Source organism: Tetrao urogallus (assembly GCF_951394365.1).
Source record: "Tetrao urogallus genome assembly, chromosome: 1".
NCBI classification, from domain to species: domain Eukaryota; kingdom Metazoa; phylum Chordata; class Aves; order Galliformes; family Phasianidae; genus Tetrao; species Tetrao urogallus.
This window is the reverse complement of record NC_136813.1, coordinates 18,775,329-18,919,507: the sequence shown is the minus strand read 5'-3', so window position 1 is coordinate 18,919,507 and position 144,179 is coordinate 18,775,329. Positions and strand designations below refer to the sequence as shown.

The following is a 144,179-nucleotide window of genomic DNA, read 5'->3' as shown; positions in this document are numbered from 1 at the left end:
CATCAGCAGAGCTCTGATTCTCTGGCTTGCAAAAAGGTGGAGTGAATTAAATACATTTGTTAAAACATGGATGACAGTGTAAAATATGAATAGTATGTATAGGAAAAAAAAAAAATCCAAACAGCATACACTTAAGGAATGAATTATTTGTTTATAATTTATATACTGCATTAATTGAGACCAGGAATCCCCTCTTAATGTTAGAAGAAGCAACAGTAACCATTGTTTAAATGTTTGGACAATAGTCCACAAACCTAGCTAGCATATCTGCCTCTCCCCTTTCTCATCCCGCCTGGAAAGCCATCCTTCCTGTTTCTTGCATCACCTCCCTTCCAACACATCTGTCTGCAGGGCTGGAGGCACCCAGCACTCCACTCCCTTGGGCAGGATGAAGCTTTCAACCAGACACAGCATTGCCCAGGCAGGAGATTAAAATCAAACTAAAGGAAATGCATTTCACCCCCTGTAGTTAGTTAGTTATGGGAATTCAGTGAAATGTGGGGATGTGGAAACCAAAGAATTAGTGAAAATAGAAAGGAAGCAAGAAAATTCGTGAGAGATTGTCTGAACAGAACTGAAAAACAGTGTGTTCTGGATGCAGCTGGTGATTTAGGAGGACCCCAACCTTTAGATTGCCATGACAAAGCAAAATAGAGGACAAACATTTCTGTGTTTGTCATGTTTCATGTTCTTCCTTAAGCCTCCTGGAGACAGGATGGTTGGTGAGCTGAAATTTTGGAATTTAGACCAGTTGTAACAACTTTCTCTTGAGAAGGAGATTCAGAAATCTGGCTAAAAGTTTTGTACTGGGTCTTTCACTATTGTTTCCAGTGTATCTTAATTTAAATGTTGACATCCATTTGGTATCTTTTCAAATATCTTATTTGAAAAGTAACACATTGCTCCAACGTGTTGATTGGGAACTTATAATTAAAAGTAACCTCAACAATCCATAATTTTCAAATATCTCATTTGAAAAGTATTTTTTTTTCAAGTATTTTATTAGCTGCACTCTAGCTTCAGACTTGCTCACCACTGACAGTACTGGAAAGATAATGCCCTTAATGAGGATTTTATATAGTTTTCCTTATGAAATGAGCTTTCATTATTGAAGAATATAAACAACTTTTTTGATTCCGATTGTAATCTTTTGCAGAATGGCATGATAATGAAAAAGGAGAGAGAAGGTGGCTGGAATATTTCCATCTGGCTGCAAGGACTTTCAGGGCAAAGGATACGAGTCTTTTTTGTGTTGATGCTAGCAATAACAAAGCACTATCCCTTCAGAATTACACAAAGAATATTCTGGTGTTGAAGATTCAATTAATTCATCAGTTTACCTTAGCAGCAGCAAGGTACTCAGCTCTTTGGCTGAGGAATTAATCTTCTCAAAGGCTTTAAAATGTTTTTAAAAATAGAACCAGATCACTTAGAACACCTTTTCAGGTGATGGTCGTTAATCAGATCTCTTCTGCATTCAGTGTCCAGGCCTAATTGCCTTGTATGACCCCATGATAAATTGATCTTATGAATGAGGCTATGCCTGGATTATTTGCAATTGCTAGCCTAAATATTCTTACAAGGCCTACTTTGTATTGCATGGAGCTGCTAAGATCGAGATGTCTTAATTTAGTTGATACAGCAACAAGCAGTCTTGCCTCTTTTTATTTTCTTTTTCAATTTAGTGGATGAAAAAGCAGGAGCCAACAACATATGCTTGCAGCCTGGAAGGCCTACAGCATCTTGGGCTGCAGCAGAGCGAGGGAGGGGATTGTCCCTCTGTGCTCCCGTGAGGACCCACCTGGAGGACTGCGTCCAGGTCTGGGGCCCCCAGCACAAGAAAGACATGGAGCTATTGGTGCAGGTCCAGAAGGGGCCACAAGGATATTCAGAGGGCTGGAGCCCCTCTCCTGTGAAGAAAAGTCTAAGGATCTGGGCTTTTTAGGCCTGGAGAAGATAAGGCTCTTGGGAGACCTCATTGCGGCCTTCCAGTACCTAAAGGGAGCCTACAGAAATAGTGGAGAGGGACTCTATCAGTACCAGTTCTAGTGACAGGAAAAGAGGTAATGGTGCTAAACTAAAATGTGAGATTTATACTAGATATTAGGATGAAAGTCTTCACCATGAGAGTGGTGATGAGCTGGCACAGGCTGCCCAGAGAAGCTGTGGATGCCTCATCCCTGGAGGGTTCAAGGTTAAGTTGGATGGGGAGCTAGGCAGCCTGATCTGATGGGAGGTGTTCCTGTCCATGGCAGGGAGTTGGAAGTCGATGGCCTGTTCCAACACAAACCATTCTGTGCTTCTATAATTTTATGAATTTCTTTTTGTTATTTCTCTGTGTTCTGATTTGTCATGAACAGATAGTACGTGAACTCAGCGTTGAGAAGAGAAGACTGAGAGGGGACCTGATCCAGGTCTATAAATATCTAAGGTGTGGGGGGCAGAATGGCGAGGCCAGACTGTTTTCAGTGGTGAGTGGAGACAGGACAAGGGGAAACGGCTGGAAACTGCAGCATAGGAAGTTCCGCACAAACATGCGCAAGAACTTCTTTACAGTGAGGTGACGGAGCACTGGAACAGGCTGCCCAGGGAGGTGGTGGAGTCTCCTTCTCTGGAGATGTTCAAGACCTGCCTGGATGCCTACCTGTGCTACCTGCTGTAGGGAACCTGCTTTGGCAGGGGGGGTTGGACTCGATGATCTCTGGAGGTCCCTTCCAACCCCTACAATTCTGTGATTCTGTGATTCTGTGAACCCTGGCTCTCATGGGAACTTCAGCTGTTCCCGTATCTGCTAAAGGGATGACACAGCAGGGCACAAGCAGTCCAGAAGTTTTGTGGAGTGCACTGAAGGTAGTTTCCAGTAGTGGTGACTGAGATGCCAGTGATGAGAAGCACTCTGCTATGCCTTATGTTGACAAAGAAGAAAAATCTGATTGAGTTCAGCTGGTTGGGACCAGCTTTTGCTGCAGCGACCAATAGTTACGCAGTGTGGGATCCTGGGATGAGGGCACAGGACATATAGCAGTATCAGAACATTGGACATCATTGGAGCAGACACTAGCCTCTTCAATAAAAAAAAAAAAAAAAAAAAAAGCAATGTTAGAACAAGTATAACAGGCTTCACATGCTCTGAAGGTCTGACTAACTCAAGTTTGTTAGGTACTTCAAGATTCTGAGATTAGAAGAACAATTCAGGTATAAAACATAATGATCTATTGTTCTGAACAGGAACTTCATGAAGATATTTCAGTTACTGAGTTGCCAAAGTCGGACCAGACTTTTCTGCCAGTCTTGCCAGAAATTGAAGTGCCATACAGCTCTCTAAAGTTTGCTCTGTTTTCTATATTAGAATTTGACGTGCCAAGCATGAACAGTGTTTTCTGTGTGAGAATAACAAGATCTATAAGAAAACCCATTTTCCACACTTGTTTCTCAGTTGTTTATTATTTTATTTTTTCCTATTTATTCTGAATCCCAAGCCTTTTCTTCATACTTGTGAGCAGCCTGGAGATGTAGTACTATCTGCATTTCGGTTTCTCTTAAAATTTCAAAACTTCAGAGTAGTATGTGATATTTTCTTCACTTTTTCTCACCCAGAACCATAATCAATATAATCAGTCATATGGCAGCACCACAGATGAGAACTTTGGTGACTGATGTGAGGTTATGAAAATTATTTAGACTTTGCCTTTATCAAAATCGTTACTTAAAGTTTGATAGAAGCAGAGGAAATTGCCTCTTCAACTTCAGTGGCCCTTGTATCTGGTTCAGAAGGCTTAAAATGGCAGAAGACCAACACTGAATGAGAAGAGTATCACAATGACGAGTTTGCTTTCCTCTTCTCACTGAAAGCTTTGAGCATTAGTCAAACATGGAGTTATAGTTCTGCCGTTAAGACTCTTGTGCTTAATTTTCTTGGTATTTAGATTCCAGTAGAGCTTTCAGCTAAAATGACACTACTAATAATTAGAGATTCAACAATATCTGAATTTCAAATTATTGCATGAGATATATATGAAATCTCATACTTCATTATGAATTATTAATAATGTTCTGAAATGCTCTCGGGATATGTAACTGTGTTACTGAGTAAATCTGTTGGCATTTCTTTTAAGAAGTAAAATGTAATGTTGCTATTAAACATTCTCTTTGTGATTATTCACAGAATAACTCCAATAAATGTAATACAGAAACCCATTTCTCTTTGAATTAGTGTTCTCTTGCATTCAGGATTGCAGTTGTTCTCCACATTATCCTACTAAAAAAAAAAGTACTCAGTGAAGTTGGAAGTTGCAGAATCACATATCAAATCTTCTGTTATATATTACTTCGTGTGGATAGGAAGGGATGTAGAGGAAGGAGCTGTACGTTTCCTACTGACTAAAAAGCACAAAGCCAAGAGCATTCTGCATTTGTTAATGTGATGCCAGGCACAGATCCTGGCATCAGTTTGGGTGGCTGAGTAAAATGGTTTCTCCCTCCGGACACCAGGAAGCAAAAGCAGGGAACCACATCCTATCTTTCTGGCAGGTTTTTCATCCTGTATTGCTCTGCCATAATTATAACTGAGTAGTAACTCAGCTTTGCACCTGCAGTGGATTCTACACAGAGAGTTACTTTCATGCCATGCTTTGCAGTTCTCAGAGACGTCATTTAACCTTTGATTTCAACCTCTTTTATTTGTTCCGGTAGATGAGCAGGTGTGATTTTGGTACTTTGTTCTGCTGCCAACACCTGTGAGTACTGGAGCTACATAGCAATGTTTTGGGGTTCGTTCTTATTTTTGTGGAGGAGTATTTAACATGTGCTGCTCTTGGTCTTCCACAATGGCCACGCTGCCAGATGCAACTTGCACCAGTAAGTTCCAGCTGATAATAACCAACACTGTTTGTGCAATACTTAACTAGAGGTTGCAGCTTTAGGCCCTGGACTGCTTAACTTCACTTTCAACAGAACACTTCCCCAAACTTTTTTGCTTGCATATGGGAAATACATAAATACTGTGTATGAAACTGTGCAGCAAACAGATCTTAATGAAATGTTCATGTGAATATACTTGCTTCTCCCTCATTGCAGTTATTGTCCATGTATGTTTAACTTGCTGATTTCACACATGGCTGTGCAGTCCTTTTGTTACATATTAACTTGGGACTCAAGCCTGCAAGATGCAGAGAACTCCTGGCCATGCCAAGCCTCTTGCAGGGCTGTGGGCACACAGGCACGCACTTGCAGCTCCAGCCCTGAGCCCAGACAAGCTTTCTGGAACGAGATCCATGCTGTGCAACATTTTGTGCAATGGGTTTTCAGATGTTTAGATTAAATCTTATCCAGAACAACAGGTCTCAAGGACAACGTAAATACTTAGGTATGTATTGTGGCAATTAATTACATTTTACAGTTATGGTTTCATTCGTTATTACAGTTAAGTGCAAAACCACTAGATTGAGACTAATACTTAATCTTTTGTGTGTTGGCTTCAGTGCTCTGCTCTGCTACACGTATGTGGTTTTTAGAATTGCAGGTAATCTGTGCGGCTCATTGCCCAGTGCTGTGTGGGCACAGTGCATTGCTGCACTTCCACAACCCACAGCAGAGCACTTCGTGTGCCACGAGCTCAAGTGCATCGCGCTGGCAGTGAGATATGGGGGAAGCTTCCCTGGCATTAACTCTGCTTTCTCGGCAGATGCCCACCCGAATATGGACCAAAGCCAATGGTTACTCCCCATATTGGTGTCTTCTCACTGATTGCAACTGCGCTGGGCTACTGCACTTTTACACAATTGTTAAGTCAGGCGTTTACCAGAAGAGTATGAAGCCAATCTATTGCTTAGATTTTGGGAAATGTATCTTAATGAGATCAAGATGTGGTGTAGCCTGAGCAAACAATGTTTAATCACTGCTCTCTCTCTGAAACTTGCTGTGTGAGAAAAGTATGGGATTGGTCTGTGTTATAAAATCTGAAGTATTTGGTACAGAAAACGTACTGCAATTACTGCTTCTATGAAGTTGTTATCACTGTTTGGTATGTAAATGAAGACCGCAATTTTCCACTGTTAGCAAGGAAAAGCAAGGGATACCTGTAAGTGGCAAGGTTTAATTCAATCTAGGAGCAAGGAAACAGACTTCCAAAGCCACAGCCCCCACTGTTTCTGTGAAATCACCCAGATATCATTAAACAAGCAAGGAGCTAGGCCAAAGTAACAGTTCTGTTCTAGTGACTGCTGGAGGAATCTTACTTTAATGCAAATATCTCTCTGTGTCAAAAAACTGTGTCTTTTCAAAATAAGCTATCACACTATTGGCCTTTGGCCCCTCTTGTACAAATCAAACATCAGTTGTGCACAAACTTACCTGTAGATTATCTGAGCAGATAGGGATGATTTTAAGCTTGCCACAGCATAGAGCTGTGTGTGCAAAATGTTTGCAAGATTGTAGCTCCGGTTGTGTACATAAATTGAAGTGAGGGTAAGGAATTGGCAGCAGAAGGAACAACTTGGTGACTGCCTTGGAGCAATGGCCTACAGGTCAGCCGTTGTGTGTTTCTGAGGACTAAGCAAGAAAAAAAAGCAAACATGAAGGAGAAAGAGATTCTAGGAGTTGTTAGTGAGAGAGGTTTCTATGTAACTTTATGCACAATTAGCCAAGCGAGCAATACTAAGAAGTTAAGAGTTGTTTACCCATTAAAACAAAGTGGAAATAGAAGCTTATGTGACCAAGAGTGGACTGTTGATGACAGTGAAGTATTTTCCAAAACTTGAAGTGTAGGCTGAAGGAACCACGTGATCTACAAGAAAGCAGTCACAAGCACTCCATATCCTTCCTGGGAAAACAGCTCCTGTTTTGGGGTAAATGAGGCTGGGGTTGGTTGCATGTTAATTCTCCTTCATTAAGACGTGTTAGCAAGTTTAATTCTTTCTATAAAGCTTGGATTTCACTCTCGTTTAATACTAGGCTAAATCTGGAATAATAAATTCTCAAAAGCTTAGAGGTTCCAGTAAAATAAGATTTGTCTATGAATTGCGTGTTGGTTTCTACTGGTTATGTTGTAGCTTTGGTGCTCCAGGCAGTAGGAAAAGCAAGATGGGTGAGAAAAGAGCACGTACTTTACCAGCACATGGGATGATTTAGTAGAAGCTGTGACCTCTTACTGCAAACATTAGGAAATAATTATTTCTCTGGAGATCCTGAACTCCCTCTGTCCCCCTTTCCTTAGACTTCAGCACTATTGAAAACACAGCAGTCAATTTTGAATCATTTCCACTTGATTTTAGTACTTCTTTTAAGGGTTGGGAAATGGAGATGTAGAATGTTGTACACAGCATCTGATGGTAGTTATCTGAGTGTTTCTCACAGTATGACCTGAATACTGCATGAGAGCTGCTTATCAACTGAAAAATAGGACTTCTGATAAATGAAGTATCTTCTCTTGGCCTGGGAGGATACTGTAGTATATCAAACCTGGCTTGTTAAAACAGAGCATCTTGGATGCATTGGTTAAAAAAATATTCAGGAATACATTTGTGGATCTTCAGAACTTTTAGAGTTAAAGTTTTCATATAAATCTTGTCTGTGCTAGGAAAATTCCCCGATGCTGACAGGGGGTGTCACCAGCAGCTCAGCTCAACATATGCTGCCTATGGCAAAGCAGGAAGACCCGCTGCTTTGCAGGCTGTGAGAGCAGGTTTTAAACCAGCAGATTTCAGCATTCTGGTAAAGGTTGGCCTCTGCACACTGCCCATCCAATTACCAGTAAGGCTGAATAGCTATCTGAACACAGATTGGTTCATCACATTCTTTTCTGCATAAAAAGAAATTGGATGGCATCTGTATTTGTGATTATACAGCACTCTCAATATCCCTTCACTGAGACTTTATTTGTATCATGTTTGTGGTGAGGTGGAAATTGAAACAGAATCAGCCTCCCCCAATGGCACATCTCTGTCCCCCCAGCTCTTTCCAATTCACAGCATTTCTGGCCAGCTCCTGAGACAAATTTGGAGCCTGAAGCCATTTCAGGAGTCCTGTGGCTCCTGAAAGGAGGAGTTTCCACTTTCCTACCTGTGCTTTCCTCCCTGCCCTTGGATGTTTATCTCCACCACATGCTTTGCATCAGCTTGGGGCAGCCAGCAAGCTGGCTCATCACAGAAGCACAGAAGGAGTGAGGTGGGAAGGGTTGAAGTGGGAAGGGGCCTCTGGAGGTCACCTGCCCAACGTCTGCTTTGGAAGGGACACCCAGACCGGGGTGCTAAGTCCCATATTCATGCATATTCTGGAGATGTCTAAGAAGGGAGACTCCACAGCCTCTCTGCATCTCCTGCCAGTGCTTCATCACCCACACAGGAGAAAGATGTTTGCTGATGTTCAGTCAGAGCCTCCTGTGTTTCATTTTGTACCCACTGCCTCTTGTTCTGGCACTAGATGACACTAGAAGAGCCTGACTCCAGCCTCTTGGCACCCTCCCTTCAGGTAATTGTGAATATTGAGGAGATTCCCCTCTTCTCCAGGCTGAACATTCCCAGCTTACTGCCTCTCCTCACAGGAGAGGTGCTTCAGCCCCTTCAGCATCTTGCTGCCATTCTGTTGGGTCCTCTCCAGTATGTGCAGGTCTCTTTTGTACTGGGGACCCACAGCTGGACCCAGCACTCCAGGTGCAGCCTCACTAACACTGAGTTCAAGGAAGTATCACCTCCCTTGACTTGCTCGCCGTACTTTCCCTGGTGCAGCCAAGAATATCATGAGCACATGGCCAGGTAGTGGCATGCTCTTAGTCATCACTTCTTCCATAGAAACTCGGATTGAAGGAGATGAGCTGAACAGCAGCAGGTAGTCCATGGGGAGCAGCAGCATCTTTGTCTTGCTGTGGGATAAGGGGAGAGCAAAGCAGCTCCAGAACAGTTCCAGAACAGAAACAGAGGGTTTGCTGAATTGTGCAATGAAAATCAAGAGGTGGGAAGAGATCTGATTCAGGAAGCTGTTGTGTTCAGTATTTCCTAAGCAAAAGATGGCCCTAGGATAGGATTGGTGCTTCCACATCCAGCTTCATAACCTAATTATATACCCAGAGTACTGAGGGAAAGGCTGCTAAGGTTTTTTGCTTTAGAGTTTCATAGCCTGCACCTTATCAAGGCCTTTTTAAAAGGGCCATAATGACTGACAGAACTTGAAGTGTCCATGTGTTTCAATGTTTAAACAAGGACAGCTTGCCAACGTAAATTGACTTCTGTAGTAAGAATGCGTTCAATCTTTCAGTTCAGAGCTATCCTGTGCTGTTACAACACATAAATTGTCAGCCTGACCTGCAAGCTCCAGCTTAGAAGATTAATGGAATATCATGAAAATAGGCAACTGAGTCTTAAAACAGGCACTTTACCCTGAACTCCTTTAAAAAACCGGATGCTAGGGTTTGTCCTCTGCACTGGTAGATAATGGATTATTTTCTCTGTGGGTGCACTTTTTATAGCTCTCATCACCGTAAGCATCAAAGTGCCAGAGAAGTATTGATGGATTTGTCCTCACAGGCCCATAGGTTATAAGGTACTGCTCCTATCATCACTTATTTTACACATATGGCACTTTAGCTGAGACAAGTATGCTGGACTGCCAAGGTCAGAGAGAAACAAAATCCAGAATCCCTCTTTCCTAGTCTGTCAGAAAGGCATCTCTCCAGTTTGAGATGTAGTGTTCATTTTTCCAGATAATGTATCATTACTTCCAGGTTTAACCTCAACTCATAGGAAAAAGGGTTTAGTAGCTACCAGTCAGAAAAATCTCTCATGGCACTAGTTCTTGTTGCCCATAATTAGGGCAATTGCTCGATTTTGTACCTTGGATATACACAACAGACTCTATCTCAGGCTACTTGAGTTAGATTCTCTTCCTTATCTTTATCAGAGGACAACTGCAATAGCTTACAGAGACAGGTAATATTCATTACTTGTACTGCTGCCCAGAAATAGATTATAACATTGGAAACGTTACCAGACTGCATAAGGAAATTTCCTTGACCGTCCTTCTGATAAAATATCTAATTCAGTACATATGGCTGTGTTTCACAGGACCAAATACTAGCCCAAAAGTTGTAAGTTTGCATGTATCTTATCCCATGTCTACACAAATAAGTTTTCAAGTGAGAATCACTTATAGTATGTTTTCTACATCTTTAAAATTAAGTAACTTCTTTTCCTGACAGAAGGAACAAGCAGTTTGATTAAATTTGATCATTCATGTTTTTACAAAAATATCCCTGATTTTAGTTTTACTAGTGAAGGAGGTAATATGTTGACACAGCACCAAAGAAAAAGAGAGGTGAGCATTAGCTGGAGGCTTATCATTAGTTTGAAGTTCTCAGATAGGTTAAATTCATAGCATATATATTTTTTAAAAGCCTTAATACTGTGATAAGAGATATTCCCAAGCACGCAGTTGCTATTGTAGCACTTCACTGGCATCCACTCTAATCAGATTGGTAGTTTTTATAGCTTTTCCACTCTGTAAGATCTTTTTTTTTTTTCTTTTTTTTTTTCTTTTTTTTTGTAAATTCAAACAAAATCTGTAAGTTATTAACAAAATAGAGATAGAACTAGCAAATGGTTTTTGTTTCTCTCTCTCTCTCTCTCTCTCTCTCTCTCTCTCTTTTTTTTTCCCCCTGGAAGAAACACTGCAGAGATGATGATTCAATCTTTTTTACCAGAAATGCGTCCATGAAGGTTTCTTGTAGTTCAGGCCATCACAAAGACATTATGTTTGTCATTGCAAAAAGAGTCTAAACAAAGGAAAGTGTTGATAACTAATTGAAAACACCCACGTGATTCTGGAAGCACAAGCCAGCCTAGAAGCTGCCTCGGGTTAAACCTGATGCTCCCCACAGATTGCTGCCTGCTTATCCCTTTCTTAATTCCAATGAGACACTCTCTGCTCTCACCTCAGGAACACACCGAAAGCTGTAATTGTTCAGGGCTTTCTGCCCTGTCCACTGTGGAAGCAGTGAAGGTAAACAGCTGCCAAGAACCAGCTGGGTATTGCTATTGCATCACATTGGGCCACTTATTCTCCTGAGACCTGTTATTTTATTCTAATAAGCATCAGGAGATCTTATATAACTGCATAATTTTTCCCAGTATGGCTTTGCTCCCAGGGGAGCACTACCCACTTCACTTCTAAAGCACCTCCACCTCTTCTGGTGCCTGTGGGACTCTGTGTTCCTGTGGTGTTGCCGTGTCCTTGCTCCCTTCTGCAGAGCCACGAGTCAGGCAGGGGTGAAGGGCAAGGCTTGTTCCTCCTCCTGAGCTGTGGTGTGGAGCAGTGAGCAGAGGCACACAGTCATAAAGTCACAGAATAAGCCTAGTTGGAAGGGAATCACAAGCATTATAAGTCCAGTTCCTGGCTCCACATGAGACCACCCCAAATCCAATCCCTCTGAGAGTGTTGTCCAAAAGCTCCCTGAGCTCCAGCACTGGGGCCGTGCCCACAGCACCTGGGCAGCTGTTCCATGCCCACCGCCCTCTGGCGCAGCCCCTTCCCCTCACCCCCAGCCGCCCTCCCCTGACGCAGCTCCATGCCGTTCCCTGTCTTTGCTACACAGAGCAGAGCTCAGCGCTGCCCTCCGCTCCCTGTGAGGAGCTGCAGCCACCATCAGGCCTCCCCTCAGCCTGCTCTGCTCTGAGCTGAGCACATCAGGGGCCTCAGCCCCTTCTCATACGTCTTGTTCTCCAGACCCCTCTCATCTCTGTAGCCTTCCTTTGGACCCTCTCTAATAGTTTTATACTGTGGGCCCAAAGCTGCAGCCGGTGCTGGAGGTCAGGCTGCATAGCACGGAGGGGACACTCCCTTCCCCTGCCCAGTGGCAGTTCTGGACCTGGGGCACCCCGGGGCACTGTTGGCCTTCCTGAATGACAGGGCACACTGCTGCCTCACGTTCAACCTGTTGTCGACTGAGCTCCCCAGATCTCTTTCAGCAGGGCTGCTCTCCAATGAACTGATGCTGGGAAATAAAATACAATTGCCCTTTGCTATTGCTCATCAAGAAAAATCAATGATGCCTTCCCATTTCTCAGTCCTGACCCTGCACCTACTGTAGCTGGTTCTCAGATCTCCTGCTCGTCAAATCCTTTTCTGTATGGATTTATCTTTCTAATTTTTTATTTGGCTTCCTGGTTGTCTAACAGGCACCTTCATATTCCTGGGTAACTTTGGAAAGCTGTAGTTTGAAGCAGAGAAGCTGGGACATCAGGGTAATTATGTGGGAGGGGAAGGAGACTGGTAAAGAATCACAGAATCACAGAATCACAGAATCACCCGGGTTGGAAGGGACCTCAAGGATCATATAGTTCCAACCCCCCTGCCTAGCAGGGCCACCAAACATACACATTCAGATCAGGTTGCCCAGAGCTCCTAATTGTCACTCTTACATGCTATTATTTCAAGGAAGGAAAAGAAATACAGAATGGTTGTAGGCAGTTAGACAGGATAGTGAGGGGTGTGACATAAGGAGAGATGTGACATGAAGGAATGGCAGAAAAGGGCACGGAGAGAGATGGAAGAGAAGACAAATGGCAGCAGGAAGAGATGACAGTTCCAGCTTGCAGGGCCTGTACCCTTTCCTCTCAACTATTCATAAACTCTATCCAGTGCAATTCTATTTAACAGAAAACCTAGAAATTTTTTTCAAGAAAAAAGAAAAACGTATGTTTTAGGAAAAAAAAAAAAACCAAAAAAAAAAGAATATTTTACTAAACTCTGTTCCTTCCTTTTTCTGTCTACTTTCCATTTCCATGATCACTTTTCTTCTTATCTCTTGCACTTTGTAAGGCACAAAATAAAGGTGGAATTCAGCCTTCCTAATTGGTAGCTGGAAGTCTTCTTTATGTCTCAGCACAATGATCTGTTTATTGGGAACTGCCCTTCTGTACCACCAGCCATCTCTTCACGTCACGCTGCCTGAATAATGCCTCTTGAGGATGACCAGAAAGAATAGCATCACAGCCAGGCTCTGGGGGCTGTAAATAGCATTATGCCTGGCTGAAAGGCTGAGGCCATCATTAAGTTGCCTGCAGCTGGAGTGGTGTAGGTGGGTGAGTAAGAGCAACTGGGAGACGGGACAATGGTAACCTGGTACACAAGGGTCATTTTTCTTTGTTGGCGTCGTTCCGCTGGGCTATTGTGCTCACCCTAAATTGCATCTCTGTGTTCAACAGAGCTGAGCAAGCTCAGTGAAACAACCCCAGCAAAGCATATTTGAAAGAGAACGTTGGATGATTAGAGCAAAAAGAACAGTTTATTGTGTTGTGATTTAGACTGAGCTGTGTAAACTTCTACTTTGCTCAGTAATTGTCTTTAGCTATATTGAACTGGTTGTGAGTTAAGGGCATACTGCTAAGTAAATGCAACAGGAACTGGCCTTTAAAAAGTAATATCCCAGCTCCCTATGCACTGGTAATGATGGCTTTCATTGGGTAAATTAAGAAGTTAATCCATCAGTTTAACCCAAGCTGTCTTTTGAGTGTTTTCCGTAGCAACATGATTCATTTTCTGGAATGGAATTTTTCTGTGCCAGGATGACAGAGCTCTTGAATTTGGAAAATCCCTTTCAATTTGTTATTACTGATTTGGTTACAGAAATACACAAATGGAAAAATCCTACATTAATTTCCCACACAGTTTACATATAAAATGGACAAAGAATATTTAGTTTGGGTTTGCTTACAGAGCCACACTATTCTTCCCTCATTTCTAAACCATACAAATTGAGATCTTGATCCTGCTCCCATTGAAGGCAGAGGGGGAGTTGCCCTTCACTTCAGTAGATATATGACTCAGTTTAATTCCCCCTGTGGGACCTGTCAGTGTGCAGAGATTCCTCGGAGGTTAATTGCTTGCAAGAGAGTCTTTCCCTGGGATGTAGAAGGAAGGTGCAAATTTCAAAACTGCTGCATTAGCTAAATGCTGCAGCCTAGGAAAGACATTGTTGTTTAAAGCAGAGATATCCCACTTTAGTAATTCTGTATCTCAATAATTAGATTTAGTCACTTGTTAATTTAAAGGATATGTTACTTCCTTTGCCATCTTGCCCAATATCTGTTGAAGTATGACAGATGTTTTCGTTATGTTTCCCTGGAAGTATTCCTTTTGGCTTTTTTTCCCCCCACTCTTTTAAGAGTACAATTTAAAAAAAAAAAAAAAAAAAAAAAGGACTACTTTTAAAATGGACTTTTAGGAAGTATTTATAAAAGAACCACAAAAGAAACAACAGAGCTGTGGGAGTGGAAGAGAAGATTTCTTAACTAATCAGGGAGAATCATTCTTGTTTAGACTTTTCAGATTTAGCTGAATTACTTTCTTATTACTTAATTGTGCTCACTGCTATTGTGAGAAAGCTAAAATGTACATCACAACTTATTAAAAGTTTTTGGGGCTGTTTCTTCATTATAAATCTCAATATTCTTTCTCCCATGTCACATTTTTTGTAATCCTTTCCCACCTGTATTACACTTGGAATAATCCTTCTCATTCCTTGTCACATGCACATTAAACCTCTTTCAAATTAGAGACTTTGAGCTTCTCAAACAAGCGTTTCATTTTTGTTGCGAGAAGTGTGATCACCATTATCAAGCCATTATTAAAAATCTTATACATATTCCAATCCAGATATGTTTTTCTTGGAGTACTTTCTTTTAATAAATGACCGTACTTGGTCAACCTCTCAGCTCCATTCTTTGTTACTTATCTGGAGACCATCTATGAGCCTGTAGCTAACAGCACACATTGCTGTTTTTTTTTTCAAAGGAACCTGTAAAGTGCAGTACATTTGTTCTTCTTGACGTGTTTCAAGCATTCTTAGGGACAAATAATATTAATCTTCTCAAGAATGTAAAAAGCTGGAGTTGCCACTTCAAAAACACCTATTTTTTCCATTAGAAATGTTGGTGATATTTTGCTTTTCTACGATTGTAGAAAATCCTGCATACAAGGAAGAGTGATTTACTGAAACCTTGGTTCATGACTTTGAGGGAACACTGCACCTTGATTTTCTTGGAATATTGTACGACAGATAAAAGTGCTGTTGTTTATAAGGTCAGAAGAGTGATCTGCCTTCTTTCTCTTGGCAGCTGTGTTGATACATTTTGTTTTGCATCATGTTACTCAGTGTAGTGTGACTGCACCTGAACATACATGCAGGTCTGGTTCCCAGCCTTTGAAAAAAATCACAATTCAGATTAAGAAAAGACTTTGGTAATTATTAGTCTGCAGTACAGAAAGCTAATCCTGTTCTCAGACATAGCACACTCTTTTAGTGTCTGTTCTTCACGTTGCACTCGTACGGAAGAACATACTATGACTTGGTGATTGTGCATCAAGGAGAGGTGAGTTTGAGCATACAACCATCAGAATGTCTGTTATGAGCAGATGGAAGATGAAAAGTGTAACATTTACTTTTAGGAACCTGACAAATGTCTGACTGACCAATTACTACTATTCCTGCAATTTCAATTTTCTGTGTATTCCTGTCATAAAATTTAGTGACATCTGGGGAATGCAACATACAATTATATTTTACCTAATCATCAAAACGGAGTGTTTTAGCTTGGTTTCGTAAGGAAATTAAGTTATTGTGACCAAGTCTTTAGTCTGTCAATACCTTCTGCTGTCATTTCTGTCTCCTCAAGCAGTTATTAACAGGCTGGTGAGCGTTAGGTACATTTAATAGAGGGATTAAATCTCAAGCTTATCAGAGTTTCTTTAGTTTTGTGAACACTGTTGGGTGGATAAAGGAAGGACCTGAAGTAGTGGCTCAGTTCATTTCCAGCTCAATAGCTTTTTTCCTGCTTTTTTATCCAGCTGATAGATGGTAGAACTGAGGATTCCCCTCCTCTGAGGGGACTTGTGGATTGAAAAGGCCCCATCTGGATTACTCTGTCCACATCTGGAGTACTGTGTACAGATCTGGGGCCTGAGCTCAAGAAAAACATGGAGCTTTTGGAATGGGTCCAGAGGAGGCCACAAAATTGATCAGAGGGCTAGGGCACCTCTCTTATGAAGGCAGGCTGAGGGAGCTGGGCTTTTTTAGGTTGGAGATGAGAAGGCTCCGGGGATACTTCACTGTGCTAAGGCTACTCAGAAGTATACAGAAGTATAGGAACATGAATTCAATGAAAATTGGATTTGAATTGCTCTACTAGGAGTTTTTAAGGGACAAGTACAAACCTCTAGAGACAGTAGGGAAGACTATTTTGCAGTACTGTTGAAAGCAGTTTCACAGTTGACATCTGATAGACACATCCACCGCCTCTTTGCCATTTCAGCCCTGAGTTCCCCCTCAGAGTCTTCTTCTTCCAAAGACTTAAAGCAGATACCTCTCATTTGCGCTGAGAACATTTGACCTCTCATTTGACCTATCATGCGCTGATTCTCATTTGACCTGAGAACATCTCCTGCATAGTCTCAAGATGGCTTAGATCACCAGAATCACAGAATCATAGGGTTTGGAAGGAGCCTCTGAAGACCATCTAGTTGAGCACTCTACTAAAGCAGGTTCTCCCGCATAGGTTGCACAGGAAAGCATCCAGGTGTGTTTTGAATATCGCCAGAGAAGGAGACTCTACAACCTCTCTGGGCAGCTTGTTTCAGCGCTGTCACAGTGAAGTTTCTCCTCATGTTTGTATGGAACTTCCTGTATTCCAGTTTGTGCCCGTAGCCTCATGTTCAGTCACTTGGTACTACTGAGAAGAACCTGGTCCCATCCATTTGATTTCCGTCCTTTAAATATTTATGAACACTTGTGAGATCCCCTCTCAATCTTATGAACAGTCCCAGTCTCTCAGCCTTTCCTCATAAAGGAGATGCTCCAGGCTCTTTATCATCTTTGTGGTCCTCCGCTGGACTCTTTCTAGGAAATCTCTACCTTTGAAGTGGGGAGCCCAGAACTGGACACAGTACTCCAGATGTGGCCTCACCAGGACAGAGCAGAGAGGGAGAATCACCTCCTTTGACCTGCTGGCCACACTTTTTGTAATGCATCCAGGATAGCATTGGCCTTCTTGGTCACAGGGACACAGTGCTGGCTTCTGTCCACCAGGACAATCAGGTCCTTCTCCACAATGCTCCTCTCCAGCAGATCAGCTCCCAACCTGTACAGATGCATGCTGTTATTCCTCCCAAAGTGTAGGACTACACCAGCCACGGTCACTACAGACATTTCCAGTCTTACTCTCCATTTGCCTGTGCCCAGCACCGTAAAGCACCCAATGCAACAGTTCACCCACTTGTTTGAGTCATTCCTAGAATTTTACTTCTCCGACAGGTGTACACGAAGCCAAGCCAGGCAGGTACCAGGCTGTGCCTTCTGCTGACTGCTCAGAATCCTGTTGTCACTGCCGGAGTTATTTGCCGCCTCACTTGACCTACATCCCTTAAGCCCATTTATTTGCCTTACCCCCTAAGTACACCTTGCCTTGAAGAGAACGTCACTGCTACTCTCCAGAGATGTAATTACAGTGTGCAGAGTCACAGTCACAGTTCTGGAGGACGGGCTGATGGCCTTCATTACTTTGTCAGTCTGTCCTGCTGTGAACTGTGCTGCCCCTTTGTCATTGTGCCTTTGACCTGAGTCACATTCAGGCTGTTTTAGTTATACTGACAAGTCCAGTCCGCGTGTAGGAATATGCTAAACCATAAACAATTTGAGAAGGAAGTACCGATGTTTATGTGCCTTTGCCAGGCATTCTGACATGGCGCTGTAAGACAGTCTCACACTTTTTTTTCTATAGTATATGAACACTGTTCAGAGGGTGGGTTGTATCAGTGAGTTCACACTGCTATGTCTGAAGAAAAGCAGCAAAAATGTGTCTGACAGCGGGGCAGCCTGGCTCTAAACAAACTCCTCTTGGAGAAGAGAGGGCTCAGGGAAGACCTTACTGCGCTCCACACTGCCTGAAAGGAGATTGTGCTGAGGTGGGGGTCAGCCTCTTCTCCCAGATAACACCATTAGGACAAGACATAACAGCCTTAAGTTGCACCAGGTTGGGGATTAGGAAGAACTTTTCCAAAAGTGCGGTTGAACACTGGAATAGGCTGCCCAGGGAGGTGGTGGAGTCACCATCTCTGGAGTTTTCCAAGCAATGTATAGACATGGCACTTAGGGACATGGTTCACTGAGCAATACTGGTGGTATGTAACAGCTGAACTAGATGATGTTACAGGTCTTTTTCAACCTTTGTAATTCAATAATCCATAGCAGTCCTTATACAGCAGTTACGTCTTTGAGCAAATATATTTAGGAGAATACACTGACTCCTTCCCCAGTGGTTGGTACTGTAAACACTTCGGGGGCCCAGCGCAATCTAAATATCAAATAAAAACGTGCTTATCTGTTACGGATTGCAAGGTTAGGCATATGCAGATAGCCACTGAGTACACTTCGAAGGGTCATAAAAGACCGCCAGGCATCCGGAGGCTTTATTTCAAACATGTGGGGCTTACCAGGGCCGCATAAGGAAGAGAACCGTCGCATGCTCGCTCAGACTCTCCGACAGCATCGCGGAGGGGCCGGGGGAGCGGGGTGTCCTCGCTGCCGGGGGTGTCCCTGGGGCCGGGCCGCCCCGCCCCCCGTCCCCGCCCCTCCTCCCGCCGCGGCGGCCGCTGCCATAGCGATGCGGGAGCGGGCAGCGGCGGGGCCGGGTGCGGGCAGAGGGGCCGCACGGCTGCCCCCAGGTAAGGGTGCGGGGCTGGGCGCGGGGTGGGTGCGCGCTGCCCGCTAAGCGCTTCCTTTTCTTCCGATTCCTTCGCATTGCGTTTGTTCTTCTCCTTCCCCCTGCCGTCCGCTCGTTCAGGTGCAGAAAGCGGCTTTCTTCGGGAAGTTCTCTGCCGGGAGCAGCGGTGGGTTCTCGTTCTTAGTTTTATTCTTTTTTACTTTCTTCCTTTTTTTTTTTTTTTTTTAATTATTATTATGATTTTTCTCCGAGCGGTGCGGGCCGGGGCCCGGAGCTTTGTCCGCTCTGCGATGCGGGATCGAGCGGAGCCCCTCCGCGCAGGGCGGGCTCACGCTGCGACCGTGTGAATGGAGGGGATTAAAAGCGGCGATGCGGAGGATCTCCGGCGTCTCTCTGAAACACGAGAAAACCCTTTTATCCCCGGAGGTTCGGAAAACTCCTTTTAAAGTTGCACTCGGGAGGGAACTGCCGGCCCCAGCGCCGCCGCGCTCCGTGCTCTGCCCCGCGGCTGCCGGCCCCATTCTCATGGAGATGCGCAGCCCCGCTGTGCCCCGCGGGGGGGGAAGGGACCGCGGCCCGGGGGGGCTCAGCCCCCGCCCCGCCTGGTTGCCCGGAGCCACCTCTCCCCCTCTCCGAGCCCCTAGGCCTCCTGGCCCGGGAGCAGACAAAGAGGAGGAGGGGGCAGCGCTGCCTCCAGTACCGCCGCTCCTCGCCGTGGTCGGGGGACGAATCCCCGCAGCCCGTGGTGCCCCGCGAACCCCCGCCCGTTCGCCCCCACGAGTCCCCCCTGGAGGCCATGTGGGTGCTCGGCTCCCGGACACCCCTCCCGGTGCAGCGCATCCCGGTGGCTCCGTGGCACCGTATTGGTCGTGCCACCGTTGCAGCTGCTGGCACTGCCTGAGGCCAAAGCTGTGCACCCCCGTGTCACTCCGGAATTACCTGCAAGGGAACAAAGGCAGCTGGGCATCGTGCAGCCTCCCCACAGCAACAAGTGTTGGGAAGACACGGGCCTTTCGCTGTTGGAGTGCAAGATTGTAGTCCGTGGCCGCGCTCAATGCTTTCAATGAAACTTCCCATCTGTGTTGCCAAACAGTTTTTTTCTCTCTAAATATGTGTGAGGATTACATGCAGTGTTCTAAGGTAGGTGTGGCAATACTACTGAACTTATTAGCTCATTAAGCTTTAGAAAAACAAGCACATACTTAAATTATTCTGGTCTCTTAAATTGCCAACAAATGCAATTATACTTTGAGGGTGTTATTAATGTCCTCTTCCTGCTGCAGCACACCTTTGTGCGGCTGGAAGGAACTCCTTGAGCTCACTCATGTCATTATTACTTACAGTGAGGTCCAAACTTCTTCTAGGAGGGGACTTTGTACCGAAATTTCCCTAATGGTCACCTTTGTGTTCTTGGCACAGGCGGTGCAGCCGGAGGAGCTCAGCTCAGTTGGTGAACGTGGGAGCAAAAGGAGCTCAAGTGCAGCAGATGTGGGCCAGGCAGCGAGGGCAGCTTCTGGGGATGGTGGCATGGCTGTGAGCTGCAGCATCGAGGGCATGACCACATTTCAGAATGGCTGTGGGAACAGCAACGCCATCGCTTGTGTCATGATGGATAATAAGGAGCCTCCGAACCTGATGACCTCTTTCAGTCATAATGGGGGGTACAGCACCAGTGATGGTTGTGAAGAGGAAACACAAGATGCGAAACTCAGCCCTTCCAAAATCATGCGCTTCTTCTCCACTCCTCGGAAACGAGCAAATTCCAGCTCTGACAGGCCTCGCTCTCTCATTTTGATGGGCAACTCTTCTACGTGGAATGCTTTATCTTCCATCAGGAAAATGGGGTCTTTCAAGAAGCTGAAATCATCTGTTCTTCAAGGGATTCAAGCAAGGGAGTGCCCCGATATCCTAAATGAGAACGGTGTAGGCAAACACGACTCAAACGGGGCAGTGGTGAGAGTTCAGACTAACAGGTATTCCTATTCAGGGCCTTTGCAGGATTTCCAGAGTGCAGTGGATAGTTTGGCATCCGATTGCTCTGATGCCGAGGAAAGCGATGAGTCCTTCCTGAGGAACACGCACCGCTCACGCAGCATCCGACGGGCTTATGGTGCCGGCCGCATCAACCTGCTCGACACGGATAAGGCTCAGAGCCACCACAACGGCACCAGGCCAACATCTCCTGTCCTCGCAGAGCCAAAGATCTGTGAGATTTTGGTGAAGGACTCTGAGAACAACAGGATCATCTATCGGAGAAGCAAAAGTTCAGATAATTTGAACTTTCTGAAGAAAAGCTCATTCAAACGGAAGTCCACCTCAAACCTTACTGACCTCAAGGCTACGAATGAAAAACAAATGCCAGCAAGGACTGTGAGTGTTACTTCTGCTGACTCAGACAAAACAAATGGGAACCCCGAGAGGAGATCTAAGCGATGGAAGAGCCCCATCAGGGCGAAGGATTTTGACCGAGTTCTGAAGCTTGTCAGTAATGTTACAGAGGGTGCATGGAAGAAGGATGGCCCTAAAAGCACGGCTCCTTCCCCCAGTGAGCAATCCCAGAGAACAAGGTCAAACAGCAGACTGCATGATGACTATTCCCGCAGGGTTTCCAGTAGCACAGATCACGACAGAAAGAGATGCACCTCCTCAGTATCTAGTTTAGATTCTTCTTCACCGGGAACACCTTGTCTACAAAGCCCTGTGGCTGCTCAGGATAAAGAGGCTGAAATGAATGTAGCTCGTGCTGAAGACAAAAACCTCAGGATATCTTCAGGTATCGCAGAATCTGATAGCTTGTCTCCTACTCTGAGTGACATCGGGCCATTTCCCAACGAAGTGTTTGATACGGACTCGGATGAACCGAAAGCCCCCCAGCAGTTTATATGTGATGCTGAACATCCTCACATCCCTGTCAGGCCGACTGCTCCAAAACCTCAAAGCCCCAGCATGGAGAAAGTGATGTGCAATATGGACTTCCAGTGCTCAAACCATCATAGCATGCTGTCGTTGAGCTCCACAGAGAGTGAGGAGAGAGGCGAAGTTGGGCCAAAGCTGGGCAGGAATCCCGTCTGCTTCCAGGACGCTGTGCAAACCGTGTACTACGACGATGGAAATGAGGACAGTGGCATCAGCAGTCACTCTCAGCTGAGCCTCAATTTAGCCCCTGGTGCAGAAGAAAAAAAGGAAGAGGTAAGAAAGAACGCAGAATCCTTTAGAAGTTAGATATTTATCCATCAGGTTTTCTCTTTATTAATGCAAAACAATGCAAACATGCAAAATAACCGGAATACTAATGGCTCGTTATTGCTAAAATATGCTGACAGCAATTATTTTCTTTAATATATTCTCTTTGGAAGCTAACATCAAATTATTTTCCCTTTGTGCATTAGCATCCAAGAAAGTTTTGGCAGCCAAGCTGTTCATGTACATTTTCAAGGGCAGCTTATTACACCCTGCAGTTATAACAGCTTGTCATGTGGGCTTGTCAGATTGTACCAGCCCGGGCAGGGTCTGGCTATGTTTCTTCCAAGCCAAAAGGTCCTTAAGAAGCCTGTACATTTGGAAATAGTGTTGATTCAGTGTGAAACACTTCCCCCGTGGCAGCCTTGCAGGAACAGAATGATATCTGTAGAGCAGTATGTCTTGAAATGTATGATACAGAAGTTTAAACATTCAGATATTGTCAATATTTTCCTTGTGTGTTGGTGGCTATGCTGAGTGTAAGCTATTCGGATATTTGCTTGCCAGGTTTGAGCAGCAGAATGTGTTGCCGCTGAAGCATTAGAGAAGCCACCAGCACCCCACTATATCTAACTGGTATTTCATACCCCCAGTAGATCAGTAGCTGTGCTGAAGTAAACGCAGACCTAAAACTGAAGCCCTGTGGAGGGTCTGTGTGAAAACCATTTACAGAATTAAACTGCCAGTGCTTTTAAGCCACCTTGGTTTGACTAAATGTGTCATTTACCTTAGGTATGCACACACTTCAGCCTTTTATGCTAATCTTATGTCTGTGAACCATCTTACTTTTAAAAGCCTGGCAGGGTTTTTACAAACTAACTGTGCATGGTTACAGAACTTACTGATACTGCCAGTCTGCTGGAGAAGAGCAGGTTTGCTTACTGTAATGCTTACAACTATGGTAAGCTTGGAAGACAAGCCCAGTATGTACAAACACTGGGGTCCTGGGATCATCCCTCATCCAAAGTCTCAGGGCTGCAACATCCATCCATCCTTCCATCCTTCCATCCCTCTATCCTTCCACCCATCCACTCATCTTTCAATACCCTCACGTAGGGATGTGTTCAGGGAGACACTTCCACACTGCCAAGGGGGTGAGAAGCTGTCACGCATCCATGTGCCAATGATGTCTCTTAGGAACAAAATGGGAGGATTAATGCTACTCATCTACCATCTAGTGGTGATCTAGGCTCATGACACAAGAGAAATTCAGCTTGTTCCTCCCCTTGACTCCCCAGAAACCAGTACGCCTTTCAGAAGCTCTTAAATGAATGTCTCTGTTGGATGGGTAAAAGTTACTTCAATTTTAGTTTTAACACCACATTCTGTTATTATCTAGCATGCAATTTAAACTTATTGTTATAATATATTTTAAGTTATTTGTGAGTGCAATTTAATGCTCTCTTAAGTTGTCTAGAGTATGCTGTGTGCACTGGTAGCAGCTGCTTGTGTGGAGAATGCACAGATGGTGTAGGATGGAGCCCTTCAGGAGATGAAGGAAATGACAGTGACAACAGGGATAGGTCCTGTGCTCAGCAGGGCTGCAGCAAGGGGACCAAACCCCCTCCCCGTGTTGCAGGCACTGCACAGAGCAGCCTGTGTGCGGCTGTATGGCCCAAATGGTGCAGCTGCACCCAGATTTCCGTTCTGATCCAAAAAAGCAGTGTTTTGGGGTGGGTGCAGGTACAGATTGGAAACATGAGGTGTGCGGGACAGTGTTACTGCTATCATACTTTGCAAGGAGTGTAAGTGCTGCCCTCTCTTCTTCCAGACCTGCTCCCCGTCCCATGCAACCCTACAGCCATGGCACTCAGCATGAGCGTGAAGCAGGAAGAGCAGTGTGGTTTCTCCCTGCCATGTCTTTGCAGGGTTTCACTGTACATTTACTCCTCCTCACTATTATGCATAAAGGTAGTTTGGTACCAGACAATCCAGGTTTTTTTTAGTTGGAGCTTATTCAGCCCACAAGCACTGTGGCAAGTGCCACATATTCACACAGTGAGGTCATTGAGGTTTGAACTTTCAACTACATTTCATTTTTAATTCTACCTCACACCTCTGTGTTACAGAGCTGTACCCACCCAGAGCATTGTTTCCTTGACAGTCAGGTGCTTGATTTGTTCTCTGCAATTGTTTGAGATGCAATGCTGAGCAATGCAAATCCAAAATTTTAAAGACTGAACCTTAAGTTCATGGGCAAATCTACATAGTTTCCCTGTTTCACACATCTTCTTTTTTATGCGGAAAAGCCAGCATGTAAAAGCCATTAAGATCTCTGTGGCTCGGAGGTATATTTCTCTACAAAGTTCTAAGCAGCCAGGCTCACAACTCCATGCATGCCCAGATGTGGAAGCTACCCAGCATTTCCCTAGTGCTGTGAAGTTGATTTCATGGTATTCTCACACGGGCATCTACCAAATCATTTGAATTAGTGTCGTGGTTTTTTTTCCCCACCATGATTCAGACTTGACATCTTGTCGCTGCTGTCCTTTGGTTTCAGCTGAAGACTGGAGAAGGTGAGCTGTTTGGCCTCCTCAGTTGCTGGTTTCTGCAGGTGGTGCTTCCTAGGGAAGTGCTGACTAAATGCAGTGTGGGTCCGTGTCTCAGCATGCGATAAACTATAGGTGTGAATCACCAAACTGGTCTGTGACAGTCCTTGCTCTCCCAGTCTCTGCTTTTGACAGTGTTTCCCATACCCCAGTATGCTGCTTTTGAATAGCACCAGGAGATGCTTAAGTACAATTTCAGATTTGGATTGTTTTACATAGTTTATATTTTCCTGAAGAAAAGTCCCACGTCAGTGTACATAACAAAAAATTTTCTTCGAACTGGCTTATGTCAGTCATGAGCTGCAAAAACAGCACACTCTTCTGTGCTTGTGACAAAAACCCAGCAGTGAATTACTTGACATATTACCTGTTTCGCAAGCTCTTGGAGCACCTGCTGTTTAAGTTGCCTTGTTGGCATCTGGCTTCATGTTACACTAGACTTTCTGTTACTTAAATGCAACACCTTATCTACGTGACTGTAAGTGAATGATAGCTTGTATGTGAAGAGGTAATTCTGCTGTACTTAGCTGGGTGATATTTTGTTTGCAGATTATATTTTAACTGCTCTAGGATCAATCTGTTGACTCACTTATGTCCATGCCATGCAACATTTGGTGGTCCTACCTCATCCACACCATGCAGTCCCCCGGAGTTCAGCTGTTTGCAGGGTCATATGGCTGTAACCTGCTGTAGGACAGGACTAGGATGGAGCCACTGCTCCCATCTTTTCCTTGCAGATCTCTGGGCTCTGAATATTGTGCACAGATAGCTTAATCTGGGGTAAAGCTCCTGGAAGAACTGTTGGAGTGGGAACATGAAGATTGAGCTCTGTCCTCTGTGTTCATCCTCTCACAGTGCCAGGTCAGCTGCTCTCAGCTTCCTGAGCTCTTAGTGTTGTTATTCATCTCCGGGTCATCCACTGTAGTTAGAGTGTGGCTTAATCACCTTAATTGGTATGACTGAAAATGTGCTAAACTGTGAAGGATTAAGTAAATAAGTGTGAGAACTTCAGCTGGGTTCATTTCTCCCAGCCAAGTGCTGAGCATTCTGGTGTGACTCCCAGGGCTGCTCTGGCCAGGGACAGCAGAGAGCAGTTCGAGGGGCTCTCAACAGCATCTTTGATGGCAAACAAAGATTTCCGTTAGACTGAGTGGTGCTCTGAGCTCTGGGCTGCCTCATACATTGCTACACAATGTTTCCACCTTAACGAGGTGCTCAAAGGACAGTTTCCAAGTGTGCTCACACACGGCTCAGCCAGAAACCAGAAGCGTGCCTTGCAAAAACCCCAAACTGCAGAGCTGCTTACTGAAATGATACAGCACACAGCCCTTAAAGCACACACATATCTTTCTTCCTGCCATAGAAAAAAACTCTTCCAACTCATTGCAGCAAACTCTGCCTTTCAGGGCAGCCTTTAATCTTTTGCTGCTGTATCTTCGGATAGGAAGAGCAAGGCAGTGGTGGACAGTAATCTGATTTCTGGATCTGTTTAAGAGTAACTCTGCAGTTCTGAATAAAATTGGCCATTCTTAAACACTGGTAGAGTAACGTGAGATTGTTATCCCTGCAAATTTATATTCTAAAAGGGGAAATGCAAATGGACTTCACTGTGTTTGTCCTGGAGGAAGCTGCTGCACTTCTCCTACCTTTACAGAGTGTCTGGTACTTGGCTCCAGTGCCCTGAAATTTTGGATACTGCCAGGTGCTGCTCACACAGATCAGGACTTACATCCCAGGCTGTGGAGTGCTGCTTCGGGCCATGTAACTCATGTATCATAGAACCATAGAATATCCTGAGTTGAAAGGGACACGCATAAGGACCATAGAGTCCAATTCCTGGCTCCATGCAAGATAACCCCAATCCAACCTCAATGTATGAGAGCACTGTCCTAATGCTCCCTGACACTACGGGCTGTGCCCACAGTCCTGGGCAGTCTGTTCCATTCCCACTGCCCTCTGGTGTAGACCCTTTCCCTCACCCCCAGCTGCCCTCCCCTGCAATGACACAGGTTGCTCAGAGGCTGTAGGATCTCCTCGTGGAGATCTTCCAAAGCTGCATGGATGTGGCCCTGGGCACTGGGGCCCCTGCTGGACCAGAGGTCCTTTCCAACCGCAGCCATTATGTGGTTCTGTGAGACCGTGATGTCTGAACGGAATGGAGGCAGCCACAGGTTTCCTCTGAGCCACCTGTGCTTGCCCTTTCTGGAACCCAGGGGCTGCTGGGGGTGGAGCTGGCACCTCAAGCATGGGGAAGAGGTGGAGCACAGCAGGCTCAGCTCCTCCAGCTCTGAGCTCAACCACAGTGGCCTCACCCTCACGCTGTTCTCTAGCAACTAATAGTTTGCAGACATCGAGTTGCCCAAGGCAGCTCCACCCACTGCAGGCTGCAGGCTGCAGGCTGAGACTTTTTCGGGACCTGCTGGATGCTTGGATTTGGGTCTGTGCTCCGGCAATGAGACTGTGCACTGGAAGGGTGGGGAGAAGGAGAGCCAGGGAACCTCTTCCTGGAAAAATACTTAGGAGTCTGACAGCTTTTTATGTTCCACTTTGTTTGCAGAAAGTTCCACTTTCAAACTATAGTTAACATCTGGCTTCTGAGGTTTGCCAGCGGATGTTACAGTGGTTTCACCATGTAGAAGGAAGGTGGCTATTTTTAGTCCTCCTACATGCTCTGGGGTGTTCCAAGCCTTGATTTAGAAGTTTTATAGGGATTATTTAGGGGCTATTAGTGCTTGCATATCTTGAAAGTCTCAAAAGATATCAGTGCTGCTTTGCTGCATACTGCACACTAGCTTATAATTTAGATACTGAATTAAGAAAGAAACAGTGTTAGAGCATCATCCAGCAATCCCCAAATATCAAGACACTGGAAAACTAGAGGAAACCATTTCTGTTTTTAGCACACATGCATTTCATAGGTCTGATCAGATTCTTTCTGCAAAGCAAATACATGCTCCTGTACCTCCCCTCTGCCAGTCCGAAATGTGCTGGCTGCATTTGGCTTTGGAAATGCATTAAATGACAGATGAAGGAAATCCTTGAGGCTGAAGAACAGACTGGAGTCAGGAGATCTGCTGGTCATTTCCAGCTCAGCTGTGCTCTTCCTGTGCAACTTGAATTACCAAACTGCTTTGTGTCTGCTTCTTATCTGTGAAATGTGAATATTACAGAGGTGAACTCAGTAACCTTTGTAAAGCATGTTGGGAAAGCATTAGGCTTGTTGATGGTGATAAGCATGCTTTCAAGGCAGGTGAAAAGAAGCAAATCTGTATTAAATATGCCTTTGAAACATATGGCCATCTTCGATTTGGGATTGTATCTGTATAGAACTTCTGATGTGATTTATTGGTAAATTTAAATTGGTAAATTAGTTAAAATTCCATAAATGCTTTAATGCCAGCAAATCCCTCATGTAGAATTATACACATTTTTTCTAACTTCGAAAGCTTCCAAAATGAGTGCTTACTGCAGAAGCTTGTGTTGCTAACAGGGATTGATTCTTAGCACATTAGGAATGAAAGTAATATGATTTTACTGTCTTGCAATGCAAATCTTTTGTGCATGCATCCGAGGAGCTCACACATGCATAGTGCAGCAGTAGCACTTTAGAGGAGCCCCTTTGAAGCAGCGCTTTGCAGAATTTCAATCTGTGGATCCACCCAATTTTGAAAAAGAAAAAAAAAAAAGACAAATTATCCTGCTTGAATGGCTTTGATTCCCAAGCAGCTGCAATTTACGCTAAAATTTGAATGTTGCATTACTTTGATTTCTTCTGCTTTGCTTGTTAGTATAGGTGTCAATGCATGTGGTTTTATTTAGTATTTTTGCAGCTGTTTGCCAGATCGTATTCCCATCCTACAGACCACTGATCAACTGGCAATGTACTGCTATTTGAGGCAGATAATCAATGCATTTATTTAGGGCTTTCTCCAGAGCTAGTTAGAAAGCGATGTGTATGAGCCACTGGAATGGAAAGACAAAGGTTGTAGTGCAACTGGCATTTAATGAGAAAGGAGCAGATGAAGAGTTTATTTCTGTAAGTGAATTGAACAGGTTTAATAATTCAGGTTGGTTTCTGATAGAAGATGCATACACTGACTGAATAAGTGGGTTTTTTTTATGTAGTAAAAACAGTCATTTCCATGATAACCACTGCTGTGATGGCAGCACTGGAAATCGTCAGTCCCAGTGGATAAGTGGAAAGTAACTGAGCTCTGATTACATTTTAGGACCTTTTAATAAAATTTGGAAAGAAAGCAATAAATGTGTTTTCTCTAGGAGGCTCTGTTGTATCTGGAGTCTCCTAATCTCTGTGTTTGTGACAGCAGTTTGGTAATAAAATTATTGATCACGTCCATAAACAACCTTCTAACCTCAGTTAGTAGTGATGATAAATGAACTACAACTAGTGTTCCCCTGTTGCTGTTTTGCAACAAGAAAAAAGTGCAAAGGTTACCTTTTATCATGTTCCCGGGTGGAGACACACTGCCTGGACTTTTACTTAGTTAAATGATGGTGATAAATTTATTTATGACACCTAGGTCACGAGCACTTGGCCCTTTACATTTTTGCTAGCTCGTATTAATTGAAAATCATTTTTAATACTGCTGCTAAGTTCCAGGAATTTGGCAGCTCCTGTGTGGTGGTAGATCATGGATTATGCAGAAATATCAGCTATTTAATAGACACTGATTATAATACTGATGTACAGCTGTCGTTGCTAGTGTAACAAATTGATACGGTTTTATGTATTGTGTTCAAAATGAACACAATAACATGCACTTGCAATGCAAGCATCCTACCCACACGAAATAGGACAAATACCACAGTTTTGCCCTATAAATACTCCAGAATCTTTTTTTCCTCACCATTTACAGAACATGACCAGCTATCCATCACATTTCAGCCTTCACTGAAAATACGGCATAATAAAGGATGTTAAAACTTCTCAGACGTTCTCAAATTTTGATTTTCTCTCATGGCAGAGGGAAGGGTAATGGAGAAAGGAGATGGGAAAAATCTTTCTAGAGACTGAAGTGTCCCCTTATACTTTTATATATCTATAAATTATGAAGCGTTAACTCAGGCATGTGTTGTGTTACATTTATAGCTGTGGGTTTTTCTTTCATGCAGCCAAGCACTTCTGTTGAGTGTGGGATGTTATTTATGATCGGTATCATGCCAGCAGAAGTCCCTCTGTGCAATTTCAGGTAGTGGCAAATTTTTTGCAATTTCAGTGATAGAACTTGCATCCTCATTAGCAAGATCGTCCACAGTGCACAGATCAGGTCATAGAGTCATTGAATGGAGTCACAGAATTGTTTGAGTTGGAAGGGACCTTTGGAGGTCATCTAGCCCAGCTCCCTGCAGTGAACAGGGACATCTTGTGCTGCTCTGGAGAGTTACCCTCACCTTGTGTAACACTCCCTCTGGAGGCAGTTTTTGATGCCGAGTTTATAAAATGTACTCTGTAGTCTGAGTAGTAATTGCAAAACCTGGCTCTTATCCGGCTGCAGTGGCTAAGTTAAGATTACAGTGGTTAAACAACTGAACTGATCTTGCGTACATTGGTGTTAATGAGTAACACAGAATGCCAGTGGCAACATAGCTCCCCTGCGTGCAGCAGGGTTGTACTGGTGCCAGATTGAGGTCACAGCAGAGCTGAGCCCTCGCAGCTGCAGGACCTGCACTGGGAAATCAGTCTGGGCCAGGGAGAGGAGAAGTACATCCTAGCTGGCTGTGGGCTCTGTGATGCAGGCATCTCATCTACCTGGGTTCCTCACAGCGTTTTGCCCACTGGTTTCTGCTCCTGGTGCTGCACGGCTGAGCTGATTGTAGGTCCCACAGATGCTATTGAGTGGGAGCTCAACTTGACTGCCTGAGCATAAACACTCAGTGCTTTTTGAGGAGCCCTGGGCAGTTCCCCTGCCCTGTCTCCAGGGGCTGCTTCAGGATAGTCAGGCCTCCTGTAGGGCCTGCATTGCACTTGTGTGATGCGTGGGGTATGGAGATATTGCAGGTTCCTTAGCATGCTAAGTGATGAAATATTGGTGGTAGGTGAATGGTTGGACTGGATGATCTTGGAGGTCTTTTTCAATGTTGGTGATTCTATGATTCTGTGTTTGAAATGGCATTGGGTGATTGTGTTTAGGCAAAAGAATCTTGCACCAGGTTTCCACAGATTACAGTGAGAGCTTTAACATCTAGTTAACATACAGACACTGCAGACATCAGTGCTTAGGTGTGGGTTATCTGGAGCTGAATACCACCCTAACAGTTCAGACGGACACATTACATGGGAACAGTAGCCAATAAAAACATGTAGTCTGGGTTGAAGTAAGTGTTTATTTTAAATGGTTGTATCTGTAGAAATACTGCTGGCAGGAAAAAGAAAAATTGTTGAAATACAACTCATACACTGGTATAGGAATGTCAGGATAAAATTTATTAATCTGCACCAGTATAAATCATTAGATCTGTTTGTGTTTGCAGACTTACGAATCTTAACTGAGGGCGCAGCCTAAAGGACAAGCTGAATGATCTTGCTTGCTAACACTGGTAACCCTGCTCTGTAGCCTGCCTGGCAGGTGTGAATTTCAGAAAGACCAGCAAGGGCTCAGCTTTCATTAGACCTTCAGTTCTTGGGAATCTTGAAATTCCTTGAAATTTCTGACCAGCACTTAGAATTCTGGAGTCAGCGTGTGACATCTCATCTTTGCCCTACATTAAGTGCCATGCATATCTATACCCATGTCTGTAAACGTCAAATATAAACCCCATTTCACTTGTAAGGGATTAATCAAGAGAAGATCATTTGAGGTCATTGGTGCTATATCAGTATGAAGCTCGTGATAATTGGAGCTTGCTTAAGTGCCTGAACTATTGGAGTCTATGAATTTCATGCTGGGTATTTCATTCCTGGCAGTCAGCATCTCTTGACTGGGCCCCTCCTGCCTGAGTAGGTCACTTACAGCAGTGGTTATCAGGTTATCAGTCTGGTTTCCTCTGATTTTTTGCTAGGAGAGGATTACTGTTCCTCTGTTGTTACTATTCTTCAGTGCAAGTTATGGGTGTAAGCCTAAAAATACATGTCCTTCAGGATTATTTATTGCACAGCAGATCAGCTGCTGTCATTTGAATCAACTACTGTAGGTGGAGTGCTACAGGAGAACAGTCCTCTCTTTGCAAATGTTATTGCTCAAGATAAGTGTGTAAAAAGCAGATTAGGAGATGACATGTGACATGTCCTTCCCTCAGTCTAAAAGTGCAGGTCATGAGATGAACTTTGCCTGACTGGTTATGCAGGGAGTTTATTTGCACTCATGGTTCTTAGAGACAAGACTTGGAAAAAAGAGAAATATAAAATGACTCTGAACTCCTGTCTCAGTTACTGTATATGTGGAGACCCTCTACCTGTGTCTGATTCAGAGGTAAGAACCTTATTTCACCTATGCTTTTGCTGCCATGACCTTGGAGGGGGCTTAGGGCCAGCCTCACTTGCTGTGCTGAAGCTGTCGGTGTAGCAGCTGGGTGCTCACTTCCCTCTGAATGGCTTCAGCTCAGCCAGTTGTGGGCTGAAAGCTGCAGGGAAGCTCAAGTGTTCTTGAATGATAGCTGTGACGCCATTGAATGCAGAATTTATAAGAGTGTTCTATTTAGGGGAAATTTCCTGTCATAATGGAGGAATTTAATGTATGACAAAGGACATGGATCATTTTTCATATCTCAATTGCAGTAATCATATTAAACTTCTATTTAATAATGCTGCCTACTAGTTAAAGTGGTTTTATACAATGAAATTTCTCTTAAGCTGTCAAAATTTGCTACTCTATCAGGTGCTACGAAAGGCTGTGCTGGTTGAAAATGGCATGTAGAGCAGAAGGTAACAGAGGATGAACTATTTTATACAGGCTTCATTGCAAATCAGGTATAAATCAGTGTAAATCAGGTTCTAAGCTAATGGTTGCTTTGAACATGCAGTACCTGAACTGCCTACATCTCATCTAAAACAGAAACAAATGGTAGCCACGGGCAATCAAAATGCAGCCTCTCTTTCTGGAGTATTTTTTAGCTATGAACAGTCAGAAATGCACTTGGGCAGTGTAAAGATTCTTGATAAGGAAGTTGGCTGATTTTTATTACAAAAAGATCAGAATTAGTTCATAATTCATAAAAAATTACAGCAGGGTTCACCTGCTCACAGTGAATTGGAGTTTGTCACTTGCTTCAGCCGGCAGTCATGAAAATCCAACCCAGAAACATCTGTCTCCCCCTCTCTATTTTTTGTTCCATTCTGTATAGATGAGTCACGAGAGGTCAAGGAAACACTGAGAATTTGGAAATTTAAGGCAAAACTGAATACAAATTTTTATGTGCAATATTTTCTTCTCAAAAATTTCAGAAGTTCAAATAGAGAAGTTCACAGCAGCTTTACTTCATGTGGACTGAAGTCCTTCAAAATGTTGTCACTGATAAGTATTTCATTCAAGGGTGTTTTAAACCAAATTTGCAGTACTAGTGCAGATGTGATACCTATGGGTATTAGCCTCAATGGGCCAAATGGGCTGCTAAATACAAATGACATTTATATTTTCTTAGCTTTTCTTTCTGGAAAGATTAATTTTCCTATATTTGCATTATAGCGTTGTATCACTCTTTCTGCTCTGTCTGACATGATAAGTAATTTCTCCCTTTCAAAATGAATCACCTCACTAAAACAATTTGCACACAGACACACAATCTGTAGATCTGACACTAGAAAGAGTGTGGGAAGGGTGACAGGAGGAATGTGTCTGCCCATGTTGGTTTCACATGCAGTAACGTGGCAGCAGCAAACCTTCGCACTGAGACTCACAGCTTGTTTCCATCACTGGGTGCAGGTAAAGCAGAGGAAAATGTGTGTATTTATTTATTTTTGTTTTTAACAAATGCTATATTTATCGTTTCTTATGTATATGAAGTTCTACAAGTGCCATAAGACAGGACTAAGTGAATGCAGTATTCACGATAATGTCGTAAGTGCCTTTAGACACAGCAAAGGTCATAGGTGAGTTACTAATGGTATCAGTGATGTTATTTGCCTAAGAGGTCCTGCCAACGTAGTGTTAACTTTACACAGCACAAACAGCTAGTGATATCTTTCCTTTGCAAAGTTAATGTCTTCCTGAATTGTCAGCTGTATTTATTGTATTTACGGTAGCACTTTCTTTTTAGCAATGTTAAGTTGATCTGCCATGTGAAAAACTCACAATTGATTTAAGTATCAGAGAATTCTGTAGCTTATTTGACTTGTTCACATTTAAAAAGGTTGTTTCTGATGACCATTGGAAGAAGTCCCCATCCCAGGATGAAGAAAAGACAGACACGCAAAGGGTCACGCCCAGGAGATGGGGCTCTGGAAAAAGGTCTCGGCCCAGACCACTCTCAGACTATGGCCAAATGTCAATCAGAAGTATCTCCATACCTGAAGATGCAGTTGCTGTGGAGGCACAGAAGACAGACTGCACGGATGGAGAAAATCAGCCAGGACTGGCTTCTGTTGGGTCTGTGATCCAAAGCAATACAGTAGGCTACTCCAGAGGGCGAAAAAGAAGACCCATCTCTGTAATAGGTGGGGTCAATTTCTATGGAAGCGGTCCGGCAGAAGAAATTGAAGGTCTGCTGACACAAGTAAGATAGAGATGTGCTCTCTGCAAACTGCATAAGACCCTTTCACTTCCTTGTCTTTATCTTCAGCCTAGAAAATAGAATGGATGCTTCCTTTTCTTCCTTCCTTTTTGTCAAGCTGACAGCGTATACTCAAATTTCTGCTTTCCTTGTCACTAATTTCTTTGTCTTGTTGTTAAAAAACAAAACAGCATGGAATAAAACTGATACTGTCTTTGGGATATCTTTTTTGTATTATAAATTAACCTTGTTTCATTCTTGGAGTGATCGTTACTTCCCATATGGGTGTGTAAGAGCTCATTCATGTGTAATACAGCTCTGTATTTAGTTACCTCACAGGGTGTAGACTCTGAGGAACAGAGGAGTGCAAACATATGATAATAACATATTGTTTGTCAGTCATTTCAAAATCCCCAAAAGCAGATCAGTTCAAATCTGCAGCGATTGTTGCGGTGTTCAAATCTTGGGATTGGTACACTAAGGGTACTTAAAACTAATAAGGAAGTCGCTTAAGAAAATTGCTTAAATGGTTTAGAAATGGTGTAAGTTATTGAAATAAAGAGTTAAGAACACTGACAGTATGAAAAAATGCCTGCCTGTGTACTTCTAAATTGACCTGATGGAATATAGGAAGCCCATAAGGAAATAGCAAGTAATTCAGTTAGTGCTCGATGGATACCTGTATACGTACTTGCCTTCTACACTGGCTTAGGTTAGAGAAATAAAAAAACATCTGAAATACAAAAATAGCTCCTTTTTTCCTGGAGGTAGTCTTGAAAAGTTATGGTGCATAAAGGAACTTGCTGTTCTGTTCATAGTGATGGCCCTGTTTTGTAGGTGTTTAAAGAGCTCCAGTCTCCAAGGCCTTGGTAATGCTGCAGTGGTAAGGTGTCCTCCATGTTCTAGAAAAGCTGTAGGACTCCTTCCTGAAGGAGCTGCCAAGTTAATAAAGCACAAATTTATTATTAGTAAGTAATAAAAGAAATTTAAAAATGTGATTCCAGTGGTTAGTAATATTATCTGGAATCCTCTTAACCTTTCTCATACTACTTTTTCTGGAAAGACCAATGCAGTATTATTTATGGTTCTGCTAGACCCCTGATTGAAACTATCTGCTGAAATTATGTTAGTACTGGATTTTCAGTCTTCTGGGAAAAGCAGTTTTTAATATGAATTGTCATATTGCACATTTTTTCTTTATATTTTCTTGATGAAATGATGGATCCTGACGTTTGTACCAGCAATACTGGCTGAAGCTAATGGAGGTTTTCCTCAATCAAAGGCTATGTAACTGGGATATTTTTTAAATTAATTTTGTCAATACTTAAAAGAGGAAAGCTCTTATTATAAATTTTTGGCCATAGAATCATAGAATCCTTAGAGTAGGAAGGGACCCTTAAAGGTCATCTAGTCCAACTCCCCTGCAATGAACAGGGACATCCACAGCTAGATCAGATTGCCCAGAGCCTGGTCCAGCCGTTTTACCCACAGATACATGGATTTCAAGGGATATTGAGTATTGCAACATACTATCTTTAAAACAACCCAGATAATTCTTGCTTATTATGGAACTCATTGAACATTCCAACCCCTTCATTTACTGCTGAAAACAAATGGGTATTTCTTCAAACCTTGCTCGCACCTTGCTCAGTTTATTAGCTAAGGACTATCCATCAGGGCAGCCGTTTGAGTTGACTCTTTCTTTGCTCGGATGCTGTTGCAAGGGCTGTGCTTCAGTGAGCACACTTCTGGGACCACAGAACTGTGGCCAAAACCAAAAGTATGGAGCATTCCCAAGAAGGGCACATTTTTAAGCCAAATGATGGCTTTCACAGGTCTACCACAGAATAACAGCACTACAGAGAGAAGGAATCTGGATTAATGCCTTAGATAAAAAATACTAATTGCCTGTAAATAAACAACTTTGTTGTTTAATTGGCCGATTACTTGTGTATAGTGACTGACATTACTTCTGTTAGCTATTTGAAGCAACAGATCTGACTTACTCCTTATTATTGTTTAGTCTATTATTGGTAGGATCCTGAGACATTGCTAGGGTACTGAGGAAATGAAGTTGAAGACAAGGTTGCAGTTAAATTGTACTAAATGCACACTGGACTTTTTGACAGTCCTTACATTTGTACATTTGTAGCTGAAATGTTAGAGAAAAGGGCTAATGAATCAGGAGTACATGTGTAGATGGATTTTACATGGGACTTTCAAAGACTGATCTTTACCTTGCTGATATTTTTCTTAAAAGCTTTGAAAAGTCAAAGGAATATTTTGGGAACGTAATGTTAATTCCTTCTTTAATGTGTTTTGCTTTTGTCTGACTGCTCAGGTGTGAGATACAGTTTTCAAACAATACTAAATTGTTGATTTCCTAAGGGAGTGTCAACAGACAGACCATAAGAAAAGCCCTCATGTTTCAGATTATTTAATGAAAGGGCCTATGAACAATAACCACTGAATGATGAGAGAAGATTAAATATGTCTTTCCTTCAAGTCTGCATGATAAGTTTTGTTGTCTAACATGGAGAGCTTATGCCAGGTCATTCAACCTGGTTGATGTGAAGTTGTCCAAGGATGACATAAAGTTAGACTCAATTTGCAAATAGGTGGGTTCTCTAACCATAATGAAGCAAATGAATTATTTGAATAAAGAAAATGTCTTCTATATAAACTTAAAAGTAAGCTAAATGTTATCTCTTTTTAATGTGACTCCTGGGATCTTCAGAGCCAGGGGATCATTTAGACCATCATTCTAATTTTACAAAAGAAATCTATTTTACTTATGAAGAAAAAAAACAGCCTTGGAAATGTACGCAACTTCCAGCTGTAGCAGTGTTGGTCATTCTTAGAGTATTCAGATGGGTATTTGCAAAGTTAGCCTGAAATCAGTTAGATTCCAGAGCATTTAGGTATGGAGTATTACAAGATGAAAGTTACACTGTGTGCCTGATTGTAAGAGAAAACTAAGGAGTTTTAATGTAACAGAAAACTATAACATTACAGAATGTGATACGGTGAATAGCATTTAAGAAACCTGAGGTTGTGTGGGGTGGACGTGTTTGCTGCCCCTGTCATTAGCTGGACTACCAGCAGGAGCTGTCCTTCGCACCACGTTGTACTCAGCGGACCGATGAGTGAGTTGGTTATAACACTGATCTTTCATGCTTTCCCCGCAGCCCACCACGCGGCCGCCCGTCCCCGCACACCAGGTGCCCCCCTACAAAGCCGTCTCTGCCAGGTTCCGGCCCCTCACCTTTTCACAGAGCACTCCCATTGGCCTGGACCGCGTTGGGCGACGGCGGCAGATGAGAACGTCTAATGGTGAGAAGTGCAAGATCTTTTAGCTCTGAGTCTCAGCTTCTTGCCCTGGTTAGGCCAGCACATAGCTCAGTGTGAAATAGGAAATGGTGCAGACAAACTCAGTGACAAAGCTGTGCACAGTTAGCTTGCTTAGTTTTAGAACTTTCTCATCAGTAGCTTGTCCTGCGGTGCTTGCACAAACCTTGTTCTTCACACCTCCTCTTTGCTCTGGTTTACTCTTTTATGCCACTTGTGCTCCTGTATTTTCCACTTTCTGTTCACATATTTGCCCACAGCTAAAACTGAAGTATGAAGGAAATATGTTACAACATGCTTGAGTTCACATGCAAACCACACCACATCTATTTACAATTTTGTTATGCATTCAGCTTCACTTCCTAGGTAGAAAAGCGCTAAATAATTGAATAGCTTGTTTCTGAGAAGTGTTTGCAGCTGCATTTGCTTACCTCAGGGGTGCAAGTAGCCCAGCTAGATTTCTGGTCAATGATGAGTAGATTCCAAAAAGATTGCCTCCTCACAGCCTCTGATACATGCTGCGTGTTTTTTTCTGTAATTCTTTCCTATTAGGACACAGTGTTATCTGTAAGTAATATAAAGTCATATTTAGTGGAACATTTCTTGGCAGATGAGAAGAATTTGGTATCAATTGTGTTCTTTCACAGCGAGCATAATCTGAACAGTTGTGTTTTATTGATGAGATTTGAAAATAAGCAAAATGTTCACTTCGGAGCCTTCACTGGCACAAAGTGCTGCTGGGAGCCTTCACTCTGCCTCCTTGCGCACAGAATCAGTAAAGATGTCTGAACAGGGCCTGCTATGACTACAACAAGTTCAGCAAGACAAAGTGCCGGGTCCTGCACTTTAGCCACAAAAACCCCAGGCAATGTTACAGGCTTGGGGCAGAGTGGCTGGAAGACCGTGTAGAGCAAATGGACCTGGGGGTGTTGGTCCGTGCTTGGCTGAACATGAGCCAGCAGTGTGCACAAGTGGCCAACAAGGCCAATGGCATCCTGCCTTGTATCAGCAATAGTACAGCCAGCAGGAGCAGGGAGGTGATCGTCCCTCTGTACTCAGCTCTGGTGAGGCCGCACCTCGAGTACTGTGCTCAGTTTTGGGCCCCTCGCTGCAAGAAAGACATCGAGGCCCTGGAGCGTGTCCAGAGTCATGCAGTGAAGCTGTGGGGGGTCTGGAGCACAAATCTATGAGGAGCAACTGTGGGAATTGGGACTTTTTAGTCTGAAAAAGAAGAGTTTCAGGGGAGACCTTATCACTGTGCAACTACTTGAAAGGAGGTTGTGGCAAGGTTGGGTCAGCCTCTTCTCCAGCATAACTAGCGATAGGACGAGAAGGAATGGCCTCAAGTTGCACCAGGGGAGGTTCAGATTAAAATACAGTTAAATAAAATATAGTTAAAATTTCTTCCTTGAAAGAGTGGTCAGGTAATGGAATGGGTTGCCCAGGGAGGTGGTCAGGTCATCCCTGGAGGTGTTGAAGAAACATTTAGATTTACTGAGGAGCATGGTTTAGTGGGGAAACATTGGTGATAGGTGGACAGTTGAACTAGATGATCTTGGAGGTCTTTTCCAATCTTGGTGATTCTATGATTCTATGATTCTAAGCAGGAAATCTAGCAAAAAGCATTTTTCAATGTTTCTTTGGTAAAATTACACTTATCTTTAATAGTCAGTACTTGCTTTATATGATAAAGTTAAATTTGCATTGGGTAATATCCAAATTCTGCTCAAAAATCTGTCAGCTACAAATCAGTTTATAGAACATTTTAAACTGCATTTTTCTTCCTAAATATTAGGCAGTTTTCTGCATAAGGTGCTCTCCAAGAAAAAGAATTTAAACTTGCTTCCTATGGCAAAAAGATATGTTATATATACAATATTAGTGTTTCCATTTTTATTATAGGAAAACATTGGGAACAATTGTAAAACCCATGTGTGGGTTGTGTCATTGCTGTGGGTATCTCAGCTTACTTAATGATTCAAACTGGGCATAGAGCTGAACTGCATCTCCTTTTGCAGTCCTTGTTGCAACCATGTGGGATCTCGGTCTGTGATTCCAAAGACTGTCCACAAATGAACAGGTTTTGTTTAGAAAAAAAAGAAATTAAGTATCACAGAGAATAAATTGTTGGGGTTTTTTTGAGTTATCCATTCCGTTTTGTTAATCACATGAAACGACGTTAGTTACCCTAGACACCTGCCTGAGGGTGGTGTGTTTCCAGGTATTTAGCTTTAGAATAGCTGTTCTCCTTAATACAAGCATCAGGATGATGAGTGCTCAAAGCAAGATTTCTGCCAGTTTTCAAGACAGTGAAGCAATACTGATTATACTAGATGGGACTTTTATGACTTGTTATAATAAACATAGAAGTTGAACAGGAAAAACTTCTTTAATGAAAGCCCTGAAGGCAAGTGGGAAAGCAAGTGGCTTTGTAATTAAAGGGCTATTGCACAGATATTCTAAGTAGCTCCAATAGAAAATAATGAAGTGACTAGTGTCACACATTCTGGTCTCTTTCCTTTTTCTCTTAAATTCACAAGGCATTTCCTTGTCTTTGAACATGTGAGAGTTTTTTGTTTGCTCATGTACAGTGAAATTTGATAACACAGAAGCCCTTTATTATAGACAGAAATTCTAGACCCAAGCCTTGAAAACCAGCAGTATCTTATTTTACTGACCTGTTAAAGCCCAATATATTGCACGGCTACTTTTTATCAGTGGGAGATAGAACTGAAGATTTAAATTTTTAGAAAATCAGCAGTTACAAGACGGTGAATCTTCATGCTGTAGGAGTCAGAAACAGCCAAGACGTAAAGGAAACTTCCCTTGTGACTCTTACTGCTACTCATCTGCTTATAGCATTACAATTTTAAATTAATATGAAGTTACCTAATTATCACAATAGAAGAAATTATTATTAACATCTCAGAAATTCTGTCTTTTTTATACCCTATGGGCTTGAATTTGGCTGAATTCATTTGTGAACCCCTTTAGATAGCCTCAGTTCTGAGTAGGTGGATTCAGCTCAATTTACTCCAAATGTGACTATCTCCACGAGAGTAACAGTTTCAAACACCCTTCACAGGCAGTGGTGGTTTGGGGCTTGATTCGGTGGTCCACCCCAGGTGCCCAGTACAGGGACACCTGAGTTTACACACAGGACTGGCAGCTGAGACCAAGAACCTATGGGCAACCTATTCCTTTCATGATATGGAAATCCTATCGTCCAAAATACTTGAAATGGTCCTAAGTACCTACGTTAAAGCAACTGATGGGAGCCCTTAGTAATTTCCCCCAGAGCAGATTTGATAAGGACTATCCTTAGAGTGGACTGAATTCCTCTCTCAGCTTGTTCAATTCATGTTAATTGTAATGGGAGTTTAGATGCTGAGTTGAAATGTAGATCTTGCTATTGAGATTAACACGTCCTTTTATTTGCCCACACTACCATTCAGCTACCATCAAGGTTTTCACAGCTCAGTCAGGATTTTCACAGTTCATCAGGGCTGGGTTTGAGCAGCTGTGCAGCCTGTGCAGAGTGCAGCTGAGGCACAAGCAGACTAGGAGAGGAGGTATTCAGGTTCTCTATTCCTATCACCATTCAGATAAAAAGCCACCCCAAGTAAGTTATTGGCCATGGAAATAAATAAGCAGATGTTATTAATCACTCCCTGAGAAAACAGTTTGCAGGTTACTACTGTGTCCTTGCTATCCTGCTCTTCAGGAGAGTGAGAATGTAAGCAGGTGAGAAAGCAGGAAATGCATATTGCCAGGTTGTGCACTGGTGGCATGTTTGTGACAGTCAGCAGGAGGGTGGAACATTCTGATCTTGCAAGCAGCTCCTTGGTGGCTGCTGCCTTCTGAAAAGCTCAGAGAGGCAGGAAGACAGAAACAGGAGGTTAAGGAGCATCATGAAATCCCTGCTGTGGGGCAGATAGGTGCCCTGGGAATGGCAGTGGACAGGAAGCAGACTGAAGCTGTCAGGTGAAAACTAGGAGACGAGGAGCTCAATGGTAAAATTATCTGAAATGCTGCCAAATAATGTGCTCAGTGTCAGACAGAGAGGCCTTTGTAACTTCAGGCACCTTCTTGCAGAAAAATGGTGTAAAAAAAAAAAGGAGGTTTGGATTATTTATGAACAGAGGAATATTTGAAATGAAAAGATCCTTTGTTTTCTGAAGCAAAAGAAAAGCAGGCCACTGACAGCAAATCAAGAGATTATAGAGTAGTTTCCAAACAAAGAATTAGGGGAAAGCTGGCAAGATGAATTAATACACATTATGGGATGGGACAACACATCCTTTACAAGCAATTTAAGTGATCCTGAAATAACGGATGGGGCAGAAGATGGCAAAACTCTACTGCAAAATAGGAACTGTTGGACAAATGTTGCTTAAAAACAATTCAGAAAAACAGGAAACCCCGCCACTTGTAGTGAACATTTAAAAGTGAGATGGAGAAATACACATATTTTCAAAGAAGCTACATGGCATATGGGTATATAATAAATGTGGTGGAAGGAAGATAGCTAGCAGAGCACATCCATTGTGCAAACATATAGGGATGGCAGTTGTACCAGTGAAAGAGTGTCTCTAATGTATTAAAGAAAAACTAACAAGTTCATCGCACCAGCAAGTGTCACAGGATCCATGGATTATTATTGCCATGCCAAAGTAGGAAAAGCATCATAACAAGATTCAATTATGAACCACCTGAGATCACGCAAATGATAATAAATGTGACGAACTAAGGGTAAATCAGAGAAGTGTCAATGGCAGCAAGCACAATCATAAAGCACTTATAGTATCGTAGAATTGTAGAATGGCTTGGGTTGGAAGGGACCTCAAAGATCATCTCATTCCAACCCACAGCCGTGGGCAGAGTTGCCAGCCACTAGGTCTGCCCAGGATCTCATCGAGCCTGGCCTTGAACATCTCCAGGGATGGGACATCCACAGTTTCTCTGGCAGCCTGTGCCTCAGCGCCACTGAAATTGCTCCTGTGTGTTTCAAGCAGTATAATGGGGAATGGTGCTACATTTTTAGGTGCACTGTAAATAACTACTTAGTGCAGCTAAGCAGGAAACCTACAGGAAGGGAAACAATTCTTGAGTCATTCCTCAGGTGTGTGGAGGATAAAATATCAGCTCTTTGAGGGTATGTGTCATCTTACTCTATGGATATCTGCAGCTGAGCTGGTTGACTCAGGCTGGAGGAAACAGAATTTGGGGGGTAGTTCAAGGGCCAAATTTAAATGATGGCAGCGATGATATACCCATTGGTAAAAAAGCACCCAGAGTGATCCAGTGAGCATAGACTTGTGAATCTGACATAACAGTGCATAGAATATATAAATATTGTACGTAGTACTTTGAAACTATAATTGAGAGTAACAGCAACAGAATGGTGGACTCTTATGAAGAAGAGTCAATGTGCATTTCTTAGGGGAGATGGGAGGGAAGGTCTTCCTATGCATTACTGAGTGATGAAGCACTGAGAGAGGAGGAAGGTGACTGGTTCTCTTAAGGGGAGAGATCATGAGTGGACATGTGAAGGATTGCATCAGTCTTCTGAGTTTGGTGTCTTCACAGATAATGTAGAAAGGGAGGTCTGGGATGGATTTACTGTTTTTGCATGTGGGCTGCATTATTCATGGCAGTGAAAACACAAGCTGCTTGAACAGAGTAGCAGAAGGGTTTCATGGCAGGGATTTCACTGTCAGCAGGTAGAATTTGGTGTTGATAAAAGCAAGGTAGTGCACATGAAGGAAAACAAGCCCGGCTTACTGAGGGGTGGACTTTGAACTTTCTGAAGGCAATTGCCTTGTGATTCTACAGATAAAGAAAATGTCAGTTCAGTGCATAGTAACCGTCAAAACAGTAAATACAATACAAGGGCGGGAATTTGTAGGAAGGGAATGGAGAACAAAACAGAAAGCCTGATTGTGCCACTGGGGTGGCATGTGGAGGCCATCTGCCTGCTCCTCTCCATCTCAAAAGGCATTTCTTACAAGGGACAATAGAAAGAAAGGCAAAAAGGACAGGAAAATCCATTCATTGCCTCTATGCAAAGTGATTAACTAGGCTTGGGCACTTCAGCTTGGAAAAAAGAACAACAGGAGAATAAATGTCTATACACTGATTGGCATGGGAAAAATGAATTTTTATTTTTTCTAATGATGTAAGAACTAAATGAAAGTCTCAGGTAGTTAAGTTCAAAACAAAAGACAGTTTTCATATTCTGTAAAATTAAACTACGAAATTAACTGCTGCACATGATACGTCAGATCCCAAAAGCTTCCAGAAATGCAGAAAGTGATTTGAAAATACTGGCTCATTAAACACTGAGATACCGCATCTGCCCCAGGAGGAATCTGATCTGCAGATAGCTGGGATGTAGGGGAGTACATTAGAAAGCACCATTACATGCCTCATCTGGTTTTATGTTCTTCCCTAGGCGTCTGCTGCCTGCTGCTGTCAGAGAACAGTGGGTTGGGGGCACTTCTGTTCTGCCCTAGGGTGGGTGGGTCCCATGACATTTTCTTATACAAAGCCTCAATAGAATATTGAGAAAAGGATGAAGTGGGATTTATTATATGTTCTGTACTTCCTACTGTCTGTTCAAATTGTTTAAGGCAACCACAAATTAGGGTTCAAACTTCGCATGCTTTGGTAACATCAAACCACTGAGCTGGGAGCAAACATAGGAGGGTACCTACAACAAGACTTCCCTGAGGTGGCCATCCAGCTTCTGCTGCTGCAGCACTTGTGCTCTACGCAGCATTTTCAGTGTTGTTGGTGAGCAGTGTGTGAGGACACACTAACTGGTTGGCCACTGCAAGGGCAGCCCTCGCCTGTCCTCAGCTGATCTGTCAGGATATGAGCCCACCAGAAGCTCACCCAGAGGAGAGCTTTGGTGGCAGCTGTGTTCATGGCCACGCAGCTGGGAACTGTGCAGGGGAGGAGGGCAGGCTCCTCCTGGCAGCAGCCCATGGAGTGCTGATGAGTCACCAGGCAAACACGCACTTCTGTGCCACTCTGCAAGAGTCAAATCGGATGACTGGTTTCCAGAGATGATTTCTAATCTCTTCTCTGTAAGAACGGTGTGGTGTCAGATCTGGTTTCCCTTTGGCAGTTCAGCAAGAGGGGTTTTGGCATGGCAGAGAGCTTGTTTTCTGCTGCTGTAAAGTGAGAAGCCTTCACTAGCACGGTGATGTACCTGGATGTTTCCCTAGCTGGTTTCTGTCTTTGCAGTTGTGTTTTTACCAATTGTGAGAAGAACGTGAAGGTAGATGTCAGCATCTTGCAATACAGAGTAGCTTACTGCAATCCACTAAGCAGCAAGAGGTGACTGGAAAGTTTGGCACTTCAGAAGGGATTTCCTCTCAGCCTCCAGTCCAGTGGGGCAGGCTGGGTTTCTGCAAGAGCACCTTGCAGGGTGAGTGGCCCCAGGCAGTGCCCAGGGAGCTTGTAGGTGGAGGGAGTTCTGTGCAGATGGTGGGCACTGCAGCCAGTAACTGCTGCTGGGAGCCCTGTTTTCGCTCCCTGCTTGCCATCTGCGTGAGAAAATGCCTCTGTACTCCCTTTTCTCCCTGTCTTCTGCAGCCTTAACCTTTTGGCTTCTGCTGCCCTGCGTAATGACACAGCAGTTCGCTGTGAGGCAGTTCCAACAGCCACGTTAAAAAAAAAAAAAAAAGGCCTTCATTGTTGATTTCTGCTTGTGTGGTGTAACAGCGGTGGGCTGATTACATTAGAACCGCTGGAACTCCAGGAACTCCCCGCTCCGTCCAGCGCTCCCTTCGCAGTCGCCGGGCTGGGATCGCAGCGAGGCACACTGCCCTCCCCGCCGCTGCGGGGCCGCCTCCCGCCGCCGCTCTGGCACTTCCTCCCCCGGCAGCGCAGCCCCGGCCTCCCGCGCAGCCTGCGGCGGGGCGAGGCGGCTACGGGTCCGAGCTGGGCCCTCGTGAGCAGCTCCCCAAGCCTTGGCCAGGTACCCCGGTGTCAGCATGGTGGCCCGCGGGGGAATGGCACGGTTTTGGAGTCTGGAGAGCCTCCATATGGGCACGAGTGAGTACCCGCTCTTCTTTTTTTACGGTGTTGAATGAGGCGGTTGTGCCAGGTGGGGGGCTTGGCTGTGCTCACGCCGTGTCACTCGCGGCAGCCAATGGTGACGCCGGTGGTCGAAGTGCTGGGAGGTGGGAGCGCTCCGAAGCATCCTTAAGTTTCCAGCTGCCCATCCGCGGCGCGCAGCCCTGCCTGCAAAGACTGTGTGAACTGGTTGATTTGCCGAGGAACAGTGAGCAGTTATCAACCCCAAAATCGCAGCCATTTTTCACCTGGAGCTAAATGAATTGAGATGTCTTGGTGTGCCATCCTCGTGTGCCATCCCCGCCAGAACAAACCAGCAGGCAGCACTGATACTGCAGAGGAAATGTATAAGGGATCACTGCGATGATGCAGGTGTTGTTTTTGTTGTTGATTTATAAGCTAAACATTGATTTCATGAATTATTTATTTGCAGATTTTGTAATATGTTTTACAGGGTGTGTTTGAGAAGTTTATCAGTGCTCAGATTTACGATTCCCTAGGAAAAAAATCTTGCTTTTTTTTTTTTTTTAAGAAGGAATTCCCCATCCTTGTTTGTTGCTATTATGCCATCAACATGAGTGCATATTTAAAGTGCCAGTGGGTTGCAGAGCAGGGTAGAATAGCTGTGTTGCATTACATCGAGACCGTGGCATGTTTTTCCTCTTTTAAAGAAAACAAAACTCTTCTTTTTTATTTAATGAGTGCGGCTCTCAGCTTTGATCTCTTGTACATCAACACCCAAATGACCAAGTATGCTTGTAATGGTCTGAGCAGCCAGAAGTGGGGGTTGAAGTAAACCTCACCGTAAAATGGAAAACTGATAATATGTCTGTTTGTGACATGGGTAAAGCAAGGGCAGCATGGCAGGGCAGGGTCTGCTGCTATGCCTCATGAGTGGGTAGGAGCAGCAGGTTCAAGAATTCAGACAAGAAATCCCTCCCCCTTGGAAGGGAGAGGGATGCTGGGTTGCTGCGTTGCTTATCTGGGACATAGCAGACGTGAAAAAAGGAGTTCAACACTAGCACCCCATTCTTGGTATTATTTTTGATTGGATATTGAGGACTGTGTGATCTTCAGACTTTCTGGTTATTCTTAGTTCGGGACAACCTTAGGAGTAAACCTGTAGAGATAAATTAAGGACTAACCAGGCAGTGCATTTGAGCAGTGAGACAACACCGATCGTGAGCGCTTCATGCTCACCCCCAGAACTGTTTTGGACACTGCATTGCAGCTGGCTTTCCAAGCCATGGGTCTGGCCCTGAGCCATGTGGACCGGAGTCAACCAGTGTTATTGGTCCCCAAACCAATCCTTTCCATTTGTGAAGGGGAGATGATAGCCACAAGGCCCTCTCACCTGGAGATGGAGCCCCAGATAGTAAAACTATTCTGTGAAGTTCTATGCAGTAATTCCAGATTTTCGTGTGCACAGAGACAGTCATTTCCTTGCTGTTTCTCTTGGTTTCTGTGGCTGTAGAGACACGATGAAGCTCACCTTGTTTCTGACTTGCTTTTGCCTGCAAGATGTGGGCTGCCCACTCGTTTTGATGGTGTCCTGGGGAACGTGTCAGGAATATGACAGAGCCAGGGACTGGCAGTGGTGGTAACTGCACCCAGACCTCTCTTCTGGGTCAGATTATTTCGCATTTCTTCTGGATTTAGTGGAAAAAAAAAAAATGTAGTTCTGTTTTTCTGCACACAGAAAGGAGAACGTCTCATTTCATCAGATGCTAAAAGGGAAAATTACAAAGAAGAGTAAAAAGTAATTCATGTCTGAAGAGTGTTTTCCGGTGAACCCTACGCTTTCATTGTTACTGTTATATTCATAGTAACAGAGGCAACTCCAAAGAGATTCCTCTCGCATTGTTTGTTTTTGGAATAGATGCTTGTGTAAGAATGATTGCACAAACAGCTGTTCTGCCTTTTGTTTCAGCTGCTGCAGATGGCGGGACCGAATCTTCAGCATTGGTGGATGACAATGGCAGTGAGGAAGATTACAGCTACGAAGAGCTCTGCCAAACCACACCAAGGTACCTGCAGCCTGGAGGGGAACAGCTCGCCATTAATGAGGTAACGTCCTGGGTTGCATTCCATCCTGGGGAATCTTTGCATTGTTAACACGGTGGAGTGCGTGCTTTCCGCACGTGGGTGGTTTCTTATTAATAAAAAGGGTAATGGCTGTAACCATCATAATGAAGTATCCAGCATTTGTGGTATCCTGCCTCGGACAGTGTGCAAGGTCAGATGCCAAGGGAAGAGCACAGTGACAACACTTCACTGGAAGCCTGACTCATTAGATATATAGCTGCTCTGCAGTAGGACTCTGTTTGTTCTTATGTTAATGGATGCATGCACAGATTTCTGAAAATCCAAAAATTTATTTTTACCCTCTAGGAGGATGAATCTTAGGCACTCTGGTGAGATGTTTTGATCTTTTTTTTGGTAATTTATAAATAGTTCATTGTTTATCCTTTGTCCTTCACATCCCTTTTCTCTTCCCATCTCAGCTGATAAGCGATGGCAGCATTGTCTATGCAGAAGCTCTCTGGGACCATGTCACTATGGATGATCAAGAGCTGGGCTTCAAAGCTGGAGATGTCATTAGAGTCCTGGAAGCTTCCAACAAAGACTGGTGGTGGGGAAGAAATGAGGACAAAGAAGCCTGGTTTCCAGCTAGCTTTGTCAGGGTTAGTATCTCTGTTGCTTTTGCACCATTCATACATGAGGTCCTTGTAGTAGAACGTGGCGGAGACCATGGTGTTAAGTCTAAAAGAAGGGGCAGATCTTCAGCATCTTTACATCCAAACACCAGAGGTGTAACTCATGGTGACTTCCCACATTATAATGCAGTAGAGGATCGTACCCTCAGATCCTCTGGCTCCTCACTTCTTTATTTGTATGGTCCTTTTGTAGTCAAAGAAATTTCACTAGTAGAAATGAGGACAGCAGAAAGCTCAGCCAGGAGTGTATACAAAGAGAACAGCAGTTTGTGTGAGAGACTGGGGCAAGCTGTGCTGTGTGCTGCTGGCTTCTGATACTGCAGGGATTTCTTGGTAAAATGGCATAATTTATTACCATAGTCTTCTTTAGGAGTCTGGTTCATAGTCTGAGATTCCTCGTCAGAACTTAACCAGGTTATTGTGACTCTTGAATGATCTCACTGAATTATGTTTTATAATTTAATTTAATTTACTTTTTGAGAGCCTTTAATGAAACTTGGGCTACACTGTACTTAAGTACTGCACAGTCTGCAAGAAGTGGTTCCTGCCTTTAGCTCTCTAAACAAAATGGACAATCAGAAGAAAGTGGATGAGGGAGATGCTGTTACTCAGACAGGGAGTTGGGGCAGGAAAAGAATATTTTGAAGTGTTTGAGAGAGTTGTTTGCTTTTGAAATTTTTACTCATAGGCTGGTATGGCCCAAATTGCACATTAACTATTAGTAAGGGCAAGAAATAAACTTAATTCTGGAAAATACACAGGCTACACAACATGCATCTCTCTGATGCTGGGTGTAGAGAGCCATGGATTTAACCAACTTAAAAAAAAAATCTCAACACATTATTTGAATATCTGGTGAGTAGAATGGGAATTTTTATTTCTGTGGAATGCTGTCTTGTAAGGAAGGGATGGGAACATTTCTGTCACAAGTTATCTCTTATTTGTAAGATGTTTGTAATGATTTTGTCATGTTTTGTAAAAGTTTGCTGTTTTACTCTGCTCTGCTTTGTTGTGGCTGCAGCTGCGAGTTAATCAGGAAGAACTGCCAGAAAACTGCAATAGTATCCAGGATGAAGAACAAGATGCAGATATTAGCAAGCATCGTCAGAAAATAGCTGAAAACAAGGATCAGATGAGAACCAACGTTATACAGGAAATTATGAACACAGAACGAGTCTATATCAAGCATCTCAAGGACATCTGTGAGGTACTTGCTTTTAAGCTGAGGGCATTCAGTTGACTTGATGGGAGCAAAGCATCCCATCTAAGTTGAGAAGGGGAATGGTTTCCAGTGTCACAATATTCTAAACTGTGCTTCTAAGGCTGTCAGTCAGAACCTCGTTGTGCCCTCGTAAGGCTTTCCTCTGTGCAGGCTGCCACAAGGCACCACTTCCTTTTTGAAAAAAAAAAACATTCCACTTTTGACACGGAAAAAATAGTTTGCATGTCTGACTGCTATTTCCATAGTAATAAGTGAGAGGAAGTGCAGTTTATTTAAAGCTTTTTATCACTTGGTTTAGATAGAGAAATTACAGTGATTCTAATAGAATCTGCTACAGTTCAGAGACTAAACCTTTTGTAAGTAATGTGCAAAAAGAATGTTTGCTGGGTGAGATTTTCTCCAGCAAAGAGGTTTTTTTGGATGCTTCAGAGCCAAAAAGTCTTTAAAGAACTAATTGGTTTGAACCATGAAATATTGAGAACACTGTGCATTTTTTTTCTTATTATTCAAATTTTCATGAGGGACCTCGTTCCATCAAGAAGCTTCGTAATACTTTTCACTGACATTTGCTTTCTCTGATGTGGACTGTGATGCATCTGACTTGTTTTTCACGTGTGTTTGTGGTTAACATCTGGATGGGTGCTTAGCAATCTACAGGATGTTCTTACTACACTTAGTTTGCTGGTTCTCTCTGTATTTGCTATGCTGTTATCCTTCAGTCATTGCTAGGTTCTTTCATGGACCACGCAGTAGACATGACAGCAGTTTGTTTTTTAGTGAATCAGGCCTTTTTGAGGAAAGATATAAGGGAAGACAAAAACGCAAAATTTTTTTGTTAACTGGCAGGCTTTTAAAAAAAAAAAACAAAACTTTAAATGCAAGTTTTGTCATTTAGATTTACTGTTTCCTTCTGATAGCAAGCTTGATTGAGTGCCTAAAGGATGAGGGAGGAATTTGTACACACAGCTGCATCAGTGCCATGGCTAGCCGAGTTCTGGGGCTCTCTACATGTTGTACCAACTTACTAATTTTTAGTCTGCTATTGTGTTTCTCTAATACATATCTCCTTCAAATAAGATGACATTCCTTTGAGCTTTGTACAGAAGAGCATACACATTTTTGAAGTATAGAAACAGTACTGCATGTTCAACATTTTGGGTAGAAATGGTCTGTTATCCTCCAAGTGAATCTGTAGGGTGGTGCAAGCAGGCATGAGCTGAAAATACACTCAGATAGGACTGAGCCAGAAAAGCTGCTGCAGATAATAGTCCAAATGTGCCAGTGCTGCACTAGAATGAATCACTAGCGCTGGTGCAGCCAAGAAGGAGAAATTTGCTGTGTTTGAGAAGTGCCTGCAGTCCACATTAAAGAGCTACACAGGAGCTTATTTTCCTGGTAAACCTCAATAGCAGGCTTGTTACAGCTGTCTGCTCCCAAAGCTGTTCGGGAGAACCCTGCCTGGAAGCGGCCGCATGGAGCAGCCTGACAGATAGCCCCTGTCATACCAGCTACCCTTTGGAGTCATCCGCACCCATAACTGATAAGGGAATGGAGCACAGCTGCTATTCGTGCTATCAGCTGCTGTTGTGCACGCTCCTGTCACTGCGCAGCCAGAGCAGCAGGTAGCTGAAGTTCTGCATGGTGACAGCAGCTGAGTCTGGAGCCCCTGGCCTCACGTTTACCTCCTGGCTGTGGGAGCACTGATAGGATCTGGTTACTGACCTAATGCTGTGGAGTAGAACTTGCATCTGCTTACCATTGGATACAAAGGAACTGGACCTGTGTAATGTTCTTGCAAGTGAGCACACACAAAAAGGGAAAAGTAATTATATTTTTATGTCAATCTTTCTTGTACTATACCAATACTTTCAGCGAAGAATAGCTAAATGTTCTGAACATATCATAATATGACCTTAATTTTGCTTCCCTGACGTAGACTGGGTCCTACCTACACCAGCTGCCTAAGGAACCAGTATTTTAGCCTTGGTAGAAATTGTCTGTATATTAATTGTTTCAGTGTTTGCTCCTGTAAAGAAGAACTGTTATGGTACAGGGGATTTACAGAAAAGCACAGCAGCTGGAGCAGTAGTTGCATGTTGCATTGGAAGAATCGATTTGGGCATGAATCTGCAGTCTCCTTGTCCAGTCGTGTCTGTATGGCTGGGAAACCACTCACATGCCCGTCGATCATTGGATTTTTGCCAGTTGGATAGGATGCTTTCAGGGTAGAAACTGTTATTGTATCTTCAAACTAATGAGGTTTTTGTTGTTTCCAGGGTTACATTCGGCAGTGTCGCAAACATACAGGAATGTTCACCACAGCCCAGCTAAGCACCATTTTTGGAAATATTGAGGATATTTACAAATTCCAAAGAAAGTTTTTGAAGGATCTTGAGAAACAGTACAACAAAGAAGAACCTCATCTGAGTGAGATAGGGTCATGCTTTCTCCAACATGTACGTTGCAGAAGTTGGTTTTATTTATGATATGAACAAAATCTGATAAGAAAATGATAACTGCGTGAGGGGACTTCACTAACAAGTGGCTATCAAATGTTGAGCTTTAAACAGGTAGCATTTTAGAATGTAAAGTATTTGCAATCAAATTTAAAAATATTTAAATATTTCAGATTTCTCTTTAGGAAGTATGTGTCTTTGTGCACGATTTCAAAACCATAGTGATCGCAGATGAGCTGGACTGTCTGCAATGATCTCAGATCGCTTATTTGGGCATGCAGTAACTTCCTAAAGAAAATAAGGATTGAAGGTGGTGGGGAAGGAGTCTTGATTCATAATAGAAATGTAGCTGTCGAGTCATTGTGATTTCAAGGATTCCCCAAACAAAAGCACTTCTTGAAGTAATGAGCTTGATCATCCTGACTTAATGAAAGCTTTTATCTCTGTGTTCATACAGAGAACATACACAGCTTTGGAAGTTAAAGGTAGATTTATGTATAATTACAAAGCTGGTTGTTACTGAATTTAGAAACAATATAAAAATGAATTAATTAATATAAGTAGATATAACAGCTGTTACAAAAAATGTCTTTCATCCTTTGTAATCAACTACATCGGTTAATGCTTTGACTTTTTCTTTTTTGTAGCAAGAAGGCTTTGCTATTTATTCAGAATATTGTAACAATCATCCCAGTGCCTGCATTGAACTTTCCAAACTAATGAAACAGGGCAAATACCGTCACTTCTTCGAGGCCTGTCGCTTGCTTCAGCAGATGATTGACATTGCCATCGATGGTTTTCTTCTCACGCCTGTTCAAAAAATCTGCAAATACCCTCTGCAGCTTGCAGAATTGCTCAAATACACCACGCAGGAGCACAGGTGAGAGAATTAAAAAGGCAAACCTTTACTTAGTAACCTAATTACTGAAAGCTTTTGGTGACAAAGCAGCAGTTCTCAAGATCAGGAGCAAAACTACCAGTGACTCCAATAGAGGGGAGCTCCTTATGGGCATCTTGGACTCATCACAATATTATCAAAATTTTATAAAAAATCATTAGCAAAATGTTGTTCAGGGATTTCCTGGGTATTTTTGCATTTGTTGCTGTGGCCTTCTGATACAAATTGCCAATAAAAGTAGGTTGTACTCCACCAAGTCTCCCAGTTAACTTCAAGGCAAATTCTTATTGCCCCAAAATAAATACAGAATACTTGGAGATCGCTATTTCCATAGCAGTTCCATTAAAAATTTGATATGAGGATCTTTGTTATTTGCACTCTTTGTAATCTGTTTTATATCTAAGCTACATCAGTGGGCTTTCTGGATACATGCTAGAACAACTGTTTTGTTCATTTGTAAGCTCACCATAATGATCCCATTCTCTCAGAATTGAACTCCTCACCAAACACAAGCTGAGTTTTTACCACTCAGTGTAACATTGCAAGTGATGAAAATCAGAGGAAAAATACAGAACTAGAGGAGAGATCTTAACAGGATAGGAAAGGTACTGTAAAAGTAACAGCTCTTCAGAAAAGGAAAGTTATAAATTAATAAAAGAATTCTTCTCATGAACCCACAATAAATACTTTTTTATTTGGTGTGTACCAGAAGGCTTTGATACTAGAAGGGACGATTGATTTTTCTTCCATTCCTCTGAACTACTTACTTCATTGAATAGAATCATAGAATCCTGAGTGTAGGAAGGGATCTTTAAAGGCCATCTAGTCCAGCTCCCCTGCAATGAGCAGGGACACCACAGCTCCATCAGGTTGCCTAGGGCCTGATCCAGCCTCGCCTAGAAAGTCTGTATGGGTGAGGATCCAGCACATCTCTGAGCAACCTGTTCCATTGCTGCAACACCCTCACTGTAAAAGAATTTTTCCTTATATCTAGCCTAAATCTACCCTGTTTGGGAAACAACGCCAGACATTAGATTTTCACCTGGGATAAGTAAGAACTGAAGTTGCAGGTTATTAGCCTTTCTGGTACACTCCTAGGCTGATTACCTCTTTGACTAAATTAAGATTTTATCTTTAAATGCCTACCTTTTTATCGTACAATTGCAAGAAAAATGTTCCTCTGTGACCCCAGTGCTCAAAGTCCAAATGCAGCCTGAGGTGATTTTTTGTGGGCAGAAGTCTGTGCTTGTTCAACCTTCAGGAAACTCCACTTGGAAACAAGGGCATTTTTGCGAGGGACCAGAAGGGATGTTGACTGCTGGTATTCAGGGCTTTAGTTCTGGTGCCTACAGACACAGCCATGCTCTCAGTGTCAGAGGTGCCCACAAGCAGACGGGCCCACACTCACACAGAACCTCAGCAAAGCTCAAATTCAGCCTATTCTTCTGTAGCTTTTTCTTTTGTTGTCTTAAAGTGGCTGAAGGTGTGGACAGGCTGCCATGAAGGCCATGCTTTGTGCCATAAGTGAGGGGTGATGTACACACTGAGAGAGGGAGCTGAGATAAGGAAGGACAGGAGTAACACTGTGACTGTCCAGTGGTCACCCCTGGGACGTCTCCCAGACACAGGGAGGATCCTGTTGTTGTTCATCTCACTTCTTGAGTATACTGAGTGCAGATGTGTAAAGAAACGCATCCATCAGCAGCAGCTGATGAAAATAGGAACGGAGACAGAAGCAGATAAACAGGACAGTGACACTGATGTTCTGGCAGGGTTTATTTCTGTCTCATACTATTCTCTACCTCCAGCTTCCTTTTCTGCAAGAGTCATAATGATAATGGAACAGAGGCAGCTGGGACTGTAAGGCAAAAAATAAGCCTCTTTCCTTCCTTCTTAGAGACTATTTGAGAAAGGTGAAGGAGGGATGGATTTTATACAGAGGGAAACCCAAACCTGCCTACTGGCTGGGGAGAGCCATAAGCATATGTGGAGTTCAGGGAGAGAAGAGGGGAGCAGAGCAATGGAGGAAGAACAGGAGGCTGAATTCCATCTGGAGCAAATGGGGGAAGGTGACAGCCTTGGCTCTCGCACACTTCTTCCATGAGAATGGGCCACTTTATCACTTTAATTCTTCTCCTTGGTGCTGAGGCTCTTGGGTCCCTTGCTCAATTTGTTTGAGGTTGCTGTTGGTATCTTTTCTGCCTGCATGACTTTCCTTGTTCACATTTGTTCCCCCAGCCACTGGGAATGAAAAGAAGGAAATGCAACTGTTAAACTTGATCAGAGGGATGATCTTCACAATAAAATCCCTCTAAATCCCTTTGATGAAATGTATAATCAGTTTTGGGTTTTACCATCGTTTTCAGTAGAGACATTATATCTATTCATTAATCTACTTCTGCCTCCTTGCACCAGTTCAGTCATTTGCTCCTGCACAGAATGCAGCAGTGCACTGTACAGATTGTTGTGTGAGGTCGAGGATAGCTGAGAATCACGTGTCTCTTCTTTAAGTACTTTGAGTAAAAGGATAAATGCAGGACAGTAGTTTGAGTACCATGTCACATTTTCTAAGTGCATCATGCCCATTGTACAAGTGATCTTTGAAACATGCCTACATTTCACAGTGATTATAACAACATAAAAGCTGCTTATGAGGCCATGAAGAATGTGGCATGCCTAATCAATGAGCGAAAACGAAGATTGGAAAGCATAGACAAGATTGCACGTTGGCAAGTGTCTATAGTAGACTGGGAGGTAAGTGCCAGACCCTTTCCCGATCAAAGGTACTGCATGCAGTACTTTGTGTCCTCTACAAGGTCTGTCCTTCTGCAGGGAAGGTCGTTGGTGGGTGTCTACTTTTCAGCTGGTCACTGCTCAGTTGAAAGTCCAATTGCAGTGGTTTTGTTACTGATTACTTTGTTTATCGCTCAGGAAGAGCAGCAGGTAGTGCACAATCAGATGTCTTTGAGATGGCACTGACATGTAGGAAATGACAAAATGGATTTTTCTTTTGTACTTGGATTGTAGAATCTCATCCAGATTTGTGTTGTTTTATCAAACTTGAACCTGCTTCAGTGACTTTAACAAGTGTCCTTCCCGATTTATGCTGAAAGAAAGCAGACCAGAATCACTTTTATTGAGTTCAGCTGTATGAGATTATCTACTTTCTATGGCATTTTCAGCTCTAATAGTTAAAATACAATAAAATGGAGTTAAGACTTGATTAGTGAAGTGAGACTGATTAGGCACATGCTAAGATCTGAAAATGATGTTTGCTTACTTAAAGACTGTGTATCATCTTAGGGACCGGATGTGTTAGCCAGAAGCTCGGAACTGATCCACTCAGGAGAACTGACCAAAATATCAAAGCAAGGCAAAAGCCAGCAGAGGACTTTCTTCCTCTTTGACCATCAACTTGTGTTCTGTAAGAAGGACCTACTGAGAAGGGACATCTTGTATTATAAGGATCGTATCGACATGGATGAGATGGAACTTGTAGACACTGAAGATGGCAGAGACAAAGACTTTAACATTAATGTCAAGAATGCTTTTAAGATAATAAACAGAGCAACAGAAGAGGTTCATTTGTTCTGTGCAAAAAAGCAGGAGGATAAGAAGAGATGGATGGAGGCATGCGAAAGTGAAAGGAGAAGAGTTCGAGAAGATAAGGAAATGGGTAAGTGCAAGGATTTCCTCTTTATGAGGTAGTAAGAACAAAAGAGGATGTTGTTTTCCACTTTTTTTTATGCTTTGTGCAGATGTGCACTCTGCCTTCTGGGGCTGTTGCCTCTGTTACCTGACATGGCCTTTAGCTGTATAAGTGAAGCCTGTTCAGGTGTGTTTGTGCTGTCATCGTGTGCCATTCTGCTACATGTTACCATTCCCTTCCTGGTAGGCAACACTGCTCCAGAAAACCCTGAGCGTGGGGAAACTCAAAAGGGGTAGCCGCACAAGAGAGGTAGCAGTGGCAGTGATAATGAGGAGATTTGTTTTAATAGCACTAAAACTTATTTAAGCCTGGGTCATGCATTTCTGTGGAGCTGAGCAGGTCCATAGTAGTTGTACCTGTTTTGACGCAGGTGTCTTGAGCTAGTAGAAATACAGTTGAGTAGAAATAGCCAATATCTGTCTGGTTTTGTGTGACAGTAGCTTGGATATTTTCTCCATTACCCAGAAGACAACTTGTTTTTCTTTTTTTTTTTTTTTGCATAAGTGAACACTTCCTTCAGCCAAAACCAGTGGAAGGGCGCCAGTACTCTCAACCTCAGGTTTAAATTTGTCTTGTTGATTTTGTAAGTTATCTTGCTGGAGTTTGCATAAAGCCTCTAATCTAACTGCTCTGAGACTAAATACATACTCGTCAAATGGCATTTTACTTCTATTTTCAAAAACACTTTGGTGCGGGTCATTGTCTCCCAAACCATATCTCGCTTTTCTTAGCCTTTATGAATACATATGAAAAAAGCCCACATCCAGAAAATCCTTCTCCAAACCACTAATAGTAACCCTAAGAAAGTGGTCTGATCTCTGCTGATGAAACTGCTTTCATTTTTTTTTTTTTCGGTCTGTTTCCTTGTTTCTATAAAGGAAAAAAAAAAAGCAGAATAAAATAAAAGAAACCTCACACCCTGAAATTATGGCTTAATGCTCTTTGTCAGTTAATAGACTGATTTGTAGTAAGTTCTCTGTAAGTTCAGGCTAAAAGAGTAAGGGAAGTTTTAAAAGCATAGAGCTATGCAGGGAAAGGCAGAATGGAACGAGACCAGCTACTTTATTCTGCTTTTGAATTGCAGCTTCTGTGCTCTTCAAGTACAGATCAGTGAAAGGAGAGACATCACGTAAAGCGTAGTTTGCTCATGCTGGCATAACATACCCGTGTGTCTCCAATGCCATGTGTGCAGGGAGAGGAAAATAAAGTGCATGTCCATGGGCTCCAAATGATGCCAGATCTTTGGCTGCCTTTCACAGTGGATGTCTGCCTTGTCTGTACTCAGCACACATCAGTCATATACCTGATGTATGTCATATGTGAGAAACTGGAATGTGGGATCCAACCCCAGGCTGATGGCAGCCCCAACCACATCACAGCCTCCTTTGGTGTCTGGTGGAGTATGGGATGCTCTGTCCTCGGGGTAGAGGGAATGTTGGCCTCCATAGCCTTCTGCCATGTTTGCGCTGCCAGGGACACTTCCTTGGCATGTTCAGGACATGCTGTACGAAGATGATGTCCACCCATTATCTTGTTCAAGAACTGTGCAAAGGAGTTACAATAGTTCCTTCTTTGTGTCATACAAAAGTACTGAGTTTATACATAGAGGCTAATCTAACATAACAGCATGGATTTGCTCAGTGCACAGAAAGCTTTTCCAGCTTTTAAATCACATCTTTTATTCCATGTGGATCAGCAAATGAATTCATTAAATATGGGAAGTATAAGCAATGATTAGATAAATATTTTCATATCATGTCCTTTCTTTACTCTTTCTCATAGGAATGGAAATCTCAGAAAATCAGAAGAAACAAGCCATGCAGAACGCCCGTAAGTCAAGGCATGGAAAAATGAAAGGTAGGTGTTCAGGAATGGCATTGTGCTCCTATTTTGTTGCAGCATGTTTGTTATCAGGAATAAGTACAGGGATTGATTTTCTGAAGCTTTTACCTTTTCTTCTTGGGTTTACATGGAGATTGAATTATTCCCATTAGCCCAATTTCAAACTGAAGCACCTTTGTGAACTGCCTACTAAGTCAGTTTCCCGTTCTCCTCTAGACAGTAAGCTGCCATTATCTCTTTATCAGAGAAGAACAACAAGAGGTTTATTTACAGCTGTAAGAAAGCGTTTGCAGAGAGGAAATTAAAAATGAGAGTTACCTTTTCCTTCCTTTGTTTTTATTCTGACAATTTACTCTTCAGTAATTCTGTGCTTTCTATTGAAAAGTTTTTAATATGCTTTCTGCATGCCACATGTTGGTGAGCTCATAAATAGCACAGTCAAAATAGTTCCTTGCTGTCCTCTCTTGCTAATTACTTAGAAGTGCACAGTGAAGGAGTAGAAACTTGTTTTTCTGGAAACTTTTTTTACTCTTTCCCTCTCAGAAATCGTGTGGTTTTGTCTTTTTCAGTCTTAATTTGAGTAAGTTTCTGAGTGTGTTGAGAAAATAAATAGAGCAAGTGGGAACAGACCAAGTCAGAATTTAGGAGTAAAGGAGTAAATTAATCTCTATTCCCTGGGATTACTGCTATTTTAAAGCACTTTAGCAATCATGAGATATCTGTAAAACCGCTCTGGATTACCAGGGGAGTGGCTGAAAGTTGTGATCAGGAGATTCTGTTCAGAATATCCAGGTCCAAAGTCTAAGGATATTTGCCCGCAAAAATATTTTCCAAAATGAAGAAATATATTTTCATTGGTAGTGGCATTTTACTTAGTCTTATCTGGGGGTTGACTACAGTAAAAGGTTCTACTTTTTTAAGCGTCTCCCCTTTGATATATGCAAATTTACCCATACGGATAATGTTGCCAGGCACTGTGAAATGGTTGCTTGTTTTTTGTACCAGTTATTTGTACTGGTGTTATTCTTAACACAAATAAGCGCAGCAATTAAAAGGTTGTGCATCAGAGAGGGTGACACCTAGTAGTGCCTTCGTGTAATGTCATGGCAAAATAAATTCTGTCTTTACTGACTACTGGATCTGTCCCATGATGCCATGCTCAATTTTTCCCCTCGCTGGTAACTGCTAGCTGTCTCATACTTTCTTAAACTCTTCCTGTTCCAGGTGTAAGCTATAATGGGTGTCCTGTGCCTCCTCTGCACCAGAGCTTGCATCCCATCCATCAGCGCCACATCACCGTGCCCACCAGCATCCCACAGCAGCAGGTCTTCGCCCTGGCAGAACCCAAGCGGAAGCCGTCCCTCTTCTGGCATACCTTCAACAAACTCACCCCGTTCAAAAAGTGAAGGGAGCCAGCGTGGAGAGAGACTTATTCCAAGGAAGGACCTTGGAGACCCAGTTAAGCGTATTTAAGCTCAGTGAATCTCCAGTTTTGGAGGAAAAACCGTGGGCTCCCTTGAGCCAGAAATAAAACTTTGTCTAGAAGAATAATGAAGTGGCTCAGCCCTGCTCTGAAGTAAATGTTGCCAAGTGTCAGCATTGCTAATGAAGAGCAGTTTCCTTTGGACAAAGACAGCTTACTGTTACTCTAAAGCAGCAGTATTTGATCTGTTTCTTAGTTATGCTGAAGTAATGATAGAACTGTGCAGGTCATTGTAACATTTCATTTTTCTTAATCTTACGCTGATGGCCAAATTTAGTACAGGGAGGGATTTTTCCTTAAGGGTATGTGAGCAAGGAATCTTGGGGGAGTTTTCTCCTTTTGGAGAACCAAGCAGAGCTGCCCATTAAAATCAGGTGGATAACATGCCTAATCCTTCCTGTCTTTTTCTATTAAATTGCCAAGTGGCAGGAGAATGTCCCACAGGGCCTTACCATATTCCAGATTGGAACAGGGGAGTTTTATTCTGTCATATAGAAGCATGAAGAGAGTGCAAAATGGACTACAAAGATGTGTGCATTTATTGCATACAAGTGGATACAAGAGGCGCCCAGGGCATCTCTGATTTTTTTCAGTCAGAGCAATATACTGCTTGCATGTATACTCTTCAGTATAGAGCTTTTATATCACTTCTTGTGCACTTCTTAGCCTGGGAGACGCTTCTTTATATTCCCAGTATGCTTATTTCTCTGTGAAAAAAGTTTGTTTTTTTTTTAATGGAGATAATGTGAATGTACAATGTCAGAGGTGAGACAGTACGAGCTGACTGCTGACTGATGGCTATGCTACTTAGCCCACACACTTTGTACTCATGTAGCTTCACTTAGAAAATGGATGAATGGTAATGGAAATGTCTCCATTAAGTTCTCAGAACAGTCTGGATCCATGCTTCTTCTATACTGGAAATCAACAATGAGTTGTGACCAGATTTCTTCACAAAGAAAGAGAAGTCCTTACTGGAAGGGACAGAATAATTACGTGGATCAAAGACGGATTTCTGTCTCAGAGTCATTGGTCTGTGCTGGAAGGGGAAGGATCTGGCTGGAGAAAAGTCAGCTCTGGTCACATCCACAGGATGTGACCTGCATTGCTGTGAGTTGATCTGGAAGAACAACTTTTAAGTGCCACCAAGAAGAAACAGGATCTCACTATTTGCAGCACTGATCATTTCTACTCGCTAACTCACAAAGAATGGCAAGACTATTGGTAATATGGAAGGAAAAGAGGACTCTTTATGTTTCAGAACTGATTTGTTTTGAATGTCTTTCAAATACTTTATCCTATGCTGCTGATTAGGGGCATTATCAAATGATAAGTGTAGATCCAAGAGTATTCTTTGACAGTGGATGCAATCACCTTTGTAATGAATCTGTAATATATGAAGAACAAACAATGGGCTAGAGGCCAGGCATCTTAATAACAATGTAAAAAAAGCCTTATTTTAAACATGTATTTGTTCCTACTGCTGTTCTTACCTCTAACTTTCTACTTATCATCAGTGTTGAAGCCCACTACTCTGATGGTTTTATGATTCGGTAACTTTCTGCAACTTCTGCAAAGTGCAGGTTTGTAGTTTTGATTTTAAATGACATCTGTGACGACTGTACATTTCAAATGCCTTGTGTATATAGCTCAGCAATAATGCAAAGTCTGGTGATGCTCAGCCAAATTGTTCACTCCATAGTGAACTTCATTGCTTGTGCTTTTCTGTAGTGATAGAAGATGACCTGAAACAGTTTGGAACTGGAAATATGCACTGACATTTACAACAGCCCAGCTTAAAGACAGCGCACAAGAAGGATGGTGACAAAAGCTGGCTGGGTTCAGTTCTTGTGTTTAAAACAAGCTGTCTAAGAGATAATTTGGCATGCTCAATTTAAACTGATGAACTGACTTCCAAATGCCAGTGTGGATGCATGCCCTTCCACATAACTGAGCAACCCTTCTCTGCTTCTTACGTACCCATTTTCACGGGTACATCCCATGTTCAGGCCTGCAAACCAAAGCGGTGCACGTATCATGGAAGCGGAGATATTTCGTATCCACATTTTGAAAGATTTGTTCCAGATGTAAACACATCTGAAGTTGGATTGCAGTTTACATGCAGAAACTTTCCCAGAGTGACCTGGAGACATTGTGAGAGTTAGATCCACAATTTTGTCTCTGATGAAAAGATTTTGGGATGTATCTTCTGTCACATCAGTGCCCATAAAGGCTCCTCCCATGTAGTAGTGCTGGTGCCTTAGCCCTAACAATGAACAGAAATGTTTGTATGTGGTTTTGGATGCAGCAGGTTGTTTTGTTTTGTTTTGTTTTTCCCTTAAGAGAACTTTCAGAAAGAGAAAACATTTCATGGTGCAAATTACTCAGGACAGTTTTATATATAGTGCCCTACTTGTAGATGTGTTTTAGAATGTCCTCTGTGTCTTTCTTTGCAATCTTCAATAGATGAAGAGGCTACCAACACTGTACTTTATTGGGTTATATATTTGTCGGTCAAAGAATGTGCTGGCTATACAGCAAGACTGATAAAATGTAAGGAGGCAGGCCAAATTTGAACTACACCATAATCTTTTAAATGAATTACAGTTAAACAAAAACACAATTGCATTATCCAGCAAGAAAGGCAAATGTTTACTCGGGGATCAGTCTGATTTCAGAGTATGTGGGGAAAAGAGCTGCTAATAAAATGTAAAATTTTCAGCTCTAGCGTCTCTGTCCTTTAACAGAACATGAAAGTCTTGACTTTCCTGATGACAAAACTTACCTTCAGAAAGCTGTCTTTTCCACTCACTCTTGTTTGCTATAAGTTACTGTCAAATGTTCTAGGGCAACTACTAAGCATACTTGTGCCTCATTTAGCTAAAGCACAGCCAGAGCCTTCCTGATGGCCTGCTGAGCAGACAACCTCAGACTTTTTGCATGAGATGCAGAAAAATGTAATTGTCTTCAAATGTGTTCCCACTGAGTTAGGATAATGCCAAACCATAATTGCATCTAACTGGGAGCATTTGATGTATAAAATAATAAGATTGTTTTACAAGTGGCTCTTGCCATGCTAAATTTCACATTGAGTTTTAGTGGTCACTGTAGTGAAGGAGTTCAAAGACAGACTGCTTAAATGTTCTGCATTTTAGCTGTCTTTTGAAAATAATTAGAGCAGAGTTTTGGAGCCAAAGGTCTTTAGCCATAACTAACACAGTACCTTTGCTCGACCGCCTTTCTGCTTTTTTTCTATATGTGGCATCAGTGTGTAGGAGATGCCTTCTGAATGATCTCTAATTTAAAACTGTTTGTTGTAAATACTAGGGATGAACTTGCGTGTGTATTTTATTTTGACAAGTGTTTTGTAACATTTTATCTTCGTGCATCTCACCATCTGTGTGCTGTTACATGTGCTGTAAATCAAGCGTCTTGGCTACAGAGCAGATGAGTTGGCTGTTGACGGCTGAAACACAATGTATAGGACTGCAGTGTCTTCATGTGTATTTGTTCTGAAGTAATTGCATTACAATGTTTGTTTACTCTTGGAACGTTGTCAAATGAATCTATTTTCTGGAAACAAGTACAAACTTCCATTCCCATTGTTTTCCTCTCGTTGTACGTGTTTTAATTAAATAATGTACAGCTGAAGTTCTTCAGCTGTGTCTTATAAAATTTTATTGTACAGTTTTAGAAGTGTTGGACTTCTTACATTGGCTACAAAATCTGTGTAGCAAACATTTCTCAGCTGTCCCATTTACTTTATTATTTTAAAGGAAAAAACATATCACACCATCTTCTGTTGGTTTTCTAGTAACAACTTCAGTACTTCCCAGTACGAATTCATTTTAGCAAACTGCGGAACCCAGTTGTGGGGCTGAACTCTTCTTTGTTCATGCAGAAACCATCCTTATTAAGACCCCAGATATATGCATCCACTGTCATTGTACTTTACCTTGTCCTAGCAGCCTGTTCTCCAGTACCCTTGGAAGTAAGTGCAAATGCAGCTGCTCTATTAATAAAACTGTAGCAAACAGAGGATGGTGATTTAAGTTCTGTGGTTTAGGTGAGGAGGTTTATATTCTGTTTTCTTTGGAAAATACCCAAATCCCAGGAAAAGGATTCACCCAAAGGGCGTGCTGTGTAAATGCATGTGGTTCAACTTGCTGCCCTGGCTAGTGGAGAACAGTCTTGTATCTCATCATTGTGACGCAGCAAGGGACCACATCTGAATGGCATGCACGTGTCCTTCCTGCTCAAGGCCATGTTAAAAAATGATTTCACCGAGACACAATAGCTTTAACAAAATAATCTGATTTCCTGAAATCTTTTCATGAAAAACATTTTGCTGAACTCAGAAGATAGCAAAGTAGTTGGGCTTGCTGACTTATCCCTTTCCTTTCAATGTTCAATCTTTTATATCTAGTTCTTGGTTCACTTCAGAGCTGGCAATTTCCAGGCCTCCATGTGCCACTGCTAGGCAAGGTTTGTGTTGAACGCTCAGGGATCGAAGCAAAATACATAAAGTGAGCACAGAGTGAGGCTGTGGATGGCTGAGAAACATACTTTCTGCAAACTGTGGAGTACAATGCCATGGTCAGTAGGCTTCCTGAAGAGGATGTCCCTCAGAAGTCTCTAACAACTGAAATCTGGCCGTGGTGACCTCATTTGTGCACTTTATTTAATGTTTTGACATTCAGGCCCAATTCCGTAGGGAGTTGCTTAGCACTGTCTTTTAAGTTCAAGAGCTGATCTATCAGGTGAAGCTTTTCGTTTTATGACTTTGGAGATACCCAGTCATACAGTTGGATATAAAATAACTATATTTCCCATGATCACTACTGTCATGTTTAGCCTTGACAAAGGTAATTATCAAAGTAATCAGTCTAAAAAAACTATATCTGCATTTCCTGCCACTCAGGTGCAGCATTGATAAGAACGAATGATGACCTTTTCCTGCTGCACAACTACTTCCGAGCCATCTTTTCTGTGACAAGGAATGCTAGAAAACAGCTGATGGAAACGTTTGTCCTTCTTGGTTCTGTGTTCAATAAAACCAACAAAAAGGCATCAAATTGGATTAATAGTGCTGGTCTAAGGGGTAAAGAGAAAAGCATTGTTTGTAGTCTCATTTCTTCACATTAGCATAGCAAATAGCTTAATTTGGCTGCAGAGGTGGGATTGTTCAGTCTGGAGAAGAGGAGGCTTAGTGGAGACCATACTGCTCTCTACAACTGCCAGAAGGGAGGTTGTAGGAAGGTGGGAGTCAGCCTCTTCTCTCATGCAAGCAGTGATAGGACTAGAAGGAATGGCCTCAAATTGCACCATGGGAGATTCAGGTTGGACATTAGGAAATACTACTTCTCCAGTAGAGTGGTCAGGCTGGAATAGGCTGCCAGGGAGGTGTTAGAGGAACATTCAGATGTTGTGTTGAGGAACACAGTTTAGTGAGAACTATTGGTGATAGGTGGATGCTTGGGCTGGATGATCTTGTAGGTCTTTTCCAACCTTGGTGATTCAATGATTCTATGATTCAAGGAGAGCAGCTAATTGCTGCACAATGCCCTTTTTCTCACCATAAAGCTTGTAATATTTTTTATCACCACGGGGTGGGGGTGAAGATCTTAGTGAAAACCATTCACTGCTCAGCTGTGCTCTGGCTTTTTAAAAAGGTTGTTCAATGGACAGACCAGGTTCGTCAGCTGTTTGCAGTGCAGGAACCACCCCGGACACAAGGTTTTCAATCACTTGCAGCAACCAGGGTGAACTGAGGCCACTTCTTATATCATTAACTCCTTTTACTAATGGTTTTCACCCTTCACTCTTCATGATCAGCATTTGTGGAGCTGACGATACACTGAGTTGCTTTCCTGCTAGTCCTCAGAGAGCAGCAGTTTCAGTAATGTCAATAAGATGCACTGAAGCATCAAGTTATGGCTTCTTCAAATTTGGGTCATAAACTCAGAGGTGCTGTAACTATGACCAACCCTTCAAACAGCAATGGAGAGCTTGCTAACTACACGTGAAAAGCTCTTTGCCATTCAATTTCTTTACTTAACTCAGCCCTGTTACTTCTTTTCCATAATCACCTAACATTGGTGATGTCACATTCACAGTTCTAATTTTGTTGTAATTTCTGTATTCTTTTTGTCCCCACTTCCATCATAAACTGCTAACTGACCTTTGTAAGTCTCCTTTGCTAAAATAACGCCATGGGACCTGCGTTCTGTCCTACAAACTTAAATAACACATTTGTATAATGGAGCAGGCATATCAAAGCTTTATTGATTCATTCTAACAATTTTATTTCACATAACCGTGGCAAAAGCTGAAGTACAGAGCACTTCAGCTTACTATTGGAATTAACAGAGAGATTCCAGTTTAGCTCTGTTTTAATTATTGAACAGCTCTCAAAATGAAATCACTGACCTTTGAGAACTCAGTGACCAAACAAGTGCTTGTCCTCAAGGCACATATCTGGAGCCTGCATTCCCTTACAGGAAGCTTTTATGTAATACCGAAAGACGCCCAAGAACATTGCAAGTACAAAGTGAATGAGGTAAGAGCAAAGATACGATATATACGCTGCTGCTGCTGCTGCTCATATTGCTGTTGTGTGCTGAGAAGTGCGTGGAAGGGGATGAAATGCTTAGGCACAAAAGAATACCTTGAACAACTGGGAATGGAATTTTCTGTGGGAGGACAAGGACTGTCAGACTTCCCCATGGGGTAATTCATATATTAACAGCATCCCATACTGCACTTCTTCCTTTCACTTTCCTGTAGACTTCTTTGACTAAGGCAGCAAATGTTTATAGTTCGGAAATAACAAAAGTTTGACGTATTTTCAACTCCCTTTGGTACAAACCAGCACCAGATGAAGAGAGATTTTGCTGGTGTGTGACCAAACACCACTTTGTATGCTGCTGGCAAAGGCACCGCCAACAACATTTACATAACTGCTGCAAAACTGGGAATATTTTGGAAAACAGGAGGAAATATTAAAGGATGTGTTAGAAATGTGGGGCTATCCTACCCTATAAACTGCATGAATGTTTACATTGAATATTCCTACCAAGGTGCAATTGTTGTTAATGAGAGTATATACTGGTGTCTCTCTGACATGGTCACTTGAAATGTCACAATCCTAGTTAGTATTTCAAAAGGAAACTGATCTTAGCCTTACTTCTTATTCATGAAAGAAATAATTTAAAGTCAATTACATAAAATGTACTTATTCTGACCACCATTAACCTCCATAGGCTAAGCTTCTGTGCATTAGTTATTTAAAGATAATAGCATCAAATAAAATACTAATTTTGTTGCAACTAATTTTTGCAATTAATTTTGTTGCTATTTCATTTTTGTCCCTCTTTTTAACATCTTCCCACTAATTACTCTTATAAAGAGTAATTGGCAAGTCCAATTCCTGTTCAGTGGACCTCTCCTCAAAGCCATAAAACAGCAAGGGCTCCCTAATGAAAGTGTGAAAATAAGCTGGATTTTATGAAGCACAGTTAAATGAGAGGGGGAGAACTAGACTAAAGATCTGCTTTTGCAAAAAAATTCTTATTTGATTCCTCACATCTTTGTCCTCATCTCACTCTGCTTCAGCTCTGACCCTTTGTGAGGTCATTCAACTTATTAACTCAGAAAAAGACTGACTGTGATAAAAGAGAAGAAACAACAACAGCAACAAATGCTATTGTTTTGTGCCAAGTTAAGGGATTGAATCACCTCAGCTCACCTCCTGCAGGCAGCTCGTGGGAGACCAGAGGTACAAACTTGTAGCCATGAGGAGTCATGAAGAAATGTAGATGGAGAAGCCCTGTTTTTCTCAGTTGCAAACTGCCTGACTGGCTCAGTTAGATTATTTTTCCCTTAAGAAGCTGTTAGATAAATACTGGGTTATTAATGGCCAACATTATCTGATCTGGAGCCCCGAGAGAAGAGGTATGTTGACTTCAAATGCGTAGGGTACTGTTTTTATCAAGCCTTTCAGAAAGGAAGGAGTGAGCTTGAAGCTGTAGACAGGCTTCTGTCAGGCAGCAGCAGCCATGAAGCAGCTCCTGTGTGAGTGCTGCTCTGGCGAGGGGAATGTAGAAATTACGACAAAGAGTGCCTGTGTGTTATATATAAGCTGAACAGCAGCTTAAAGGAACAGGACATTGTATGAATCCTTGTGTATGAGTGTAGGGTCACTACTCTTACTTGAATCAACCCCCCAGGGCTTGAAATCTTGCCTGTGCCCTAGGCCTTAGGACAGCAACAACAGCACATTTCCTTGTAGACTTGCCAGACATTGGAGTTTTGTTGGTCAGAGTAAATCAAATCACTGGAACTGTGATGATCAATTCTGCTTTTTTACTGTGATCTTGAAATACAGTTTAAGATCAACCATATTCACAAAATCTATGCTTTGTCAGTACTCGGATGGTTTAAACAGAACAGTGGGAAACTCAGTGGGAGGTATTGAGCTGTTGGTTGCTGGCTAGATCCCGAGGACATGAGGGGTAGCCCTCAGCTTCCCCAGAGCTTTGGTGATTTTCAGCTGCTCACCATCTACCTGCATCAGTATCTCTACGGACAGTCCTTGCAGAGTTACTTCCACTGGTCACACTGTATAAGAAAACACGAGACAGAACCTATACGACAAAGGTATGTCTGATATTCACATTCAATTATTATTGGAAATAAAGCCCAGTAGTGTCAAGGATGGTATTTACTGCTATATAGAGACCTGTAAATAAAACAAAACAAAACAAGAGATATGTCGAAAAGCCCATTTCTTTTTCCTCCCTCCCCAACACTGTTTTTGGGCTCACAAACTAATTGTGAGGAAAAAACCAATCACACAGACTTAAGTAAATGTACTTTTCTTACATCTTTCAGCCAAGATCATTTAACCTTTCTAAAGAATGAAAAGCTGGATTATACTGCTGGCTATTGCAGTCAGCACAGAAGAAGCACAAAAGCAGGATATCTGTACCCAAGCATATCCTGGCATTCCTGGCAATCCTGGGCACAATGGCATACCTGGTCGTGATGGACGTGATGGCTCAAAAGGCGACAAGGGAGACACAGGTACTGTGCTCAACACAGAGAGCTGGAAGTACAAAATAGTTTGCTATTAGTTTCCCAAAGATGCTTGGCACCCTGCATTAATAGTTTAGTCCAGCTACCCCTCAGAAAACATCTCAGGCTTCCATCACCTTCTGGTTTGAGGATGGAGATATGAGGTAAGACCTAATGAAAGCAAAATAGAGATAATAGAGAGGTCAGGTCCAAGGGACAAAAACAGATACAAAAATGAAAGCCTTTACTTTCTGTTTAGGGAATATTTTCAGGTCTGCTCAAACATTTTGAAGCCTGTAAACATATTTCTGCATCTTTAAAATAGCAACTATACTTTCAGAAAAAAAAATCAAGCCCAATTAAAAGAAAAAAAAAGTGCAATAAGAAATGTGCAGAGGTAAGAGGACTTATATTTATTACCAACATTTTACATTTGTAGGACTTGATTCAGAGTGTCCTTACTTGCTGTAACATAAGCACCATTACAGTGAAGGGCAGGGAAGGACCTTATCTAAAAAACAGTGTAGGATTTATGCTTGCTGTAGTAGGCTGTAGTAGAGATTTGCATATAATACTGAAGACAGGAAACCTTCTCAGGCCAAAGACAGTAACTCCTGTGGTAATTTAAGCCTCAGGACAAGGCTACCCTTTGCATCCATGCTGCATCATCAAGGCCAGGGATCTACCAGAGGATGAACTCGCAGACAAGGACTTACAACACTTCATCAGAAATGTCACAAGTCCAGAATGCGAAACACAGAACAAACACAAATCTGCTTCATATCTGCTCACAAATTTTGGTAGGAGAGCTTTCCCCCAACAGGCTGTCGGTCAGGTCAGCAACTGTGTGGCATCACACAGTGGGCATCGTGGCCTAATGCATAAACCTGTCATGAACAGTCCTATTGTGTGCAGAAATCAATCCAGATTGAAACTGTGCTCATCAGATAAACCCTTCTGCCATCCTGATCTTGCAGATTGTGAATCACAGCTTTTGGTTGTTTTTTCTTCTTCTTTTTTTTTTTTCTTCAGTGTAGCACATAACCCAGTACGCAAAACAAACTGAGGTCAACAGTCTGCTAGAAATTAACTTGAAATATGCTACAATGTTTTACTATGCCTTTTAAGCCAAAGGAAATGCCTGACCTAAATAGAGTTACTGGTGCAGTCACAACCCAAAAGCTAATGAATCACTTTCTTTGCCAGGAAAACCTGTGCCTCCACAGGAAGTGAGTGCTGCAATCAGTGCTGAAGGTGTAATTTGACTGCATTTCTTTGGTGGCAATAATGGTGCAGGCAGGAACCTCTGCTAGATCTTGTTGCCACCCCTTCACTCCCCTCTCCAGTACACCACAACTCTTTGTGTGCCTACACAGTAAATTAGATCAGCTGAAAAATAATCAGCACTTACAGTTTGGGTAAGAAAGTTACCTGCTGCTTACTGTCTGCTCTGAGCCACTGACAGTCAGGTCTACACTAAGATGTCTTTTCTTTGGGGGCAGTTAATCACTGTTTCACTTTGAGGCTTTTTGTTAGGGTAAAGCTTTTTTTCTGAAAGTAGCTTCCTCACTCCTTTTCCTGCTGGTATCTTCCATGTCATCTTCCATGGATGAAGGCAACAAGAGGACAAGAGGTTTTCACTTCATTGATGTTGACCAGCATACTCCTCCACATACTTCAATATCCCCCTTCTTTGTGTTAAGAACTCTGTCTCAAAAAGGTGCTCTTCCCAAGCAGAGTTTCTGTTCTCCCAATGAGATAAAAGCCTCAGCAGTGGCATGAGCCGGAAGTCAGGAATAAAATGACCATATTATTGTTTAGCCAAACTTGAAGAGGAATGATCAGAGAAGGATTCAAATCCCACTTTTTCTGGTACTACAGTTATTTAATGAAGATCTGTTTTTTTCTTCTGTACTAGGGGAAGCAGGACTTCCTGGCACTCCAGGGAAAGATGGTGCAAATGGAGAAAAAGGACAAAAAGGTCAGAGCACTTCAATCTGTTAGTGGCCTGTGGGTTTATGAGCATTGGACATGCTATACACTCTAGCTGTAGCAATGTAATGTTAAAGTTTAACTCCTAGTGCACTACATGATGTTATGATGTGGAATACAATAACCAAAAATCATAAAACCATGGCAACCTTTTTTCAGAAGGGGTAGAGGCTGACAGTACAAGAGAGATTTGCTCCCTCCAGTCATCCTGCTGCCTCTGATGCCATATAACTTATCTGCTCAGCCTATGACTTCACCTTTCCTATTGCTCATCCCTTTGTCAGCTGCGGAGGCAGACATCACATCTGTAGCTATCCAAGGAAACTGAAGCTCCCATAGGCACGTATGTACCTTCAGACAAAGGTACTTCAAAAAGAATTACAAAAGACATGAATTGTACACCTGAAAATACAGTAGATCCTGTTATTCAATAAGATCAATCAGGTGGGTCCCTTCCAATTTGGGATTAATTGGAATAATTCCACGATTCTAATCTCCTGCACCTTTTCCATGCCTCTGTGTAATCACACCTCATGCAAACAGCCCAGAGTTAAGCCAGCATCTTCAGTAGTATTTTAAAATATATGCCCATGAGGCATTAGCCCCAGCATCCTGGCTTAAAGCAGCCCCCAGCAACCACAGGACAAGAGTTGCCATGCATTCTATAAAACCAGCATCTCACCTCAGATCCCATTTCCCATATTCTTGTGATGCTTTTCCTATCTCATCACAGCAACCATAAACTTTTCCATAATCCCAACAGCCCAAGCCATGAAGGTCTAGAAAATGGCTACACCACATGCTTAGCCAAACTACACACATCTAGAAAGTCTCCTGATGATCTGTGAATAAAAGCAAACAATGAGACATTGTGCAAGTTGGAACACAAATTCAGAAACTTGGTGATGCTGGACTTATGCACCTTTTGGAGTAACCGTGCATAGACAATTTATATTTCCAAAAGCATTGAAATCTGCCAAATACTGCACCCAGGTTCTCCAAAATCCTTAGGATTACTCTGAAATACACCATGGAATATGCACTGCATGGGAGTAGTGACAGGCTGCTTTACAGCTCTCAGACATTTCCTCAGTCTACTAGAAGGAAGGAGACGGAGACATGAAAACATAAATGTTAAGCATTACAGAGCTATCTTCTCTTCCCATGTCAGTGGCCTGTTGGATCTGTTGTGCTTTTTTTCCAAGAGGCTAACCACAGAATTTCATGGTTTTACTTCGTTGTTGCTGCCAAATACTCTCAACTCTGAGCTGAGAACTGTAAAGTTCACATTTTACATACAGTATTATTCCCAATACCAAAAGCCACAAGCTTTCACACAGAAATGATCAGACTCTGGCTTTGATTGATTGAGTGTATGGACATTATGGCATCTTCTAGCACTTACGTCTATCAGTTGCTAATGTGCCCTTCAAAATATAAGGCTTTTCTCTGCAAAACTTTGTACAGATGGATTTTCAAAAGCTTTGAGATTCATTCCAAGTGTGAATGAAGAATAAATGGAGCATGTGAAAGCAAATACCAACACAAAAAGCTTTTAGTTGCAATTCAACAGCAATCTAGGTAACCCAAACAAAATCCCATCATGTAGGAACTATATAAACTCATGGCAAGTAAGATCTGTGTGTTGCTCAAGTAGTAGATTCTCTGATGAAATTGCAAACTGTCTCCCTCACATATAGCAAAGGCTGAGAACATGGGTCTGAACAGATGCTGTTTGTACATGAAATGATCTGAGCAGTCAGTTCTATCAGCAGCCTGTAGACTAATCACACCTTCCTTTCTTTGAGCTAATTTTTGTTGCTTTCAGCAAAGGCTCCCGTCTTCTATTGTAATAGCAGGCTTTTCTGTCTTATCCTGAACTCACATGTATGAAACACTGTACATGTGGTGAGCACGGTGTATATAGTGGTGACATACACATACGTTTTTGTGCTGAAACTCATGTTTTGACTCACTAATCCACTGGACTTTTTGGTTTTCCCACTTAGGAGCCAATGGAACTGTTGAAGAGAAGGGGAACAAAGGAGATAAAGGAGAAAGAGGACGACCTGGGAAACTAGGACCAAAAGGAATTATAGGGTCAGTGGGTTACAAAGGTCAGAAGGGAGAGCTGGGACTGCAAGGACAAAAGGGGTTAAAAGGAGACATTGGGCCCATAGGTCCAAAAGGGACAAAGGGTGAAATTGGACATCCTGGAATAATTGGTTTGCCAGGGCCAGTTGGCCCCATTGGTAATCCGGGTCCTAAAGGTAATACTGGAGGTCTGGGGCCACCGGGCAGTCCAGGAATTCAGGGGGAGAGAGGCTTGAAAGGAGACAGAGGAGACAAGGGAAACACAGGTGCCCCAGCAGTTCTGCCAAGGAGTGCTTTCAGTGTAGGCCTTACAGCTGCCACCAAGTTCCCTCCCCACAGTCACCCAATCAAGTTCGACAAGGTGCTTTATAATGGCCTAAGTGACTATAACCCAGTTACCGGCAAATTCACCTGCAAATTCTCTGGTGTTTACTATTTCACCTACCATATCACTGTCTACTCGAGGAATGTCCGAGTAGCTCTAGTCAAAAACGGGATCAAGATGTTGCACACCATGGATGGATACCAGGGTGCTGAGGACCAGGCGTCGGGAGCTGCCATCCTTCAGCTACGGGCAGGAGATGAGGTGTGGCTGCAGGCTCACCGAGGAGAGAGCTTCAACGGGCTGTTTGCAGATGCTGATGATGATACCACCTTCACTGGGTTCCTCCTGTTCAGCACCTCTGAGATGCCAGAACTCACAGCATGAAGCCACGCTGTTAATCTGTGACTTGAGTGAATTGTTGTCTGATTTCTGCTCACCCAAATCTTACTGTTCAAAGCGGTGGAGGTTCTTTATGAAACTCAGAATCATATAGTGGCCTGGGTTGAAAATGAGTACAGTGATCATTTATTTCCAACCCCCCTGCTATATGCAGGGTTGTCAACCACCAGACCGGGCTGCCCAGAGCCACATCCAGCCTGCAAGCAAACTCGATGCTGGTTTACTTAGTACTTTTCCTTGCTTTTCTTTTTTTCTTTTTTTTTTTAGAGATTAACCCTTATTTTATTTCCTGTCTCATGTTTTGTTTGTTCTATCCATTAATGCCATATGCCTGTGTCCCTCAGTACACCCCAATAAAGTTTCCGCTGGCCAATTCCATCTGAATATAGCAGAAAACAAACAGTTCTCATGCCCATCTGTTGAAACACGGATCGAGACGACAGAAACGGCATAAATCCAAAGAGCGTTGAACTCCTCCTTGACCCAGTCCGGCGTCCTAAGCCGCTCTCGTCAGCTCCAACGCACGGCCGCGGGGAGGCAGCGCGGGGCCGGCCGGGCTGAGGGGAGGCGCCGCTTCCCGCTCCGCTTCCCGCTCGCGAGCGCCGCTCCTCGCCTCAGGCCGGAACGCGCAGAGGTCGCGGTCGTGCCCGGAGCCGAGCTCCCGGGCGCCTCGCCGGCGTTAACGCGCTCCGCCATGCTGGCCGGCTGCCGGCGAGCGCTGCCTGCGGCGCTGGGCCTTGCGCTGCGGGGCCGGGCGGCCGGGGCTCCGGGACGGCGGGCCGTCAGCACCAGCTGGTGCCCCGTGGGTGCCGCCTTCGATGCGAAGCAGCAGCGCAGGAGCGCGGCGGGCAGGGAAACGGTGAGCGGCGGCAGGGCAGGGCAGGGGGAGGGCAAGGGCAGGGCAGGGGACGGCGGGCCTGCGCCGATCGCGGAAGCCGGAGGATGCGGGACATGGTGTGGGAGGTGCGCGCTGCGTGCACGGCGTGTTGGAAACCACGGGGCCGAACTGCGGCCTCTTCCGGGACCTGAGGAAACCGGGTGCTGGGCGGAGGGAGCCGTGCCTGTGTGCCTGTGTGCCTGTGTGCCTGTGTGCCTGTGTGCCTGTGTGCCTGTGTGCCTGTGTGCCTGTGTGCCTGTGTGCCTGTGTGCCTGTGTCTTTAGCCTTGTGTGCGGAGCTGCTGCTTGGCTGTATATTGTTTTATCAGTATTGTGTCCGTACTCTTCAGCAGTGCTTTGGAATTAGACTGAATTAGCTGTCATCATTGTATGTGGGTACTGTTGGTAACATTAGGTGGCTCACTGCAAAGATTATATATTGGGTGGGTGACACTCAGGCTTTCTGATGTATTTCTTTTTAGGATGAGTCAGTTAGGTTTGTTTATGAGGATCCTAAGAATCTGAACAAGCTCCTGACCAGCATAGGATGGCAGTCTTGATGGCATTGTGCATGCAGATACACAGAATCACAGTCATGAAGGTTGGAAAAGACCACTAAGATCATCCAGTCCAACCATCAGCCCGTCTCCACCGTGCCCACTGACTGCATCCCTCCCTGCCACATCCACATGGTTCTGGAACACCTCCAGGAACGATGACTCCACACTTCCCTGGGCAGCCCATTCCAGTGCCTCACAGCCCTTTCTGAGAAGTTTTTCCTCATATCCAACCTGAACCTCCCCTGGCACAATTTGAGGCCATTCTCTGTTACCTGGGAGAAAAGGCTGATCCCCACCTCTTCACAACCTCCTTTCAGGCAGTTGTAGAGAGCGATGAGGTCTCCCCTGAATCTCCTCCAGACCAAACAATCCCAGTTCCCTCAGCTGCTCCTCATTGGAATTGTGATCATAACCTTTTGCAGCTTCATTATTCTTCTCTGGACACAGTCCATGGCTTCACTCCCTTTCTTGTACTGAGGGGCCAAAAACTGAACACAGCACTTGAGGTGTGGCCTCACCAGTGCTGAGTATGCCAAATACCTGTGAGTTCCAGGTGTTGGTCCTCCAAATCACCTGTTTCTGCTGCAGTGAGACTGTTGAACTGGGACTAAGCGATTCAGCCACTGTTGCAGTTCTGACTGCTGTTGACAGTCTAGCATTTGTTTGAGAAACACTTTTCATCTCTTCCCCTCCCTTTGCAAGTACACTGACAAAGGTCTTGCTCTGGGAAAAGATCCAGCTAAATGTTGTGCGTTTGCCTGCTCTAGAGAAAGGGTTCTGTATTTTCTTGGCCTTTGGAGAGGCATAAGAGCTCTGTAGGAATACAAATGTTTATTACAGGTTTGCTTAGAAGTTAAAACGCATGGGGTATAAATGCAGATGCCAAGCAAAGAGGCGATGCAGCAGCTGTGCAATCACATAGGTGAAGAATATGGAAAACTGCAAAACTGTACCGGGCTTTTTCTTTCCTCTAATTTTTATGTTTAGCTCTGTATGATGTTGAAGAGGAACTTCTCAGCTAATTTATGTCGAAGAGGAGATGCTTTCTAATTGCAGAGGGCATCAGTGAGCTGTGTGCTCACTGCCAAGGATAAATGGTGATTCTGGGCTGCACAAGGTCCTGAGCTCTCAGGATCTGCAGAGCAGAAGTCCTCAACTATCTGGAGCAGACTAAAGCGGCCAGGCCTTGAGTCTTATGCAACAAACATTACTGAAGGGCACTGTAATTCATGTATGCATACGTGTGCATCTGTTGACATACACATAAATATATATATATTTTTCCAGTGTTCTCTTTATTGCTGTCTGGTTCCTGTCCCCATATAACAAATGAAAACATGGGAAGTGAAAAAAAAAAAGATTGTCTTAGGGTGACCAACTTGTGTTAAGAGTATTATGAAAAAGTGATTGCATTAGCAACAGGAATAGAATAGAACAAAGCAGCTCAGAATGTCCCAAATGCATATTTTTGATGATGCTTCTTCAGAACATATGCTTTTACAGACAAGCCATAAATAGAGATGCTCGTATTGTGGTTGGGCAATTGCAAAGGGAGTTGTAGTGTACTGCTTTTAGAGTTACTATTTTATCTTTTTTAAAGGTGTTTTGTTTTTTTTTTTTTTCCTACTGTGGCTCTGTACTGTAGGACTTTCCTAGCAGGTAGTGTTAACAATTTTGTGTGATCCACAGCAGGAACTTCTTAACTCTCTTCAATAAGTGCAGTATGTAACTGCTGACCATGTCTGCCCTGCCAAAGCTATGCTCAGTCAGTGTACTTAACCTGAATTATGGGACATGGACAGACTTGATAAAAAAGTCAGGAGCAAAACTGTTCATACTGTATTATTTTTGAGTTGTTGCCTGTCATTCCCTTGAGATCTTTTTTCCAGAGCTTGGGGCTCATTTCATGAGCTGGAGATCTCTGTTCTGTTGGTATCTGGAACACCTGGTCAAGACATTCATTTGCTATTTTGACACCCCCCTTTACTCTTCGCTTTCCTTGATAGGTCTTTTTGCTTCACAGGGATGATTTTCCCTATTTTCAGAACGTAAGACTTAGGATTTGTCACGTGTTTGTGCTCTGGAAGGAAGAAAACTGTTTTGAAGGAAGGACAGTACAGCAAGTTACAGGATGGAACAGGAGAAGTTTGTGTGGGTTTTATATCAAACTCTTTCCATTTGCTGGGAAGAATCTTGGCTGAAAGAATTCCAGTGAGGATGTTCTTTGAAGGGTGATGCTGGAAAGTGAAGATGTTCGTGTATGATGCCACTATCTTTGACTGATGTTAATTGATTTTATGACTATTAGCTCTACTAGGATACTTGTGTTGGAGGGATCATTCTGGTAAAATTTCACAGTGGAAATCTCGTACTGCAACAAAGAGGCAGAAAACAAGGAAGGTGATAGCGATATGTTTCTGTTCTGTTCTGCACTGCAGGGTCTGTTTGATGTTCCAGAACTGAGTTGTCCAGAAGGATTTCAAGAAGCACAGGACAAAGCATTGCAAGAATCAGAACAGCTAGTTCAGAAAGCATGTTCAACACCACCTGGGCCTGAGATTGTAATGATCTTTGATCAGCTTTCAGATGCTTTGTGCAGAGTAGCAGATTTGGTAAGTTAGTTTTCATTACTATTTTAAGCAATTCCTTTTAAACTGACTGACTTTACACCTTACGCTGTTCTGTTTCATTTCACATTTTTAGTATTGCAGTAAATAGCAGATCAGCTCTGTGAAGTTTTGTATTAAGACTGAAAAGTAAATTGAGTGAAAGTTAATTACAAAGGCTTTAACAGAATATAGTTAGCTGCAAATCCTGTCAAACTGTCCAGTTAATTTTAGGACAGATGTAGGAGCAGTGCAGAAGTCATGACAAGAAAAATAGAGCTGAAATCAGAGTAGTATTTTACTATTTCTGCTGGTAATATCAGTACATAAACTTTCCAGCATCAGTTATGTTATAGAAGATGGGGGACTGAGTAACTTATTGGTTGGAAATACTGTTGCCTTTTATTAACACAATGCAACTGTTTTCTTAGACTGCAGTTTCTGATGTCTGCAGAATTACAGTAGTAGGTTTTTTATCACAAAATGTTGAGTTTTGCCATGTGCTCTTTGTTGCTCACTAGAAATTGTCCAAAATGTATCTTTTAGAAGAAGGTTGCTCTTTATGTGTAGAAAGCATTCCCAGCTGAAATCAGTTGCTAATAAATAATATCTCATTGAAGTTTTTGCCATTGGTTTTCATATTTGAATTTCTCGTGGTTTCAGTTTTCAAATCTTTTTCCTTGTTCTTTTCAAGACCTGCTTTGTGACAGGGGTTGAAACTAGATGATTATTATTAACCCAGGCCATTCTATGGTTCTGTGATTCCTGAAAGTACTTGCACACTCATTCTCTTTTCTCTATTGTTTTATAATATGAACTATTTCCTCTTAATCAGTCAATACATAACTGAAGCCCTGAGTGTTAGAATTCAGGAGTCATAGTTTTTTTTACTTTGCTGAGTTAAAGGTATCTTGGTTCCTCCTGTGAGCTGCTTTCAGGTGTGTATGTTCAAAGATGGCCTATCCTCCTTGCAGAATTTTATCTAGTAGCAATTTGGACTGGCACTCTAAGGGGTCAACTGTACCAAGACAGTTTAAAGAAGTACGTAGATTAAAGATATTTTTGGAAAGACTCACTCACTGTCTGCTTTAAAACTTGTTAGCACAGTTCTTCAGTAAGATTTATTTTTGAGGGAAAAAAGTGCAAATTACTCAAATAGGTTATACAGAACCGTGTCAATAAGCATTAAGTAGAACTATTCAAGTGCAACTTTGTTTATAATTAATTTTTTTTAATATGATTTCATGACTCATTATTTTCTTCTTTTACTGCGTCAGGCTGATTTTGTGAAAATTGCCCATCCTGACTTTGCATTCAGAGAGGCTGCTGAAGAAGCTTGCCGGAATATCGGTACTGTGGTGGAAAAGTATGTTCTCTTTGCTATTGCCGTTTGCATCTTTTAAGTGTACCGTATGATCATCTGTGATAAGATGGATCCAAAAAAATATGTAAGAAATGTTTGTGTATGCCAACAAATTTTCAGTCTTCCTATAACAGATATTCAAGAATTTAATTTTATTACAGTATCTAATGAAATATTTTTGTCCTTAAGTTTGATTTTGTGTACATAACGGAGTTCAGGTTATCAGCTGCCTCCATGTCCCTGAAATCCATTGAAGATTTAAAACTGCATTTTTCTAAGACTCATAACAGTTAGCTAGGTGTTGTAAGACTTATGTACAAAATGTTAATTTGGTTTGAAGGTTCAAGCTGTTGTATTTCACAACGCTTCTTTCCATGGAGTGCTGAACCTTTGAATTTCAGCCTGTGAGTGGGATATGTGAAAGAGAAAAGGACAGTCCCTGTTTAAGTTAAATGTTTTGGGGTGTGTCTGTGTAGGACTGAGATAGTTATGCTTGGTCTACTCTGGCATGTGAGATCTTACAGAATTCCATTTCATAGAACCTGTTCTTAAAGCCTTCTGCATTCAAAATGTGGACCTGCTTCTGGACATTTGCTTGGTTTTTGGTTTTTCTTTTTAACATCTCAATCAAAATCCTGAAAGTTATCTCTGTGATCCAGCATTATATCAGTTTGGTAAGCTTTGTGACTGAAATATCAGATTAAAGAGAAATTCCTGAAATTTCAGCAGAACTGTTGCTTTGGTCTTGCCAGAGTGTTTGGGAAACCTTTCACTAGCAACAGTTTTTCAAGGCTGAGACGGAGCGTGCCATTTGTAGCAATGTGACTTCAATATCTGAATGATATTTCTGATTAAAAATTCGTAGAAAGTGTTCACAAATTAACCTGATTCTCTTAGAACAGAATCATAGAATAATAGAATGGCTTGGATTGGAAGGGACCCTAACGACCATACTTGTATTTCCCACAAAATGCCATTCAGAATTATTTTCCCGTCAGAAGCACTAAATGTTTCTCCATGCTAATTTGTCTACATGTCCTTTGTTTGTTATATCTGTAGTTTTTAGGTATTCTTGTGAACTAGGAACTTTGGTTTTAATGTTATCTTGGTAAAGACTTAACTTGGCCTTTAAGTACTACTATCAAGAGACTGAAATATTTGTAGTGGTTGCGAATGTATGATTCTTTTCTTCTGTCTTTCCAGATTAAATACAGATGTTGAACTGTGCCAGAGTTTGAGACGGTTGTTAGCTGATGAAGTTGTTATGAATTCCCTCGATCCAGAAACCAGGTACTTATTAATGTTTATAGGTTTAGATGTTTAGATAGTGTATCTCATTCCTTACTGAGCTTATGGTTTGTGTTTTGTCCAACTGGAAAACATACCACATCTCTGTGACAAATGTGTTGGTTATTACTGAATTACCTGTATGTGGGTTAGAAGTTGTAGTTCTGCAGTCGTGGAGCATGCCCCTGTGACTGTAGAGCACAGCTTTACTGATATCCATGAAAATAAAAAATGAGAATTCAAGATTTTCTATAATAATAGAAACTTGATTAAAATGAGGGGCGTTTCTGTGATGTATGCATCAAAGTGTTTAGCAGTAAAAATAGGGAACAGACTTACACCACTTGAGTTCAGTTTGTAGAATCTGAAATCGAGGAGCTTTATTCAGTCTGAGAATATGTCAGGTGGATCTCTTGATTTTCAGCCTTACTCAAGAGTCCACTAGAAAAATTTCTACTGCATAACACCATTGTTGATGTTTCAGGAAAAAATAAGAATGCATTTGTTAATGGAACTTGTGAGCTGTAGATGGTTTTTCTTCTTTCAAAATCAGATTATCAGTATATTTAAAGCTTACTTTATGATTGCCATAAAACGTTTTATTAGCTGTTTCTGTACTTACAGTTTCTGATTATTTTTTTTTCCTGACGTGGTTAGACAAGCTTAATGCCTAATGTTTGCTCATGTTACAAGTAAGTTATTTCCTTGATCCTTCTTTCCTTATAATCAAAGATGATAGATTTGAAGAGATTGTTTTCTGATCATTTAGAATAAATGAAGTGTCAAATTAGAAAGGTAATTTGCACAAATTGGTTAAATATCTAGATTAAAGTAGTAGAATTATTTTGAAAGATAACTTTCAGTGCAGATGACTAAACAACTACAAAGGAAAAATTTTGATTCATTGAGTAAACTGTTAAGGGCTTAAAACATAGGAGGTCTGTGTCTGTAACAGCAGTACTTGTGGAATAAATAATATCCTCTATTAAATATATCAAACATAAAAGATGTGAAGAAATTATGCTTAGTATCAAATGAGGCTGTTTTAACAGGGATTTACTGTATTTTTAGGCGAGTGGCAGAACTTTTTATGTTTGATTTTGAGATCAGTGGCATTCATTTGGATGAAGAAAAGGTAATTTTTTGCTACAACACCTGTATAGAAATTTTCATGACTCCTAAAGACCAGATAACAATACATGCAGGATATGAAATGTGATTCTGGGCCAATTTGTCCTCTGAAAAGCCCTTTGTCTTCTGTGGAGAATTTGGTGTCTAACAGAAGAGATGAATTTTCTCCATCTTAAGTCATTTCTATGGCGGGCTTTTTTTAATGTTGTTTCAGATGTTAGTTGGCTGTTCTTTATATGAAGTATGTTTGAGCAGCTGATCTTTCCTTTGTTGACTTCAGCTATACCTTAAGAATGTGTTGATGCTGTAAGTCTGATCTTAAATGTAGCATTTTCCGCATCATTTCTGGGAAGCTTAAGGTTTTTTGAACTAAATATCTGAAGATCCGATGTATTTTGTACTTTAATTTTCTTACAGCGTAAAAAGGCAGTCGACCTCAACGTCAGAATATTGGATTTGTGTAATGAATTTCTGACAGGAACTCACCTTCCCAACAAGATTGACAAACGCGCTTTGCCAGAGCATATTCGATCTAATTTTACGACCGAAGGCAATTACTTAGAAGTTGCTGGTCTGCACGCTGACTGTCCCAATGATCTGGTGAGTACTACCCAACTCAGCTTTGGCATGCTCAATGGCAGGAGAGCATATTAGTTATTTTAACTGGTATGCCGGCATATGGTTCAGGATTATGATGTTATGACTAACAAGGAAGAACTATTTTAGAGCGTTGTAATCAATGGCAGCCTTGACTATCATAGCTATGAAATAGTGAAGATCCTGAGTGGATTGAAGAAAAGAAGCAGAATACAAAGAGTGGATTTCTGGCAAGAAGAATCCAGCTTGTTTGGTAAACTGAGAGGTGAGATCCCGTGAGATGCAGCTCTGAAGGGTAAAGAAGCTTAAGAACTCTGGCAATTTTTTAAAAGTAGTGTCCTCTGAGCACAATCTGGATACTAAAATACCCAGTGCCAGCTTATCCTGATACTTGGAAAACCAAGCAGACTTAATAGAAGTCAGTTTCAGCAAGAAGGGAAGTCACGACAGAGCTTCATCTCCAGAAGGCAGCAGACTGCAAGTGAAAATGGGTAAAAGAGAGAAATTTAGAAACTGTGCCTTTACGTCTAGGGATGAGATTAGGAAGAGTAAAGCTCAAGTAGAGTTGAGACTTGTAAGGAACATCAAAAGCAACAGGGGGAGCATCTACTGATCCATTGGTACTAGCAGGCTGAAAAAGGAAAATTGAGGTGAAAAACTTAGAAGTTATGTTGGATGTAAAGAAAAAGTCTTTTACAGTGAGAGCGGTGAGGCACTGGCACAGATTGCTCAGAGATGTGTTGGAAGCTCTGTCCCTGTAGACATTCAACACAAGGCTGGACCAGGCTCTGAGCAATTTGGTCTATCTATAGGTGTCCCTGTGCATTGCAGGGGGTTTGGACTAGATGTCCTCCAGAGGTCCCTTCCAACTCCTAATGATTCTGTGATTCTGTTAAATGGGTGACTTGGCTACACAGATAAGGCTGAGATGCTAACTGCTTTCTTTTCCTCACTGTTCAACAACAAGGTCTTTGAAGTACTAAGTGAAAGAGTTCAGAGAGAAGAACAGCCAGCTATAGGTGAGGATCCAGTTTGGTATGACTTGAGAGAATTCAGCCTGCACAAGTCCTTGCAGTCAGACAAGCTGCATCTAAGGGTTTGGAGAGAACTGGCTTGATATCCTTGAAAGGTTGTGAAGACGAGAGAAGAACCCCAATAATTAGTGTGAATGAGGGGCAGCTGGCCAACAAGCTGAGCATGAACCAGCAGTGACTCCGGCAGAGCGAACAGCCTGGGTGAATAGGGGCAAAACCAGAGACTGAAGGAAAAGTTGATAGCCTTTTATACAGCATACTTTAAACCACGTCTATATTGCTGCATCCAGTTTGGGACACCCCTCACTACTTCTCCCAAGAGGGACAGTGTCATACTGGAGTGACTTGGAGACACAATTGGAAATTGGAAATTTCAACTGGAGAAACTTCTTCATTATGAGGATACCCACGGAATAAATCAGGGTGCCCAGAGAAGTTGTACTATCTCTTGATCACAGGGGATTTTCAAGACCCAAACAGATAAAGCTTTGTGTAAACTGATTTTACTTTATAGCTGACACTGCTTTCAGCATGAGGTTGGACTAGAGACCTCCTTAGGACCCCTCCAATTATCCCTGAATTATCCCAAATAATCCTATTTTGGTTATTGTTGATGATACTTGATGGATTTAGATTCTTTGAAATGTGACAGTGGTTATCTAGTCTTTTAGATCTGAATCTAGGAACTACATCTACTACAACTCCCAAATCTTCTCACATAAAGTAACTGAGGTGACTGAAATCTTGTTTATCACAAAAAATAGAAAAGCTGACTGTAGTAGAACCCAAGCTGAATTGTTTGCTCTCTGTAAGAAATGAAAAATGAATTAAAATCGTGGCACTGAGAGGATGTAAGTGAAGGAAAAATACTCACTGTGTGTCATTTATAAACGTGTCCTGAAAACAGTGTGATCTGCAGAATTGCTACTTAAGCGTCCAGTAATACATCAGTAAAGATTGCATTTCTCTGAGTCAGGTATTTAAAGAGGCTCTTTGGAAATCATAAAATACAGATTGGAAGGGACCTCTAAAGTTTGTCAGTTCAAGCCTTATCCTGTTCAGAATGGGATCAAGTAGGTCAGGTTGCTCGTGGCCGATATCCAGTTGAGTTTTGAACGCTTTCAAAACATGGAGATTATGCCATCTTGCTTGGCAACCTGTACTCCTAGTGTTTGACCACTTAACTGCTTTTTTTTCATGGTATTGAATAGAAAACATTTATCTGCCAGCTTGTGTCTGTTACATCTCATCCTCTTGCTCTGCACCAAAAAGGGTCTGGCTGCATCTTCCCTTTGTGCAAAATGTACAATGTAAAGGTCTTCTTAAATTGGTTTGTGAAATCGAAAAAGCATTTTACCGAGGTTGCTGAAGTGACTTTTTTGAGGTATAATAAAAATAAATCAGAAATAGAAAGGCGGATTATCCATGAGCAGATGGACAGACGAATAGCTTGCTACCTTGAAGAAATAAGGCTTTTCTTTTCCTCTTCTTTCTATCCCCTGATCCTGTTTCTGGTTCTCATCAGACCCTTCCAGGAGCCAGTTTGAATGACAGGGAAAGGACAATTTTCAGAGCTTTGAATGAGCTAAGACAGCTCAAAGAGTGCTCTGAGAAACACAGATGTTGGCACAAAGAGAGGCAATGAGAAGAGGAAGGGACTGTTGACAGGAGTGGAGAACAAGGATCCCTTTTAGCACTCTTGAACTGTTATGTTGTCTCACTGCATTTCATCTATAATGAGTAAGAGAGCAGTAATTGACAAAGAATCATAATTACTATTATTAAAATACTTTTCTAACATATCAATGAATACCAGATTTTCAGTTGCATTGCTTGTTTCTTTAGGAGTTAGACTGTAATAATGTGACTTTATTTTTTTTTTTCCATATTAGGTACGAGAAGCTGCTTACAAGATTTTTCTTTACCCAAATGCTGAGCAGCTAAGCTGTCTAGAAGAACTGCTTGCTAGCCGAAACAGTCTGGCACAGTTGGTTGGGTATGACACCTTTGCCCACAGGGCTCTTCAGGGAACAATGGCCAAAAATCCAGGTATAAGGCATGTGTGGAACAGTAAGCTGAGACAGCGAATGAGCTGTGTTAGGTGTGATGTTAAAAGCTGCTAGTTTGTTTTGCTAAGTTTATACGCATTTCTTCCAGTGAAGTTTCTTATTTCATTTACATTTTGCTGAATGAAAGACTCATGTTTCCTTGTAATTGGCAATAATATGAATAGGGTCCAGTGTTTTTTGTTACAAATCAGTATTCAGTCTTCAGTTACGAAGTTGCCATTATGCTGTAATGACATAACATAAACATGGTACTGAATTCCCCTGAAATGGTGGTGCAGTGGTCAGTGATATGATTTCTTATTCTAAAAACAACCATATTGTTTTTATGCTCTTATGTTCTAAGGGTCCTTTTTGTTTGTTTGTTTGGGAAGCTCTGATCCAAATGTGACACCTTTCAAGGGACTGAATCACCTTTTTTTTCTCTTTTTTTTCTCCTTTTTTTTTTTCCTTCCCCCTGCACTTCTAGATACAGTAACGCAGTTTTTAGAGAAGCTTTCTGACCAGTTGTCTGAAAGGTATGTCTTTTCACTAAGATATTTTTGTAAGCAGGCTTGTATTTCAAGAGCAGAGGGATTCATGTACTACAAAAGCAGTCGTTGCTGCTTATGTTTTGATGAAATAAAAAGCAAGACTGTCTCAAGAGTTCTGAGGTGAACTATTAAAGTGTATTCTGTGGCTATGATCAGAGAATAGCTAAGACTGAATACAAGGGATGTGACAAGAAATGGTAACAGCAAACAAGAAGACAGTAAAGTATTGAAGGGCACCTCTTATGGACTTTTCCCATGTGCATAACTTCATATATGTACTTTACGTCTATGAACAAATTCCCCTTTGTCCTGCTGTCTTCCCCTTAGTTCCTTACAGCACAAAACCCTTTCATCACTGTGTATTAATGGGGTCATTTACTCATGGGGTTGTGCATATCCCAAGCATTCTCTTTCTTTCTGAAAAGAGAGTAAGAAAGATTTGATTGAGAGTACTTGAATGAGAAAAGCAGAAAGGAAAGTTCTTGTACTGTAGTATATGGGCCTGATGTTTTATAGAGTACTTCCAATCCCTGATGGTAGAAAAAGTATTCTTGTATGCTACACTCTGTTTCTAGAAAATCATTCATGAAGTTTTTCATCATACAATTATTTTTCAGAACTCAAAAAGATTTTGAAATGATGACAAAGATGAAAGCGAAGCTTAACCCTCAGAATTCAGTAAGTTAAATTTACACTTATTTTTTGATGTAGCATAAGCTAACCAGGTGCTGTATGAAAAATCAACTCAATTTCATATGCAACGTCTAGTGTGATAACAGAGGCGTTTTCCATCTTCTGCTTTAAAGAGCTTTTTGACTTCATAGCTGCTATTAGTATTAAAACCAATTGAGCCCACCATGGTAGTTGGCTGATACAAAGTGATACTTCTTTTTGATTATTTTTTTCTTGGAGTCTGATCCCACTGCGTATTTGAGTAAGGTGTATGATCTTAATGCAGGCTGTTAAAACAGCTTCTCAAATTCTGCATTATGATGAATTTAGTACTGGTTGTTTCCCACTGTGATTTAAAGTTCTGTCACTTGCAGAAACTGCAAAAATATGCAAAGGAAAAGAAGTTTACTTTGGGTTCACTTGCTGTTCATTATTGTAATGATGAGCTGGAATTCTCTTTCAGAAATTGATGCCATGGGATCATCCTTACTACAGTGGCGTCCTTCGTGCTGAGAGGTAAGCTCCTTATGTTCATGATTGTAATGTAAATGAGTGCCTTTATTTCATTCCTTGCAGTAAGTATAATGAAAGTCCTCAGTGTAAACAGGGTTTCCTTCTTTGAAGATGTACTTCAATATGAAAATATAAAGAATGTGTGAAGAGGCAGTTGTTTGCAACATTGCTTAGTTACTGTTGGAATGCCTATAAATTTTTGGCTCTTCTGTTGTTTCACAGAAAAGTCCTCTTTGGAGATACAAGAGGATAGAATAGTTTCACAAGAGACAGAAAATCCTCGTTTTCATTTTGCTTTTAGCTCTTAGCTGAACTGCAGTGATGTTTAAAAATAAATCTGGGTCACAGAATACAATCTAACTCCTCTTCAAGCAATAATTTAGTTTACTCCTTTTACTGAACTTGCATTTATCATTCCCTTTCATGGACCTCAAACAGAAAATTCTTGGTTAGGTTTTCACTCTTTGTGGGTAGAATTCATTCTCATCTGTTTTGCAGAGACTAAGAAATAAATCTGATAGGTCCACCACACAGACTTAAATTGCGTACAAGAAAAGAGATGGCAGCTCTGGAAGGCAGGAGCACTGCGTGTTGTGTTCACTGGGTCAGTGGTGCTGACCTTTTATCCTGTTGGAAAAGAGAATTTAAAGTTGTGCTGCTTTCACAGAGGGAAGAGAAAAAAGTCTTTCCTTCATTGCATTGTTGTGTTGTTTTGTTTTGTTTTCTTTGGAGGGGGGCAGAAATGTACTTCCAGCTTTATGCCTTTTACAAAAGAGATGCGGTTACGTCTCTAGTAGTACTGTGCACAGAGCATGGTTTTCATTTTTGCCTCTGTTGTGTTTTGGCACTCAGTCGTTTGTGTGGTTGTTTCTGTATTACTATGAATTTCGTTTCTTCTGCTTTTCATAGAAAAGTATTTCTGTTTAAAAGAAACCAAATGCATGCTTTTGAGTGTTTCCTTTGGGCTACGGTTATTTTGTGGCTCCAGCTGATGTACTCAACCATAGTTTTGTTGTTACTGTTGATAGATAAGGTGCAAATTATCTTTACAATTATAAGAGAAGGGTATAAAGAGAATCATAGAATTGCAAGGTTGGAAACGACCTGGAAGATCATCTAGTCCAAGAGTTTTAGTGCTTAATTAATATAGCAATGTTATAGCATGTCACATGCATCTCTAAGGATGGAAGAAATACTTGATGAGACAGTGCCTGTGTCTGTTGGGAGAGATACCTTGTTCTCTGTTTTGCTCTATATGACCATATTTTCACATAAATGTTGTGAGCATACACTGAACAATGTGATCCTGAGGTGATCTTGTATTACTCTACATTTTATTTTTTCTCCAGGTTTTAATCCGCTGCGTGCACTTGGACTGTAATACTTGCCCCTTTTCACTCCTGTAGTTTACTGAACGTTTCTGCTGTTTTTTAAGATGAACAGCAGGCGGAGCTCCAGACTTAGCTCAGGAAATACATTTTTCTTTCTATAAACTCATCTACAAAAGTTTTGTTTCTGTCAGCTTTCACCAAGTCTTTTTCCTGGAAACTTGATCCTACTTCAAAAAGTGCAGGTCTCCCATTGATGGTAACAGAATAGTAGGGTAGTTTACTTCCTTTTTTTTTTTTTCTTTTTTGAAAATGATGTTAAGTATCCTCTCTGGCTTTAAACTTACAACAGACTGATGTTGTGCATTTGACAGAAACTGGAGACAAAAGTCTGAAATCCATGGCAGAAGTATCTTAAAAGGAGATAGAATAATTAGAAGAACCTCAAGAATTTTGGCAGGCTAAGGGTAATAAAACAGTGAATGCTGGAACATGCTTCAGCCTCTAACAAGTAAGAAGATGTCTAATATGTGTATTATAAAATAATGCTGTTGAGTTTTAGTGCAGGCAAGTACCATGGTATTAATTAAATCCCATTACTTCTCAGTAAGTGCTGCTGAAGTTATAAGTAATTCTCAAGGCCCTGATCCTGCAAAGATGTAGTAGCCCTGATGACTTCATTTGGGTCATTAAAAAATAAATAAAAATTAATGGAAGAGACCTTTTACAGTCAGTTGTTTGTCTTGAAGTTGGGGTTAACTATACTTAAGTCACTTCCAACTGAAGCATAGAACTTTTTGTAAGAACTGTCAGAGGCAAGCTTGCAATATTTGGTGCTGACTCCTGTTTTCCTAACCTTTGTTGCTTATGAGACCGGGCTGACTTTGTTGGCTGTAATTCACTTTGGGGATATTTGCCAAACTGTGAAAGACTTTATTCAAGAAACAATTGGGATATGCTCTCAGGGTCTTGCTCTCTGTGCTCTCTGTTCCTTTGGGACTGCAAAAATGAGTAAGACTAGCCTTGGGGATGAACAAATCAATACCAAAATAATCCAGTTTCCTGCTCTGTAGGAAGGAGAAGCCACCATGACAACTGGAGGCATTTTGGATCCTGGGGTAACCAGCTCAGCAGAATCTAGGAACAATTCACTGCTTTCATGTTGGGACTGAACATAGATGTCTGGCTCGCAGGGAAGCACATTTGTTTTTCAGGGGCAGGGGCAATATCAAGGTACCTGAACATGGCTGTGAATGTTTCTAAAGGCACATACACTACAAGCTGTAACTGCATTATTTTTAGCTTTATGAAAGAATGTTTTCTATTGGGAATGTTGAGTGGAAAAACAGCCCAGAATATTTGTGGAATATGTGAGAAAACTGTCACTTCTGTTCAAATTGAATCCTGAAATGAAAAAAACAATGCAAATTTTTAAAAGAATCAGGAAATCTTTCAACCAAAATGCCCATAGAGAAGCAAAATTTTCTGTAACTATCTGTTTGTAAGCAAGGGAAGGCATGTCTTCTATTAAATCAACTTACCAGTCACTAAGCTGGTGGACTAGTGTTTTTGGAGGAAAGAATGAAAGCTACTGAAAAGCCTTGCTATATTGTTCATTGTAGAACTGTGATTGTGAGGAAGGCTCAGAAAATTGTGAGTTTTGTTGTGTTCAAACTGCATGCTCTAGAAGATGCTGCTACTTGGTGGTTTACACACAGTGTTTTGAAACATCCCAATAAAAGAATTTCACAAATAATTTGTTACCCTTTTCTTCCTGTTATCGCTGAGTACTTAGTTTGTTATCTTCTTTACCTAAGAGTTAAAGAAGTTGCTGTAATACAGGCAAAGCATAATATATGTTAAAAGCATGGCAAGAAGCTTTAAAGTCAGTGGTCATTCTTTCTGACTTTAGCATATTTTATTTGCATGACGAGTCATTCAAAAGCAGAACATACATTTCAAGAATTATTTATGTATTCAAATAGCTGTGGAATGTCAAAGAAATTGTTGTTTGATATGAAAACACAGTCAATCTAAAAGTCATATACAGTGTCAGTAGCAAATCAATATTCCGAATTATCCCCTGACCTCCTCCATAACAGTCTAAAAGGTACAATTAACAGAAGGAGAAAAGGATACAGGTGCTAGTTTATGGTTGATGAGAGTACAAAGGCTTTCTAGTATTATTATTATTTTTTAAGAAATTCAGAGTCTTCTATAAATCATGGTTAATAGTCTCCCTTGAGGTAAAGAATTAAATTTCATAGTCTGGCATGTAATGAAAATTGGAAGGGGTTTTCCTTGTCTTGATCTCCTTAAGTTAACCTGAGGGGTTTATCTTTTATCTTCCACTAAGAAGTTTTTTTTTTCACGTTTTTTCAAGTTTATTTGAAAGTTTTGAGAGAATTTGTTTCATTAAAGATGGTTCCCTTAGTGTTCTGAATTTTCATGGAAGTCAACAGGATAATTTTTTTCTCAAAAGCAAAAACAAAGCACCAGGATTTATCAGGGACCACAACTTAATAGCCACAGATAAGAATTCTTGCCAAGGGACTAATTTGCAATTGTTAAGAGTCAGAAGGCTTAGCTCTGAAGAGCAGCAATACTTACTCAAATATCCCTAATGTCCAAGCTTATCAAAAGCATCCTTATTGGAATAGATGAAAGTCATGCCACACAAAACACTCTTAGTTTCTTTCCAAATATACAGCTTAAATGAAAGTGATTTTAGAAGTCTGTATTTTATTTAGACTCAGTGAAGTCATACAAGCTTAGAAATAATTATTTATAATGACATACTACGTCTTTGTTCTTCGCAGAGACACAGCCTTTTTGTTTGAAGCCTGCTGTTCTTGAAGAATAACCAAACCTCACTGTGTCAGTTAACTTCTTTTTTTTTTTTTAAATTGGTTTTTAAATTGGTTTGGCTACATTGCTTCTTTTAAAAATACTGCTGGGCTGCATACTGTAAAAGTGAGGTGTCTGGATTTTTGAAAGTAGTTTATCCTTTAATATAAAGCAGGAATTAACATCAAAGAAACTACTGTTTTCTTTGATATTTCTGCTTTCTTTAGGAGAGTACTAGGATTTTTCTCTCTAACCTTTCTGGGCTTACATTCTGCAATAAAGTGCATAAGAAAATTTTCATTCTTTCTAGGGTTTGTTATAAATACGAATGCTCCAGGGTTTGAATTCAGACATTCAGAGTGAAGTGAGATATTGGAATATGTCTTAAGACAAAATGAAAGCAGAACAGACTTGGTTTTTTGTTTTTATTTTTTGTTTGTTTGTTTTTGTTTTTTTGTCTTAGTCTTTCACAGTTTTGGACGTTTGAGCATAACTTGCATTATGCAGTTTTGCAGGTTCAACAAGGTAACTGAAGGTTCACTGTTAAAATAAAGAGGACTATTTCTAATTCTCGATATATTTTTTTAACTGAAAGCTTGGTGGAGAGGAAAATACTCTTACTGTAGAGAAGAGTTCACTTATATATTTTTGACTTCTGATTTGTTCAGAGCAAGATTTCCATAATGGCACCCTTCCTTTTTTTTTTTTTAGGAGTATGATATTTCCTACATCTGAACAAGAAGCAACCTTTTTTAAAATCTAGCAGTGTAAAAATGTCTGAATTTCAAGAAATGGTCTTTCAGATTTATAATTGTGTTTTCTGATGGTTATATCTGTATTGTTATTTCCTTTTTTCTGCTCTTCCAGAAATGCATACAGATTATATAAGTTTCACATAAGGACTTAAGAAATTTAAGTGCTTAAATTCAGGAATGGTTCCGAAAATATACTCTTGACTACTGGTATCAAAAATCAGTCCATACTGTGCTTTTGACCTCTGATACCCAAGAAAAGAAATCTTTTGACTAGAGTGTGTATTTCTTTACAAGGTTCTGTTGTGATGCATCAGACCACCATTCTCTCATCTCCTTCACATTTCAAAGGTTTCTTCTCCTAGAAAGAAGTTGTGCTGTTCATCATGTTGGGATTCAGCTATGCAGTTCAGCCAGAGAAGTGTTAAGTTTCAGAGAGGAGCAAGAGCTCAAGCATATTTAGTTCAAGACTTCTGCTAGGTAGCTCAAGTTAATACCCTGCTAAGCATGCACGGCCTCAGAATTGTGTCCACCTTTCTCTGATTACACAGCATCCTAAGTGTCTGTTTTAAGCACTCTGAATCACCTTGCTTGTTGCCCAGAGCTCGTGTTTTGAGGGACAGGATATCCAGGGATATTTGACTCTTGCCTGTGCTTGCTTAGGTGACGTGAGCGCTTTCTCTTCCTTAGAAAAGACTTTAATTGTGTCTCCATGCGCTTGCCTGCTTTAGAGACAACAGTAGAATGTTCTCCTAGTGATGTTAGTATGCTGTGTGCATCACTGTCCTACTGAATTCTTCCTCACCGCTTAGATGATGCAGCAAACAAGCTGCAAATTATGGCACAGAAGAAAACCGTTCTTCTGGCACTTCCCTATAGCTTCTGTCACCAAATGAAGCTCCAGTTATTCACTTGTTTCCAATGTAAATTTTAGCAGTCTGTTTCCAGAGCACTAACCTTTCTTGCTAGTAGCAGTAACCCTTAGCAGAAACCTTATGGATAGCACAATGCCTGTTAGCACAGTTCAGTTTGAGCTGCATTCGCTTCCTTTCTTATGTCTTTTCCCAAAAACACATCAATGCATTTCCTGTTGGAGATAAAAGTTGTAACTTGGCTGAGCAAATGCAGAGGCGGTTTTCCAAAGAGTGATCAGAAAACGTTTGGATTAAAGCAGCTGCTTCTTGCTGGTTTGCTTGACTTTTATACCACTTTAAATAGAAAAAAAAGCTAGACAGCTATTCAAGTCTGCAGTTAATAACAGCTTGAAAATCTTGCATAAAGTGATTCTCTATGGCTACTGACATAATATATAGTATAAAAATACATATTAGGATTATCAGTAGCTATTAACATGCAGATTATGGAGGTTGCTTTGCTCTGAGGAGTGAACAGCTTTGGGGCAGGCTAAGCTAAGGCACTTGGGAATTCTGTTCCTTTTGATGTAGGGTCAGCCACTATCAGTTAATTCTTTAACTAAAGTATTTAACTAAAGTTTTTGTCTTCTTGTTCTATCCATAAAGAAAACATGCAGTCAAATGACTTGTTTTGCTGGGGTTTTGTTGGGAGGCTGCTGCGTGCATTTTCAAATTAATTTCACATTTGAAAAAACCAAAAGAAGATCAGAGAAATGTCATATACCTGGCTTAGAAGATAGTTAACTTTGAGATTCCCTTTAGCTTCAGGAGAAATTCACTTTACAGTCTCGGATCTGCTCTCAAAAGCTCTGCATCCTACACAGACAATCTCTATCTATGTTATGTAGCATTTAAAAAGTGTATTGATAGAAGTCTGCATCTTAGAGTTTTATGCAATATTTTAGATAATCTGACCAGGGTCATGGAGTGTTTTGAAAATACAATCCCAAATCCTTGAACACCAAAAGAAATTTAATTCAAAGGACTGAGAGAAGTTTGGCTTGCTGTCACAGTCTGTCACCATAGCTGCCAAGAAGTTGTGCTGCAGTGTTTTAGATTAATACAGATTTGAACACTGAAATATTGTGCCTGAGAAATGTTATGTTCTTGCAGTTTCACTAAGGTGATGAAGTGAATAACTGAGGTTAGGGAATCATTTACTAGCAAGCAGATGCTTTTTTTCCTGTCATTTGGAAATGATGAAGTTGCTAATGGCTGCTACTGTTGGAGCACCTGGAATCAAGCAAGAATCTTCAATAGGGAGCATGTAGTTTGTCTGCAAATTTTTCCGAGTACTTTTCCACCCACATCCTCCAGCCAGACCTCAGTTTTACATATCTAAAAGAGATTGTAGGATTTCCTGTTCTGCTCATTGCGTATCCTTTCTTTGGGAAGGAGTCAGGGCTTTAAAATTAATTTCTTCCCTTTTCATTGTTGTTATTTAATACCTAGTGCTACACCTTTCACTCTGCGGTGATTAGCATTAAATCTTGGAAGTGGGGACTCAGAAAAAATTCCATCATACGCTTGTTCTTGCCACTGAAAGGCAAGATCATCTATTAATAATAATTCCAGGAACTGAATTTTTGGTTATAGGACATCAGCTTCAGTTATCTGAGGTTTTGGCTAATTCGTAAATAAGCCCCAAAAGAAAGTTTTCCTGGAATCAGTGCAGGTTTCGGGTTGGACTTTCTTCAGTGATAGTTGATCTTGATGTAGCAAGGGGGTTCATATACAAGGTAGGACTGAATTGAAAAGTTGGAAATTCTGTATTTTAATGTCTAGAATGATTATTTGCTGGTTGTTATTGACTGGTGTTAAAGAAAGATTTTGAAGAGGTTCTACCTGCTTCTCAGAACAGTTGCTTTTTTTCAGCACCCCATACTCATTTTAATTTGTGTTATTAATTATAATGGAATAAAATAGAATACAATAAAGGAGCTCAGCTGAAAGGAACTTAGAAAGATCAAGGATTATTAGTTCCAACTTCCTGACCACTTCACAGCTAAACAGAGGCTAAAGCATATTATTGAGGGTATTGTCCAAATGTCTTATGAACACTGACAGGCACAGGACATCAACCACTTCTCTAGGAAACCTGTTCCAGTGTCTGACCACCCTCATGGTACTGAAGTTATTCCTAATGCCCAGTCTGACCCTCCCATGGTTCAGCTCTGTGCCATTCCTGACCTGCCATTGGTTCCCAATAGCAGAGCCTGGCACCACCCTCTGCTTCCTCACCCCAGGGAGCTGCAGGGAGCAAAGAGGTCATATCTTAGTTTCTTCTTCAGGCCTGAATGTTCTCAATCTTTGTTCACAGGACATGGCTCCAGCCCTGTCACCAGCTGCAGTGCCCTCCTTTGGGCACATTCAAGCTCCTTAACATCCTTTTTCTACTGTGGAGCTCAGAACTGCACAGAATTCTCAAGGTGAGGCTGCATCAGCACTGAGTATAGCAAGTGAATTGTGCCTTCTCACCTGCAAAATGTCCCCCAAAATGCAATTTGCACTCTTGGCTGCTGGGGCACTACTTGCTCATGCTGAACTGCTGTAACCAGCACCTCCAGGTCCCTTCCTATTGAGCTGCTTTCCAGCCAGTAGGCTCCAGTCTGTGCCTGTGTCCAGCACTGCTCCACCCCAGATATAGGACCCTGCATCCAGTTCTGGGCTCCCCAGTACAAAAAAGACAGGGATCTCTTGGAAAGAGTCCAGCGGAGGGCCACAAAGACGGTGAAGGGCCTGGAGCATCTCTCCTATGAAGAAAGGCTGAGTGAACTGGGTCTGTTCAGCCTTGAGAAAAGATGACTGAGAGGGGATCTAATCCAGGTTTATAAATATCTGAGGTGTGGGGCCATAATGGTGAAGCCAGTCTCTTTTCAGTGGTACGTGGAGACAGGACAAGGGGAAATGGACATAAGCTGCAGCGTAGGAAGTTCTGCACAAATGTGCGCAGGAACTTCTTTATGGTGAGGGTGACGGAGCACTGGAACAGGCTGCCCAGGGAGGTGGTGGAGTCTCCTTCTCTGGAGATGTTCAAAACTCGCCTGGACGCCTACCCGTGTGACCTGGTGTGGGGAACCTGCTTTGGCAGGGGGGTTGGACTTGATGATCTCTAGAGGTCCCTTCCAACCCCCTGTGATTCTGTGACCCAGCATTTTCCTGTGTTGAACTTCATGCTGTTGATAATTGCTCAATATTCCAGTATATCTAGATCCTCTGAAAGGCTTCTTGTCCCTCCTGAGAGTCAGCAGTACCTCCCAGCTCACTGTCATCGGTGAACTTGCTGAGGATGCAAGCCAGATGTAAATTCACTTACAGTTCATCATGTAGCATGGTGTGAACCTTCATTTAGAAGGATGCTGTGAGGGACAGTACCAAATGCCTCACTAAAACCCAGAAAAATTACTTCCACTGCTTTCCCTTCATCCACCGAGTAGGTGACCTTATTGTGAAAGGGGATCAAATTACCAAGATATGATCCTCTGTAAGTCTTCTGCTGAGACTGCCCCTCAGGAATCCTAAACTTTCCTAGAGAGAAAGAGTCTGAGGAAAAGAAGACTTCCTTGATTGAGGAGAATCTGATCAAAGATCATCTAGGCAAACTTGATAAAAACAAACCCATGGGGCCTGATGGGATGCATCTACAAGTACTGAGGAAACTGGCAGAAATGATTGTCAAGCTGCTCTATATCGTCTTTGCAAGGTCATGGAGAACAGGAGAGGTGCCTGAGGACTGGAGGAAAACCGTTGTCACTTCAGTCTTTAAAAAGTGCAAGGAGGAAACTACAGGCTAATCAGCCTCACCTCTGTCCCTAGGAACGTGATAGAACAGCTTATTTGGGAAATTATCTCCAATCGAGTGGAAGAATGTTAACAGAAATAGTGAACTTCTATTCTGTGAACTTCTGTGACACTGCAGTGACAAGCAGAAAATAAATCCAAACCAAACTACAATTAGAAGATAACTTAAGGGATAATAGTTGCCAGTGACTGCTGTCAGCGTTGTCCAGAAATAATTTAAATATCAGACTTGTGTCATAAGACACTATTGAAGATTTTCCAAAGTCTTTGTCTTTGACCTTTGTTCTCACGCTGCTGTAGCAAGCAAGGCAGAGGTGGAGAAATAAAAGTGGGATCAGAACCAGAAATACTTTTTTGGCATTCTGTACAAAAAATGTTTTTGCAGAACTTTTTCTTTCTATTTTTTGTTGGCAAAAGTAACATTAACATATACCTTTCATTAGATGCAGGAGAGGTTATATCCTGACGGTGCTATACCAGAAATGGCTGACATTAACTTTATGCTATTATTATTAAAGTGATTGTCTAATCAGAGCCACTGGTACTCAAAACATTAGATTGTGACATCTTAGAACATTAGCTAGGGTAAGGGACTATTTCCCCTGAGAAGTATGGCTCAAACCAATGTAGTCTGTTACATCTATTTTCATATGTGGGTGGATAAGTATTGTGCTTTTTCCAAAAGACTAAACTGTCACAGGCTGATTTCTTTCCCCTCTTTGGATAGTGACAGCCTATTTCAAAATACTTATCAGAAAGCCTTCTTCCCATGCTCTTCATCATGGAATAAGATCATGGAGACAATCCGTATGTTCAGAGAGCACTGAGAATGAGGAATAAGTAGACAGTTGTTTTCTTTGTGTAACATGTCACATCAACTCTTTGTGTGAAGTAATATCACTCATTTCTCGTGCTAGTATGTATCTGCTTTTCTGTATCAGCAAGAACTTCTTTTACGGAAAAAAAATCATAAAACGGTTTCAGAACTCTTCCTCCTTACCCCCCAGCAACCACACGTTAATCTGGCGTTTCATCTCAGTGTATTAATCCTCTACAGTTTGCATGGCACATGTTGTCCTCTTTTAATTAAGCTGGAATCTATCTTGTCTGCGGTTCTGTAGTTCTGGTACCTAAGCTCCATATCATCTCTTCAGTGAATCATGGGTTGGCTGAGGTTGGAAGGCCTTTTGGAGGTCACCTGGCCTAACCCCTGCATCAACAGGGACACCCAGAGCAGACCCAAGACCACATCCAGGCAGCTTCTGGAGTTCTCCAAGAGAGAGAAGGAGAGAAGACTCCACAGCCTCCAGGCAGCCTGTGCCAGTGCTCCATCACCTGCACAGGAAAAACATGTGTCTTGATGTTCAGTTAGAGTCTTCTGTATTTTGTTTTGTGCTCACTGCCTTATTCTTCTTACTGAGTGTCACTAGAAAGAGCCTGTCTCTGTCTTTTTGCACCCTCTCTTCAGGTATTTATAGACAGTGATAAGATCTTCTGAGCCTTTTCTTGTCTAGGCTCATCAGTCCTGGCTTTCAGTCCTTCCCTTTAGATGGGGTGCACCAATTCTTCAGTCGTCTTCATGTCACTTGTTTGCACTCTGTCCAATAAGTCCATGTTTTTCTTGCACTGGAAGCCCCAGAACTTTACACAGTACTTTGGGTGTAGCCTTCCCAGTGCTGAGTAGGGAAGAAAGAACCTCCCTTGACCTGTTGGCCATACTTTTCCTAATGCAGCCCAGGATACCAGGATACTTTCTTAGCAGCAAGGACACATCACTTGCTCATGTTCAAGTTGATGTCAGCCAAGACTGCCACAACAGTGAGATGTTCAGCCGTCTGCCGGGTTAAACCACAGTAGTGTTAGACAGGACTGGACCCCGCTTTGACCCTGGGGTGCTCCTCTAGTTACTGGCATCCAACGTGATTTTGTACCATTCATCATCACCTTTCACTTGTCTGTCCATTCTACCCATGCATCAGCAGTTTCACTACGCTGATTTTATGGGAGATGGTGCCAAAAGCCTTACTGAATTTTAGGTTGAACTGCTTTCCCTCATCTCTAAGGCTACTCTTTTCATTGTAGAAGTGTATCACGTTGGTCCAGAACGTCTGTGCTGACTATTCCTGATGATTTTCTTCTCCTTCGTGTGCCTGGAAATGGTTTCTAGGATTAGCTGCTCCATCAGGAAAGATTACTGCTTTTCAGAAAATTCTTTGTAAGTTTGGCTTAATTTCATAAAGACTTTTCAAGGTCTCTACTACTGATGTTTTCATACCCTATTTTCCTGCAGCTGAAATTACTGTTAGAAGCTACGTGCTTAAATTTCCTGGAACTGCAAAAATCTGGTGGTCTGCTATGTGTGTGAAATGGTGGAGTTGAATGTTGATTTAATGAATTGTACGTTTGTATAATTTTATCATATGGTTTCTTTCTCCAATTTTTTAGTACAGTCAGCTTTCTGCTCAAATTTGACCTGGAGGAAATTACATGGAAACCCTGGATGATATTGAATGGCTAGAGGAGGAGGATGTGAAGCTCCTAGATGAGCTGTGCACAGTCAGCATAGTTCTGGCAGGGCTAATGGAAATGAGCTCTGTGTGTAAAGCAGTATCTTCTGTTCTTTACTGATCTGTAACTTATTACAGGAAATTTAACTTACCTGTTCTGCTTTCTTCTAGAGTTGTACTTCTTGTCTTTTTTCCTAACAGTCTAAAGCAGCTTGTTTTTGTTCTTTTGGTATAAATGCTCTTTCTTGAGTAAGGAGGAAAATGCCCGTATTGCAGCATCCAGAGTGTAAGTGTTGCTATACATCTTGAAGAAGTTATGTCACTATAGTAGAGTCAAAATCTACTTTCTTTTATGTGTTCTGATATAACTAAAAATACATTGAAATACATCAGCTTTAGCTTCTTGCACTTGTAGTTTGATAATAAGCAAAATCCTGTAACCAAGCATACCTGTATTTTCAGCAGATGTTGCCATAGCACTTCCATCATGTTGCTATAGCATGGGATAAAGGTAATATAAAGGATGGTGGAAGAATAAAACAAAATACAATGATATATTCAAGAACAAGTGCAGTGGTTTAGAGAGCTAATCCCACCCTGCTGTGCATCCCAGCGTATTGAAGCTGTCTGCTGAATTGGAGCTGCAGTTGTAAGCATCATGTTGGCAAATGCAGCATCCCAAGTGGGATTGGTTCATAGAGCTTTTCTTTTGTGTGATGGGTGGGAGAGAAGTAAGGGTAAACAAATGGGTAGGGACTGGCTGACTCTTTCCCAGCTTATCTCTGACTAAGCCTTTTGATCATAGGCCGTAAAATAGTGTGGTTTTAATGTTTGGTGTTCAGCTATTGTAGCCTAGCTGATGGATGTTTAAATTTCAATGGCTAGTTACCATGTCATTAAGAAGCAAAAGCACTAGGGTGTGAAAGAAGAAAGGATATAGGAGGGATTGTGATTCTCTAGAGGTAAGAGAACAGTCTTTACTCAGAGACCCCAGAAAGCCTAACATTTGGACTTCCTATGTGAATTGAGAGAGCAGGAACATTGTCGTCGGTTGGAGTGCATGCATGATTGCAAGCAGATTCTTGTTCTGATTTTGTTACAGCTGAATGACTGAGCAGTTTTTTGTGATGGATTTGCAGGTTGTTTAATTTTTAGGGTCAGAGTCTTAGGAAGTTTGTGCCCAAGTATCAGTTGCATACACTCTAAGCTACTTCTGTAGTTGTTTTTCTTTCTTTCTTGGTTTATTGTATGCATGCATACACACTGTGTTTTCTCCCAACATGTGTATTTTGTACTACAGTGTCTTGAAAATACCAGGTTGTTTGATGTTAGCCTCAGGAAGCGTGGCCAAGTTTGAACTCCAAGCCACGCATTAAAATCTTCTTATCTTCACATGGCTTCAAACTGTGAGAGTTTCTGCATGGTTCAGAAAGTCCCTGGAGCTTGAGGTGTGATCTACATGTGGAGGGTGACTGAATCTCCCTGGTGTTCCTGTTTCTCCACTGGAAGACAAGCCTGTAGAGTCAGCACTTACTGGTTGTTTTTCTGCCCTCGCCAAGTACTTGGCCTACACCGCAGTCAAAGCCAGAGCCATTTTCTGGTCAGTAGCTTGGCACAGCCTGGGCATGGGAATGGCACCTGAGTGCCAGTGGCCTCCCATGGATCCTAAGATACAGCCTGACCACCCATGACTTTGCCAGACTCAGTCTGTGCTACGTTCTCTCCACACCTCTGAAAATCAGTCCGCATTTGCTGAATTTGGTGTTCCAAACTGAATATATAAAGAAGTTATTGTGACGCACTGTGCCGTACCTCATTTGTGACTTAGTTTTGCTTTGAGAAATAAAGCCAGGCATAAAACGGCCTTGTGAGGTTTATCTGGTTTATTTTGTCACAACCTATGACTTAGAGGTGAAAACTACAGCTCAGTTCAATCACTGGAACTGTTTTGGGTCTTAGGTACAACATTGATCCTGGCTTGTACTGTCCATTCTTCTCTCTTGGGGCCTGCATGGAAGGTTTGAATTCTTTGTTCAGTCAGCTCCTAGGAATCTCCCTTTATGCTGAACAAACACAGAGAGGAGAGGTTTGGTCTGAAGATGTTCGAAAGCTGGTAAGTGTTCAACTTCCCAGCATCTGAATTAGACAAGAGCCTTTAAAAGCTGTGAATGAGTTCTTGAGTTACTTGGTTATCTATCAGAAGCAAACACTGACTGTCTAATTTTACTTGAAGATAGAATTCTGGGGCTTCCTGCTCTCAGTGCCTTTTGCATGGTTGCTATTTAATTGTCTTTGAAATATATCTATGTGCAAAGATTGCCTGAATCAGAATCAGTTTCTCAGTTCAGAAGTGACTTATATTACCTTTTTGTAGTCTCTGAATGTGTTCTTCTATTTTTTTTATTTTTAATTTGTAGGTGACTATAGATAATTGGAATGTTATATGTGTGTATGCTAACAGTCATTTGTCTTTTCCTAATGCTTATTCTATGTCATCTTTACAGTTACATTAATGTTTAATATTGGTAAATACCAATTTTCTGCCCTCTTTTTGGTGGACGATGGAAATAAGAACTTGTGCAATAACTTATTCATCAGTTCCCATATTCTTTTGTTGTCTTTGCTCCCTATATCGACTACCAAATCTTCACTTCTCTCCCACCACTTAGTTTCGTTGAGAACGGCTGTTCTTTATATCCAGTGGGTCAATTACCCTTCCTTATTTTTATTTTAATTGTAAATCAACTTCTGTCACTGTTGACTTTTCAGAAGTCATTTAGGGGCTACAGGCAGTATTACTTCTAATTCTGACTAATTATTTTTGAGTAAGATACAGAAATGGCTCCAGTTTGAAGGACAAACTCTAACTCTTATTTATAACCTTGTTTACCAATGGATTTTACACGAGTCATTCCTGATTTATTTATCGTTTATACATTCTAAGTCTTTGGGTTAGAGTAGTATGACTTCAGTTTACAAATCTCATCAGTGCTTTCATTATGGATATTATGCTTCTTTTCATCAGGCTGTTGTTCATGAAAATGAAGGTTTGCTAGGATACATCTACTGTGACTTCTTTCAACGACCTGATAAACCACATCAGGTAATCTTTTATGGTCCAATTTTAGCTTGGATTTGACTAATGAGCATAGAGTTAGGGCCATTTGTGTTCGATCTTACTAAAAGATATCCAAGTAAATGTAAACACAAACGGTCTCTAATTTGAAATGTGGTTTCAGTTAAAATACTTCTGTGAGTAACTTTTCATTTGAGAGATGCCACCTGAAAAGCTGAACTCAGACTCTTTGTACTGCAGAATGCCAGGCACTATGAAATCTCTTAGAAATCTGTTTAGAGAAATGGGAGATTTTTAAACACCTACTTTCTGATCTAATATTCAGAAATGAAAACCATTTGAAATTTTAGTATCTGCTAAAGATGAAAAATTAAGATGTAAAATATTTAAAATTTAAAATTCAACCTCGATTATTGTTCTAGTGTCATCGATATAATGACATTTCCTGTCCATATATCTCCTTTTGTCTTTGAAAGGATTGTCACTTCACAGTTCGTGGAGGCAGGCTAAGGGAAAATGGAGAGTACCAGCTGCCTGTAGTTGTTCTTATGCTTAGCCTACCGCCTTCAACAAGGAATGCACCAACGCTACTAAGTCCTGGCATGATGGAGAACCTCTTCCATGAGATGGGGCACGCTATGCATTCTATGCTGGGACGGACTCGATACCAACATGTCACTGGTAAGCAGTTTAGAATAGTGAGTTTTTTAATTTTAGTTACATGTTTAATCAGATGATTGGAGAGGACATTTATTTATTCATACATATTTTTTAAAAAAACTACCAATTACAAAACAAATGAAATTGTAGTTTCCTTATCTGAAGGATTATTTTACGCTTTATCATGTTTATACTACGCAACTGGTACTGAGGGAAGTCTATGTTAAAGTTTAGTGTTATGGTGTACCTCTGGAACAGGTTGCCCAGCCAGGTTTTGAATGCCCCCTCACTGAAAGCATTCAAGGCCAGGCTGGATGGGTCTTTGAGCAGCCTGGTCTGGTGGGAGGTGTCCCTGTCTACAGAAGGGAGTTGGAACTACAAGATCTTTAAGGTCTCTTGCAACCCAAACAATTCCGTGATTCTGTGATCAAATACTTTGTACTCAAAGACAAAGTGCTCTTTCTAAAGTCTTCCAGTTGAAGCTGAAATAGGCCAAACTATTTGTAAGTATGTTATTACTGGACATTGTAAAGGCAAAAAAAAAAAAAAAGTGTACTCTTTCAATGTAAAGTTTGAGTACCTCTCGAGGCAGTTAACTGCTCTCCCGCAGCCCTTCCACACACCTGGCCTCACTCTTGCAGATCTGTAGGGGTAAATGCATACCCAAAGTAGCCGCTTTAGTGAGGTTCTCCATTTGTGGTGAATCGCGTGCATAATCATGTCAAGAAGACTTGAAGGGGCAGGAAATCGCTCATTTTGAGGCTTGGGCTTTTTGTGAGCTTGTGTAGGGTTTCAGAATTGCCTTAGGCAGTCCTGCTTCCTAAGGGGCTTCAATTCATAGCTAGCATTGCAAAAGCAGCATCAGAGGTCGGTTGTGTTGTTTCTCCAGAGAACAATTTTTTAGTGTTTGGAATGTGTGACAGTCAGATGGTTCATCCCAGTGATGTCTGTTAGAGGCCGACTGCTCTCATGAGACACCACAGTGGCAAAGAGTGGAAAAAAGATGATTGCAAGCTATTGCAAGAACAAAAATGTTTTAAATTCAAGTAAAGATGCATCGAGTTGTTTAAACCTTTCTTACTCCTCCCTTTCTTTTCTGATTAGTATTCCCAAATATTCAGGAGCCTATTCTGCTGCTGCTGAGCCCCAGACTCACATAATGCTGTACATTTATGACTTAAGATATGCTTTCTTTTAAGCTAATATGTAATTTTAATACATGGAAGATTTTTTTTTAACCTAGCTTGTATTTCATTTTAATTTCCCCATGCAATAGAGAATGCCTGCAGTTGTTTCATAGAAGAACTCAATTACCCTTTCTGACTTTCAGATAATCTAATTGTTTAGGTTTCTTTTTAATGGTTATAGAAAGATTTATATGATTTTATTAAGAAATATTGAGAAAGCATATACAGGCTAGAAGGATGTTAGGGTAGTTCTATAGGCATTTGTTTTGAGACCAGCCTCAGTTAAGACTATTTCCTCATGATTTTCAAACAAATAAAAGACAGTGCTAATGAAATGTAATGGCACAAAAGGATTGGGATATTGTATTAGGGGAGCTGGATGACTGAATATCGCACTGTTAGAAGTAAATTGTAATTCAGAATGACACAATGCAAGTCATTTGTTTAAAGAATGCAAAAAGAATTTCTGTTTCAGATGTTTAAACAGTGAAGTGAAGGATAGCTGTTGTAAGTGCTAATGGAGAATTGCAAGTAGCTGGTGTCTGTGAAAGGCCAAATGTGATTTGAAAGTGTTTCTGTCGGAATTAAGTATTTGATAGATGAAGAAAGATGTAGATGAAACCTTGTGCAGTGCTGGAGCATAGTTTCATGTCTCTGGTCTGAAGATGAATTCAAAATGGAGCAGCTACAGAGAAGAGATGTAGGATATTGTTTTTCTTAATTTAGGAGGTAAAAGCCAGTCTGGGAAATGCAGTTAATACTAAAGAACGGTATTGGTCGGTAAATATAAACAAATTGTGAATTCAGTTAAAAATTAGAGAAAGATTGGTAAAAACTAAATGAGTGGTTTAGCAAAAAATAGGCTTCAGGAAGGAATAGCAAAGCAAAAGACATTACATTTAAGACTAGATTTGAATGTTGGCATTGCCTCTAGCACATGGGGATAGATGTGATGACCCGGTAGGTTTGTTATTCAAACAGCAGCTTCGTGCACCCCTACATTTAATTTAGAAATCAGAAATTGGTTTGGTGATGTATTATATACTTCTTAATAACTTTGATTGTGTGAGATGCTGGTAAAGGTTAGAGTAAAGAAGATTTTGGATAAAATGCTTTTTGAAGGTACTAACTGCAGAGACACTACCTCTGCATTTATTCAGAACATGTCTTCAATCTGCAAGAGTTTTCCTTGGATGAATGACTTTGTGTTGTAAAATAAGGCTAATATAAAGCATAAGTAAGCTCAGCAAACTGATGGAAGGTAAAAATTGTAATTGTGAATGGGATTAAAGCAGTGTTTTATTTACATGGTAGTTTGATTTAGGTTTAGAACACTTAAATAGATTCCATGTTTCATGTAGGGCCAGTTTGGCTGCAGTCTGGTTTAGTTTAAAAAGGGTGTGATCCAGAGCTTTATAAGGTGCCTCACCCAGCTGTTCAAATATTTTGTTTTACTTTGTGATTTATAGTAAAATGTGTAGGATTATAATGAAGCTTTTCTGGCAGTATGTACAATAAAGCTATGGAAAGGAAAGAAATGAAAGAACATTAAAGTTCACTGAAAGGCCAAACAGAAAATTGCAAAGCTTTTTGGAAAGAGTTAACTGTTCGTGTTAATAGAAATGGCAGATGCTAATGTGTTCAATTATTCTACCTTTAGGAACCAGATGTCCTACTGATTTTGCTGAAGTTCCCTCTATTCTGATGGAGTACTTTGCGAATGACTATCGAGTGGTTAACCAATTCGCAAGGCATTATAAAACTGGACAGGTAGGGAAAACATGTAAATTATTGAAAATAGGAATAAATGTCACATTTTTGTTTGTTAGTACTGTTAAATAGAAACAAAAAGAGATGATAACCTAATGTAATGTTATAATTTTAATTAATCAGAAGAAAAAGTTTGTATTCTTATTGCAGAAAAGCTGAAAGTAATCTGTTAAATAATAACAGATCCTAAAATCTAATGTTCTGTTAAAATAGTTAAAATTTTCCATCTCTTTTTCCTACAAAGGTTGCATTGTTTCTGCATTACACAAACCTAGTCTTGTAGGTAAAGTTTTGTCTGTTGTTTTAATTTAATTACAGGTAAGTTATGACAGAAGTAGTCATTCCACATCAAACTGTCTAAAGTCTGTTTTAAAATAAAGCTTAGATAACAAGTCATGAAGATAAATGGAGATGATCTGCAGTGTTTAAAGGCTCTCATTTTTAACACAGTGAAGGTTAGTGGTTGAAAGGTTTTGTGATGAAATGGGAACTGCTTAATTTTAGATATGATACATGTAGATTTTGGCAGTCAGGAATCTCTGCATTAAAACTGCAGTCCTTTTTGCATAAAGCTATTCTATGCAAGTTTAATTTAAGCATCTGCTTTTAACATAAAATGTATAAAATATTGCTGTCTGGGACAGTGACTTTCAGTGGTTGCTTAATTATTCATGCATGCCACCATGATGTGATTTAGATTTGTACAACCATTTCAGAGATACAAACCAGAAAAGAATAAGCAAAGATGTTTTTACTGTTCTTTTGACTGAGGCTAGTTCCAGAGATGAAAATATACTCAGATGTGACGATGGAATAGATTACTTACCAATGGAAAAACAAGAAAGCCTTTTACGTTGTGTAGTATTAAGATTCATTTAAGTTTTATCCAGTACTAAGCATTCAGTATGTTTCTCGGTAATGGAAGTGGGATTATGTTTGCCTCTGCTGTAACAGCTAATTAGAAAAATAGGTTGCATAATGTCTATTTCAATAACTGTAATGTCAGAAATCAGTTCCGCAGGTCTCCTTAACACCTAGAATTGAAAGTACTCAGTTCAGGAGTGTGCATCGCTTGTATGTTTGAATCCACACAGCAAATTGCTGCTTCCTGGTGTCCACTCTACAGTTCAGGTAGTGCTGAAACATTGTGGAGCAAATCCAATTGCATATGAATTCAGACAGTGATCTTAAATAGAACATCTGAAAGAGATTTATGGAACATTTTTTATGGCTCTGCCTTTCCAAAATGGCTTGACAAAACTAAACCATGTTTAGTTGCAGTGCAAATTGTAGAACCAAGCACAGTGTGCCATTTGGCATTTTCAAAAAAAAAAATCTTCTCTTTATTGGTGGTAAAATCTTGCCCTTTCAGAGTTTTCATGTTGACATTTAGTCTTGAAGAGTGACAAGAATGGATTTTGCTGGAAGATGAGTACAGGAGTCTGTAACTGCTGTTTTAGAGTGTATTTTTAAATCATTACCCAACTTACATAAATCTGCTTTTGCTTATGTTGGTCATCTAAGCTGAGCTAAGAATCTGATACTGGATTTCTGTGTCTGTCATTTAAATACAAACAGATTGAAGTCATTTTTCTGTTCTTGAAACTCAGAATTACTTTTATCCATTGTGTATATCTTTCAAAACTACTTGGAATAGAAGAATCCTGCTCTCCTATGTTTACAACTGTGTAGAAAACCATTTGAATTTTACTTTTACTATGTTTGTTCCCTGCCTTTTTTTTTTTTTTTTTTTTTTTTTTGTATGTACGAATGCAGATGTTAAAATATTTTTTTCTCTAGGTTTTCAGTTACTTGAAAGGAAAAAATAGCCCATTTTACCCTTTTTCCAGGAGGGAGTAAGGTGTGGGTAAAACAGTTTAAATGTGAAATTTGTGAAGCCGTTTCATCCAAATGTTCTTACAAACAAGAACACCTAGTTTCTTATCAATGAAGAGACTGAGCTTTTCTGTACCAGAAACAGCACTACCATAGCTTTACTGGGTGTTGACAAAAGGAGGGTTTTTGACTGACCTGATTAATTGATGCAGCATTGCAGAAAATTTGAAAAATTGTGGTGAATTGCTGCATTTATGCTGTAGTTTTTGCATATATGTATTGAATTAGGTGATGACATTTTTAACACTCCTACTAGAGATAATTATGTCAGAATGACTTTCAAACAGAATCTCAGCTTCTGATGGCCTTTGCCATGTGAGCAAATTGTAGAAAGACTGGTCCTGCCTCAGCTGCAGTTCTTACTGAGGAGGGAAAAGGTGCGTGCACTATTTTGATTGTAAAGCACGCAGGCAGTTGAAAACTGTTCTTTTAAAGTAGTGTTGCAGAAAGAAAGGATGTAGTGGACAGGCTTTCAAAGATGTTAATATATTATGTGTATATGTACACGGATCTTGAGGATATGATCCAAAGTCCGTTGAAGGAAAGCCTGTTTCTTCTTTGTGTGCATTTTGGATAGTTCTGCTGCTGCGTACTGAGGAGCTCAAAAGCTTGCAAATTCTAATGGCAAAAGGAGCGAGTCTTGTGAATTTAGTTCAAAAAGCTGGCCAGCACTAAAATATTTTTCCCGGATAACTGAAAATGGAAAAATCCCAAGGAACAAAAAAACAACAAGGGAATAGGGAAAACTGTATTAATTAGTTACTCAAGCTGAATTATTCAGGTAAGCTCACTAAGTCAAGCCATATCGAAGTGTAGTTGTTGCAATGTTAAGCAGACAATCTGGTGAATGTGTACCATTCTGTATCACAGTGTTTAATTTTGTTTGTTACATGTACAGATATGTGGTAGGTCTGTTGAGCTAAATCATTTTAAGCTTGTGTGTCTTTGGAGGCTCTCTTGAACAAAGGCCAGTATTTCAGCTGTTCAAATTTGAACCGACTTCATTTTTCACAGAGATGGAATTACAAAGGCAGTATTGTGCTATCATGATTACAGAAAGAATCCCACAGATAGTAAACAGTCCTAACGTGCCCCTGTTACAGCAGTAAGGAGTTAAGCCTGCTTTGAGAATTTGGAACACAGGGAATTTTGTTCTTTTAGCCACCATTGCAAACAGGCTAAAAAATCCGTGCCAAGATCTGAAGGTTATTTAATCTAAAAGGATGGAAAAATGGAACCCAAAGTAAAGCATGTAATATTTAAATTTGAAAAATGCAACAATTATTCCATTAAAATAACCAAAGCTCACTGAGGTCTTTCTTTTAGAATGAGGATGACAATTTGATTTTATCAGATAGCTCATCTTTCAGAATAGGTAAAATAATACCACTGATGCATTTTTTTCTTCAATCAGCTACTCATTAAGAGGCTCTATGAGGCTGTAACAGAGTATGGAGAAAAGGTTTCTATTGCCTGACACAGTTCGTCATCCTTAGTATAATTAAGACTTCAGTGTATCCATATGCCTGACATTTGCAGAAATAAGCTTTGAAGCTGTGGTCTTTCAGAAACTCTCTGGAGTTTAATTTTAGTTCACTGAAATGTTGAATTTTAAACTCCCAGAGGAATAAATTCAAGTTCTTGAATTTAATCTAATTTTTGCCAGGCAAATTCTTCTTCACTTGTGAATTATGATCAGACCATAATCTTTGAGCCTGATCATTAGCACTTACTGGTGTAAACGAAGAAACATTTCTGTCTTTCATTTATAGCTTTAGCACTGATTGATTTCAACAAAAGAACATTTATACTTTTCTCACATCCTTTTTTTCAATAGGTATTGTCAAAAGAGTTATTTGTGATTTCCTGTTAATTTTAATCTGCTTAAGCAGTAGAGCTTGCTCTCTCCAGGGCAGAGATGATCTGCATTGTTTGCTTGATATTCATATGGCTGTAAAACAGATGAAAGATTTCCTGGAGGTTCTTGGCATTACCTCTATTTCAGTGGATCTCTTGCAGGTGCTGCTAAGCCATCCTCTGTGGAAAGTGACCTGGGCAGCTTTGAATGTTCCTTTTAGTTATGACCCTGGAATCTCTAAAGAGCATTTCTGTCTTTCCCTTCAGGACTTCGGTCTAGAATATGACATAAGCAGAACAGAAGGAAGAAAGGGATGAATGCAGAGGCTGCCTTTTCAGCAGTCATCCTTGAGGTCAAGCTATTTGCCATAGAGTGATTTTTTTGATTTGATGGAGAGACTGTAAGAAATGCTCAGCTCTGAGCTGGGAATCAGAGCTGCTACAGTTGTTTCTTTGGCTGGGTCTCCCAGGAAGCATGCGGTGTTTGTCCGTGTCGCCAAACCTGGCTGCTCTGCCCCAGTGAACAGGGAACTTGAATTTCCCAAATCATGAAGATCTGTGTGATTGTGGTTTACCAAAATGTCAATTAGCAAAGTCTTAAGTGTTTTGTTTTTTTTTTTTTCCTATTTATTTCATGTACCAGATGAAAGCCTGTACACTTAACTTCCTCTTACCATTATTTAATGTAGCTGAAATACGAAGTTGAAAATCCATTATGGTGAGGAGCTGGTTTGATGCTACTGGTGGGAATGCTCTTGGCCTTAACACTCTTAAATTCTAACTGTGCAAAATACACGTATTTGCTATTGCCAAGTTTTTGGAAGTTTAGCTTTTTCACACTGAAGAATTACAATCAATGAATTCCTGTACAGTTTTCTCATGCTTTACTATATAAAAAATACAAATGCTTCTCAAAGAAATTAGTTTTGTTTAATTTCACACTGTACTACTTCACTAGGAAGTGAACACCTCCAGAGATTTGGTGCTTAATAATGAAATACATTCAAAATTGTTTAGTTTTCCTTACACAGTGGCTTCTCCCACGACAGCTGAAACTGTGTTATTGCAAACTCGTGTGTGCTTTAGTAGTAGGATGAAGAGTCATTGAAGCGCTTGCCTCCCTTGGCTTATGTAGAAGGATAAGACAACACATGTCCGTAGAACCAGGAGAATTGCCCAGGCGTAACATTTACTGCCATTTCCATTATTCTGTTGCTTCTTGCTTTAATAAGTTTTCTACATCGTTAAATATCAACTCTTTGAAAGGGTTGATAACTGCAGGACAAGGGGAAATGGTTTTAAGTTGAGGGTGGGAAGATTTAGGTCAGATGTCAGGGGGAAATTCTTTATAGAGAGAGTGGTGCTGGAACAGGCTGTCCAGAGAGGCTGTGGATGCCCCGTCCCTGGAGGTGTTCAAGGCCAGATTGGATGGGGCCCTGGGCAGCCTGGTCTGGTATTAAATGGGGAGGTTGGTGGCCCTGCATGTGGCAGGGGGGTTGGAGCTTCATGATCCTTGAGGTCCCTTCCAGCCCTCGCCATTCTGTGATTCTGTGAAATAATATTTTGAACAATTCTAAATCCAGTGTGGAATGTCAAGATATTCAGCAACTAACATCTTTATTACAGCCTGTTTACTCTTGTTTTGGCAGTCCAAAATCTTAGTGTGATCCGAAAGTCGATTAATATATTTGGGAAGGGTAAATGCTGACCTAACATGGATACATTGTAGGATAGACTTTATGTTCATTGGTTCATTTCTGTGTGCTGAAATTTAACAGCTGCACATATTTATGACAGGCAAAATAGTGGGTGTTGTTCTATCCCATTCTTGACCCAGCTAACATTTGTCTTGGAGAAGAGGTTACGAGCCTTGGCAAGTTATTGCATGAAACAGCTGTGCAATTTGAGAGTTTCCCTTATCTCCTTTAACTTCCAGATTCCACAGAGTTAATTGATAATGTTTTCTTCACCTACATGTTACTTCCCCAGAGTTAGTTTTTTCTTCTATGAACATTAACACCGTTTGTCTTGAAGTAATATCATTTTCACAGTCTGAACATAACAGCTCTGCCATCGATATCTGTAAACTTTGATGTATTATTTCTTAAACTCTTCAACACGGTGTACAATTGTAGGTATGCTTTTACAGTTCAGTGTAATACCAAACATCTTTAATACATTATACAACATGTAATAACTTTTAAAATATTTCAGCAAGGGCACAGTCATTTTAGCCATATTTAACGTGTTTGTTAATAAAACTGCTGGCAAAAAAGAGAAAATGCTTACTAAGCAAAACGTCTGTTGAAAAGCTTCAGAAGCAGTGGAAGAAGTCTGAGGTCAAGCATTCATATACAGATATTATTAATATCTGTATATTCTTAATATCTGTATATCTCTGTATATCTATACAGATATTCTTAGTCTTTGGATGCATTTATAAATATCTGGATAGAAAGTCAAGAGGAGTTTGCTTAATGACTTGAAAAATGTCCCGACTTTCAGACTGTGATGGCATGGATAATTTTTACTGCCACAGGTGTGGAATAAGTTCAACTTTGTTAAAAATTTCAAGGGATGAATACTGACTAATCAATGTGACCAGACATATCTTTGCAGGTAAGGGTAAAAGGCCACATGCTGTCCCATTTGATCATATAAAAACTCTGCTGGCTCTGTGGAAGTTAAGAAAGTCTGAACGAGCTACGCTCAAAGACAGTGGGAGAATCTATTGTAATATCTACTTTGAGGATTAGTCAGGATGACCTGTGGGGACTTGATCTGCCCAATCCATTGTTCTTTATTTCTAAAGATAGTCGTATATTTTTAACAGGCATCTAAGAGAACATGGGAACATTTCATAGAAGAACAAACACTGGGATTTGATTGCTATGTAAATTATTGCTGATATCTCAGTTTCCCATTTCATGCTTTAGCAAATGAGATTTCCTTCCTCATTTTTAATTCCTCAATGCAATGCATTTCAAAGATGTTTTTAGTATTGCCAAGTCCTTTTTTCCTCTCTCAGTCTCTTTTAATAGTAAGTGCACTATTAACAAATTTACAACAATTCCAAATGTGTTCTGATTTTTTTTTCTTTTAAAGCCACTACCAAAAAACATGGTGTCAAGACTGTGTGAATCCAAAAAGGTGTGTGCTGCAGCTGATATGCAACTCCAGGTATTGTCTTTGTGTTCTAATGGGACACATTTTCTATATAGAAAACATGCAGAAAGTATTTTAACTTTTCCTAACATTTTAATGTAGATATCTTACCTAGATGTGTAAAAATTAGTGAAAAGGATTTCATTTTGATACTCATTTTCATGCTTGTTTTCATTAACATATTCTATGATCAGAGGTCTGGAGTGCATCCCTTATGAAGACAGGCTGAGGGAGCTGGCCTGGAGAAGAGAAGGCTGCAGGGTGACCTCATAGTGGCCTTCCAGTATTTAAAAGGGGATTACAAACAGGAAGGGAATCAACGTTTTTACTCGGGTAGGTAGTGATAGGACAACTGGGAATGGTTTTAAGCTCAAGGAGAGAAGGTTTAGATTAGATGTCGGGGGAAGTTGTTCACAGAGAGGTGGTGAATTGCTGGCACAGGCTGCCCAGAGAGGCTGTGGATGCCCCATCCCTGGATGTGTTCAAGCCCAAGTTGGAGGGGCTCTGGGCAACGTGGTCTAGTACCAGATCTGGAGGTTGGTTGCTCTGCGTGTGTCAGGAGGACTGGAACTTGATGATTGTTAGGGTCCCTTCCAATCCAAGCCATTCTGTGATTCTTTGATTCTAAAACTAAATGTATAAATGTAAAGGAAAACATCTTGAAAACCACAGCTTTCAAAGAGGACCAAAGTACCAGCGTTTCCAGATGTGGTTTACAATTGTGTTCCTAAATTCACAAAATCATTCAGGGAGAGCTCTTTGCAGTAGAAAAAGTATTGTGTGCCTTTGGATCGTTAAATGAGAATGAGAGATAAACCTTAGTCAAATTATCTTGTTTCTGCAGGTCCACTATGAAAGTGACAACTTGCTGCTAAAAGAGAACTTGTTACCAAAATTGGTGACTGAGCTGCAGCTGTACAACTTCCCTCTCTCAGTGTTTGAGGCAGTAATTAAATCCATATGTCTTTATTTTCTGAGGACAGATGTGATTGATCAGTCATTCTCATAAACACATTTTCACTGTCACTTTTCTTCAAAGAAAGAAAAGAAACTTAGAGTATTATCTTGTCTATATAAATATTTTTTTCCAGTCCTGCTAGGGCAGTTCTCTGTTGTGAACAGTAACATTATAGCATTCAGCCACATTTTTTTTTACAGTGGGAGTTTGGCTGCATTTAGCTGCAAGCTTCTGCTGTGGAATTTTTATAAATTCATTTTCTCCTCTTTTTCTTTCCCCTTAAATCAAAAGCATTTTCTTGCTACAGCTGACCTAGTGCTTAGGTGATGCGACTCTGCTGATGCCTTAATAAAAGATCGCCATTGTTTTTGAAATGAGGAAAGAAACAATTCCAAAGATCATCCCCTTGTAAATTTTCTGTTTGAAAAGTATGCAGATGATCTCAGCGATGTGCACAAGCATGAGTTGTGCTGGTTAACTGAAGTTGATTTAAAAGAAAAACTTGGTTAAATATTTGCACTTTGCTCTTTGCCATAATTTGTAGTGATTTAAAACTGATCAGAATACTTGAGCATGGACCTGTAAATGTAGACATGTCAAATGCATGAATCAAAACCAGACTGTTTCCAGGATATACATGTATTTTTCACTGGTTAAACTTAAACAGGTTTTTGACACGTGCTTTCAGTGTGGTGCTGGTTTTCGCTGGCCAATGTTGACTGTGCAGGCAGTGTGAGCCTGGAGGGTACTACCTGAAGCTATTCTGAGCCCTCTCAGCAGGTCTGATTTTGAAATGCACATTTTTCACTCTGGAAGAGTCTCATGTAGAGATAGCTGAGAATCCAGGAAGAGTGTGGTCAAGAATATGTTTAATTTGCGTAGGAGTTTTTGGAGGAGAAAGCAATTCTGGATCAAAAGAAAATTTATGCTGAGAACGCTTAATGGAGGACCTCTGTACATAAAGTCCACCAGCATCAAGTAATTTGCCAGTGTACAGTCTGTTAATCATCAAAGTGATGGAACAAGTACTTCCACATGCATTCTTTTATTCTGTGTCCATACCACACTCGATATGCCCATCAATTACAGGTGGCCCAGAGAGCTTGTGGATGCCCCATCCCTGCAGGCATTCAAGGCCAGACTAGATGTGGCTCTGGGCAGCCTGGTCTAGTGGTTGGCGACATTGCACAAATAGCAGGGGGTTGAAACTAGATGATCTTTGACCAGACCATTGTATGATTCTGTGAAATGGATTTATTTTCAACTTTTAATATATTTTTGCTATAACACTGTCAGGGTTTGAGACCAAATAAACCACGTTGGGGCAATAAGGATAACAAGAATAACTGTCTGTCACAGGTACATGAACAAATGACACAATGTTCCTGTCCTGCAGCAGGGGAGGTGGCACACTCCATGATGGTGGGGATCACCACTGTAGTGATCTCATGGGCTAAGCTGTGCGATCTCCCTGCTGCTGTTAGCCCTCAGGGGCATCTTCCCCCTCCTGTGAGGCTGCTGCTACCTCTGTCCTCGGGTAACTCCAGCCCTGTAGATTTAGAAGCAGGGAGAGAAAACCCAGCTCTTTTGGAATCAAATTCCTGTGGTGCCTGGTAAGTGACTGGTGCTGGCAGTGACACAGCGATTAAGCAGGCTGTTTGCCCTCAAATTGCTCATGTAACTACAGTTCAGCCAGTCTCAACCCCTGCCAAACTACCACAATGCCACACAGAATAATATTAGTCATTTCCTACTTTCAGCACCGTATTTTTGGAGTTTCCAATTATAATGTCTGCAGAAGTATGCACTCATTAAAAAAAAAAAAAAAAAAAAAAAGATTGGCTGGCCATTTTCTTTATTAATTAAGAAAAAATGTTCCGGAGAGGTTGGTTGCGTGGCAAATATAAAGTTCACACATTCCTTTGTATAACCATTGTTACTATTGTTAATGTAAAAATATAATAACCGATTGAATAAAAATGTATTTTAATCTGTAGATGCCCAAGTATGTATATAGCACTAAATATGTGGTCTAAAAAGACTGCGATTAATGACTATGCCTTTTTTGCAGGCTTTGCAGTGAGTATATTCTGTATTGATGACCAGATGCTTTGCAGGATTTGACCTTTAAAAGAATTCAAAATGCTTGCAAATTTTTGCAGCAGGAGGAAAAATGCCTAAAGGTCCTTTTGTTGTCCTTTCAGAAAATAAGTCTATTGTCATGGGACAATAAGAAATAACACTAGTTTTTTTTCATTATAAAATCTCTCTGTTTTCTTCCAGCTCATGTAATCACTTAGTCAGGAGAAAAGATACAGGAATCTCTATGTTCAGAAAGCCTTTGCCATACAGCATCTTTCAGTCAGCAGTAACTTCACTGGAAGATCCGTAACTATTTACATATGAATAGTAATTAAGTGGACAGGGAGTGAGAAAGAAGTGCAGAATTGAGTTAAGCTGATACATAATGTCACTGCAGAAAGGAAAGACTGCACGCACATAGATAACTACTTGATGGCCTTTTTATATTTTTAGGTCCTTTGGGAAATGTATTTTACTGCAAGTAGAAATGGTTGTCTAACTGCTGCTTAATGTTAAGTGTTAGCATGCTCCTCAGCTGTATTATCTAAAATCCTGTGGACCTGGGATATGTCTCCTTTTCCCATTTCAAAGGCCTGAGTAAACATGCAGAACTGTGGTTCATAGATGGGAATGCTTATGGATATAAAGTTCATCCAAGTTTATTTTCAGGGATGGATTTTTTTTACAATGCTTTCCAGGTGGCCTGGCTCATAGCTTGCTTCCCACGCTTTACATGTGCCAGGATCAGGGGAAAGCTTATAGCTGGCTTCAGTGACTCATTTCCCTTGCTCTCTAACACTGCATTGTTCTTTAGGCAGGCCATTTCACCGGCCTTCAGCTCCTGTTTCCCCACTTCCTGGCTGTGAGTTGAGGTATTGCTCCAGTTCTCTGACCACAAGCTACTTGACTCCTAATTTTCCTTTAGGAAGGGTCCTCCACCACACAGTCTGTTTCATCTTGTGCGGAGCAGTAGGAGCAACTGCAAACTGGTCCTAACAAAACAGGGAGTTAGAAAAACAGAGGATCAAGGCTGAGCTGAAGCAGGATGCCAAATTCTGTGAACAGATGCTGAAGTGCCTGGTATTTGGTTTGGGTTTTTGGAGAGGAAGGGATGTCAGTGTGAAATAACTCGTGCTGAGCCAGGGAGGCCTAGGCTGATTGAAGAAAGCGAGTCTTACTGGGCTGTCAGTTCAGCTTGTTTTCAGACCTATTCATGGTGCTTACCATTGGTAATATTCTCAATCGCCCTTGTAACTGTAAGTGCTGTCAGTTTTCTTAAAGAGCTAGGGACTTGCTCTGCTTTGTGTGTTTGGTGTTTGTTAAGTGCCTAAATCTCTTGCTCAGTGTCTCTATTTAGGACACAAATCTAGCCATGTCATTAATGACTTTGGGTCATGGCTAAGCTCTCTTCGGTATGTTAGAAGATAGCTTAGTCAAACAGAATGAATACAGTCCTTTGAAAACATTCACATTTTTAGTGTAAGCATGCCTTTTTTATTGTCACATACCAATACCATGTGCCTAAGACAAATGTGTTTTATGTCCTTAGGTCTTTTATTCTGCCTTGGACCAAATCTACCACGGGAAACATCCTCTACAGAAGTCAACCACAGAAATTTTAAAGGAAACACAGGAGAAAGTTTATGGATTGCCACATGTACCTAATACGGTGAGTAGAACTGTACCAAATAAAGAAGTTTGCTACGCTATTCTGCGTATTAATACCCTGCTTCTACTGCACCCAAATCCCAATACTCAAATGCTTATTGTTGTATTGTCATGATGAATGAGTTTTCTTTGTTTTAGTTACTTTATCCAGAGAGTTGAGTGTTGGACATTTTTAGCTAAAAATCATTGTTAGATAAGTTACACATTTTTCACAGAATCGTAGTGGTTGGAAGAAACCTCTAGAGATCGTCAAGTCCAACCCGCTGCTAAAACAGGTTCCCTACAGCTCAGGAAAGCTTCCACACTCATTTTTGTATGACTATAGCTTAACACTATTATTGAACACTGTTATTGAACTAAATAACTTACTCTTATTGTTTCCAGTGCATTCTAATCAAGGAACACACTGGAAACAATACATTGGGAAGTGGGAATATTAGATTTGCAGAGGTCTGTCTTGAAAGGCAGTTAACACTGTACTGCATGTTGGGTTTTATATAACATCACTGTCAGTATGTGAAAGATAGTCACTATGAAGTGGAACTTCAAAGAGAGTTTTTTCCCACTGTACTTCTGTGACTTCTGGCATGTCATTTATTCTTTCATGTTGTTTCTGTAGCACAGGCTGAAAGTATTCCTTAAACACTTGATTTCTGCTGAACGACATAATTTTGGTCTTCACTGTGACCAATAGTGCATTTGTCTTGCATTTCACGTGAGCATCTGAAAATGCTTTTTTCCTTGCCAGAAACGTTACCCCCTTTCTCAGAGAGGGAAGTTATCAGATCCAGCTTAAGTTCTTTCCCCATTAAAATGCTGCTTCTGCTGGCTGGGAAAAGCTGGAGAAGAGGAATCAAGATATCTCCAGAGTATGATGTCTGACATCTTAATAATTTAGTGAGTTGTTTTATTCTACTCATCTGCAAGTGTTACTTATCCTATGAATGGAACAGTTCCTTGCTTTCAAAGTTAGCCTGCATTTTTTGTTCTATTTAAAAAAATATATTTTTAGCTGTTGCCTTCAATGGAGTGCAGCATGTCATAATAAATGTAGCCTCAATATGAGAAGCAGTAACAAGTTTTTGGCAAGGAGCTTTATCCTAGCAAAAAATACTGTGAACTCTTGAATTATCAGAGTGTCTGTGTTCTTCACAGTTACTGAATGTAAAATTAATGTGTCTGAAAGTCTAAATTTCAGTAAAATTTAATGAGAAATGACATTAGAAAGGCAACAGCACTCTGTAGACTAATTCATGCCTGTAATTTGGCTTGCTAATTTTGAAACTTTTCTTACAAACTTAAGATTTGCTTTCAGCTTAATTTGCAAAATGGAAAAAAGTAAGAGTCATGTAGATTGAAAGGCTTTTTCTAATTGATGAGAGGATATTCCTTTCATTTTGGTGCTAGACATTGAAATATGGTAAAAGAAACCAGCTGTTGTTTTCATCTGTCATTTTGCTGTGCACAGATAAATTTGACAAAGAAAAATGTTGTGATAATTAGAATATTGCTTGCTTCCTAGCTGTTTAGACTCAGTTATGAATTATTATTTCAGGCCCGTATATCTTAAATTTTAATGGTGCTGGGTAAAAGTAATTCTTGCAATTTACCATAATAGCATTGTTTGTCAGGGCTGCACAAGCATCTGTTATTATTTCCTGACAAAATTCACCTTAATTCACTCTTACAGTTCTTGACGGGCAAATAAATTTAGTAAATATCCTTGGGCTTCGGCCTTATCATGTAGATGCATTTTTTGAAGTAGTCACAACAAATGTCTTGAGCAGATGGATTACAGTGTTTCAGAGGCACAGCTCAGATAGTAGGACAGTTTCTCTGCACCTTTTTGTTACAGTGCTATCAAAATGGGGAACTTAAACTATGCCTAGTAAGTAAATGCTGTTGTTCCTGGGTAGTGATGCCTATTTTAAGATGAACCAAGCATTCTCCTCAGGAAATATCCTATCTTGTGTGCCAGCATTAGGAGGGATATAGGGAAAAAAATCCTGTCAAAGTCTGTATTTGCCATTGAGATAGGTTTTACAGGCATTGAGGTGGTTGGCAGTGTGTGCACCAGTATTGACACTGGCTGTGTTGATGCAGTCACAGAAGCTAGTGTTGCATGCAAGGCAGAAAGGAAAGAGTAGAAACTGTACCGACAGGAGCACAGAAACACAACTTTCCACAAGACTTTGTTTTCCAGAGGAATGCAAATCTCAATTTCTGGCTGGCCAATGCTTAGCTTTCCAAAAGGATACCTAGTTTGCTGCTGGCTTTTGATAGGTGAAATTCCTCTGGGATTTCGTTGCTCTCTTACTAAGTCCAGAATTTGATGACTGCCAGGCGAGACAAGAAACTGTATCTGCTTGCCTGTTTTTGTAGTGTCTGGTGGTTTTGTTGCCAGAGATCTGTTACTAAGTTTTGAAAATGAATAGTAATTTTACACAGGCTGGATTCTTGAATCCTTAAAAAGGAAGCAATCTTCTTTACTATTCTAAGAAATAAACCAGATATTAATGACCGCACATTTTCCTGTCATATCTTCCCAAATGTACTTGGTGTTGAAATGTGTGTGTTCTGAGGAGTGCAGTGCTCTGCCTTTTCTGATGATTTTTCTTCAAATCATAGCTTACTTCTCATCTACAGTGATGCCAGTTTGCATTTACTGTGGCCTGCCTTGCAATTGATGACTGTCTGCTTTTAGCATATCACTCCTGGTCTCTTCTACCTTAGTGTGAGATGTCCAGAGAGGCTTTCTTAAAAAGTATCAAGTGACCCTTTGATCAACCTGAAACATGATCGAAGTTTCTCCCCCCAATCTGTTGATTAGTCCTCTGCCTGTCCCCAAAGTTCAGACTTAAAAACTACTTCCCTTTGAGACAGTCATCAAAATTTAATGATAAACCTTTGTTAGTCCTGTGCCAAGCATAATAATTCCTATCTCCTGCTGTGGGTTTTGGTTCAATATGGAAACAAAATATGAGACACAGGATAAACCGGGTCTGAGTTGATAGTGAAGATTGCAGCCTCCTGCAGGTACAGGAAAGAGTTTGCAGTAATGAAGTAGTTCTGCTATAAGCACCAGCTGCCCAAATGGTCATACCTGAATTTTCTTTGTGAAATAGCAAAATGGTTTGAAATTTGGGTTCCTCTTAAAAAAAAAAAAAAAAAAAAAAAAAAAAGTATATTATATAATTGTATGTTAAGTGTTTGTCTTAATGACCTTTTTTTCATTCTAATCCAGAGGTTTGCTGGGAGGTGCTGATCTGGATCTCCTACAGCAATAAGGATTTCATTTGACTTTGTACACTATCCATATAAATATATGGATCTCTGTATAGGTACTTGAGTATAAAATGTAATGTTGAAATTAATCCCCACACTTAATTATAATTACATGTGGCAGAAGGGAAGATGTTGCTATGCAGGGAGGCTTTTGATATTTTTGAGATTAAATAACTTGCTAATATACCTTTTTGTTCTAGTACATTAAATACGCATTATTCCAGAAGGACCTCTTCTACTTGTGTGCTAAAAATTACATTAAGTTACAGGTTTAATTATGCTTGTATACTTCTGTCCAGAGTGCAGTTTTCTTTGGCAATAAAAGAATTTTTTAATGGCCTATGGATGCTACTGATTAGAGACCGAAACATCTGTAAAACCAAATTTGTTAGTTTGCCAAGAGAAAACAAGGTAGTTATTGTTAGAGATACCCTAGAGGGAAAAAGTGTATGAAAAAATGGTGTATCACCAATGTAATTGTTAGTATTTCTTTTTCCTGCAGCTGGGGGGACTCTGCCCAGACAGGGATCCTGACCTTGGAAGGCCCCACTTAGATCCTTGATTGAACTTGCTGGGATTGCATCTGTTGTGTTCTTCACAGAGGAAGTCAATGGATGAGATGTTACATAACATTTGGAATATGCTTGCTTGTGGAGTCTTATCAGGCACTACAGGAAGTTGTGGCATGCCCATCGTTGCTGAGGGCGTAAAGGTTTCATTAATAAGGTGCATATAAAGACATCTGGTAATTTGGTCAGCTGAAGAGAATTTGATGTGTAGCAGAGAGTCAGAACTTGCTTCCCAGCAGAGAGGAGATAGGTTTAAATGTCTTTCTGCAGCAGACGTTGTTGCCTGATTCCCAGCTCCTGTTTATAGTGTTCAAGAACACCTGAGAGCAAAAGAAGAGCTATATACCTCTTTTTATTTCCTAAGAGCATTTTCTTAAGAATTTGAAGGTAACTTGACCTCATGCTCAATGGTATTAAGTACACCACAGTTCAAAAGTGGAGACCATGGAAACAAAGTGGTTTTTGAATTTCAGTATTCCAGTCTTGTACTGGTCATGATAGAATCATAGAATCCTTAGAGTTGGAAGGGACCTTTAAAGGTCATAAAGAAGGCCTCCAAGAACAGGGCATCAGCCAAATGTCTAGACAACTTGTTCCAGTGTCTCACCACCTTCACTGTAAAACATTTTTTCCTTCTATCTAAGTCTCCCCTCTTTAAGCATGAAGCCATTTCCCCTTGTTCTGTCATCACAGACCCTGCTAAAGAGTCTGTCCCTTTCTTTCCTGTAGCTCCCCATTAGATATTGAAAGGCCAGGTCACCTCGGAGCCTTCTCCAGGCTGAACAGCCCCAGCTCTTTCAGCCTGTCCTCATTGGAAAGGTGTTCCATCCCTTGGATCAGTTTTCTGTCCCTCCTCTGCATGTGCTCCTGCAGGTCCCTGTCTCCCCATACTGAGGACTCCACATCTGGATGCAGTACTCCATGTGAAGTCTCACAGCACAGAGTAGAAGGGCAGCATGACTTCTGTTTCCCTGCTGGCCATGCTGCTTTTGATGCAGCCCAGGATATGGTTGTCTTTTTCTGCCAGGAGGGCACATTGCTGGCTTATGTCCAGCTTCCCATCCACCAGTAACCCCAGCTTTTTTTTCAGCAGGTCTTGTGCTCAACCCTTTCATCTCCCAGCTCGTGTTGGTAGTGAGAATTGGTTCGACCCAGGTGCAAGATCTTGTATTTGGATATGTTGAACAATCCAGAGGATTTGGAGAGTTCAGAATGTTGAGATTTTTAGCCTTTCAAAATAAGTCTAAAATCGTTTGCAACCAATTAAATATATACGTATTTAAAAGAGCATTAAATGCCCAAAGAGCGCGATTTATGAAATGCTGCTAAAGCTTTGCTTATGTTTTTTGGGTGTTCTGGTATTTTGTGTTGGGGACTTAGCAGTGGCCAAGTGCTGTGTCCTGTAGTAGGTGAATGACATAAAAAAGATGCAAGCAATGCAAAAGAAGTACAAAGAAAAGGATTTGGAAAGATGATAGCTTTAGAAACATGAACACTGTAAGAAGTTGAAAAAATTAAGGTAATTTTCTAGCAAAGAAAAATTAGGTGGGTACACATAAGCATGTATGTTCTGGTACTGAAAACCTGTAATTGGAATTGAGACAACGATCAGTTGTTTCTTATGAACAACCAATAGTGGAAGGGAAAAAAGATGGCTGACAATACAACAAATGTGATTGTGGTTGATATCAAATCTTTTAAAAGTTGTTAATCTTTTCCCTCTTCTGTTGAAGAGGGCGACACACCCAGCAGTTACAGGATTTCCATTATAGGCAATCTTAAAGAAACCCTGGTTCTTGATCACAGAAACATACGTTTCATAATAAAGATAGAGGGTGTTCTTAATGGATTGCTTTTCTACTTTTCCTCCAAAAAAATTACTTGAAGAGACACTGATGTTGCTCTTATTCAGCTTTTTTGAGTGTTTTGAAGAGAGATGAAGTCATGCATCATTACTCAACCTCTTGAAGTTTGTGTAACCCCTTCAAAATAATCTTTTACCTTGCCATGTTGGAAACCAGAGTTGTTTACACAAAGTGCAAATCACTGGATTAGTTTTCATACGAACCTTCTTAAAAGTATACTATAAAATCAAGTTGAAGAGTCTGGGTTTGAGGAAAAGATTAATAAAAAAGTACACAGTGAACTCCAGGGGAGTGATATTTCTATAAATAATTAATAGCTAAAAGCCATTTCAAAAGGATTGGTGCCCTACTCAGTCCATTATGAATGTAGATGCTGCATCTTTCAAAAGCTCTTAAAGTCACCCTTCAAGGTTTGTTTGGGTTTCTGTCTTTCTGGAGTTGAGTTCATTTTATGATAAAGAAAATACTGATGGCATATATTGTGAAGATTTGTTTTCTAGTGGTAATATGACACTATTCACTGGGCAACTACCTACAGCAGCAGAGTGTGTACAGATATCAGAAGATATGAAGCACTTTTAAGGAAATTCTTTTAGCCAGTGTTAGCCACATGAAACTCAAACATACATTAGTGATAGCATTTACGTTTAGTAGCATTTTGAAAAAAAAAGTGCAGGAAGTAGTTGCATACATCACTTGGTAACATTTTGAGATACCTATATGTTTTTATAGATACCTAAAATATCTATATATATTTAAATGCAGATTGCTTTGTTTAGTCATACGTATTTTCGTTCTCACATCTCATGTTTCTGTTTTTCCCCAGGATTGCAGTACTGGTGCTATATTTGATAGTGATAGATAAAACTAATTATAATTTCTGTAAATATAAGCTAAAGAACTGGAATGAAATACTCTTCAAACACAGTGGGAAATTCTTCCCTCTGTAAAAAAGCTTGCAGCCAAATCAGAAAAGAACGAGAGTAGAAGTACAATCACTCCGTCTTACTAGGAGCTGGCCTTTAAACAGAGAGGGCCAAGAAGTCATTTCTTCAAGTTCACATTGGATTTTATGGGAGATTCAAGCTCAGAATCACGATCTATCTGAAATGGCTTTGGCAAAAGATAGTAAGTGAGCATTACTGTATAATATAGCAGCTATCATCTACCAGTGTAGGTACAGGTAATTCACATGATGAAGTTGTACTGGCAAATAATATTTTGCAGTTACAACATTGCTTAGCATATTTCTTGGGTTTTATAAGAGCTTATTTTAAGAAGCATTGATGTTTTTTTTTTTTAAAATAACAGGTCAGTGCTTAAAATTTGCTTTAATTGGTAATGTATCATAAAAAACTTAGGCTTCAATATGAAATCTGTATCCGAAGGAGAGCTCAGCGACCTGAATCCAGTCATCTGGGGCTTATGAGCCTTGAAAACTTAGGCAGTGCTAAAAATGATTCAATGGCAATTGAATGGTCTGACTGTGTATTGCATGTTTGTGTATGTGTATGGAATTACATGTTAGAAACTGTGGAATTGTCTGTTAGTATGATTTTTTAGGCTTTACTTTTCAATCTAGTTATATTTATAGGAAATGCTGTCTCAATATGCTGACGTGAGGTCAGAATTTAAAATCAGTTTCCCTATCTCTGTCTTGTATCTGTGTTTTAAGGATTGTGGAGCAATCATAAGTACAACTTTTTGATGCTGATGTTCTTTGTTGTCTCCCACATCCCCTCTTCCCCCCAGTCCCTTTGCGGGTAGAAGAGGCTGAAGAGTTTTAAATGATTTTGCTGTAGTAGTTCAACTCCATTAATGGTTTCTAAATGAAAGTGAAATATTTTTCTTTAATTTAAGTAATCCAGAGACCATATGGTACATATCTTGAATCACCTAAGTGGTTAATTGCATGTTAAATTCCTTTCCTCTTCCCCAGTGTAAACAACTGCAAAAATATTTACATTCCATGCCTTGCTAGATTTATTTATCGTTTTATAATAAAAACACAGAAGTGTTATAAATTGAAATTCTAATCTCTTGCTTGACTTGCTTTCTAAAATGTCAGTGATGTCTCTGGGTTGGTTTACTTTGTGCTCTCTCCCACTCCTAACACAGAAATGCACGACACTGAAAAACGAAGGAGTGCTGACATTAAGCAAGTTACGAGGGCAGCTCAAGATGTGGTTTCATGAAATTAACTTTCTGTTATTCTAAACAAGATTAGAAACTGCAGCAAAGGAAGTGGCTTTAGAACTTTTTATTGGAATTTTTTATAATTGTGAAATTCTAGAATCATGGTGATGTAATTCTATAAAATTTGGTGTTCAGACCAGAAATAAAGAAAGTAAGTTAACCAAAGAAGTAGGTGCACACCTCTGAAAGAATTGCTTCTGCCACTCAGCAAACGCTCTAGGATTTCCTCAGAGGTAGCCCCAGGCATAGACTGTAACATCTGCACCCCAAAACTCATTGTTTCTTCAAGTGAGAATGAATTGAGGATGTCTTCAAAGCTTCAAGCTTATGTAACTAATAAAACAGGGGAGAGAAATACTCTGATTTGTTACAGAATGAAGCAGAGAATTCCTTAAGCTATAAAGCCTCTTCTTATTTCATAAAGCGAAGTAGTTTAAACTTACCAGTGGAAAAATAAATTCTGTGACGGGATAGTTTGGCCTCCCCAAAATATGTGCTCCTGGCAGCTGAGCTGGAACCTCGGAACCTGGCAGTCATGGCCCAGGCTTCTGTTGGCAGCGCTAGGCTTCTTGCTGCAGCTGCTACACACAGACAAGAAGAGCCAGAGGAGCTTTATTTGGCCAGCTTCTTCAGTCATCTACTTCAGGCTTGATGCTTCTAGCAAAGTGAGTGCAGTAGAGTCTCAGGAAACAGCATTCATTCAAGTAGATGTGCACAGGAATTCTAGGAGCCATTGGGGTGAGTCTTGAAATTTCAGTACTTGATGACTTCTGGTGGTTGCAGTTCTTTGCAGTGAAACCTTCTCAGTATCATCCTTGAGTTTTGAGGAGCAGGTTGTTAACTGGGAAAAAAGTCTATGAGTTTGACCATGAAAATATGAACAAGTCAAAGGAAAACAAAGAGACCACATCTCCTGGTCATCAGATAATAGTTTTTTTTATTTATTTTGATAAAGGTATTTTTTACTACCAGTGTATTAAAATGATGTGTGCACAGCTAGTAGTACATCAGAACAGGAAATCTGCTTAGCTGGATGTGCAGCATCCAGTCAGATCTGCACCACACAGTGAATTCACCCATTTTCTGTACTGAGAAGTGGCCTTGGTTTCTCGATCTGTTGACTGCAGCTCTCTGTATTGTTTGTGTGCGGAGCTAGCTGGGTGATGGAAGGGATTGTCCCGCTCTGCTCTGCGCTGATCCAGCCTCACCTCGAGCAGCTAGTGGAGGTTTAGGCCCCACAGTGTAAGGACATAAAACTGTTAGAGAGCATCCAGAGGGCTGCGGGGGTTGTGAGGGTTCTAAAGGGTAAGATGTGTGCGGAGCCTGAGGGGAGGCCTGATGGCGGCTGCAGCTCCTCACAGGGAGCGGAGGGCAGCGCTGAGCTCTGCTCTGTGTGACAGTGACAGGGAACGGCATGGAGCCGTTGTCATGTCAGGGGAGGGCGGCTGGGGGTGAGGGAAAGGCTCTGCACCAGAGGGCGGTGGGCATGGAACAGCTGCCCAGGACCGAGTGCTGGAGTTCAGACAGCGTTTGGGCAGTGCTCTCAGCCATGGGGATTGGATTTTGGGTGGTGCTGCGTGGAGCCATGAGTTGGACTCGGTGATTGTTGTACGTCCATTCCATTCAGGTATTCTTTTCTGTTCACTTCCAGCTCCTGTTGTGCTCATTTTCAGTGTGCTTATTTGCATGCCAGAAGCCTGTTGTGCTGGAAATTCACTAACATTGATAAGCCTTGCTTCTCAGCAGAGGGAAATGTACTGATTTCCATGCTAATTGCTGTTCTGTTCTGTCTCCCAAGTTACCAGAGCCTCGAGCTTCTTTGTGATTCTCATGAGTGTTCCACCACTACTGATAGCCAAGTTCAAGGGCATTAGGAGCAATACCATCAACTTTCTGCCAGATCCAGGAGTTCTCCACCCAGTAGCCGCTGAGATAAGTTGGCTGCTTCCCCACTGAGTTTCCTGCCAAAATAAAAATTTAATTAAGAAAGGGGAGGGGGGTGGCACCTAATATCATCCCCATCAAATATTGTTCCTCATGGAAACTGTTCAACAACAGGCTGTTGTTGTAGTTACTCTAACACACATTTTGTAATTAGAAGACTTAAATGATGTAAATACTTCGTTTAGTTTTGGGTATTTTCAGGTTCTTATTCTCACTTGTGATTTTTGTCTTAAGATGCAAAAATACAAAAAGGAATAAAATACACCTAGAAATAGCTAAAGTCACAGCAGAAACTGATGAAGAGCATTTTGACAACTCCAAGTGCTAGTCAAGAATTACTGTAGTTTGTTTTTCTTTTCAAATGAAGTAGGAGGATTTTATACAAAAATTATGCTTTTTAAATTACAATTATGTAGTGACTTACCTGCAGTTTTTTGCTTTCAATTTTGTCTTTTCAGGTTACATGTTAATTTTTAAATGAGTTGATCTTTGTGATAATCTTAACATTAGTAAGTTTAGAAATCACATTATTAAATCTTAAATTAATTTATGTTGTCTTCAAACCAGTTTAGTTTCACTGAACTAACAATGTTGTTAAAAGAAATGACGTGTGTTAACTTTCAAATAGGTGTATTAACTTTAAATACAAGGGGTAAATTATTTTGATTTTTCCTTAAGTGGTAGTCTTATACCCTTACATCCTCCAGAGATAAAAGAAATTTCTGTCCCCTGACTACAAAGGCAGCCTCCATGACTAGTTTGGGCAAGACACCTAGTTTGAGGTAGCTATTAAGTAAAATGAACTGGATCTTACCCTGAGAGTATATCCGACAAGTACTCTATTTAAAATTCCTGGGAAGGTGTAATGTTCTATCTGTATGGCACATGTATCAGTGAGATATTTTTGTACGTTACAGGAAGGAATGGAAAGCCTTCACACTTTGGTAACATTTCAGACATGGTTATAAGGGAAGATTATAATGTTGGTAGAGAAAAGACCCTTTTAATAAACACAGTGGATCAGTTGCACGCCTTTATTTCAGTCTGCTGTGTTGAATAAAAAGCAGGCATGAACATGACCCATGAATGGCATATTATCACAACCCATGGGCTATGCTGTAAAATGTGCTGTTTTATAAACTCCTGGAATGAGTTTGTGGAACTTTTTGAAGTAGGTGATTACTCAATCTTCATTAACTTTCTTGCTGCTTACCAAAAATATAGCGTTTAATAAGGAGTGTACCTTAGTTCTACATGTCTAGCCCTTATCCTTCCAAAAATGAAATTGATATGTCAGTTGTTTTTTTATATGAAGAAGTCATTCAGCTTTGTGAATAACATAGTTATGAAATCAAGTCATTTTTCATCTATAGATAGTTTTATTAGAATGGAATTTCATGCTAAAAGGTGAACCACTTAATTTTAAATGCATTTACAGTGATGTGGTTATTTTTTATTGATCATAGATCATAAAGGAGTACTAGCCTAAGCATACCAACGGGACTAAGTGCTGGATCTTGCATGTGGGTCATAATAACCTCATTCAGTGGCATAAGCTTGGGGAAGAGTGGGTGGAAAATTGCCCAACTGAAAAGGACCTGGGGGTATTGGTCAACAGCTGGCTGAGCACACATCAGCAATGTGCCTGGATGTCCAAGAGCAACAGCAACCTGGCCTGTGTCAGAAATAGTGTGGCTAGCAGAACTAGGGGAGTGATTCTCCCCTTGTTTGCAACACTGGTGAGACTGCACCTCAAATACTGTGTTCACTTTTGGGCCCCACACTGGAAGAAGGATGTTGAGCAGTGAAGCTGGTGAAGGAACTAATTATGAGGAGTGGCTGTGGGGATTGGGGTCGTTTAGTTTAGAGACAAGGAGGTTGAGGGGAGAACTCATTGCTCTCTACAACTCTGCTGCTACCTGAAAGGAAATTCTATGGCATAAGTCTCTTTGCATAGGAGGCAAGTGACAAGGCATAAGGAAAAAATCTCAAGTTGCACCAGGAATGATTTAGACTGGACATCTGGAATAATTTCTTCATGGAGAGGATGATCAAGCATTGGCATATGCTTCCCAGGGAATCAGTGGGGTCCCCTTCTATGTTGGAATTAAAAGAGACATTTGGATGTGGCATGAGGGGTCATGGTTTAGTGATGGAACTCAATAGATCAGCTGATGGTTGGACTTAATCTTGAAATTGTTTTCCAACCCAGATGATTCTGTGATTTGGCATTTTTTTGTTGACTATATCTCATCTGTATAAGGTAGGAACAGTTTTTTTAATACAGGCAGATCGCTCCTTGTGGGAGTAGTGGATGCAGTTTAACGTTACCTGCAAACAAATATTTGAACAAAGTCCGGGATGGAATGTCAGTTACTAGAACAGCATTGAATTGGAAAGTGTACTTGAGTAATATAAAAGATAATGAACAATGATGAAATACCGAAGATAGAGAATGAAGGGATTGTGGAAACTCCTTATCAGAAGCTTTGTGTGAGGACTGAAAAAGGTTAAGAACAGGGAATGACAACGTGCTAGAGTTTTCCATACTCTACGCAGAAAAATCTGTACTGATTATGAAAACATTTAAAAATCATATATATCCTTCAAACCTTACTAGGAAGTAGTGTGTTTATTATCAGATTTCCTAAGTTGTTGTTTCCACTATGAAAAAAATCTCAGTTGTGTGATGCCTTTGGAAATTGTTATTATCATGGAAACATAGAATCATTAAGAATCATCTAAGATAATCCAGTCCAGCCATCTGTCTACCACCAATATTGCCCACTACACCATGTTCCTAAGTATTACATCTCCCCTTTCTTTAAGCACCTCCAGAGACAGTGACTGCACCACTTTCCTGGACAGCCTGTTCCAATGCCCATCCACTTCTGAGAAGAAATTATTCCTAATATCTAATCCAGTCCTCTCCTGGCACAACTTGAGGCCATTCCTTCTCATCTTATTGCTACTACCTGGGAGAAGAGGCTGATCCCCACCTTGCCACAGCTTTAAGGCAGTTGTAGAGAGTGATTAGGACTTTCCTGAGAGATCTTATGTAACTCTAGGTATCTGAAAGTGCAATTATGTTGTAGAATCAATGAAGGAAGAGAGAGTTGTCTATACCTTACCTGTGTTGGCGTTTAGCTTAAGACAAATTGACTCAATCTCTTGCATTTGTCAGTCTTCCTCTCTCTTTTTTTTTTTTTCTTTTTTTTTTTTTGATACCACCCTATTACCACTGAATTTTTGAATACTTAAACTTCATTAGAGAGCTTCCCCAAGTATACAGAGAGAGATGAGTAGCATCTTTGCTTGGTCCTTCTGTACCCCTTCCTTTTTTCTTTTGAAAGGAAGTGATGTGAAGTTTCTTACTTAAGTATAATAGCAATAGCAACGTCAAACAAAATTTTTTGTATATGGGCAGAGGGAATTAAGGCCTGTTTTTGGTGCAGACTGAAATAAGCTTTTGGTCTTAGATTGCTAAGAAGCTGTTTTCATTATTTACTTGTAATACAGTTTCAGTAAACCTGATAAATGGAGTAGCTGATCAGCTTAGATGTGAAGATGAGCTGTTTTAGTCACAGAGCATTAAATGTCTTACAAAAGGATTAGGTCTTCCTTACACCAGGATATTTCATGGATTTTTGACATAAAGAAGGCAAGATGAGCAAAATAACCTGGACTGAGGAAGACATACTGTTCTAGTTATAGTTTATGTGATATATATTCTTCTTTGCGGCAGAAAAAGCAACTTGAATCTTTCACTGAACAGATCTATTTGAAAATTGCTTAAGTTTCTGAGGATGTGAAACCAATTCTTCAGTAAAGCTTTCCACATGCCTGAGAGAGTTGTACTTTCAAGTTGAAACTTTGAATCCTCCTTTTGAAAGCTTAGTATGGAGTAAAGTAGAAGCTGTCATGATTTTCCTGTAGGCTCTCTGATCTGTTTTAAACTGTGCTGTTAGTTCAGTGATTATGGTTATAATTAAGGGACTAGTTAGAAAAATTATAGGCATTAAATGCAAACACAGCAACCACAATATTTTTCAGAGCAAAGTAGAGAATCTGTATCCAAGCTGAATGTTTCTGTATGTTTACATTATAATGAGATATGATATAGTTGAAGTTTACTTTAAAGAAAGAAAATTAGTCATTCTTAAGAATTTGCATCATCATGCCACAAAGCCCACAGGAAAATTGAGGACTGGAACATTTTTTCATCTTCCCTAAAAGTCAGGCTTCTGCTTTAAAATAGTTGTGTAAGCTACTGGTGGAGTCATTCATAGCAAATTCAGTGTATTTTTGACACCTGTCTTAGGGTGGAGGCAACTGCCTCTGAATGGCTGAATTGCAGCTAACTTTGAGAAATAGTAAGTGTTCATAGAATCATAGAATGGCCTGGGTTGAAAAGGACCTCAAAGATCATCTAGTTTCAACCTCCCAGTCAAGGGCAGGATCACCAACCACCAGACCAGGCTGCCCAGAGCTTGGATGAGTTGTTGTTCTTGAGAAGAGGGAGCTGACAACTGAATTTCTCATCCACTGTTCATGATGACCTGGATAATAAGTCACTGATGCTTTTTTAGGGTAGAAAAGACTGATAAAAAAGACATGCTTCTTTGATTTGGTGGGTGGAGAGCAAGATGATGATCAGCACTTTCTTGAATAAAGAAACAGTTTATTTCAGCTGTCCAAAGTTGAGAGATTGAGGCTCAGGGTGTGAAGATGAGTCTCAGTCAAAGATAAATAGTTCTGGAAAAGTCCTAATACGCTCTCACTTTTCAGTTTGGTTGCCTTAGAATTTCAGCCGTTAGGTTTAGGATGAGAGTAGAAGAATGTGACAGGCTATGGATTTAAATTTAAAACATCTGTTAGATTACTTTGTTGTTTATCTTCCAGTTCTTCTTTAAAACTCCACTTTCTGTTGTACTTAATGAATCTTGACAACACTCATAATAATGTTAAATTCTTTGTCTGTGGATAGGAGGACAAATAAGATATGAGAGTTCACTCCTCTTATTTCCTCAGAGAGCCAAGAGAGCAGAGTAAGCATCCACTCCTTCATCTGGAGATTCATCATCTTCAGTTCAAGAAATGTATTTAAGCCTGTAGGGAAACATATTTTCATCCCGGTCAGGGCCAAGAGAAACCTCATCAAATTAGCTCTGCTTTGAACAAGGGGTGGACCACATGACCTTCTGAGGTCTCTTTCAATCTAAATTATTCTGTTGCATTCAAAGAAAGAGAAAATTAGGGTATTTCTGTGAAAGCAAGGCCGATGCTTTTGATTTTATCTGCTAAAAGAAAAAACACAGAAAAATAATTGATGCCAAAGAACTTTGTAAAAGAAGTCCACCATTACTGGAATGAGTCATAAAGCAAAGTAACAGTTTATAAATGAATAACAATATAATTACAGATGGTAATCTGCTATGCATATACAATTTTAAAGGTGCAAACAAATCTTTGAACAATTAATTGCGTGTGCATGTAATTCATCTACCTATGAGTTTTTGGTGTATGGGAAGCTGTATTTGATATAGCATTAAACACAAGGCCCTATGACCATCTTGTTTGTGGTGCATATTTTTTAGATGGGGCTTTTCTAGGAGTGATACTGCTGTTATCCATATGGAAATAGATAAAATATGAAGTCACTTGTATTAAGGTAATTGTGATTCTTTTGGAGGCCAGTAGAACAGCATGGCTGTTACGACATCTGACTGCGTTTCTTTTGCTTCTTGCTTTTCCCTCCTTCTGACCCTATTTGTGTATGATTTCAATTATTATAATCAGCATATTGGATATACAGTATTTAGCTTGAAAAAATGCCCTTAGAATAAAGCATGTCTTCATTCTGGGTTTTCTGATGGTGGTTTGGGGTTTTTTATTTCTTCTTTTTTTTAAACCATTTTATTTTGTAATGCTAACAGATTTTTTCTATCGTACTTAAAAGAAAACAGAAAAAAAAACCAACAGAACCCACAGAGTAATTTAAAAGGTTTAAAGATGACCAATATTCTTAATTTTGTTTTCTTCTTACAGGCCTGGCAGCTGAGATTTAGTCATCTTGTGGGCTATGGTGCCAAATATTACTCCTACCTCATGTCCAGGGCCGTTGCCTCCATGGTGTGGAAACAGTGTTTTGCTCACAATCCGTTCGATAGGTAAAAACAGAGAAAATACTGAGTTACCATGTAGTGTTGTACTTCTGTAGTGTACTCCTGGAAAGGGGTAAACACGGTATGCTTGGGGCAGCATAGGTGGTTGGGCTTTTTCAGTGCCAATTAATTTTCAGCCTTTTTGTTGATTTTAAGAGTGTAACAAAATAGGAAATGACCACACATTAAATGTACTTTGGGACATAATCATTGATGCAAAGAACTCATGTCTGTGTTTTAAAATACAGGCTTGCCAGTTGAGAGGCATTGAAATCCGTATTTAGATGTAATTATAGAGCTTGATTTTCATAGGTACCAGATTAATTGTAATTTTCTTTTGAAATCAAAAGCAACTGCAGGTATTAAACAAGCTTCATGTCACCACCTTCAGAGCTAAGCATAGCTATCCTACTCATTTTGCTTTGTGAAATTAAAAGGTAAATTGTGACTTCAAAAAATTTAAATAAAATAAAAATAAAATAAAAATGTTCTTACTTCATAGGTGTATGTTCTAGGCATTATAACTAAGTAACTTTTTCCCTTTCAACAGTCGAAGCTGAAATGTTTGCATTTTAACTTCCATGAACATCAGCACATCTTTGTGTGTATAAAATGTGTCTAGTTCAGTTAGTCGTAGTATATTTTTAAATGTAATCTGAATTCAAAGGAGCCAACATGGGATCAAGGTGGTCATTGTTTTGGGGTGTAAGATCTCATTCCATCTCTGCCTTTGAATCACGTAGAGATCCTAGAAGTAAATACAGCTGAAAGCTGGGCAGGCTCCCTGCAGATGGCTCTAACATCTGTGTTTTTCCAGGGCAATGGGTGAGCGTTATCGGAGAGAGATGCTGGCACATGGTGGTGGAAAAGAGCCCATTCTTATGGTTCAAGGTACAAAAAATTTTAGAACTGTTTGATTCCTTTGATCAAGAAAGAAATAATGCAAACGTATTTCCCAGTTTGTTCTTCATAGTTCAGTTTTGTTTTATTTGTTGGATTTGTGAAAGAAAACCTTTCTGTTTATTTAAGTGAAGTGATTGTCAGCTTTTGCGTCACAGTCAGTGATGCACAGAACAAAACAGGCATAGGAATAGTTGGGACAAAATGTTGTAAGGGTTATATGATAAAGTAGTCTAAAGAATTGAGAGTAAAACATACTTGAAAGTAAACAGATGATGATTTTTGGATGCGTAAGTTTTACACAGCTGAAATTCAGATCTAATTGTTCTGTAGGCGAGAATTGAACTTCCACTGGCCATGCAATTTTAGCACTGTCAAAATAGCTCTAAGTATATTACTACTTTGAATATAAATTCTCTTGAAATGGAAATCTGAAGATTGTAATATGGAAATCTGGTTCTTTATTCCTCTCAGTACTACATTTCTCTTTTGAATCTGGAAAATAACTTTTTCAATTCACTCTGATATTGTTAATTATGAATATTAATTAATCGGCTTCTGATCACTGCAGTTTTGAAGACTGAAAATTGTTTTTTTTAGTCACATAAGTTATGCAGTGGTAATGCATCTGTATTATATCATGAGCTCAATACAATTTCAAAGAAAGAACATTCTATATACGTATATATATATGTATGTATCCTCTAGATTAGTCTACTTATTTTTCTGATCTGCAGGGTTACTTTTCCTTCAGGATGCCTTTTGCATCTTTTAAACTTACCTCTCTTTTCTGCTCTTGAAAAGTGTAACTGCAGCTCAAGATTGTGGACTAAGTAGTTGCAAGACAATTATTACATCTTTACAAGCAAATCCAATTATATTGTAAGCCATGTTGCAGTGGAAGAAAGAACATTTTTAAACAGCAATCTTTTCTGTTTCTGGGATGTATTTTCACTTGTTGAGCATGGAGCGGAGTGCCCAAGAGGCTATAATGAAATTGTTGGCAATGCGCTTTCTTGAATCAAACATTATTTGACTGAAATTTGCAAAATACAACTGTGAATAGACTTAACAAATCTGTGTACCTAGAGATGTCTTCCCCTCTTGTATTTGAGAGAGCACAGTGGAACGTGGTACCATCAGTGTGGGGTTGAAAGTATGCACCAGTCATTTTGGATAAAACTTCTTGCTGAAATGAATCTGAAGTGGCATTGGAGTTCAAGAAACTCCAAATTTATTTCAAGCTTAAAAGAAATCCAGATTTGATGAAGCACGGAAAAGCTCAGTGAAAGCACACAGGTTCACCTGTCTTGTAATGCGATCATCAGATGTTCTAGGCATTTCTGTATTCATATTCCTTGTGCTTGTAGTTTTTGAATCACTTTGTGCAGATCAGTGAGCCCACAGGATCAGTGGTGAATGATGAAAAAATGATAGCTGTGCATCTGGGGCTTGCTCTTTGCAGTTGTACTATTTGATGTTAATGGTAGAATAATCTTTTCTGAAGTGACTTTAAAAAAATCAATGCGTGTAAGAAATGGAGTCTGACTTTTCATTTTTTTCCTTTAAATTGCTAAGTTCTTAAATCACTAACCAGAACTGCTGTCACTTCAAGGTTTCCTAGTGCACCTGCTGGCGTGTCTGTTCGCACACCTGAGGAGAACCAGATAGGAGGAACTCCTCTGTATCAGAAAACAGCTGACATTTTCAAGATGTTTTCACTTCTATATTCTGAATTTCTTATTACGTTAAGCAGAAATTTAAAAAGATATAAAAACATATTCAAGATCAATCAAATTATCAGAAAAAAATGCCTTTATTAACTGCAGAGTCCTTACTTGTGCTTGTCGTGACCTCCAGTTGTAGACAGTGTAAAATTTAAACAAGCATGTTGTGAGTGACGCCGTGAAAAATTAAATTCAGGTGACTCAGGTCTTTTAGCACGTTAATAATTTGATTGCTTACTTTGGATTATTTAAGATCAAAGCATACAACAGAAATGTTGGAAAAGATTAGTGTATGTTTAGATTTAATCATTCTGTATTTATTAGGAAAAAAAAAGAGAATCTGAAGAGGAAAAATAAGACCAATTGCTTGTCACTTGTTTTGGTTGCCATTTCAAACAGCATCTGACTCCCTTTGCTGTTTGTAACCCAGTTCCTTACAGATATTCTGTAACATTTGATTTCCATCTTCGGTTGGCTTTCCTCAGCTACAGTGCTGCACACAGCTGGTTTCCTGGCTAAAGACAAATTCCACCAGACCCAGCAGCTTGTTGATTTTATTCTGTTTCAGAGAAACCATTCAGATTCTTTGCCCACTAGTGCCCTATTGAAAAAAACCTACATTCTGTTGGTTTGAAGTTTGTTTTCCTTTATTAAAGGAACACGCTCAAACCTGGCTTCTGGATTCATGCACGCAGCCTCACCCTTGAAGTGCTTCCATATCTCATTGTGCAGTTAGCTATATTCATTGATCTGATAACAGATAACTTCACAAGCACGTTTCATTTATTCAATTCCTTTGTTATTATTTCCTTCTCAGAAGCTACCTATTGTCTTTCTTTTGTGCTTGCATATGACCCTAGCTTTTCATCTTTCTCCCACACAATTGCGTAGATGTACTGATTAAGAAAGAGAAAGGATCTGACCTGCCATCCGGTGGAGTTGGTGACAAGATTCGTGTTTGAACCAGCCTGTCATTAGAATAACACAAGATACTTCTTTTTGTTTGGATTTGATTCCTGTGGCTTTTTTTCATTTAAAAAAAAAAAAAAAAGCCTTTTGAAATCTTGTAAAATGTTTTCTGAAGTGACACGTTTTACCTTACCCCTTTGGTAACTGACAAAATACAAAAACATTTATGCATGCACATAGCAGGAGGAATGAAAAAAAGGAAAATGCTTTGTCCAAGAGGTATCCTTTTTTCCTTGAAGAGAAAATACAGTTTGAGATGAGCTTGATGTCTTTGTTTGTGTGGGATATCCGCATAGCTCTCCTTCATAGGATTACACGGCATTAGGGATTCCAAACTCCCTCAAAGACAGGGAATTTAGGTCTCTTCCAGGCCTGGTCGCAGGTTTGAACAAGCTTCAGGTGTGCACCATCCCTCCCCCTCTCCCTTGGCACTCCCCAGCTGGAAAGAAACCCAGGTGCATTGGCAGAAAGTGAATTGCAGTGTGGAAAGTACAGGGCTGGGTGATTTTGGAGCTGAGAGCATGGAACAGACTCTGGAGCGTGCTTCTCCTGCAGTTTTGCTGGAGTCACATTGCCCTTCAGGTTTGTGAAGAAGCCCATGTGCAAAACCCACATGCAGTTGTATTCTTCACTGATTAATTCTGCATCGTATTGCAGACAGTCATTCTCAGTTGTGTTCGTGCATAGTAATCAGACCACCTAAATCTGTAAGTAAACATGAGTTTGCTCCGATGCAGTCTGAAAATTTGTTTTTCTATGCCTCTAATTGTACTTGGTGGAATAATTATGATTTGAAGAGGCTGTAAAGATCTTCAGATAATGCTTGTATGGCCCTTTGAAAGTATCAAATCTATGCATAAATCGTAAAGGTGATGTAGTGATAACATATGTTAACTCAAAGTACATGGACTTAAAATAATTGATGTTCCAAAGGGGCATAGGCCAAATTCTGCCACAGGCTTTATTCTTCTCCCAACTTCCAGTGATTGTAGGTTATAGCTAACCAGCTCTCAAAAGGGTGTGGTTAACCACAGTGGTGTAATGTGAAAGACAACTTCAAAGCAGGGAAGATAAGCTGTGCAGTTGCCTTAGGCTTGGGAGAGACTGAGCTGAAACAGGAGTTGGTCTGAATGGATAAAACACACTCCTGTGTTTTAAAACTGCAGCCATCAGACCTTATGGACACCTTACTAAATCATTAGACTGAAGGGTTGAGTACGTACTGTTCCTACTTTGATATATTTTAGTGGGGTTTAAAGGAAGACATGACAACTCGTAGGACAGCTGGGTAGTGTAAGAGGTTAAAACATGAAAATGGCATCAGTATCTGTTTCTTTCGGAGTTGTCTATTCTAAAAGCTGTAGTTATTTATTTCATAAGGGCATGCTTGTTTTACTACAGAAGTTCTTCAGGGATGACCTCAGTTACAATTCATCCTTCTCCTTCAAAAGCAAATTTTTCTAGTGTTTGCTTTTGATGTCAGTGATGGGAAAGCAGCATTGCTAATGCATGAAATCTGAAATCTGTTTGCATTATCAACAGTTGGAAGCGTGGGCTAGGAGGTCATTTGACATCTCTGTTGCCAGAAAAAAAACTGAATTCTGCTACGTATTTGATATAAACCATGTGGAGAGTAAACAAACGTAGTTTGTACCAAGTTTTGAGATAGATCTGCTAAGACTGTATTCAGCTGCACTAAAGAACATCGGAGAGTATTGTAGTTAATTGTGTTTCTTTTATTCATTTCATAACACCCAAGGATGGAATGGTTTTATATGATTCACTATTGTTCTACAGGAGGAACATTAAATCTACTTAAAGATAATAACAGCATCGGTCTCTTCCCAAACCTCATAACTGAGTGTTGTACTGATTGTCTTTCTTCTTCTGTGACATACTAACAATCAGTGTTTTAAGAATGGTCTGCAGCAAAATAAATTTAGAATGTCAAAAGAATTAGCTAAATATCATTTAGCCAGGCTGGTTTTTATAAACTCAGTAGTTGAAGGTTTTGTATTTTGGAGCTTGCAGAGGTGAAGGTTATTGTATCCATTGTGGCTGGTTTTATACTTTCAGAAAAAATGTGGTCTAGACTGTCATGCTGTCCCGCTGATACCTGATAGCATATAACGTACTGGCTACAGAAAAAACAGTTCCTTTGTAGAGCATCTTAAAAATTGGAGGGTACACAGAATCAAGAAAAAGATCACCAAGTCCAAACCGTGTTGAAACTGTGTCCCTTAGTGCCATGTCCACAGATCTCTCAAATACCTCCAGGAAAGAAATCATTTCACCTAACTTCACATTTTTGTATTGTATATAACCAGCAGAGTTTCCTTTCTGAAGTTCTTCTTACTGTCCACTCTCTAGAAGTAGTGCCAGTTTGTTCAGATGTAAATGCCTGAGATAAAATGAGGCAAAAAAAAGGTGAAATAATTTAAAGTGTTGGAACCAGACTGCATCTCCCTGAAAGATGAAGCTCCTCTGGTCATGCATGACAATGCATCTTCCAGTGGGCTGCCATCTGAGTCGCCTCCTTAAGGCATTTCTGAGCAAACTGCACTTCTGAGCAAACTGCAGGAAAACACCGAGGGTTTACACTGTTTATCTGAGGGAATTTTTCTAAGGGTTTTACGGAGCAAATAGGGGTATCTCCCAGCCACCCCCATCAGCAACCTGGGAGTCAGTCTGCAGCGGGCTCTCTGGGGAGTGTGGCTTAGTAGCTGCTGTTGGAACACATCTGCTTCTGTTTCCACTGTGAACTAGAAAAAATTCCACAGCAATTTTACTAACAGTAGATTACAAGTTTACCATGAACTTCAAAGTATTAATTCTGTTCTCCTTCATTTTGAAAATATCTCCATGCAAACATCACCTAACAGCATTTCAGTCAATCTACATGTAGTATGAGATTTGTTTTCCTTTGAGTGCTCACTATTATCTCCTGGGCCATGGCAGCTTGTGTTGACACACGCAATGTGTTTAAATCAGATTGAAATGGGATTCTTTGAGGTCTCAGCAAGAAAATTCCTTCTTTTAGTTGCTCACTCAAAATTACGTCTAGCCGGTCTGTTTCCTGGTGGGTTTTGAATAATTGTGCTTTAGTAAAAGATTCCGGTCTTTTAGCAGCAGGCAATTATAATTTCCACTGAAAGCAAATATTGTAGAGGATGTGAAAAGAGCACAAAATTATGTGCAGTAGGTATAGTGATCAGAAAGGGTAGAACAAGGTTATATTTATGTTGGCAGTTGTCAGAAAGAACAGAACACTTCAAAGTAGTATGAAGATTAAATTTTACATTATTTGGCAGCCATATTGTTTTTCTTCCCTGCTTTGGTAATGCAGTAAATTTTCATATATAATTTCAAAAATATTAAGAGCAGTGAAAAGATTCAGCACTAATTTAGTATTTGTTATGAAGAAACATCTGACAATAATTTAAATGAGATTCTCATGCTTTATGAAAACTGGGATTCTGGGGAGGAAGGTGTGAGATTTTTGGTTGTTCTGCTCATACAGCTACCTGACAAAATACTTGTGTGTGGTTGTTTCTTGTTCTAATTTCCCTGTCTGTTATTCTGTAGCCATGTGATACAAGTAGCATACCTACTAATGAATATTCCTGATAAAAGGGTAAATCCCTCTACTGTAAAAATAAACCACCAACCAACCAACCAGAACTAAAACTGCAGCACTCTGAAAATACATGCTTGGATATGTTTCATGCCTTGTGTAATATTTCAGAGATGTTTGTACTTTAAATATTAAATTAAACGTTTAAGGCGTGTAACACTGAAAAAAACCCAATATTTTTCTCTGGCTGTGTCAATCTGGAGACTCAGCAGATAAGGATTCAGATCCTTCCCGATCCCTGATTTCTCCCAGTCTTTTGGAAGTGACTGCTTTAGCTTGTGTTTTGATTGCCTTCCTTTACAAGAGATACAATTCACAGCCTAAGGAAGATCATAGTGATAAAAAAATGTTCACGATCTTGATCCCTGTCAGTTCTGTGATAACACGTACCAGGCTGCTTGATACAATCAGCTACTCCCTATGCATTATAATTGCATTTGTTTCTTGACACAAACACACACACAAAGAGAGCTCTCTGTCATATTGCGACAATAAAAGCTAGCTAATTTTAATAACTTGATTGTTGGCAAAGCTTTTAAAGTGATACCAAGTGATAATGCTGAGAGTCTGTTGTCTTGGTTTTACAGGTATGCTTCAGAAGTCACCTTCAGTTGAAGATTTTGTGGACGCCCTTGTTTCAGACTTAGACCAGGACTTCAAAACGTTTATCACAGACTCGTGAAGTATTGAACTGTATTCTTTTATGGGAGATAACATATATCTTTATAATTGTGTTTACAATGTTGATGTGACTGGTTTTGCTTCTTGGTAAACACTTGTATGTGTTTGAATATTCACGTTGGTGGAACAGGAATAAAAAATTTTATTGGATGATGTGATTTTGTTTATGAAGATGATGGCTTTCCATTCCTTAAGCACAGAATTTGAGACAATAAATACTCTAGTACATACTGTTAGAAAATCTGATCTTGTAGCAGCAGATGGGTAAGAGGCAAGTGAACTCATCCTCAGGGTTGGTGGAGTGGCATCTTTCATTACACGCACTGGTTTAGTGTTAGCATAGTGTTAGCACATAACCATCAAATGTCATGACCCAGAACTGGTTGCATGGGTCCTTCTCACATGGCAATGGATATTCTTTAAAATCTTTTATTCCTTGTGGTGCTTCTGAATTGGGGAAAAGCAAATTATGTTTGCAGTGGAGAAGAGAAACCTGAAAGAAAGTTGTAAATTGCAATTGAAAATTAGGAAGTATCTAAGAGAGGAAACAAAAAGATGGAAGAAGAAAAGTTGTGGTTAAACAGGTGTGTGAAGGAAAATGTTAGGATGAGGGGGAAAGAAATACCATGCAACATGAGAAAGAGGCAGCGGAGTAAAAGAGGAAGCTTGTAAGTGCTTCACAGTGAAAGATGACATGGAAAGTAGTCATGCTATGATGATCCAGTCAGTATAAAAATAAGTAAAAATAAAAGTAAAAATAAAGATACAGACACCTAAGAGGAAGAAAAATGAATGTTTGGGAAGAGACCAGTAAAGATGAGACTTGTTCAGGTGATCGGGGCCCATTTTTTAACAGAATTTGTGCTGCCAGATATTTTTTGATAACTTACACTCTCTTGCCATCTTTTCACTTTGTTTTTCCATAGGGGGGATTTATCTTTTATGATTAGCACTGCCATTCTATTAGATCTGGACATTTTTAGATATGTTTTGACTGTCGGCAAACAGATCTATTTTCAGATGTGCCACAATTAAGCCTCCATGTTGTGTCTGACTGACTGCGTTCTGCAGCTGCTCTTGGATCCTAGGAAGAAAGAGTGTAACAAGTGAGGTGGGTATTTCCCTATAAAGAAATACATTTAATTTTAGACAGGAGTGAAAACACCTTGTGAAGATGAAGATGGTAGTTCTCAAAAGAAAACAATAACTTGTGAATGTAAGCTTAACAGCATCTTATATTCAGTGGAAGTGTGGGAATTAAAGGGTGTCACCAAGGGAGTTTTGTGTTAGTTGCATTTTTTTTGTACTAAGCAAACAGCCAATAATGTTTATCTGGAGTTGGCATGTGTTAAAAGATTCACTGAGACAAAAAGAACTTAGGAAAAGGAAATCCTAATGCTAACATGAACCTTGGAGCATTACTGTAAAGAAAATAGAACATGACTATTGGTGGAATAAGAGCATTTTAAATTAAGAGATTGCCCGTAGGTTTTAATTTGAAAGAAACTGATGTTGATTGTGGAATTTACATACTTTATCAAAATGTACACAGTAGTCATTGGTTTATGCCTGTGGCCTCTGTTGCTTCCTTAATTTGCTGTCTCATGAGATCCTCCTGTAAATAGCAGTGCTTGCAAGCTCTTGTCAGAGTGGCAGCAAACAACATCTTCCTCATACTGGAATCCAGTGCAGACAAAGAAATGAAGAAAACTTTGTCTTTTTCCAGAGTGAAGTGGACTTTAGCTTGTTGTCACAGCTTCACAGCTGTGGGATTTGGGGACATTTGGCAAAGATGGGAGCTGATAGAAGAAGAAATGTAACTCCAAATGACAGTTTCAGGGTTTTTTGTGAAGAAATGGTGTGGACGCCACTGGTTTTTGTTTTACGAAATATCCTCTGAGCATTGAACAGTAGACATCATTAAGCCTCTGGAGAGCCTATTGTATCACTGCTACGATGCTTACTACAGAAAGGGAAATATTATTCTAAATGATTTTTTTTTCTCCTGTTTCGTAGTTTCTGAAAATGCTTCCAGCTGTTCAAATGTCTGATGCTTTTTCCTTTCTTTTTTTTTTTTTTTTTTTTTTTCTTCTTTTTTTTCCTTTGGAGAGACTCTTATTTTTCAGCAAATATGTGTGCCTTCAGTAACGTGAGATCTCTCTTGTGACCGGCAGCGTAGCTCTTCTTAAATATAAAAACCACTGCAGCCCTTTTCCAGCATTCCTAATGTTCCCAATGGGGCTGCTGAACTGGCTGCCTAAAAGCAGCTTTAGAGCCATTCCGTGTAACTCTGTGTCTTGCTTTTAATCTGAAAGCATACTATTATTTAGATTTCAGCTGCTATAGAAAATAAGTAGCAAACATCTTTAGAGGAAATTATAGCCTTATGCAATTTGGAGATAGTAACATGCAATTAAGACGTATCGGAAAAAGCACACATGGATTACATGTGATAGTCCAAGGTGTCAGCTGTGCTTTTTTTCATATTGGATGTGATTGTTTTTCTGATTCACCTACTGTAGACTGAAATAACACTTAATAATTGCTTTCTGGTGGAGTAAATGCAACTGGTGTGGCAGCTGAGTAAAGAAGGCAGGGGAGGGAATGGAAATAGAGCAAGGAAATGTTAAACATAAGTTAGAAACCAACCATGAAAAATGGTTGATGCAGAAGCAAAATGACGTCTGGGTTAGAAGCAGGGAGACTACATTGGGGAGTGTTTCTTCCAAGTGTAT

At 40.7% G+C, this 144,179-nt stretch overlaps 3 protein-coding genes across 4 annotated transcripts; all 3 read left to right on the top strand.

The window, feature by feature from the left end:
• Positions 1 to 45,510: 45,510 nt before the first annotated feature.
• On the top strand, positions 45,511 to 59,842 carry SPATA13 (spermatogenesis associated 13; the record flags this gene model as incomplete). Of its 2 annotated transcripts, XM_079536426.1 has the most annotated exons (10): positions 45,511 to 45,571; positions 47,523 to 47,659; positions 48,097 to 48,276; positions 49,331 to 49,516; positions 51,808 to 51,987; positions 52,635 to 52,867; positions 55,510 to 55,639; positions 56,189 to 56,561; positions 58,377 to 58,451; positions 59,661 to 59,842. In XM_079536426.1, the coding sequence occupies 10 exons, from the start codon at positions 45,511 to 45,513 to the stop codon at positions 59,840 to 59,842; spliced, it is 1,737 nt and encodes a 578-aa protein (XP_079392552.1). The 2 variants fall into 2 exon arrangements, with proteins under 2 accessions (XP_079392552.1, XP_079392553.1); XM_079536427.1 differs by lacking the exon at positions 49,331 to 49,516.
• Positions 59,843 to 68,837: 8,995 nt separating this feature from the next.
• Positions 68,838 to 73,789, top strand: LOC306957847 (uncharacterized protein; the record flags this gene model as incomplete). The annotated part of the gene is made up of 3 exons (XM_079549187.1): positions 68,838 to 69,003; positions 70,913 to 70,975; positions 72,996 to 73,789. The coding sequence occupies 3 exons, from the start codon at positions 68,838 to 68,840 to the stop codon at positions 73,787 to 73,789; spliced, it is 1,023 nt and encodes a 340-aa protein (XP_079405313.1).
• A 709-nt stretch (positions 73,790 to 74,498) lies between these two features.
• On the top strand, positions 74,499 to 141,445 carry MIPEP (mitochondrial intermediate peptidase; the record flags this gene model as incomplete). The annotated part of the gene is made up of 19 exons (XM_079549578.1): positions 74,499 to 74,663; positions 77,679 to 77,852; positions 79,124 to 79,212; positions 80,413 to 80,499; positions 81,568 to 81,631; positions 82,045 to 82,227; positions 85,151 to 85,307; positions 85,794 to 85,842; positions 86,475 to 86,535; positions 86,993 to 87,045; positions 101,151 to 101,304; positions 102,217 to 102,294; positions 102,744 to 102,948; positions 105,775 to 105,884; positions 112,743 to 112,817; positions 117,392 to 117,511; positions 133,418 to 133,539; positions 134,351 to 134,424; positions 141,351 to 141,445. 19 exons carry the CDS (start codon positions 74,499 to 74,501, stop codon positions 141,443 to 141,445), a joined length of 2,115 nt encoding a protein of 704 aa, XP_079405704.1.
• Between the last annotated feature and the right edge of the window lie 2,734 nt (positions 141,446 to 144,179).